General features: G+C 44.1%; 4 protein-coding genes across 8 annotated transcripts; 2 read left to right on the top strand and 2 right to left on the bottom strand.

Moving 5' to 3' along the window:
* Positions 1-642: 642 nt before the first annotated feature.
* Positions 643-17355, bottom strand: LOC139584297 (troponin I, cardiac muscle-like). Of its 3 annotated transcripts, none has more exons than XM_071415968.1 (8): positions 17050-17355; positions 10846-10874; positions 4957-5011; positions 4126-4257; positions 3867-3956; positions 2848-3021; positions 2560-2643; positions 643-907 (listed from the first exon to the last, which is right to left on the bottom strand). In XM_071415968.1, the coding sequence occupies exons 2-7, from the start codon at positions 10854-10856 to the stop codon at positions 2563-2565; spliced, it is 543 nt and encodes a 180-aa protein (XP_071272069.1). In that variant the 5' UTR covers positions 10857-10874; positions 17050-17355; the 3' UTR covers positions 643-907; positions 2560-2562. The 3 variants fall into 3 exon arrangements, with proteins under 3 accessions (XP_071272069.1, XP_071272067.1, XP_071272068.1); XM_071415966.1 differs by lacking the exon at positions 17050-17355 and adding an exon at positions 11993-12072; XM_071415967.1 differs by lacking the exons at positions 643-907; positions 17050-17355 and adding exons at positions 1735-2016; positions 11993-12072.
* Positions 17356-18832: 1477 nt separating this feature from the next.
* Positions 18833-24072, bottom strand: LOC139584296 (troponin I, cardiac muscle-like). The gene is made up of 6 exons (XM_071415965.1): positions 23942-24072; positions 23161-23292; positions 22755-22844; positions 22218-22388; positions 21851-21941; positions 18833-21545 (listed from the first exon to the last, which is right to left on the bottom strand). Exons 1-5 carry the CDS (start codon positions 23999-24001, stop codon positions 21855-21857), a joined length of 540 nt encoding a protein of 179 aa, XP_071272066.1. The 5' UTR covers positions 24002-24072; the 3' UTR covers positions 18833-21545; positions 21851-21854.
* Positions 24073-33952: 9880 nt separating this feature from the next.
* LOC139584295 (uncharacterized) lies at positions 33953-54232 on the top strand. Of its 2 annotated transcripts, none has more exons than XM_071415964.1 (20): positions 33953-34388; positions 44759-44841; positions 44964-45064; positions 45197-45311; positions 45641-45815; positions 45920-46031; positions 47593-47699; positions 47914-48040; positions 48244-48364; positions 49160-49245; positions 49464-49603; positions 49754-49813; positions 49916-49979; positions 51619-51713; positions 51927-52055; positions 52430-52544; positions 52803-52940; positions 53224-53390; positions 53538-53620; positions 53718-54232. In XM_071415964.1, the coding sequence occupies exons 2-20, from the start codon at positions 44831-44833 to the stop codon at positions 53917-53919; spliced, it is 2148 nt and encodes a 715-aa protein (XP_071272065.1). In that variant the 5' UTR covers positions 33953-34388; positions 44759-44830; the 3' UTR covers positions 53920-54232. The 2 variants fall into 2 exon arrangements, with proteins under 2 accessions (XP_071272065.1, XP_071272064.1); XM_071415963.1 differs by lacking the exon at positions 33953-34388 and adding an exon at positions 36228-36325.
* Positions 54233-54357: 125 nt separating this feature from the next.
* On the top strand, positions 54358-72341 carry LOC139584293 (CCR4-NOT transcription complex subunit 4-like). 2 transcript variants are annotated; one of them, XM_071415961.1, is made up of 13 exons: positions 54358-54605; positions 56412-56618; positions 57058-57255; positions 59678-59764; positions 63107-63208; positions 63513-63638; positions 64052-64179; positions 64322-64552; positions 66890-66947; positions 67202-67463; positions 68039-68593; positions 69020-69283; positions 69733-72341. In XM_071415961.1, exons 2-13 carry the CDS (start codon positions 56445-56447, stop codon positions 70122-70124), a joined length of 2577 nt encoding a protein of 858 aa, XP_071272062.1. In that variant the 5' UTR covers positions 54358-54605; positions 56412-56444; the 3' UTR covers positions 70125-72341. The 2 variants fall into 2 exon arrangements, with proteins under 2 accessions (XP_071272062.1, XP_071272063.1); XM_071415962.1 differs by having other exon boundaries at positions 54359-54605; positions 69020-69280.
* The last annotated feature ends 49555 nt before the right edge of the window (positions 72342-121896 follow it).

Here is a 121896-nt window from a genome sequence, read left to right as displayed (position 1 = left end):
TATTTCATAGTTTTGATGTCTTCACTATTATTCTACAATGTAGAAAATAATTAAAAATAAAGAAAAACCCTTGAATGAGTAGGTGTTCTAAAATTTTTGACCGGTAGTGTACCTCTGTCAAAAATATTATATTTTGCACAAATTGGCAATAAATGTACAATATACACCCCAAGCCAATGGATATCCAGAGTATTTACTTCCTAAACAGAGAGAGTATATTAAGAGTACTGTCCTGTCTTCCACTGTTTGACTCGCTCTCTGAAAAGAAGAATGGTTGAATCCCAATCCCTACCACAGCAATCCATAATGCCCCCATAATCATTTCACAAGCAGTTGATTTACAATTGAGTAAAAAGTTTATTTAATTGGTATCGATGTTGAAACAAGTAACTCTTGATGGGGTGTATATAGACATTCAATAGTACATTTGTACAGTAGACAACCAATAATAGAGGAAAATAGCAACTTAGTGGGTCGAAGCAACGTTCTCCGACCTCAAGCTAACACTGCCATCATCAGGCAGTTGAGGATAATATTGTTCATCAAACAATAAACTGCACTTGGAATACTACAAATAAAAAAGGATTGGCTTGTAACTTCCTGCATAAACGGATTGAAAATAAGGAAATGCATTTGCTCAAACACACTAATATTAAGTTTATTGTACACACACTATCTGTATTTCCTTCAACATTCTCATACAGTCATTTAAATCAAAACAGTTATTTCACGTACAAAAAAGAACAAATGTTTGTATTTATTTATTTTTCTTCTCCATGTGTTCACTCAGTTATCTCCTACAGTTATTCTTCATACCTTCAGTTGCCCTCTCCATTTCTGTTGCATCGTCTTTTATCTTCAATCGTCAAATCCATCATTGGAGGATAACGTGATAATCATCACTAATCTGCAAAACATTATGTATTATGTAAGTATTCACACTCCTTGACTTTTTACAAATTGTTTTGTGTTACAGCCTGAATGTAAAATGGATTAAAGTGAGATTTTGTGTCATATGTGGAATTATAAGTCCCCATAATGTCAAAGTGGAATTATGTTTTTAGAATCGTTTTGAAATTAATTAATTAAAAAGGAAAATCTAAAATGTCTTGAATAAATAACACCTTTTTTATGGCCTGACTAAATAAAATCAGGAGTAAAAATGTGTTTAACAAGTCACATAATAAGTTGCATGGACTCTGTGTGCAATAATAGTGTTTAACATGATTTTTGAATGACTACCTCATCTCTGTACACACATACAGATAACTGTAAGGTCCCTCAGTTGAGCAGTGAATTTCAAACAAATTATACCACAAAGACCATGGAGGTTTTCCAATGCCTCACAAAGAAGGGCACCTATTAATATTTTAGATTTTTAAAATTAAATAAATGTAAATGCAGATATTGAATATCTCTTTGAGCATGGTAAAGTTATGAATTACCCTTTGGATGGTGTATCAATATACCCAGTCATTACAAAGATACAGGCTTCCTTCCTAACTTAGTTGCCGGAGGGGAAGGAAACCGCTTAGGGATTTCACCATGAGACCAATGGTGATTTTAAAACAGTTACAGAGTTTAATGGCTGTGATTGGAGAACACTGAGGATGGGTCAACTACATTGTAGTTACTCGACAATACTAACCTAATTGACAGAGGGAAAAGAAAACAAAAATTCAAAAAATATGCATCCCATTTGCAACAAGGCACTAAGGTAAAACTGCGAAAATGTGGCGAAGAAATTTACTTTATTGTCCTGAATACAAAGCGTCATGTTTGGGACAAATTCAAATCAACACATCACTGAGTACCATTCTTCATATTTTCCAAGCATGGTGGTGGCTGCATCATGTTATGGGTATGTTTGTCATCGGCAAGGACTAGAGAGTTTTTTGGGGTGATAAAAATAAACATAATAAGCTAAGCACAGGAAAAATCCTCGAGGAAAATCTGGTTCCGTCCGCTTTCCAACAGACACTGGGAGACAAATTCACGTTCCAGCAGGACAATAACCTTAAACACAAAGCCAAATACACACTGGAGTTGCTTACCAAGACGACACTGAATGTTCCTGAGTGGCCTAGTTACAGTTTTGACTTAAAAATGTCTGTCTAGAATGTCTTAAAAATGTCTTAATGTCTTAAAAATGTCTTAAAAATGTCTGTTGATCAACAACCAACTTGAGTTTGAAGAATTTTAAAAGGAAGAATCTGCAAATATTGTACAATCCAGGTGTGCAAAGCTTAGAGACTACCCAGAAAGACTCACATCTGTAATCGCTGCCAAAGGTGATTCTAACATGAATTCACTCAGGGGTAGGAATACGGATGTAAAAGAGATAATTTGGTATTTCATTTTCAAGAAATTAGCAAAAATGTCTAAAAACATGTTTTGACTTTGTCATTATGGGGTATTGTGCGTGGATGGGCCAGAAACATATTGAATCCATTTTAAATTCAGGCTGTAACACAACAAAAGGGGTATGAATACAATCTGAAGGCTCTGCAGGTTGAATGCTAGAATTGATCTTCTCAGTACAGATAATGTTTTGTGTACCTTTCAAGCATCAAACATCTTCTTTCTGCCCTCCATGCCAGACATGGCATCCACATTTTGACGCCAGTCGGTGACCTCTTCTTTCTGGGAGGACCAGAAATGTATTAGCTACACTAAATCAATCATTGAAAACAAACTACTTTGAGAATAAACAACAAGTTCATAATTTGTCCTTAGAGATGAAAAGGTTCTCAGATTCCAACCGCCCGGGATAGTAGCTAAATAACATGTAAAAGCAAGTAGACATCTTGTACAACGTCAAGTACAACGGGCATGCACCAGTCTTACCTTCTCCTCTGGTTTCTTGACTGTCTTGAGGTTGGACTTGAAGTCGATGGTCTCCTTATGCTTGGAGCCCAGCAGAACACTGAGCATGGCTTCAGCTGAGATCTTCACCCTCTTCAGGTTTGGCTTCTTAAACTTGCTCTGCAGCTCAATGATCTTTAGTCCTAAATCATGGATCTGACCAGAGCACAAAGAACAGAGGACATTTTTACATTTACATTTTAGACATTTAGTAGATGCTCTTATCCAGAGTGACTTATAGGTAGTGCGTTCATCCTAAAGGAAAAATCCTCAGTCCACTGTTGATACAGTCCCAAAATGTTTTTCATGTCATCAGTCAAGTTTTCAAGATGTGTCACTTACCATATCATCATGATTATGTGGCAAGTGACACGTAGCTTCTTGAAAGTCCAATATCTTGACAACTTGACTGCTGACATGCAAAACATTTTGGGATTGTATCAACAGTGGACTGATGAAAAAAAGTGTTTGAGTTTATTTTTCTCGTAGAGTAGCTGAGAGAAGCAGCCACATATCACAGTCACAGTAAGCAGAGTTTAAGTTACTTTCAGGTACAACACAGGTTCGCACATTAACTGTGACCATTGACATCGTCTACGTCCCAAACGGTACCCTATTCCCTTTTTAGCGTACTACTTTTGACCAGGGCCCATATTTCTATCAGTCCAATTTGCACACTTAGTCCTCCCAGTTGTACAGTAACTAGTGTGTACTGTGGCTGACCTTCGCTCTAAATGTATGTTCTAAACTCATAACCACCGGGGGGCACGGTTTTAACAGTGTCATCTTCAAATGTACAGTCCAAGCGCTCAAAAAAATGTGCATGTTGGACTGATAGAAGTAGAAGTGATTTAAGTGTGAGAGGAATAAAGCAATCATTTGATGATATCATAGCAGCACATTATGCCTTATATACAATCATCTATAAAACATTTAAACTATCTTTTGTCATTTCCCTCTGGAATGATTTGTTTTCTACAAATTATTTTGCGGTATCCTACCTCCTTGTCATTTTTGGTAACTTTGAGTCCCACGTCATATCGCTCCTCATCTACCACATCAATCTTATGGTGCAGATCTCGGCACAAATCCTGCAGAGAGAACAAAAGACAGCTAATGTATCATATTTTATTTTGTTACACTTTCTGTAAGGAATTTCAACTGCGTCGTGCATTATAACACATTATGCATGGCTTATATGGCGTTATAAATGTACTCATAACAGTTTTTTATACAATATAAATACAGTATACAGTATACCTGGAGCTCCTCCACAGACAAGCCAGACAGTTTGAGAGGAGGGACTCTCTCAGCCAGAGCTTCATCTCTTTCTCTCTTCTTCTCCTCCACCTCAACCTCTAGCATCTGGCCAGCTACAATCAGCAATCTGATCTATAGGAGAATAAAGCTACAGTCAGCAATCTGATCTATAGGAGAATAAAGCTACAGTCAGCAATCTGATCTATAGAAAATAAAGCCACAGTCAGCAATCTGATCTATAGGAGAATAAAGCTACAGTCAGCAATCTGATCTATAGGAGAATAAAGCTACAGTCAGCAATCTGATCTATAGGAGAATAAAGCTACAGTCAGCAATCTGATCTACAGAAGAATAAAGCTACAGTCAGTAATCTGATCTATAGGAGAATAAAGCTACAGTCAGCAATCTGATCTATAGGAGAATAAAGCTACAGTCAGCAATCTGATCTACAGGAGAATAAAGCTACATTCAGAAATCTGATCTATAGGAGAATAAAGCCACAGTCAGCAATCTGATCTATAGGAGAATAAAGCCACAGTCAGCAATCTGATCTATAGGAGAATAAAGCCACAGTCAGCAATCTGATCTATAGGAGAATAAAGCCACAGTCAGCAATCTGGTAACTACTGATCTTTAGGAAGGAGCATAAAGCTAGAGTCAGCCATCTGATCTATAGGAGCAATAACATCCAAAATAGGTTAAAAAGGGTCACAAGAGGTCAGGGTTCATAAGCTACACATTATAGCATGCATTCTGTTTATATAACATTCATGTCGCAAATGTGAGACGACTTGTTTGTTTCTTGTGTTGACAATGGAATACAACGCTCACCTTCAAACCCAACCGTCGGGCTGAGGAGATCTTGGACTTTTCTTTTGGTTTTGGTCTGTGTCATTAGGAGGGGGGAAAAAAGAGATTTCAATGTGCTAACCTGTCATTTATATGTGGCTCATTATTGAAATACACACCAAGGTTATTATACTTTTGTGTTTTTATATTAGTTTTTATTTCTATTAGTTTTAAGATTTTTATTACAAATTCATATCCACTTTACTATTTATAAAAACATTTACGTTACATTTTTATACTATTTAGTTTTTGTTTTACTGTTAGGGACAGAAAGTAACCTATGTGTGTGAGGAGCCATGTATGTGTAACGCTCGTCTGAAGAAGTAGACCAAGGTGCAGCGTGGGAAGTGTTCATGATCTTTAATACTCAGAACACCAAACAAAAACGACAAAAGGAATAACGAACGTCACCTTCTGCAGGCTTCACAGAGCTAACAAAAAACAAGATCCCACCACCGTAGGTGGGAAAACAGGCTACCTAAGTATGATTCCCAATCAGAGACAACGATAGACAGCTGCCTCTGATTGGGAACCACACTCGGGCCAAACACAAAGAAATGCACAACATAGAATGCCCACCCCACATCACACCCTGACCTAACTAAATAGAGAAATAAAACGGCTCTCTAAGGTCAGGGCGTGACAGTATGTGTTGTATGGTTTGTGTTTTTAGGGATGTCACTTTTTGCCACTGGGGGGCAGTAACACATAAAGTGATGGGTCAAGTTATCGGTTAGGTTAGGTTTAAAGATGGATCCTGCAGTAGTCGAAAACAGCGCCACAGCCCACTACAGTTGTTATTGTTTTTGTTGCCGAGCTGAGGAGCAGTGTTGCCAACTTAACGACTTTGTCGCTATATTTAGCGAGTATTCAGACCCCTCTAGCGACACATTTTCAAAAAAGCGACTAGCGACAAATCTAGCAACTTTTTCTGGTGTTATTTGAGACTTTTGTTGACTCTGACGTGAAGCGGGTGCTGCCGTGGGCCCCATCCCCGTCCAAAAGCACTCACAGGTGGCCCAGTCCTCACGCAGCAGTCCCTCCCAGCTGCAGTCAGAGCAGAAGATGTTCACCCCTCCGCGTCCAGACTGCAAATGAATCGCGCATGCGGGAAGCCGCAGCTGGATGTTCCCACCCTGGCTTACATTTAAAAAAATACCTATAAACCTGAATTAGGGCCAGACTAGTTACCATAATCTTCTCACATTGCCATTGACAGTTTGTTCTATTGTCTCTTTTTGGTCCATTTAGATTGTTAATGTAGATTGTATACAAAAAAATGTAAAAAATGTTTGTTTTACTGTGACTTGTTGTAGGCTCCTAAGTGGACCATAAAGTTAAAAACAAAAACAAATTAAGAAAACTAAAAAAAATAACTATTTTTTTTTAAATAAAATTAAAAAACGAAGTAACTCTGCCAGAGTGTCTCTTTTGGGTCACTTTTGCCGGTCCCAAGCCCGGATAAAGTAGGAGGGTTGGAATTGTGACATAAAAAAAAACAAGAATCGACAGAAGAAAGTTCATTTGTAGTTCTAAACATCTTTAGGGTGTTTTTTACTCACTTTTTGTCTCTCCCACGACACTATTCCTCTCTCCTACAGCGTCCATGTCACGTTCTGACCTTAGTTCCTTTGTTTTGTCTTTTGTTTTAGTTGGTCAGGGCGTGAGTTGGGTGGGTAATCTATGTTTTCTATTTCTGTGTTGGTTTTCTGTGTTTGGCCTGATATGGTTCTCAATCAGAGGCAGCTGTCAATCGTTGTCCCTGATTGGGAACCATATTTAGGTAGCCTGTTTTCTGTTGGGTTTTGTGGGTGGTTGTCTTCAGTCTTTGTGTGTCTGCACCAGATAGAACTGTTTCGGTTTTCACTTTTGTTGTTTTGTAATTTGTAGTGTTTAGTTTTTGATTATCATTAAATTAAGATGAACACTAATCACGCTGCGCTTTGGTCCTCTCCTTCTACCACCACAGACGATCGTTACAGAAACACCCACCAAAAAAGGACCAAGCAGCGTGGTAACGGGCAGCGGCAGCAGCGGGCAAAATCTGAAGAGGAATGGACATGGGAGGACATTCTAAACGGTAAGGGATGTTATACATGGGAGGAGATTCTGGCTGGAAGGGATCGCCATGGGAACAGGTGGAGGCAGCCAGGAGAGCGGAGGCAGCAGCTAAAGGGAACCGGCGTTACGAGGGAACACGGCTGGCAAGGAAGCCCGAGAGGCAGCCCCAAAAATGTCTTGGGTGGGGGCACACGGGGGTTGGTGTTAAGCCAGGTAGGAGACCTGAGACAACTCCCCGTGCTTACCGTGGAGAGCGTCGTACTGGTCAGGCACCGTGTTATGCGGTGGAGCGCACGGTGTCCCCGTGCTTAGCCCGGTGCGATACATCCCAGCTCCTCGTATCGGCCGGGCTAGAGTGGGCATCGAGCCAGGTGCCATGAAGCCGGCTCAGCGCATCTGGTCTCCAGTGCGTCTCCTCGGGCCGGTGTACATGGCACCAGCCTTACGCATGGTGTCCCCGGTTCGCCAGCACAGCCCAGTGCGGGCTATTCCACCTCACCGCACTGGCCTGGCTACGGGGAGCATTCAACCAGGTAAGGTTGGGCAGGCTCGGTGCTCGAGACCTCCTGTGCGCCTTCACGGTCCGGTCTATCCGGTGCCACCTCCTCGCACCAGCCCAGTACCACCAGTGCCAACACCACGCACCAGGCTTCCTGTGCGTCTCCAGAGTCCAGTACGCCCTGTTCCTCCTCCCCGCACTCGCCCTGAGGTGCGTGTCCTCAGCCCGGTACCACCAGTGCCGGTACCACGCACCAAGCCTACTGTGCGTCTCCAGGGTCCAGTATGCCCTGTTCCTGCTCCCCGCACTCGCCCAGTGGTGCGTGTCCCCAGCCCGGTACCACCTGTTCCGGCACCATGCACTAGGCCTACTGTGCGCCTCAGCAGGCCTGAGCTGCCCGTCTGTCCAGCGCCGCCTGAGCTGCCCGTCTGTCCAGCGCCGCCTGAGCTGCCCGTCTGTCCAGCGCCGCCTGAGCTGCCCGTCTGTCCAGCGCCGTCAGAGCCGCCCGCCAGTCAGGAGCCGCCAGAGCCGCCCACCAGTCAGGAGCCACCAGAGCCGCCCGCCAGTCAGGAGCCGCCAGAGCCGCCCTTCAGTCCGGAGCCGCCCTTCAGTCCGGAGCCGCCCCTCAGTCCTGAGCCTCAAAGGACGCTAATAAAGCGGACAAAGACAATGGTGGGGTCCACGTCCAGCGCCAGAGCAGCCACCGCGGACAGATGCCCACCCAGACCCTCCCCTAAAGGTTCAGGTTTTGCGTCCGGAGTCCGCACCTTGGGGGGGGGGGGGGGGGGGGGGTACTGTCACGTTCTGACCTTAGTTCCTTTGTTTTGTCTTTTGTTTTAGTTGTTTTAATCTGAGCGTGAGTTGGGTGGGTAATCTATGTTTTCTATTTCTGTGTTGGTTTTCTGTGTTTGGCCTGATATGGTTCTCAATCAGAGGCAGCTGTCAATCGTTGTCCCTGATTGGGAACCATATTTAGGTAGCCTGTTTTCTGTTGGGTTTTGTGGGTGGTTGTCTTCAGTCTTTGTGTGTCTGCACCAGATAGAACTGTTTCGGTTTTCACTTTTGTTGTTTTGTAATTTGTAGTGTTTAGTTTTTGATTATCATTAAATTAAGATGAACACTAATCACGCTGCGCTTTGGTCCTCTCCTTCTTCCACCGACGAAAGCCGTTACAGTCCATCACAAATACATGCACATGGCCAATTATGAAAATTAGGTGATGACGTCGTTTAGCGACTTTTAGTACTGCCAATAGCTACTTTCCTTACTGAGGAGTTGGCAACACTGCTGAGACGTCGCGCAACATGGTAAAAAGAAATGGCAGTACATATTGTGCTCTTCTATCATCCAAGCAATGATGTCTGAGGAGGAAAAAACTTTTGGTTGTTTGCAGTAACTTTGTTGTTTTAATATTGCAAATGGACATGGCTGTTTCACGGTTGAGGATTTCAGCTTTAAAGGTAGACTCAGCGAGATGATGTAGATGCAAGTAAACAGTACTACTGGGTCGTACTTTAAAAAAAACATGTATTTCTCCTTTATTTAACTAGGCAAGTCAGTTAAGAACAAATTCTCATTTTACAATGATGGCCTACCTCGGCCAAACCACCCCCCAAGCCGGACAAAGCTGGGCCAATTGTGTGCCTCCCTATGGGGGCTCCCGATCACAGCCGGTTGTGATACAGTCTGGCATCGAACCAGGGTCTGTAGTGACGCCTCTAGCACTGAGATGTAGTGCCTTAGACCGCTGCACCACTCGGAATCTTACTGGGTATCTCATACAGCCTAGCTTTACATGAGAAGGAAGAGACTCATCAAGAAACTATAATATGGACCAAGTGAGTTTCCTTACTTCATCCACCATACAGGTCAGTCGACGCGCATCAATCACTTCCTCTACTTCCTCAGATATATCATTTGCATCCACTTCATGCGCAACCCCAGAAATAACCCCCTTGACAGGCAACCTGCTTCGGGGAATACATGCACAAAACATTCCACTCCAAAATATTTTTGAGGCTCAAAGCACGCTTTGAGCGGACACACAAAAAATCTGAATAAAACCAGCTCTTGTGACTCTTGCCGACGCCACCTCACCCAAATTATCCATCATACTCCTTGTGACTTCAAACGGATCCCCCAGGTAACATTGATTCAAAACCCTCACTCTGACTATAAACTAATATAGGGATTTCTTAGTTTCCATCACAACTATACTTAATTTGTTTCCTTTCTTTTTCACCACTGCAGCCCACTGGTCCTCTCTCTGTACTCTCTAAACCAGATCGAACATCTTTGAAAATAGCTGTGCAGCAACGCTCCCCATTCAACCTGACAGAGCTTGACAAGACCTGCCGAGAAGAATGGGAGAAACTCCCCAAATACAGGTGTGCCAAGCTTGTAGCGTCATACCCAAGAAGACTCGAGGCTGTAATCGCTGTCAAAGGTGCTTCAACAAAGTACTGAGTAAAGGGTCTAAATACTTATGTAAATGTGATATTTCAGTTTTTTATTTGTAATACATTTCTAAAAATCAGTTTTTGCTTTGTCTTAATGAGGTATTGTGTGTAGATTGATGAGGGGGAAATACAATGTTATCTATTTTAGAATAAGGCTGTAACATCACAAAATGTGGAAAAAGTGAAGGGGTCTGAATACTTTCCAAATGCACTGTATGTATGCATTGGATAAATACCTACAAGTAAATGTGATATTTCAGGCTCTCCATCACGAATTCATTTTACAATGTGTACACACATATTATTAAAACGATGTTTATAAACAATGGCAATACTGCCATGTGGATCTGAGCCTTGTTGTTAGAAAACCACATTAGTTTTCGACTGTCGCAGATGCACCTCCCCCAGCTTCACTCCTCGACTTTCGTCTACAGTCGGTTGCTTTAGCTTTACAACTCAAAAACGCCCAATATCGACGGTGCTGCTATTGGCAACGTCATCTTGTGAGTCTACCTTTAAATTATAAACTAAATCTCAATGTGATCTGCCAGATTCAGAAGCTTGAAAACCCCATTAGAAGTTTTTTTAAAAGCTTTAAAATCCCATTGAAAACCCAATACGCTTTTCGACCCCCCCAAAAACTAAAATTGAACATAATTAATGTTTATTTTATGTTTGTTTGTTTTGGAGTCAAATATAATAGTTTTTAGTATAGTTTTAGTTTTTGAAATGGGTTTGTTAATAATTTTATTTCAGTTTACTAAATAGTTTTTTCATGATTAGTTTTCGTTTTAGTTTCAGTTTTCGTTTACTATAATAACCTTGATACACACAGTGAACATGAATACTTACGCGTCCGCCATGTTTTCCTTCTTATCTTACTGAAATTTAAATAGAGAAAGGAGTTAGCATTTTTACCCCACATAAAAAGAAAAACAGTAAACCGAACATTCAGGCTCATGTACTGTACATTTACATCCAGGTTAGCTTTTTTATCCATTGATGATTTCATTTTTTTATGTGGGAATAATTTTCCTTTATTTATATACTATTTTATTAATTTGATTGAAAAATGTATTGGAAATACAATTCAATGAATGTATCTTTCTCTTCTGCACCAATTGAGCTGTTGCCAATGCTGAGGATGGGGTTTGATGACTGGTTGTATCGTCTTTGGGACAGCTATGTCACATACTCAGTGCATGTGTTGCCTCATTAAACCTCTCTTTAGATAATTTATTGTGCACTGCTGGTTAAGCCTGTGTCCAAATCCAAAAGAGGCCTCAGTCCATACTTGACGAAGGGAGTTATTTTATTGTAGCACATTTGAATTGTGTACAGTATGTGAGGCAGTAAAGGGTTATTGTTATTTCCAGCTCACATGACCTGATTGCAAAGGTCAACATTTCATACAATGAAATATTTGAGATATTATTATATATTACATATCATTATATTCTGGGAAAATGTCAGAGCATGTAACACCCAAATGACAAACCATTACAACACATTTTACATTTCAAAGTAAAAAGAAAAGTAGAAACAATGTGCCTAAATGTTATATTTAAATAGTTAAAATATAAATATTGTAAAACATTTTGTTGAAAATATAAGATTTACAATGTGAGGCGCGAACGTTTATCTCCATAGCTGACAAGAGTCTTTGCATAGGTGTCAGTATATTCCATAGCCCACTAATTCAAAGGCATGTGAACTAATTAACACTAACTATCTTGCTGTCTATGGCAAAATATTAATCCAATGTGTCATCATATCATCAATTTCCTATCTGAATTCCAGCAGACCCTCCAGAAATAAATACAATTCACCTATACTGAAAAATCACACATTCCCATACTGTTTCCCACTGCCTCCTCAACACTCTTCCTGCATTCATAGTGTACCTAAAATGTAATACATGTATTCTACACAGAAGGTGAAATATAAAAAATGAAGTTCCTTAATATCAAGCCAAAGTGGTCATTGAGAGGTACCCTACCTTTAAGATGTAGAAAAGGCTGAGAGAGGGAGAGAGTGAGGGACTGAGAGAGGATAGGGGGGAAATCATTCAGATTTATAGTTTCTAACCCCTGTGTGAATGGCTCACTAAAATAGACTGCTCTCTGTCCAAGCCACTCTCCTGCTGACGTTTACAAACATTATTCAGACAGGAAAGGGCTGCAATAAAACAACTTATATGGACTTGGATGTTTGGGCAGTACACTGTCTGTCGCGTGGTTCTGACGCCACCCATTGGTGGCAAGTTAACATTAAACATTTATTGTTAGAGCCCCTCTAAAACCTTCCCTTGTGGCTTGTCTGTAGACTCCTACAGCATCCTATGGTTAGATGCCATAGGAGTCTACCAACTTGTCTCAGGGCAACTCTAGGCAATCAAATCCAATCAAATCGTATTTGTCACATGCGCCGAAATACAACAAACCTTACCGTGAAATGTTTACTGACCAGCCCTTAACCAACAATGCAGTTCAAGAAATAGAGTTAAGAGAAAAAAAATGAAATAAACTAAAGTTAAAAAAAATATATAAAGTAACACAATAAAATAACAATAACAAGGTTATATGCAGGGGGTACCGGTACCGAGTCAATGTGCGGGGGTACAGGTTAGTCGAGGTAATTTGTATATAAAGGTAGGGGTAAAGTGACGATGCATAGATAATAAACAGCGAGTAGCATCAGTGTAAAAACAAAGGGAGGGGGGACAATGTTAATAGTCAGAGTGGACATTTGATTAGTTGTTCAGCAGTCTTATGGCTTGCGGGTAGAACCTGTTAAAACTTCTTAGGGATAGGGGGCTGGAGTCTTTGACAATTTTTTGGGCCTTCCTCTGACACAGCCTAGTATATACAGCCTAGTATATACAGTAGGTCCTGGTTGGCAGGAAGCTTGGCCCCGGTGATGTACTGGGCTGTACTGCCTACCCTTACCACCTTGGGGCGGCCCGTCAGGAAGTCCAGGATCCAGTTGCAGAGGGAGGTGTTTAGTCCCAGGGTCCTTAGCTTAGTGATGAGCTGTGGGCACTATGGTGTTGAACGCTGAGCTGTATTCAATGAATAGTATTCTCACATAGGTGTTCCTTTTGTCCAGGTGGGAAAGGGCAGTGTGGAGTGCGATTGAGATTGCATCATCGGTGCATCTGTTGGGGCGGTATGCGAATTGGAGTGGGTCTAGGATTTCTGGGATGATGGTGTTGCTGTGAACCATGACCAGCCTTTCAAAGCACTTCATGGCTACCAATGTGAGTGCTACGGGTGGTAGTAATTTAGGCATGTTACCTATAGACCCTCTAGGCCAAGAAGCCAGTCTCACACACGTACATCTTTTGAACTCTGTACAAAGTAGGGACTAATGTCAACGGGAGTAGAGGTGTCCTAAGATGTATACCGTAGCCATGTCCTTAATCTTGCTGCCCTTCCTCTGGTTACGGTTTCAAGTCTTACCTCACATTTAGAAACCTTAGGTGTTAATATCATCTTACCTTTTCTAGCGAATATTTCAATTGCTATAATAATTATATACTGTACGGTGATAAAGCACATCCTTGTCTCTTACACCCCTAGAAAATGTTATTTAAAAAAATGACCATTATTTATGTTTGTACATTCATGTATGATACAATATCTTGCACGGTTCTAAGAGTCAGAGGCATCTGTTTGAATTTGGTCTTATACCAAAAATAATCAATCTCAGGGCATCTAATATTAGCACTGGTAAATACCAAGGAAACACATGGGGTGGGATAGCTAAGTGTTTTGGTTTAGTATTTGTTTGAGTTGATTCTTTGCATGAAGTACTTTGATAGTAGTGTTAAGGAGCCCCATGTGTACAGTAGCTTCCTGATGTCAATTGTAGAGCTAGGAACTCTTCCTATATAACATACATGTATGTACCACATCACGTTTAGGTGTCTTTATGTGATAATTAGCCAACACATCAGACCGCCACCTGTGACCTGAGAATAAGCCATATAAATCTTAGCGGTGCTTTATTTAGAGTGGGACTAACAGGTGTTAGTGTAAGGTGGCAGATCTTGATGTGTTGTAACCCGATCCAGCCAGAGTTCATTCTCTGTGTGAATGCAGTAAGTGACGTCAATGGTACAAAGGAAATAACCACTTTGATATCCTATACATTTATCAGGTCTTTGATATTCTTTATATTTATCATGTCTTTCATATCCTCCACATTTATCAGGTCTTTGATATCCTGTATATTTATCATTTCTCTGATGTCCTGTACATGTATCATGTCTTTGATATCCTGTATATTATCATGTCTATATCCTGTATATTTATCATGTCTTTGATATCCTGTATATATATAATGTCTTTGATATCCTGTATATATATATCATGTCTTTGATATCCTGTATATATATCATGTCTTTGATATCCTGTATATTATCATGTCTATATCCTGTATATTTATCATGTCTTTGATATCCTGTATATTTATCATGTCTTTGATATCCTGTATATATATCATGTCTTTGATATCCTGTATATTTATCATGTCTTTGATATCCTGTATATTTATCATGTCTTTGATATCCTGTATATATATCATGTCTTTGATGTCCTGTATATTTAACATGTCTTTGATATCATGTTTATTTATCATGTCTTTGATGTCCTGTATATTTATCATGTATTTGATGTCCTGTATATTTATCATGTCTTTGATATCCTGTTTATTTATCATGTCTTTGATGTCCTGTATATTTATCATGTATTTGATGTCCTGTATATTTATCATGTCTTTGATATCCTGTATATTTATCATGTCTCTGATGTCCTGTATATTTATCATGTCTCTGATGTCCTGTATATTTATCATGTCTCTGATGTCCTGTATATTTATCATGTCTCTGTGGAATAGTCTATCTACTAGGTACAGTAGGTGGTGCCTAATGAAAATGAGTAGCCTGTCAGCATAGTAGTCAGAAGATATACTGTGGTATTGGACCACTTTTTTCAGTGGTTCAGTACAATTTTTCGGTGGATCATCTTAAGATGTCCATTGAGTGTGACCCGTAGTTTTACCTGGTCAGGTCAGACGGTCAGGATAAACTCCTGGCCCCACACAACACTAAACTAAACTCCTGGTACACAACCCCACGTGTCTATTGTCAATCACAACATCCTCGATAAAAGTCTTTATTACGCAGCCTGTCTCTTCGGGTATGTGAGTGATGGAATGGCATCCTCTCAGGCCTGTGGCTAGGCAGGCCTCTTTGAAACACATCATTGAACAATAGCAACCCTGACCCTGTGACCATCACTATGTTTGGAAAGGTCATTTAATGTGTCTCATGTCTTCTTTGATTTACAAACGTTGTTAAAACATAATGGCTGACTGACTGTTCTCTGAGGAGACCTTGAAGTATAAAGAGAGACTGAATGTGGATACAATGACCCGCTAGCTTATCGCTGAGGTATTCTCTAGAGTAAAATACTTTATAATACCCAGAAGAAGCAAAGTAATTAGTAAGTAAGTAATTTGTCAATCACCTGGCAAACTCCTTATTGATTGACCTTATCCTGACTAACCGTCCCTATAAATATTTGGCTAGTGGTGTTTTTGCAAATGATATCAGCGACCACTACCTTTTTGTGTAACAGTATAACTTTAGTACGTCCCCTCGCCCCGACACGGGCGCGAACCAGGGACCCTCTGCACACATCAACAACTGACACCCACGAAGCATCGTTACCCATCGCTCCACAAAAGCCGCGGCCATTGCAGAGCAAGGGGAAACCCTACTTCAGGTCTCAGAGCAAGTGACGTAACCGATTGAAATGCTATTAGCGCGTACCCGCTAACTAGCTAGCCATTTCACATCCGTTACACTCACCCCCCCTTTCAACCTCCTCCTTTTCCGCAGCAACCAGTGATCCGGGTCAACAGCATCAATGTAACAGTATAACTTTAAACCGTCCCCTCGCCCCGACACGGGCGCGAACCAGGGACCTTCTGCACACATCAACAACGGTCGCCCACGAAGCATCGTTACCCATCGCTCCACAAAGGCCACGGCCATTGCAGAGCAAGGGGAAACCCTACTTCAGGTCTCAGAGCAAGTGACGTAACCGATTGAAATGCTATTAGCGCGTACCCGCTAACTAGCTAGCCATTTCACATCCGTTACACTTGCTTGCATTAGAGATACCAAATTGAAAAGCTATGGCCCTCGTATAATTGTGACGACAAATGTTAAAGTAATTCTCGCCCCCATGCGTTCCTTCATGATCTATATTATTCAGAGCTTGTTTCTACTAGCGGCATACCAGACCCTGTTTTGGGTCTTTCATTTTCTCATCCATTTTTACCTCTCTGGCTGAATAATATGCCCCTTTTAATCAACTCAGAGTCAGAAACTGAACTAGCCCATGGTACTCTCATGTACTCTCAGACCTCCTCTTGATAAGAAATCAAACCTGGGCCAAGGCTAAACAAACTGTCTCGTTAGCCGACTGGCAGCTATTTAGGCAATTGAGAAATAGGTGCACTGCCTCGGTTAAACAGGCCAAATCAAACTACTTCCTTAGCTCTATGACAGACTCTGTTAGTGATCCCTCTAAATTTCTAGAAAACGGTTAATTCACTGAAGTGGGGTAATTCCTCTTCTTTCCTGACTATTTGTTTTGTATTTTTTGTATTTTGTTAGGATCCCCATTAGCTGTTGCAAAAGCAGCATCTACTCTTCCTGGTGTCCACACAAAACATGAAACATTACATAATACAGAATGCAAATAGACAAGAACAGTATGGAAGACCGTTTGGGTCTTTACTATGAAACACCGTTCGGGTCTTTGCGTGTCAAAAAAGATACACGTCAAATAACACTTTGACGCGTCAAATTAGCTTGTTTACCAATCAGGACCTAAATATGACTGCACGTCACATAATAATTTAACACGTTCATTCATTTTGTATGTAGTTATTACACATTGATTACACCATCACTCGTATTTCATGTCACAACGATTCACCGATTCGTATGCTATGATGCTGGTAAAGTTTTGTCTCACGTACCTGCCGCTGCCGCACGAGCGCAGGCATTTCCCCAAGTTCTGGACAGTGCTGGTCATAAAAAAAGATTGCTAGCTGATGGATGCAAGCAGTGTTATTCCCCAAAAACATAGCAAAACGACAATCTGTTCAGTAGCTAGCTAACTATCTATATAGGTGTCATCATTTAAAATATCCCTAATTTATAAGACAGTTCTTATTTGATTAATGGTGGTCGGACCCACCTACGTGAAGCTAGCCACAATAAGGATTAGCCACAATAGTGGATTTTGCTGCTCGCCTTCCAACTAAAACTCGGTCATTGACAGGGATGCACCCATGTCATTGATCCACAATCCTCAAGTAAGGCTGTACAGTGCAATATGATTGTCAGTCCGCACAATAGGCTGACTGGGGTGGTGATTTCCCTCAGTCAAAGTCCCTGATAAAGAGCTATGGCGCTAATATTTGCGTTAACTCATCACAGTTGTGTTCTGTGGGTCTAACCGAGTAGACTGATACCCCATTTCATTGCTCCACATTACAACACTCCAACCTTGTTAAACATTATTTAGTCTAAATATGCCTTGATCGCACCAATTGTAACCTTCTGCGGCTCTTTCAAATAGGGACGTTTAATTTGAAGGCCAACCGCAAATTCCACTATTGTGGCTAATCCTTATTGTGGCTAGCTTCACAACCCGGTCCAGTCAAGCCTCACTAGCCAAAGGAAGCTAGCTGATTGCTTATAACGTTAGCTTTGGTCAACAAATGCTAGCTAGTTATTTACAGTACATGAACTGAAGTTCAACAACAAGTGGCTAACTAGCTAATACTTACTCACATGGATTCCTAAATCACTGCTAAGAATATTGAAAATGACTGCAGTTTCTACTGGTCATTGTTTTCAGGCTGGTTGCATTGGTGCTAGCTAGGTACCAAGCTAAAGCTAGCTACCACAGAAGTTGCTAATAACATCTGTAACATTTTTAATCCTGCTCATTTGATCCTGATCTTATTTCAAATGCTCACACAGACGTTTTCCCATTCAGTTGAACAAATAATGCCTTATTACCAACGCGGTATTGTAAACACATCGGTCGTGGCCAGTGTGTGCTTGTTTGCAGACTTTTATTTTTTGTACAGCTTTGACAGTGTTACTGATCGTAGTGGTGGATCTTGGCTTGCATGTGAAAATTCAGCACACACAACATTCTATGATAGAATTGTGTTATTTGACGTGTCAAATGTAAAGCTTGTTTGAGCATTACAGTGTTATTTGAGGTGTATCGTTTTTGACACGCAAAGACCCAAACGGCGTTCCATAGAACAGCTCAAGGACAGAACTACATACATTAAAAAAGGCATGCGTAGCCTATCAATACATACACACAAACTATCTAGGTCAAATAGGGGAGAGGCATTGTGCCATGAGTTGTTGCTTTATCTATTTTTGTTAAACCAGGTTTGCTGTTCATTAGAGCAATATGAGATGTAACAGAGTTGCATGCAATAATGGCTCTATGTAATACTGTATGCGTTCTTGAATTAGTTCTGGATATGGAGACTGTGAAAAGACCCCTGGTGGCGTGTCTGGTGGGAAAAGTGTGTGTGTCAGGGCTGTGTGTAAGTTGACTATGCAAACGTTTTGGGATTTTCAACACATTAATGTTTCTTATAAAAAGAAAAAGTGATGCAATCAGTTTCTCCTCAACAGGATATCAGTCTGTGAGACACCAGACTGCAAAACTATCAAGCTCTATTTATTAAATAGTGGAGTGGCATTTACATTCATATCAAATAAATAAATAACTTTTAAACCATTCAGTCAAATGTAGCAGTGTGTACACCAATTCTGTACATTCAGTCAAATTTAATGTAGGCTACACCAAGTCTGTACATCAAAATAACCTGGCTTCACTCTCTCAATAGCGATCATCTTTTTTTATTTTGCTAAATCAACTGAAAATGTACAACTTTTCAGATACTGTACAGTTAATATCATCACATTCCTGGCTCTGACCTGAAATATCTATTCAGATGATATTGACAGTTATGCATCCACCTACAGAACTACAATCCCTTACGGAAAAACACATGAATTTCACATGTGATCACATGTGAAGTAAATGTGATAACATGAAACTACACATGTGAAAAGATGATCTCAAGTGAAATAAATGTGACAACATGAGGATGCAAATTTCAACATGTGATGCCATGACACTTCACCTGTGACAACATTTGAACGTTTTTCACATGTAAAACTGCAAATTCAATTTTCACGTGTGAATGTTTCTTACATGTGAACTTGCAATTCCACATATGCTAGTTCTCCAATACCCCCAACAGTACACATTTGTATTGTGACCCTGGACAAGCACACCTCATTCAACTCATTGAGGGCTTGAGGATCAGTTGAATCAGGGGTGCTTGTCCAGGGTCCCAATAAACATGTGTACTGTTGGGGGTACTGGAGGACCAGGGTTGGGAAAGACTAATGTAAAGTTGATGTGTGCAGAGGGTCCCGAGGTCGGAGCGGGAGGACGGTCTAAAGTTATACTGTTACACTTGTCCAGGGTCCCAACAAACATGTGTACTGTTGGGGGTACTGGAGGACCAGGGTCCCAATAAACATGTGTACTGTTGGGGGTACTGGAGGACCAGGGTTGGGAAAGACCAATGTAAAGTAAGATAGAGGTTTAATGCAATGCAGCCTGCATCATATGTCATGACAACAATAGAAGGGTTGGCTATACATTCTGCTATACAGAATGGGACCAGGCTAGTGAACCACATTACCGTGCACTTAGTTAGTACTTATTCCACATACACTTATAAGGAGTGGACTGAGAATGTTTTGTAGGTGGATAATGAATGACCTCGGTCAAGTGAAATCATCATATTATCCTAAAATAGAAGTCAACGATGAAGACCGTGACAAATTCGATTTTCACATGTGAAAATGCAATTCGACATGTGAAAGTTTTTCACATGTTAAAATGCTGAATTTCATTTTCACATGTGAAAGTTTTTCATATATGGAACTGCAAATTTCACATGTGAATCTGCAAATTTCACAAAATGTTATTCTCCTCACATGTGAAAAGCTGGTGTTAAATGATGAACTCTAAATGTAATATATATGGTTTCACATGTGAAACTGCACCTTTCACTTTTTTTTTGTTAGAGAAGTAATGAAATGGTAGAGGGGGTTTATGGTAAATGGTACGCTGGTCAGCTAAAATAGTGCAAAACCCTTTCATCAATAAAAAATGATTACATTTTACATGATCACTTAGTAGACTTTTCAATATGACCCCAACTGGGAATTGGGGTACACTGACCTTTCTGCTGCGCCACAAAGTCTGTACCATTCTCAGAAATCGCCTACACATTCAGCACCTATAATACATCTCTGCACTTAGTAAAAGAGTGCCATCTGCACTGCTATTTTAGTTATAATTTCATCTGACTATTCTCTCATCATTGATTTAGTTTACTTATTTCAGCAATTTGAGGGTTTTCTGTATAATTGTCTGATGTTGATGAATCACTATGATAAATATAATAGATTTTCTTGAGTGTATTAGACAAAGCTAAGATTAACTTTGAAGTCCAAAGTGTAGGAATACAGGTGAAATCAGTCATTGACACAGACATGGTGGCATGGCAGGAAGGTGAGGACATGTTGAATAGTAATTACTGTATAAATAAACATACAGGAGGTTGGTGGCACCATACTTGGGGAGGATGGGCATGTGTTAATGGCTGGAGCAGAATAGGTGGAAAGGTAACAACATCAAACACATGGTTTCCATGGTTTCCATGTGTTTGATGCCATTCCATTTGCTCCGTTCCAGACATTATTATGAGCCGTCCTCCCCTCCACTGAAATAAACATGCACAATATAATCATGTGTGTCAAATACGTAAGTTGAAAACACTGCAACTATTTTGTGACAAATTATTGTATGCAGGGCATCATCACCTGTGAAATCTCATGTGAAAAATATACACAAGTGAACATTTGAATCCACGTGAAACTTCATGTGAAATATAATCACATGTGAAGTGTTCCATAACCACATTGTTTCACAATAAACCTTTACATGTGCAAAACATGGAAATTTCACATGTGAAATCATGTGATTTTCCACTTGAAATCATGTGATTTTCCACTTGAAATCATGTGGTTTTTACATAAGGGATACTACCAATACATCATAAATAACTGATTCTATCAACACATAATTTATAACACAACTATCTATAACATATCTACAATATATAATATCAACAATATTCCCTGTGAACTAGCAAACTCTCATATCACATTAAACAGGACACACACACGTAAAATTGACATGGTTGACATGGTTGACATGATTCTTTATAAAATTCATTTCATATCACAACATGAAATTCACATCTCATCTAGAACTGACCTCCTCTCTCTCTTCTTTGTGGGTTCTTACAGTCTTGGCATACTTCTCTCTTAATGGTGGTACAACATGACCCTGCAATAATATTAGAATCGAGATTAGCACTCCTTGACATTATATCATAAGTGCAAAAGACACTTTCCATTGTCCTAAAGCAGTGGTGTGAAACTCATTCCATGGAGGACCTAGTGTCTGCAAGTTTTTTCTTTCAATTAAGACCTAGGCAACCAGGTAAGGGGAGCTATTTACTAATTAGTGACCTTAATTCAGTCAAGTACAAGGGAGGAGTGAAAACCCGCAGACACTCGGCCCTCCGGGGAATTAGTTTGACACATGTCCTAAAGTGTAATTTAGCTAATGTTGCTAATCATAATCAATACCTGCTTATTTTCCAGCATCAAACAGCTTCTTTCTGCCCTCCATGCCAGACATGGCATCCACATTCTTACGCCAGTCAGTCACCTCTTCTTTCTGAGGAGACCAGATATCATATCATTAGGTTTGATTAAAAAAATACTATCAGATTTCTGTTTTTCATGGACCCTTGGAAGATTAAGACTGCATCCCAAATGGCACCCTATTCCATATATAGTGCACTACTTTTGACCCCTATTCTCTATATAGTGCACTACTTTTGACCCCTATTCCCTATATAGTGCACTACTTTTGACCAGTGAACACTATATAGGGATTAGGGTGCCATTTGGGACAACCATAGACCTCATTGTTGTCTAAAAACAAACAAACCTTCTCCTCTTCCTTCTTGACTTTCTTGAGGCCGGATGTGAAGTCAGCCTTCATTTTGCCAGTGTCGGCCACGGCTCCCGACAAGGCGTCGGCGGCAGACTTTTTCACCCTCTTCAGAGTAGGCTTCTTCGACCCCTTAATCTCATCGATCTTCTGGGTCAGTGACTTAATCTGTGGACAGCGTTGATGATGTTCTGCTTTTTAGTGTCTGTTATTTTTGTCGTGTATTTATTGGTGTTGTGTATGGCTGGTGCAATCAGATCAGATCTTCCTTAAAAGGGATTAATAAAGTACAATCTTATCTTATCTAGCATGTGTCCTATCAGTCAATTGCTATTGCTGTTAATTATTAGGAATACTTTCCTTCGCATGGAGGCACAAGACTAGGGTGTACACTCTCACCGTTTTTTATTTAATATAGCTAGGAATGGAATAATGTAATTACTGTAAGATACATTCTAGAAGATGAGTCATCATTGTGGACAGGTTTATGGTTGGGTGAATATATCAAACACAATAACAGAGAACTTAGCATACCTCTAAATCATTTTTCCCCACTTTGATTTCCATGTCATATCGTGCCTCATCTACGATATCAATCTTTTTGTGTAGGTCTTTACAAAGGTCCTGCAAGAATATGATATCATGTAGAAAAGACAACCAACAACACATTACAGATAACGATATTATTGAAATTACAGATTATTTAAAATATTTAGCCAATCAATTGCAAAATAAAGAATTTATAGTGTATAGAGAATTCTATCAATTTTATATTAGCAGATTTGTTGAGTAAAATATTTTTATGAAGGATTCTCTGCCTCTATAACCACCTCCTAATATGCATGGATATACTGGAATATATTTTATAGTATATATGGTGTATTATAGATATATTAAGTATTAGAGATAAATGAAGTATTATAGATATATGAAGGCCTACCTGTAGCTCCTGCACAGACAGGCCAGACAGTTTGAGGGGTGGGGCTCTCTCATTCAGAGCGCTCTCTCGTTCACGTTTCTTGTCCGCAACCTCAGCCACCAGCATTATCCCTGCCTTTTTCAGCAGTTTGGTCTGAGGAAAGACAACACCAGCAGTTAACCCCTGACAATTTTCCTTCTCACAGAATGACACAGATTTGTGTTTTACACCAACAGTTAATCGCTTCTAATGTGGCATTTGGTATACAGGTAAACATCTCTTTTCAATTGAAGTTAACACTGTTTATCATGTATTAGAATTCATTCTCAATAAAAGGTATAGCTGCACTCTCAGGAAAAAGGTTCTATCTAGAACCTTAAATAGTACTTTGGCTGTTCCTTTTTGGTTGCAGGTAGAACCCAGGTAGAACCCTTTTTGATTCCCTGTAGAACCCTTTCCACTGTTTTCTAAGTGTGTGTACGGGTAACTGAGCATTTGTTCCCATTCTAAATTAGTGGTTGTCCCCAATAGTGGTTGTTCCCGTTCTAAATTAGCGGTTGACCCCAAATAGCGGTTGTCCATATCCGGCTCAAAGGACCAATAAGCAGCCAGGCAGTCGAAATAAAGGGACAACCTAGGGATTCAAAGGGCAGGTCCATGACTGAAGAGCTGGAGAGACTCAGGATTCAATGTGTATCCATATTGTAGGGGTACATGCAGATAACTAAGGCCTTGTTTCTGTGGATTCTGTCATCGACCTACTACCGTCATCAACACAGCGAGGCCTGAGAGTGAAACCTACCTTTAGGAGCAGCCGGCGTGTTGCCGAATACTTTGGCTTTTTCTGAAAGAGACAAAACATTTTCACTATAGACAATATATACACCACTGACCTCTGTATATAAGCAACTGCTTTAGATGTGTTGATGTGGATAAAGAACAAAGTACTCACCGGTCTTTTTCCACCATTGGTAAAACAACAATAAGACAAGAGCAATTAATTGACTGTACATAACATACATTTTGACCAAGTTTTGGATCAAGAGAGGTTAAAGTCACTACTCACCCTTCAGACATGGCTGCTGTTGGTCAGGTTACCTGAGGAACCGATTCAAACAAACGTTACAAGCTTTATGGAACATTTATGCTGATACAGTAATCTCCCACAGATCATTTAATGATTACAGTTAGGCCGGGTTGTCCCATAGGACTTGATGGGGACAAAATGTCAATGTGCTTACACCATGGGATAATACTTCCCTTTGTTATCAAGGGCTAAGGTTGTATGAGAGCTCCTGTCTGGCTATATTTGTATAGCACATTTCTCCCGTGCTTTCCTTTGGCCCAGATAGATGCCAAGTAGCAGCTGTGGCCTTGGTTATGCCAGTCAAAGGACTGGCAATAGAAGGCCTGTCGATAGAAGACCTGACAGGAAAGAGGTTTTGGCAGGACACTGAGGATGATCTAGCTGTTTTCCCATCTCTCTCTTTCTTCTGTTTCTTTCTGTCTCTGGTAGGAAACAGATTTAATGTGACTCTCCTTTTAACTTCCCTGTTACACATGGCGGATTGTGTTGAAATATAGCAGAGAGAACCTTACAATACATGGCTGACGCAGTAAAAAAATCTTGGATGAAAAAAAACATTATCTGCTATTTTTCCTTACCCTACACTCTTAGAATAAAAAAAAAAAGGGTTATTTGGCTGTCCCCATATCAGAACCCTTTTTGGTTCCAGGTAGAACCCTTTTGGTTACAGGTAGAAAGAACCCTTTTGGGTTTCATGTAGAACCCTCTGTGGAAAGGGTTCTACATCGGACCCAAAAGGGTTCTACCTGGAACCAAAAAGGGTTCTTCAAGGAGTTATCCTATGGGGACAGCTGATGAAACGTTTTAGGCTCTAGATAGGACCACTTTTTCTAAGAGTGTAGATAGAATGAGACATGAGAATTACAGGTTCTATACCAGAGCATGACAGTATAATGAAACCTAAATGCAAAATATGCAGCCTATGATGCTAAGCCTGTCAATGACTGACAGTGTGCTCAAGTCAAGGTAAACTAGTAGAGGAAGAATGGCCTTTGACCCCAGATTCTTGACCACTAAAGAGGATTCAAGCTGTGAAGTGGTTGTAACCTGCCATCAGACTTTTGGCAATTGGGGTGTGTATAAGCTTCAGGTTACATGTTTTTCTCTTTGGGGCGACAGGTAGCCTAGTGGTTAGAGCGTTGGGCCAGTAACCGAAAGCTGACAAGGTAAAAATCAGTTGTTCTGCCCCTGAACAAGGCAGTTAACCCACTGTTCCCCATTAGGCCGTCATTGTAAATAAGAATTTGTTCTTAACTGACTTGCCTAGTTAAATAAAGGTAAAAATAAAATCAGTCAGTCATTCATGGTGTTGGCCCAGAGAGGGACAAAATAAGTCACACACAATCGGACGATTGCCCTGACTAAGACACACATACAGCAAAAGTAGTGGCATAACACAGATTCCATGACGTAAATACGAACAGCAGCAGTAGTATCCGTGTCACAGCTGGTCACAATGATATGCAATCTTCACTAATCCCCGACATTAAAACAAAGGCTGCTCCACCGGCCTCAGCACATTTATACAGTGTAGAGAGAGCCTGAAACACACCCAGCCAACTGCACTGCTTTCTCAACGTTACTATGCAGGAGCTACGGCTGGGCTCCGTTCTTCCTTCTACTGTATCTTGCAATGTCAGAGGTTTTACCGTTAAGTGACCCTTTTTAATGTAAATCTGATTTACTTACATAACTTTACACAATATCCATTTAATTTTGCGTAATTTTATCACTATTATTGTATCAAACTTACCTTCAAGGTGAGGACAATCAGAGAGAGTGAGAGGAGTGTCAGAGGACAGAGGAGAGGAAAAAGTATTTTATGATTTGAGATGATAGATTTATGGATTGAAAGCCTCATGTGAATGGCTCACTAAAATAGACCCCCTGCAACGCCTCTCCTAGTCCTGACATTTAACATTTAATAGAATGCATCACTCTTTGTTCCCCAACCTAGTACACATCCGTTCCCAGATGATGTACATATAAAAGCTGTAAACAGTTCACACACGTGAGCATACACTCAGTTACACACACAGTTACGCACGTTGCACACACACGTTGCACACACACACACGTTGCACACACACACACACACACACACACACACACACACACACACACACACACACACACACACACACACACACACACACACACACACACACACACACACACACACACATACACAGTACTATGAAACTACTTCTGAAAAAAAAAAAATTCTAACAAACCCGGCAGAACAGTCTGATATCTAAGACCACCTTCTGTAAGACCATAAACATGGAACCATCAGCTGATGCCAGTTTCTCTAGCAAGATAGATTCTTAGGCACAAGGTCTAGCTAGAAATCATTGCTCAGGGTCATGAGTGCTTCACACAGAGATGATTGGCTTGTATCATACTGTAAACAGAGATGCAGTGTAATAGAATACAATTAAAGTGGCTCTATGTCTTTCAACACAGGTAATCCTTATGTGAAATACCAGTACATAGAGCTTCACACCAAACACTGTTATAAAGATCAGCACCACCACTGTTCCTTTCTGGCTGTAACAAAACACTACTGTCACATCTATTTTTACATTAACGATTTTGGATCAAAAATAAACAAATATCATGATGGTGTCTGTCTAAACTAGATTGGAGTGTCCATTTGATTTGATACAATGCTCAGTGCTCACACACTAGTACACCCTCTTCTGTCAGAGGTAGGCAACCCTGGTTCTGGAGCGTCGTAGACACTTCATCTTTTTTTATTTGAACTGACCTGAAAGACCGGGTGTGTTGAATTTAGGCAATCGCTGAACTGATCAATTAGCTCAGTTGGTCAGGTGTGGTGCCTAGTTGGAACAGAATCCTGCAGGACCTGTGGCACTTCAGGGACAGGGTTGCCCAGCTCTGATCTATGTAATGGTACCAAATAGCAGCTAGAGGGCAGGTGTCAATCTTTAGCCTGGTCCCAGATCTGTTTGTGCCGTCTTGCTAACTTATTCGGCCATAGCAGACATAGGAGTTGGCAACTCAGCACAAACAGATCTAGGACCAGGCTAGTCAATCTGCCATAGTGTTATGTAAATTGATCTGACTAGAGCTTTGTCTACATCCCAAATAGCACCTTCTTCCCTACAGAGTTCACTATGGGCGCTGGTAAAAAGTTATGTAGGGAATAGGATGCCATTTGGGACAGAGCTCTTAGCTCGCTGTCAGTGAACAGTACAGAAACAGCTGTAAGAAGAGCCAGGACTGAACACACACAATCCCTGGTCACAGGTCAATCTTTAGGATTTAAGCCCGATAATGAAACAACTGACGCTGGGATATTTGGGGTTCAGTGTAGATAAGCCGGCAACGTGTTTGTAGATCACAGTGTTGAGCCTGTGATTGAGGTTGAGAATGTATACAGATCCTTTGGGGATTCGGCTGAGAGAACATTCCAACACATTCCCACTTGGCGTTGATGAGTAATGGTGTATTCTCTGGATTAGGAGTAGTAGGACTAGACTACAGTTAAATATACAGTAATCAACACGTTCATTTTTATATATGAGTTATTGGACGTATTTTTATGAATACTAAGAGGTTTCAAATTCCAAACATTGTATTTTTCTATAGTGTAGAAATTGGACTATATACAGTCAGAAAGGCATAGATTGGCTAATATCCATATGATCCAAATATACCAAAACCAATCTAGAATACTTGGTACAGAATACTGACTAGACAGGGCAAAGACATCTTCACTCTAGTGGTTGATGTTTGATAAGAAAACAACCTAATTTGTCATTTCCTGCAAATTATGATGTTTATCAGTACAAATTCACCAGAGACAGTACATTTACCTCAAAGCATTTCCTTGTTCAAGCCTAAACTACCTGTATTTCATTCTCAGAATTGAAGGATTCACATTGTACCATCACAACACATCTCCAATACATGTTATCCTGCAGAACATTTCTCGAGGAGAATGGACCTGTACTGCGTTTGGGTGATCATCTTTGGACTGACTCGGACGTCAACTCTCAGGATTCTGGAATGGCCACCCCTGAACTGCACACAACCGGTATGTTTTAACCAACACAGTTGTTCTTTACTGTAATTAACTGTAAAAATGGATCGCAAATTATCAAAACACACTGTGACTATGCCCACTGGAGAGCGCCCGTCACGTGACACATTCCACTCCATTGTATTTGACTAATTTGGCGCAATACAGGCAAACACACTTTGCAAATGTTTTTTGTTTGTTCATGTTTCAAGCGTATGCCTGCTAATAGTAGACATGTCCCAAGTTTCTATATAAAATATCACACGCGAGAAGGAAGTTAAATTACTAATTCATTTTTCAATTGATCTGTGCTCAGAAGCGAATTGTGGTGAGTACACGCCTATGGACTGATAAGGAGAGCGCACGCGAGTCACGTCACATATTTATCCAGCAGGCGCTCAGGAATTTGGATGTTCTATTTTCATAGCCACTGAGGGTTTTTTCCTAATCTTTATTAATTTAATGTTTATGTGATGTTATTATGTTCTGAGATGTTGAAATGTATAGGCGAATACATTGAGAGTATTGATTGTATAATAAGATAATGTCATCGAAGAAATACCTGTTTAGGTGCATTTTGGATTATACCAGTTTTAAGGGTTAGGTTTTTCATCTGTTCAGGTTGCTTATAGAGCTCCACAGTGGAGGTGTCATAATACCCATAAAACCTAGTGGTCAAACAGAGAAATGGTTCCAATCTTTTTTCCACCATCAATATTTCCCATGGGGGATTTTAGAAACACAAAATAAGGGCTGTTTTTTTGTATAGGTTTACCGTGACGTGACGTTTTGATAACCATGTAAATCTCTCGGACAAGGTGACTCTTATCAATATATTCAGCTCTATTTACTCTCAGATCCGAAAATGCTAACTAGCATCAAAGTAGACATCATCAAATCCCTGCAAGCTCCTGCATGTAATCTCTAGCTGACACCTTTGCTAACAGGTATTATGTCAATTTAAAACTTGCACAAAACAATTCATAGAATTGTCAATTTAAAGAAAATGTAGCCAATTTATTAATTACTAAATTTAGCTAACATTAGATAGTTAATCCAGAGATTCCTAATTTTGCCTCAATTAGGCAGTCTCCTCCAGATCATCATGGTATTTGTAGTTCTTTATGATAGCCACATTAGCAGATAATTAGCATTTCATTTTTGTGGGGTAAATACAGGTGAATATATTGATAAAAGTCCCTTTGTCCTAGAGAGATTTACACGGTTATCAAAGCGTCACGCCAGGATAAGCCTACACGAAACACAGCCCTTATTTTAAGCGTTTCTAAAATGAATGGTGGAAAACAATTGGAACCATTTCCTTCTTTGATCTCTAGGTTTTATGGGTATTATGACTGGTACTGTGGTATTGTGGTACTCTATTCAGGGGAGTATTAGGCTGTTTGTTATTTAGCAATTCTACGTTTATATGCCAGTATTCGTCAATGTTTTTTAAAATATCCACGTATCCAGCTCACCTTCTGCACCTGGAAATAAATACCACAATTTTGCACCTGATCTGACTCTTTATGCTTCTCAATCGGACCGCCTGACAAGACCGCCTAGGATCCGTTATCTTCCGCTCACTTCATTGTATTTGTTGTAATAGCCTATTGCATAGTATATATTTTTTTATTTTTGTTTTTCAGGATCTTCAATGCAGCGTTCAAATTAGTAAGTGTCATCTGACTATGGGGGAAATATCTCGTCTTGATTGTTGTAAAGACAGGGTACAAAGTTGGAAAAACCCAAGGGGATCTCTGTATTATAAAAATGGCATAGTGAAATGGTAAATCATGACATGTGCAGTTGAACATATATATTGTTAACATGTACAGTATTTTGTTCAATACATTTCAATATGTTCAATGATGACAAACACTGTTAATACAGATCATTCATTGTCATACCATCTATTGAATCTGCCAGATAACTGTTCAGATGAGGGCTGGATTCAACCCAGACACCAGGCGCCTAACGGTCCAGTGTGGCACTCAGGTTCACAGCAGCACGTGTTTGTGAGGAGAGGGGAGAGTGGTGATCTGCTGCCCGTGGTCTCTCTGAGCTGGAGCCTTCAGATCAATGGTAATGTACACAGTGGTTCATAATATTTGATAAGCAAGGTAAACTAGATGCTTGCTTCTGCAGTTGTGCCGTTGAGCAAGGCATTTCATCCCTAATCTGTTCCTGGTGCGCTGCACTGCGTTGTGGCAGACCCTGTCCTCTAACCGCTCCAACGATAATGTCATCATCTTCTTCTTCCTCGATCTAATCAACAGGAGGTGTAGGCGGCATCCGTGGTACCGAGGTGCACGTCACTGAAGAGGACAGTAATCAAAGCATATGTGTCCAATACATCTTCCATAACAAAATCCACAACATGATGAATAACTGGAACCCGGTAAAACAATGATACTGGATGTGAATCTAAGTGATGGAGGTTTCCTGAAAGGTTGAAATTAATAGTCAGATATCAAAATAACCTTCTGCTTTGTTAGACTGATATCTATTTACTTGACTTTCTTTTAGTGGACATTTTCCTTGGACAGAGTTGTGGTGGACCCTGAATACAAGTATTCTGTTTCGATCTACAACTTACCAAAACCAGACCTGGGGAATTACAGTCTTGACAAAATCTTTACAGTCCCAGGTGATGCAGACATGGAATTCGATTGGAAAAGTGATTAGGTTAAACTTCTGAATGTGTATTAAAATGTATATCTGTATGTTATCATGATCAGGATGCAAGGATCCAAGCATAAAAGCAGCCAAGGTGTGTTTGGAAAACGGTAAGGCTCACAATTACAGTCAGGTAATAGTTCATACAGAAAGTAATCAAGGGCTTGTATATATCTACAACAACACTGAGTATGTTGCATCATTCCAGGCAGTCTTTGGTATCCCCAGTTGTCCTGGACTGTGGCAGTGGATGGAGGAGAGAGACTGATCATCACAGTGGGTTTTAATACAGCTGAGTTCTCTGAGGAATACCAGATATCCATCAAGAACACTCAACACTCACAGCATGTCATGAGGGTAGGTATCTGTGGTCAACAACACTCACAGCATGTCATGAGGGTAGGTATCTGTGGTCAACAACACTCACAGCATGTCATGAGGGTAGGTATCTGTGGTCAACAACACTCACAGCATGTCATCAGGGTAGGTATCTGTGGTCAACAACACTCACAGCATGTCATCAGGGTAGGTATCTGTGGTCAACAACACTCACAGCATGTCATCAGGGTAGGTATCTGTGGTCAACAACACTCACAGCATGTCATCAGGGTAGGTATCTGTGGTCAACAACACTCACAGCATGTCATCAGGGTAGGTATCTGTGGTCAACAACACTCACAGCATGTCATCAGGGTAGGTATCTGTGGTCAACAACACTCACAGCATGTCATCAGGGTAGGTATCTGTGGTCAACAACACTCACAGCATGTCATCAGGGTAGGTATCTGTGGTCAACAACACTCACAGCATGTCATCAGGGTAGGTATCTGTGGTCAACAACACTCAATGATGAAACAATGGTAATTGATTACTGTGTTACTGGAACTTATTACCGTGTCATGATTTCTTCCCTTCAATTCACGTTTCAGGAGAATAGAACATCATTGAATGTGACTTTTGAACTGGATGTATGGCAGCTGCCTCCATGTGAAATGCTAATTGTGGTAAGTTTAATTTCCTATAGCAACAATTTGTTTTCTATTTCACTGACTGACCTAACCACAAACACACTTTTTTTTCTCAAAAGATTCAGCCGTTTTTTATGCGGTGCAAGAGCAACTGTTTACATCACCAGACAAAGTGTAACTACTGCTCCTGTGAGTAAAATCTATTTGGCATCTAAATTACTTATTTTGTCCAAAGGTCATCTCATTGATTTTCACTTTTATCTTTGTCTGATAAATTTATTGTATTCCCCCCCCCCCCCCCCCCCAGACTATCAAAGGCCTCCCACTTACAGCCGATCATTGATGATAAAAGCATTACTGGGGCTGATCATGGCTGGTGGTTTCCTGACTTATTTGCTGCAAAAAACATCCCATACAGGTTTGTTGGTTAATAGATTAACCTTTCACTAAATAAAAACAAAATAGTAAACTACATGCCTCAACTGGTAAAATATCGTTCATATTTCTGCACACTTACGTAGTATCACTCTATTCCACTTCTTCTTCTCCTTCCTAGATCCAGGAAGCCAGCTCCTGACCACTCCCAGAGGTGAACTGGAGAGAGTCCAAGTACAAGAGAGAAGGAGAAAAGTCCTCATCATCTACTCTCTGGACCATCCTCTGTACATGGAGATCGTCCTGAAGCTCTGCTCTTTCCTCATGGCTAAGTGTGGCATAGAGGTGAGAACGAGGACCACAATGGACATTTTGACTATTGTCTGTTGACATTATTGTGTTTTTAATCCTCTATGATTTTTTAAAATGTATGTATTGTTGCTAGGGCATCTCTGTGGGATGGTTCTAGCCTAGTCCTGGATTTTAAATCCTACTCAATAATGAATCTCCATTGAAATAGCATAATGAAATACTGTAGGCTTAATCTGTGTCTGGGAAACCAGCCCTATATGTACTTTCAATTTGTCAAATAAAGTTAATTCATTGACTCATTTAGGTGGTGCTGGACCTGCTGGACTCTGCCCGGCTGGGCATTGTGGGCAGTGTCCAGTGGCTGGACTGGCAGAGGGAACAGATTGTTAAATCCTCAGACAAGATCCTAATCTTGTGTTCGCGGGGGGTAAGGGCCAAATGGAGAGCAATGTGTGATGGTGCCGAAACCCGGGTGATCCTGAGAGAGGATGTACGTTCCCCCATGGGGGACATGCTCAGCCCTGCGCTCAGCCTCCTGGTGCCCAGCTTTGTGAGATCTGGAACGTTCCAGAACTACATGGTGGCCTACTTTGAGGACGTTTGTTCCGAGGAGGATGTTCCGTCTCCGTTTAACATCATAGTGAGGTACTGTCATAGGGAGGGAGGGAGGGAGGGAGGGAGGGAGGGAGGGAGGGAGGGAGGGAGGGAGGGAGGGAGGGAGGGAGGGATACCTGCCATGGCTCATTCCTGTTCCCCTTTACAGATACAAACTTATGAAGCATTTTGAGGAGCTCTTCTTCAGGCTCCTGGATAAAGAGAAACATGAGCCAGGACGAGTGAATCGCATTGAAGGCATCACCGAGGACGAGTATTTTCACTGTCCCTCAGGGAAATCATTGCGGGACGCGGTGGAGGCTTTCCATGCCTATCAGCTGGAGCATCCAAACTGGTTTGAGGATGAACTAGTAAAGGACACAGATGCGGACGTGGAAGTGGAGGAACCTTCCCTGGAGCATCATGCTATAGAACAACCAACTGAGAGCCCCATCACCATCAGACAGAGTGTGCCAGAGTGCATAGAAGATGGACCTTCCACTCTCATCAATGATGTGACACCATCAGAGAGGGATCACAGAGTGTACTCTGCAACTCCTCACATGACAGAGGGACTCAAAGGTCCCACTTCGAATGAATCCAAACCATTTCCTCTCTCGACACACACACATATATATGTTTCCCATCCAGCTGAGCAAGATGGGTCCTGTAACTCTGTCTTGGTAGGTTGGGATCCCTCTGTTAGCACACTTAAAGAAGGAACAGCAGTGTAATTTCACTGATGCTGCTTGGGAGTGATCCATCCCCAAGCCCATGCAGTGCACCCACATCACCATCTTGAAGACATCTTGGGTTCAACTAATGTCTGTATGGGGTCAACAGGGACATACCAAAGAGAGGTCTATGAGGGGGTGTCAGTGTCACGTACTGCAACTCATCTAACGTTACAGGCCCCACCACAAGCATATGTGGACCCTGTTGCACGGTGTCTTCCTATGACCTTTGAGACTGAGAGTGAAGACCGCACACGTGTAACAGTCGAGGGGAAACTCATAAGGCTCTCAGTTGTGGAGTGAGGGGAACATGGAATGTGTCCAGGACAGAACGAAGTAACTACTCTCAAACCCACCTGCAACTCAATACAGTTTATAGGCATTTAACATTTTGGTCATTTATCCAATGCTCTTTTAACCAGAGCGACTCATAGTCAGTGCATTCAACTAAGGTAGGTAAGACAACCACATATCACAGTCATTGCATGTTTAAAACCTTCCTCAAAAAATCAGCTATCACCAAAATCAGTGCTAGTTAAAAAAGTGTTTGTGCAAGAAAGACAAGTACAACAGTAAGGTGTTCATAGAGACTCACTGTGTTTAGCTCGCTCTACCATTATCCTGCTGTGTTCAGTAAGTAAGCATTTCATTGTACTGTGTACACTACACTGTATCTTATGCATATGACAAATAGATTTGATCAGGTAACTCTGTAGAAGGGACAGTTTTATATTTACTGTTATGTGGGAGTGGTCCAAAATAGGGGAGGGTTGTCGAACTGGTTGTGTAGTTTTTTATTTGGCACAGAGGAGAGTAGTTTTTTCCCCCGCTGGTTTACATTACCCAACTTTACTGTGCAATCCTGGTCACTTTTTAAAATATTTGTACTGTGTATATATATATTTATGTATTTTTTTTTTTTACTGACAAATAAAATCAATCAATCCAAACTGTGCAGCTGCCATTTGATAAATTGAAAGAGACAACTGTTATAAAAACACCCCAAAAGTGTAATAATATTCCGAGATTGTCAATCCAAGCCTTTGATACGGGGTAGACCTACAAGGTTGGATAGGGATATATTTTCTGCATTGGTGGAAAAAGTACTCAATTGTCATACTTGAGTAAAATTAAAGATACCTTAACAGAAAATGACTCAAGTAAAAGTGAATGTCACCCAGTAAAATACTACTTGAGTAAAAGTCAAAGTATTTGGTTTTAAATATACTTAAGTATCAAAAGCAAATGGTATTGCTAAAATGTACTTAAGTATCAAAAGTAAAAGTAAAAATCATTAAAAATTCCTTATATTAAACAAACCAAACGGCAAGTCATTCAAATCAAATGTATTTATAAAGAACTTCTTACATCAGCTGATGTCACAAAGTGCTGTACAGAAACCCAGCCTAAAACCCCAATCAGCAAGCAATGCAGGTGGAGAAGCACGGTGGCTAGGAAAAACTCCCTAGAAAGGCCGGAACCTAGGAAGAAACCTAGAGAGGAACCAGGCTATGAGGGGTGGCCAGTCCTCTTCTGGCTGTGCCGGCACCATTTCTTATTTTATTTTTATTGACGAATTGCCAGGGGCCCTCTCCAACACTCAGCTATAATATACAGACGAAGCATTTGTGTTTAGTGAGTCCGCCAAATCAGATGCAGTAGGGATGACCAGGGATGTTCTCTTGATAAGTGTAACTGTAAAAATGTAACCAGTACTTTTGGGTGTCACGGAAAATGCATGGAGTAAAAAGAACATTATTTTATTTCAGAATGTAGTGAAGTTAAAAGTAAAAGTTGCCACAAATATAAATAGTAAAGTACAGATACTCCAAAAAACGACAAGTAAAAATACTTTAAAGTTCTACTTAAGTACTTTACACCACTGATTTTCTGTTTGTCAAGATTGACATAGTCTATTTATTGTGGTGTTGAAAACACAACCCATGATATTCAAGTGCCCGAAGTCAGTATGTTTTGTTTATTGGTTGTGTGGTATATTGGCACAGAAACCTGTTGGTGTAAAATGTGTTGTGTTGGCCTAGTGAAAGAGGCAGGGAGAATGAGCTTGCATGGAATCAACCATATTTTATTTCATTACTCATGTGTTTCACTATATATTCAACTTTTTGATACAAGAGTAGCTCTAATCTTAGCAAATTTTGTGAGCATTGATAATGATGGATATATTTTTTAGATATAGTTTTCTTATTCATATCATGTTAATTTCAAATTGCATAAACTCAGTCAAACTGGGTGAATAGATACAGGCCAGAGTTCTAATGGTAAAGGCAAGCAAACTGTGTCAACAAAAAGCATGGCAGGGTCAAAGTTCACTCACTTTTCTGGGGGAAAAGTCTCTCATTCCTGAGTTTCTCACACACTGGAGAAGGTAAGCATTAAGAGCAGTATTGTTGGTAATGAGCTGATATGAATGATGGGAAATTGAATGCCTAGACTGCTGGTCTAGCATATGTTCGTGATATCAATGAATGAGTATGCCTTAAATCATAACGGCATATTTAGGGATTTTGGCAATGAAACCCTTTATCTACATCCCCAGAGTCAGATTAACTCGTGTAAATTCTTAACTAGCTTTAGCGTATTTGCTCTAGTTAGCATTGGCTCTATTCACGAGTTAGCTGTGTTGTTGGCTAGATATTGAACAAGTGTCCTGAAGAGAGAGCACAGTTTCTATGCCAGGTGAAATCGCGCATCACTAGCTCATTGTTATGGATGTATCCAAATAAATGTAGCTAGAAAACCGCTTTAACAAACGCAAATACAGCTACTTCGTTATTTTGGCTGCACTGTTTGACATGACTGTAAATTAGCTGTAGTTGACTAGCAAGCAAGGGATAAGAACGTTACCAGCCAGTATGGAAATGGACCATTTAGAACGAACGACTTGGGTCGCGTCCATAGATGCAGAACAGAAAGACAATGACTGAGGCGCGTCTCTGGTAACCGAACCGATAGAACGAACGACCAGCAACCCTATGTGTCAGAACTGTATCTTGTGAAAGGATGAAATACTATGAATAAATTCATCAATAACGTTCATGAAACTATGTCAATCATTTTAACATGTTGGTAACCCGTCCGTTAAAAAGCTGGCACGTTTGCCGTCCTGAGACGAACAACAACCGTGCCAATAGATCCTCCAAACACCGGCTTCTCGGGCATTATCACCTAAATGTATCACTGCTGGTCTAGCATAAAAGGCAAACTGTGACGATTCAGCCTTTATTATTTAAGTGGTAACTTGTGGAATAGACACCGTCTGGAATGCAGTTTTAACCTATCAGCATTCGGGATTAGACTCACCCCATTGTATAATTAAGCAAACACACCCAGGTTGGCACCGTAGGGGTCCACCCTGGGCTGTAAAAAAAGGCCCGGCTTGGGCTACATGCACTGGGCCCGTGGGTTTTTGCTCATGGGCAAATAGTTGGCCCCTAATTGCTGGCAGCCCTTATTCAGCCCAAAGTAAGTGTGGGCAGCCCAGTACCAGCCCACAAGAAGCCCTTATGTTGTTGGGCCAATTAGGGTCCAAATAAAAGTTTGATGGCCTAGTGATAAATTCCCAAATATTACCCGCATTCAACCCAAACAGCTGCAGTAAACCTGTTAATTCTGGAGGTATAAAAAATAAAAAAGACTCCAAAAAATGTAATAAACAAATGAAATACCACATGTTAAAATTCAATAGATTTTATTGTCAATATTAAATAACAGGTAAGTACCTCAGCGTCTGAATGGACATCAAGTAAATACAATTAAAAGGGCAAGATTTTCTAACAATTGGCTAATATAATAAAATTTATATTTATTTCTGAGAAATAAGCATAACATTGCGTGTTTAAGACTTGAATGGAGTCTTTAGCTTAAAAGTACAATATTAATTAAGAAAGTGTGCTTTCAAAGTGAGTTTACAACTTCAACATGCACAACATTGACATTTCATTAACATAACATGAACATTTAATGGTTTAAATATACAGAGACACACCACAGACAATTACAAATACAGTGGGGAGAACAAGTATTTGATACACTGCCGATTTTTCAGGTTTTCCTACTTACAAAGCATGTAGAGGTCTGTAATTTTTATCATAGGTACACTTCAACTGTGAGAGACGGAATCTAAAACATAAATCCAGAAAATCACATTGTATGATTTTTAAGTAATTCATTTGCATTTTATTGCATGACATAAGTATTTGATCACCTACCAACCAGTAAGAATTCCGGCTCTCACAGACCTGTTAGTTTTTCTTTAAGAAGCCCTCCTGTTCTCCATCATTACCTGTATTAACTGCACCTGTTTGAACTCGTTACCTGTATAAAAGACACCTGTCCACACACTCAATCAAACAGACTCCAACCTCTCCACAATGGCCAAGACCAGAGAGCTGTGTAAGGACATCAGGGATAAAATTGTAGACCTGCACAAGGCTGGGATGGGCTACAGGACAATAGGCAAGCAGCTTGGTGAGAAGGCAACAACTGTTGGCGCAATTATTAGAAAATGGAAGAAGTTCAAGATGACGGTCAATCACCCTCGGTCTGGGGCTCCATGCAAGATCTCACCTCGTGGGGCATCAATGATCATGAGGAAGGTGAGGGATCAGCCCAAAACTACACGGCAGGACTTGGTAAATGACCTGAAGAGAGCTGGGACCACAGTCTCAATGAAAACCATTAGTAACACACTACGCCGTCATGGATTAAAATCCTGCAGCGCACGCAAGGTCCCCCTGCTCAAGCCAGCGCATGTCCAGGCCCGTCTGAAGTTTGCCAATGACCATCTGGATGATCCAGAAGAGGAATGGGAGAAGGTCATGTGGTCTGATGAGACAAAAATAGAGCCTTTTGATCTGAACTCCACTCGCCGTGTTTGGAGGAAGAAGAAGGATGAATACAACCCCAAGAACACCATCCCAACCGTGAAGCATGGAGGTGGAAACATCATTCTTTGGGGATGCTTTTCTGCAAAGGGGACAGGACGACTGCACCGTATTGAGGGGAGGATGGATGGGGCCATGTATCGCGAGATCTTGGCCAACAACCTCCTTCCCTCAGTAAGAGCATTGAAGATGGGTCGTGGCTGGGTCTTCCAGCATAACAACGACCCGAAACACACAGCCAGGGCAACTAAGGAGTGGCTCCGTAAGAAGCATCTCAAGGTCCTGGAGTGGCCTAGCCAGTCTCCAGACCTGAACCCAATAGAAAATCTTCGGAGGGAGCTGAAAGTCCGTATTGCCCAGCGACAGCCCCGAAACCTGAAGGATCTGGAGAAGGTCTGTATGGAGGAGTGGGCCAAAATCCCTGCTGCAGTGTGTGCAAACCTGGTCAAGAACTACAGGAAACGTATGATCTCTGTAATTGCAAACAAATGTTTCTGTACCAAATATTAAGTTCTGCTTTTCTGATGTATCAAATACTTATGTCATGCAATAAAATGCAAATTAATTACTTAAAAATCATACAATGTGATTTTCTGGATTTTTGTTTTAGATTCCGTCTCTCACAGTTGAAGTGTACCTATGATAAAAATTACAGACCTCTACATGCTTTGTAAGTAGGAAAACATGCAAAATCGGCAGTGTATCAAATACTTGTTCTCCCCACTGTACATCAGCTGCTGGACAGAGTATAAAGAATGTATTTATTCTCATGTATACTCTGTCCAGCAGCTGTGAGAGCTGACAGACAGTTTAGTTTCTCAGGTTGTGTTCACATCAAAAAAAAGCTGAGGTTGACTGTGGGGATAAAATGTAAACACAATCCCCATTTTTGACCTTGAGCTTGGGTCCAGCAACCAAATGTTTAGACGTGAACCTGAAGGACTAGGCTGATGCGTATCTGTACACAAACAGCATCCGAGACAAAGTAGTTCCAGTGTTCGTTCTCTCCACCTTTCCGCCCCTACTCTTTCGCCTGTGTAGCAACATCTCAGATTGTCTTGTGCTCCCCTTGCTCTCTTTCACCCGTCTTGTCTGAGTGTGTAGTTAGCTCTTCCCATTAGTCTCTCTCAGTCCGTTAGTGTGCAGGTGAGTTGGAGTGATGAAGGGCCACCTCACTGACAACTCTGCAGTGAGCACCACAGTCACCCACTTGAACTATACCCTCTGTTAGAGTGAGACGAGTCTCAGACAAGACGGGTGAAAGAGAGCAAGGGGAACACAAGACAATCTGAGATGTTGCTACACAGGAGAAAGAGAAGGGGTGGAGAGAACGAACACTGGAACTACTTTGTCTCGGAGGCTGTCTGTGTACAGGTACGTAACAGCCCAGTATCAGCCTAGTCCTTGAGGTTCACGTCTAAACATTTGGTTGCTGGACCCCAAGTTTAATGTCAAGTCAGCTCTACCAGTCAGCTCTCGCAAAGCAAATTTATTGAGCTCACTCTTCCCCAAAGTCTTGTGTCTGTTGCCTCATATCTTTCAAACCACTCCTTGCGTCCACCTGCACGGTCACGTGAGTTCATCAACCAGATCTTGATATCCTCTTCAACTGTTGCATCTTGAGGCCTGGGTTGGATAGGGCTTTTCCTGACTGTATCTGGAAAAAATGCACATTTGTAACAGTGAACAGTTTTACTGTACTATGGTTGCTAGGTTGTCACAATGAATGTGTCATGTATTTCCACACGTTAAGGGACCTTGTTCACTCCACTGTTAGGCAACAGGGATTGATCACAGAAGACTGAGATTCAGTGTAATTTGGTATGGTATGCAATATGATGATGACCAGACTCTGCGGACCCGGTGACAGGTCCAGTTGAAGACCCTAGAGTATACAGACATATTGCAGGGGCCATATCATAGGATCGCCATATATCACGAGAAATCTACGGGAGTCTAGTAGGAAGATGGCAGAAACCACATTTTACACTACGATAAACTCACCTCCCCCCCACATATAAGCAGCATGTGTCATGCTTACTATAGCCAACAAGGTTCCCATGGCGACACATTAATATTCTACATAATTAACATGTCAGGCCGTAGTCGGAGATGGAGTTAAAACAGTTGCAGTTTCAAACATTTAAATCACGGATGTCTAGGTGCTCGAAAGAATGTGAAAATGTTTGAGATTCCCCCGGATGTACCTGCAACAGCCTTCCTTAGCCCCAGGTTGTGAAAGGGTCTTTTGTCATTCGTGCCTTTCCAGTTGAGCTGCCAGAGCATGACTTATCATCCTTCTTGTTGTCGCTTGGACATCATAACCTCCAATGGTCCCCAGATATGTAATCTAACGTTAAGGGAAATAAATAAAAACTAAAATGTGTAAAGGAAAGAGACACTATTAGTATGACAATAATTACTGTATTGAGTGAGTTTACCAAGTCTTCTAGACTTTGGTGGTCCTCAATTTTTTGTTCCAGGCAATCAAGTTCATCATAGTTTTGTAAGGGTAGGCTGATGTCGTCATAAAGTGCTGTACTTGATTGAGAGAGACCTGACACCATTCTCTCAAGTTTTATCAGTCTGTCCTTAATTTCTTCAAGCGCATTGACCAAGTACCTATCAATACCTGACAAGAAAGTATCTAATCACAAACTTTGGCCGCATGTACTCAGCGAGACTGAAAGCCCAATTGCGTTTTTATAATTTCGGCTTAGCAAAGAATTTTGCAAGACATACCTGCAGACAGAGAGTGGCTAGCAGGCGCTAAAGAATGGCTTGGAGTCAGAGCGTCTTGCAGATTGGGGGTGACTCAAAGGAAGTGAGTTGCTCACAGGGTTCATAGGGTTGCTGGTAGATGGAGAGTTACTGGAAGGTGAAGGTATTGGCAAACTTATTGGTAGTGGTGGGACTGGAAGCACAGACTACTGGACACAGGTATCTTGCACTTGGAAATGTCTGTTGCCTTTTCGGAGGGGCTGGCTCCAACTCAATGTATCGCTTGTTTGGTCTGGTGAAAATAGAAAATGATTTCACATACATACCAAGATCACAAAAATATTTATGTAAAGATGCTTCACATCTTTGTTGTAATTATAACTGCTATTTATTTTATAGCACTCGCAAGCCAAAAATTGCCCACAACTTGTGTAAATGTCATGCCACATGCAGGACACACACGGTTGACGTGTATCACATCACACCATTTTCATGAGGTGTATATAAATATTCAAGATTTACTGTATTGTCCTAATAAATCAGAGGGTATGGAAACAAATAGATCTTACTGTCTCGACCGTTGACTACGTTAAAGTTCTTCTGGGTCGCTTAGTAAAACCATTTGTCTCCGCTTCTCTAGATTTGAATCTTGCCTTTTCACAATCAACTGTAAGAAAGACAAATTAATTTAATTTGGCAGCTGTTCGAACTTTGGCACGTACTGTACAAAAAAAATATATTCACCCCTTAATATGACATTATGCTGTTGAAGACGTTATTCTTTCAACACACCATATGGGTCCAATCTAGTGCTATTTGCATGTTCTTATTGTATTTGTGGGTGACCCTACATACAGAAATAATTCAGAAAAACCTGCTGTGCTTAAAGTTGTCATCTCATATGAAATCCATGTTTCACCCGGTACTTCATGAGTCACTAAAGCTCTCTTGTGTTCGTTCGGATCGGTATAAGGGGGCCATAACGTTATGGATGAGTCCTCCTGTATCCATGTACTACTAACAATCCCAACTGAATGATACAGAAACTCCACAATGTGATACTGTGCCATTAGTAAATAATATAGATCTCTGTAGGACAATTGAAAAATAAGAGTTTGAGAAATTCAGTAAATAGGTCAAACAAAAAACGCTAAACCTTGACTATGCAGCAAGGGTGTGGCTGCCCAATATGTGCCCATCGCGATCAAAATATCCAATAGGTGGTGAACTTGGTCTCTTAGTTGAAGATGGAGTGCTTTATAGATGCCAATGTCTTTTGAATCCAGGGGACTGGAGAAGAGTAACAATAATGTCAAGAACTTCCTGAAAATAATGTACTCCTTCCCTGTGCGATCATCTCGTAGGATGTTCTGTACCAGTCCCAGGTCTCCGTTAACCATAACACAGTTGTCCCCAGTGGTTGTGGCAATGCTGAACTGTTCAAATATAGCCTTTAGAAACTGGGTGCAGTGAGGGAGTAAGGGAATGGTTTGGCCTCTATAGTGTGTTCTTTTCCAGAGAATGTTTCTTGTCCTCGGTTCTCTTTGTCCTTATGGATGGGCGCGTCCTCGCGAGTAATTTGGTGATTCATTTGTTTGAGAACAAATTGTGGTTTCCGGCAGACTTTCTTCAACTTTCTCATAGTTTTCAAAAGGAAAAGAAGACACTATCTAAGGACCCAAACCTCCTCACATCCTCTGCCAAGAGTCAGATTATGGACATTGTAGACCAACTCTTCAATGCCATACAAATTCTCAAACTCACTGAGGAAATGTTTGAGGTCATCTGCATAGCCACAGTAGTAACAGCACAAGGCAGGGAAGTTGCTGTAGTGGGAGAAGGAAACACGACAGGGCCTGTGTATAATAAGAATTGGCGGAATTCGGTTCCTTTCCATCTGTCTATTTCTTCCAGTCCTCTTGGTTCTCTGAAACTCCATTGGCATGTGCTGTCTGATTTGACTCCAACCTCTCAGAGGTGGCGCTCACTGCCCGAGATCCCAATCTACAAGAAAAATCCCCTTTCATCCAAAAATACATCAACTTCCGAGTTATTCTAAGACAAACAAGGTGCATGTAGTCAAGAATGAACATTGTGACCATGCCCTCATAGCCTGGTTCCTCTCTAGGTTTCTTCCTAGGTTTTGGCCTTTCTAGGGAGTTTTTCCTAGCCACCATGCTTCTACACCTGCATTGCTTGGCCTAGCTAGTTAACGTTAGCTATTCTTTCTCCTTAGTGTTGTTGGCCAGACAAGCAATGTTACCATCAGTAAAATATTCAAACCATTTAGTCTAGGTATCTTACCCGTTTTACTAAGTTAACAAAACGGTTAACAGATGTTATGGCTGAGCCGATCGCTTACCTGTCAGTTTGTGAAGTCGACCTATCCCTTAAAAACCGTTCACATTTAAACACGGGCTCGCGTACGTCTTTAAAGAGTGCGAGTCCAATCCCAACCGCTCAGTGGTGGCCCATAATGTTCTCGACCGCGCGGGGCCACTGATGGCTGATCTCACAGCCCCATCTCAGCCCAAAAGGGCCCGGCTCAGTCATGTTAGCTGGGTAAGGCCCGAGGAGGTGTGGTATATGGCCAATATACCACGGCTAAGGGCTGTTATTTTGGCCGTAGAGTGCCTGGAGACAGCCCGTAGCCGTAGTATATTGGCCATATACCACAAACCTCCGAGGTGCCTTATTGCTATTATAAACTGGTTACCAACGTAATTAGAGCAGTAAAAATAATTGTTTTGTCATATGGTGGTATAGGGCCTGATATACCACGGCTGTCAGCCAATCAGCATTCAGGGATTGAACCACCCAGTTTATAATGTGTAATAAGGCCTTTTTGTGTGTGTGAACATTATACATTATGTGACCTTAACTTTGACAGAGCCCTTTCCTCAATTATTTTTAAAGTAGTAGTTCTATTAAGTTACAATTGACTGTGTTTTGCTCTACCATTATGACTTAATATGAATAAGTATACCTTTATTGGAAAGGGACTTTGAATCGGTTCTTGAATGTAGCGGGATAAGAATACAAAACACTCCACTTATTTCACAATGTTGCAGGCAGCACTGATATTTCGGGTGTAGATTTACCGCTGTGTGCCCCATTAGGGGGGTTTTACTTTATCCCAACTAACTAGAGCATGGAAATCTACTTAATGGGTGAATTGTATGTGTGCCTTGCAGTGACGTGGTTGGCTACGCTGCTGCTTTTGATGCCGGGAATCCAAGGCTGAGAAATCTGTTTTGTTTTCCATCATGAAATTAAGGTAACTCCCTGTGATTACGTTTTTTTCTGTAACTTGAATATGCAATTTTGACAAAAGTTTGGTATATTTTTGTTGTTTTAAAATGTTATTCTTGAATTCTGATTTGTTTATTCTGCTGTCAGTGTTTCCCTTAGATATTCTGAGTTGAGGTTGCTGAAGGAAGTATCGGCACAACTCCTAAAACGTGGCATCTCAACATTTCACAGTAGATTATGCAAAAACGGTAAAGTCAGCCCCTGCTATGATAATGAAAAAATATTAAAAGACTGACTTTGAATTTACCCTCATTGTAGTATTGAAGTCGGATTCAAATATTTCTATTCTTTAGATTTCTAAAAAAAGTATATCCCCCCAGATGGTCTCTTCCTTGTCCACCCGGCAGTATCCCAGGCATTGGCAGAAAACAGACCAGTGGTGGCGCTAGAGAGCACCATCATCACCCATGGCATGCCATACCCACACAACCTGAGGTACGTGCTGCAAAGATGTCAAAATGGGAAGGACTTTGTTAGACAGAAGGTTCCTGATATAAAATATAATCCATGCTATCAAGCTTATTTATTCTAGCTACCTTACATGTACCTCATTTAGCAGACGCTCTTATCCAGAGAGACTTACAGGAGCAATTAGTGCCTTGCTCAAGGGCACATCGCCAGATGTTTCACTTAGTTGGCTCAGGGAATCGAACCAGCAACCTTTCTGGGTACTGGCCAAACGCTATTAACCACTAGATTACCTGCCGCCCTTAATTCAGTATTAGAAGTTACTGCTTCAACAGTCACTGTTTTTCCTCATTCAGCACAGCCAAAGCGGTAGAAGCCATAGTAAGGTCAGAGGGAGCCATTCCTGCCACTGTTGGGCTGCTCCAGGGGAGGGTTCATGTGGGGTTGTCTTCAGAAGAACTGGACTACCTAGCACGGAGTAAGACGTCGCTGAAAGTGTCCCGCCGAGACCTGCCCTACGCCATCAGCAAGGTGAGCACCTGTCAAGGTTTAGACAAACAACTGAAAAGCCACTCCATTCAGTCATATTCAGATTGAATACCTTGCTTACCGGTGTGTGTGTGTGTGTTCTCCAGGGTCTCTGTGGTGGCACTACGGTTTCAGGCACCATGATAGCAGCACACAGAGCCGGTATCCATGTCTTTGTCACTGGGGGTGTTGGAGGAGTGCACCGAGATGGAGAGAATAGTAAGTGCAATATCCCAAAGTGAAATGTAATTGGTTGGAAGCTACTGTAGCCTCAGTGAAATGTTATTGGTTGGAAGCTACTGTAGCCTCAGTGAAATGTTATTGGTTGGAACCTACTGTAGCCTCAGTGAAATATTATTGGTTTGAAGCTACGGTAGCCTCAGTGAAATGTTATTGGTTTGAAGCTACTGTAGCCTCAGTGAAATATTATTGGTTTGAAGCTACGGTAGCCTCAGTGAAATGTTATTGGTTGGAACCTACTGTAGCCTCAGTGAAATATTATTGGTTTGAAGCTACGGTAGCCTCAGTGAAATGTTATTGGTTGGAACCTACTGTAGCCTCAGTGAAATATTATTGGTTGGAACCTACTGTAGCCTCAGTGAAATGTTATTGGTTGGAAGCTACTGTAGCCTCAGTGAAATGTTATTGGTTGGAAGCTACTGTAGCCTCAGTGAAATGTTATTGGTTGGAAGCTACGGTAGCCTCAGTGAAATGTAATTGGTTGGAAGCTACTGTAGCCTCAGTGAAATGTTATTGGTTGAAACCCACTGTAGCCTCAGTGAAATGTTATTGGTTGAAACCCACTGTAACCTCAGTGAAACGTTATTGGTTGGAAGCTACTGTAGCCTCAGTGAAATATTATTGGTTTGAAGCTGCTGTAGCCTCAGTGAAATGTAATTGGTTTGAAGCTACTGTAGCCTCAGTGACATGTTATTGGTTGGATGCTACTGTAGCCTCAGTGAAATGTTATTGGTTTGAAGCTGTTGTAGCCTCAGTGAAATGTTATTGGTTGGAAGCTACGGTAGCCTCAGTGAAATGTTATTGGTTGGAAGCTACGGTAGCCTCAGTGAAATGTTATTGGTTGGATGCTACTGTAGCCTCAGTGAAATGTTATTGGTTGGAAGCTACGGTAGCCTCAGTGAAATGTTATTGGTTGGAAGCTACGGTAGCCTCAGTGAAATGTTATTGGTTGGAAGCTACGGTAGCCTCAGTGAAATGTTATTGGTTTGAAGCTACGGTAGCCTCAGTGAAATGTTATTGGTTGGAAGCTACGGTAGCCTCAGTGAAATGTTATTGGTTTGAAGCTGTTGTAGCCTCAGTGAAATGTAATTGGTTTGAAGCTACTGTAGCCTCAGTGAAATGTAATTGGTTTGAAGCTACTGTAGCCTCAGTGACATGTTATTGGTTGGATGCTACTGTAGCCTCAGTGAAATGTTATTGGTTGGAAGCTACGGTAGCCTCAGTGAAATGTTATTGGTTGGAAGCTACGGTAGCCTCAGTGAAATGTTATTGGTTGGAAGCTACGGTAGCCTCAGTGAAATGTTATTGGTTGGAAGCTACGGTAGCCTCAGTGAAATGTTATTGGTTGGAAGCTACGGTAGCCTCAGTGAAATGTTATTGGTTTGAAGCTGTTGTAGCCTCAGTGAAATGTTATTGGTTGGACGCTACTGTAGCCTCAGTGAAATTACATCATCATACACAGCAGGGAGACTTCATGTTTAGGATACAGAAATAGAAAACAACAACATGTATTGAAATTGTTAACTGACCATCTTCTCAGGTATGGATATCAGTGCAGATCTGACAGAGCTAGGCAGGACTCCCATTGCTGTGGTCTCAGCTGGAGTGAAGTCCATCCTCGACATTGGCCGCACCTTGGAGTACTTGGTTAGTGGTTATTGCTAGATGGTTTTATACATGGTCAAATGCAGAGATTCCATTGCAAGAGATTCCATTGCAGGAGATTCCATTGCAAGAGATTCCATTGCAAGAGATTCCATTGCAAGAGATTCCATTGCAAGAGATTCCATTGCAAGAGATTCCATTCCAAGAGATTCCATTGCATCGCAAATAATTATTAACAATTGTGTGCTTTCTTCAGGAGACACAGGGTGTGTGTGTCGCCACATTTGGGACCTCCATGAATTTCCCCGCTTTCTTCTCTCCACAAAGTGGGTTTACCTCCCCTTACCACGTCAACAATGCTGAGGAGGCTGCAGATCTCATTGGTGACGCAGCTCAATATTTTATGTCTGAGTAGCAACATTTTCAACTGACTCGAAATTGCTGTTATTTCAGGGTCATTCTGAGCTGATAATCTAGACATGATTATAAGATATTATAAAGGGTCATACATGCTTATGACAAATCTTACAATGTATTGTGACTGCATCATAATGTACTATACCTGTCTCTTTCCCCTGGCCTACAGCGGGTAACCTGTCCCTGGGTCTACAGAGCGGCCTGCTGCTGGCTGTGCCCATCCCTAAGGAGCATGCAGCAGCTGGACAACAGATTGAGAACGCTATACAGGCTGCACTGGCAGAGGCCAAGTAAGGAAACACTGCATTATAACATAATATGATCTCTCCACCTGACTTGACTGTAGTTGAATTTAGCAATAAGGCCCGAGGAGGTGTGGTATATGGCCAATATACCACGAGTAACGGCTGTTCTTACGCACGACACAACGTGAAGTGCCTGGACACAGCCCTTAGCCGTGGTATATTGGCCATATACCACAAACCCCCTAGATGCCTTGTTGCTATTAAAAAACTTTTTACCAATGTAACTAGAGCAGTAAAAATAAACGTTTTGTCATACCCGTGGTATATTGCCTGATATACTACGGCTGTCAGCCAATCACCATTCAGGGCTTGACCCACCCAGTTTATAATCCCCAATACATGTTTTTGGAAATGTATGTTGCCTACTTAGGTAGGCACAGTGATGCCGAAATGTTGGTAAATACCCATTCAATTTCTGGGTGTTTATGTATGGAGTGTGCGACTTTCTTTATTTTCATAGTTTATAGTTTATTCGCCGTTAGTCAGCACCTCCACACAAACACATTTTTCTGGGTGTGCGCCAGCGAATGTTTTTTAGCCTACTTAGGTATTGCTAAAAAGCTCTATTTATTGAGCACTTCTCATGGTCTGTCTGTGCTGGTGTTGTTTTCTGAACATTTATTTCCTGATCTCTAGATAGCCGCTTGCATGACTGACAACACAGGAAGTTGCTTATCAGAGTTTCTGTTTGGTTGCCTTGATATGTCAAGAAAAGTATCAGCATTTCACCTCAGCCACACGATTAACTCTCTGTTGCCTTCGTACGCATTTCCCCTGTAGTGTTAAAGGTATCAGAGGAAGAGATTTGACGCCCTTCATCCTTCAAAAGGTCAACGAACTGACCCGTGGAAAGTCCCTCCAGGCTAGTATCCTTCTCTGATCAGTAACATGGTGTGAGAACCACGCTGCAGAGAGAGAGGGAGGGAGGGATCATATCAGAGTCATTCTTAGTGTAAGAAAATGTAAAAAAAATAAAAAAATAATCATAATCATAATTGTGGTTTTTAAAACTTGTTTTATCGATGTATAACTGAATGTTTGTATCATCATTACATTACGGTCCCTTAATCTGATATTCCCAAAGATATCGCTCTCATTCATAATAATGCCAGGGTAGGCAGTCAGATAGCCTGTGCACTGTCTAAACGAATGCAGAAGAAGACTTGGACACCTGCTCCTCACGCAAAGGAGAGAGAGAAAGATTCGGACTCTCAGCCAAACATTGTGAGGACTGGTCATATGTTCATCATCAATACACATGAACCAATCACTCTTGTCTTGTAGAGCACATCATTTTTCTTACTCTAGTTTTAGCTTGATGGACAGTGTGTAACATGCTTACTGTACAATAACACTGTGGCTCTTACATCGCAGGTTGTCATAGGTGGTGTGAATGTGGATTTTATTGCCAAGGGGAAAACAGATAAGCTAGTGGTACGTTCACACAAACTCTGCTAATGTCAAGCATCTACTACTGCATGTCTGGACTATTCAAATGATGTCAATGACACAAGGGTTTGTTTGATTGCTCAACAGTTTGGACAGACGAATCCTGGAAGTGTCTGCCAGTCATTTGGTGGAGTAGGAAAGAACCTTGCTGGTTAGTTATTTAAAGCAATAAGGCACCTCAGGGGGTTGTGGTATATGGCCAATATACCACGGCTAAGGGCTGTTCTTATGCACCACGCAACGCGGAGTGCCTAGATACAGCCCTTAGCCGTGGTATATTGGCCATATATCACAAACCCCCAATGGGCCATATTGCTATTATAAACTGGTTACCAATGTAATTAGAGCAGTACAAAGAAATGTTTTGTCATAGAATGCTGTTCATTGACTACAGCTCGGCGTACAACACCATAGTGCCCACGAAACTCATTACTAAGCTAATGACCCTGGGACTAAACACCTCCCTCTGCAACTGGATACTGGACTTCCTGACGGGCCGCCCCCAGGTGGTAAGGGTAGGCAACAACACGTCTGCCACGCTGATCCTCAACACTGGGGCCCCTCAGGGGTGCGTGCTTAGTCCCCTCCTGTACTCCCCGTTCACCCACGACTGCATGGCTAAACACGACTCCAACACCATCATTAAGTTTGCTGACGACACAACGGTGTTAGGCCTGATCACCAACAACGATGAGACAGCCTATAGGGAGGAGGTCAGAGACCTGGCAGTGTGGTGCCAGGACAACAACCTCTCCCTCAACGTGAGCAAGACAAAGGAGATGATCGTGGACTACAGGAAAGGCGGGCTGAACAGGCCCCCATTAACTTTGACGGGGCTGTAGTGGAGCGGGTCGAGAGTTTCAAGTTCCTTGGTGTCCACATCACCAATGAACTATCACGGTCCAAACACACCAAGACAGTCATGAAGAGGGCACGACAATACCTTTTCCCCCTCAGGAGATTGAAAAAATGTGTCATGGGTCCCCAGATCCTCAAAGTTATACAGCTGCACCATCGAGAGCATCCTGACCGGTTGCGTCACCGCCTGGCATAGCATCTGACCGTAAGGCGCTACAGAGGGTAGTGCGAACGGCCCAGTACATCACGGGGGCTGAGATTCCTGCCATCCAGGACCTATATACTAGGCGGTGTCAGAGGAAAGCCCAAAAAATTGTCAGAGACTCCAGTCACCCAAGTCCTAGACTGTTTTCTCTGCTACCGCACGGCAAGCGGTACTGGAGCGCCAAGTCTAGGACCAAAAGGCTTCTAAACAGCTTCTACCCCCAAGCCATAAGACTGCTGAACAATTAATCAAATGGCCACCGGACTATTTACATTGACCCCCCCCCCCCCCCTCCATTAGTTTAGTTCACTGCTGCTACTCACTACATGTACAAATTACCTCGACTAACCTGTACCCCCGCACATTGACTCGGTACCGGTACCCTCTGTATATAGCCTCGTTATTGTTATTTTACTGTGTTACTTTTTATAATTTTTTACTTTAGTCTACTTGGTAAATATTTTCTTAACTCTTTCTTGAACTGCACTGTTGGTTAAGGGCTTGTATGTAAGCATTTCACGGTAAGGTCTACACTTGTTGTATTTGGCGCATGTATATGTATATAATAAAGTTTGATTTGATTTCAGCATTCAGGGCTCAAACCACCCAGTTCATAATGAGCAATTATGTCTACATAGCTCCTATATGTGGAAAAAAGGTTAATTAAACTTTTGCATTGAGTGAAACAGTTTAATGTTGACTTCTTGTGTGATATTTTACCCACCAGACTCTCTGAGCAGAATGGGCCAAAGACCTCTCTTCATCTCAGCTATTGGAACTGACTCTCACAGTGATGCTGTGCTGAACTACTGTCGGCACATGGTATGTATGTGGAGAAGATTTCGAGAGGTGTTCTGAGTTGAGATCAGCACGTTTCCATTCAAATCAGAGTTGTGCGAGTTACTTATCTCAACTCTAAATCGGGCCCTTAATGAGTGGTAACAACTGATTGTTATGACCATATGCAAAGCGGAATTAATCTCTCTCCCATAGTATTCTGGCATGACATTCTTTCCTCTTTTGATTTTCCTTTAGAATACCAGTGGTGTTGCTGTACTTAAGGAGCAGCGGACCGCTACTTATTGTGCCGTGATCACTGAGAGCGGGGATCTGAGTCTGGGATTAGGCGACATGGACATTCACCAGCAAATCACAGAGCAGTATGTGAGTATTTCTGGGGCTCCCAAGTGACGTAGCGGTCTAAGGCACTGCATCTCAGCGCTAGAGGCGTCACTACAGACCCTGGTTCGATTCCGGGGCTGTATCACAACCGGCCGTGATTGGGAGTCCCATAGGGCGGCGCACAATTGGTCCAGCGTCGTCCGAGTTTGGCTGGGGTAGGCCGTCATTGTAAATGTAACTGACTTGCCTCGTTAAATAAAGGTTAAATAAAAATAAATATTTCTGAAGCATTTAAACTGTATAAATAATCTGATTTACTACACATAAAAGTACACATATCTAATGTTCTTGTTCATTATTGTGTTTTTTATAGAATAGCACTGAAAAATAACAACTTTGCCCATCTCTACATACAGGTGGCCCAGTTTGAGGACAAGCTCTCAACAGCCTCACTCATGTGTCTGGACGGCAATATACCCATCTCCACCATCAACTATGTTTGCTCTGTCGCCAAGAAGCATGCAGTGCCAGGTTAGCATGTAGAGCTGAACGCTTTGACAGTCATCAATAGTGATCGATCACCATTTTCTTACCATCAGTGCATCGCTGTGTGATCAGGGCCCATATTCACAAATAATCTGTGTGGGAGTGCTGATCTAGGATCAGGTCCTCCTTCCCCATGTCATCTTTTTCATTATGATCTAAGAAGGCAAAACGATCCTATATCAGCACTCCCACTCTGAGACACTATATGAATACAGACCCTGATGTGATAAACTTGTGTTGCAGTGTGGTATGAGCCAACTGATTGTGACAAGGCCTGCAAGCCTTTCCTGTCAGACAGCTGGAAAGCCCTGGCCTACACCTCCCCCAACCTGGCTGAGCTGTGTACCATGAACAAGGCATTGGGCCTCCCGACACCTGCAGGTACGATAGTCAGTTATTCCTGCACTGAGATCATTTCTGGAGCCTACTGTATATAATATGGAATTAGCCTGGACGAAGCTATGTTTGTGCTGTGGAGCCAACTCCTATGCTTGGCGTAACAGTGACCATAGGAGTTGACACTTCGCAAGACATCACAAAGATCTGAGTCCGGGCTAGATATAATAAGTAATGCACACACTATGAAGTCTTTGTTTGACAGCTCATCATTATGCACAAACTCCTGTCTGATTAATGAGAATGAGATCTTGTCTTGTGGTGTCAGTGCTGCCTAGCTCTGTGGAGGAAGTGCTGAGCTGTGCCATGGATCTCGCACGCCCCCTGCTGGACCACCTGCAGTGTGTGGTGGTGACCCTGGGGGCCATGGGAGTGCTGCTGTGTGGAGAACATAACGCTGGGTCTGTAGACCTGCAGCCTAGGAGAGGAACAAGGGTAAGATGATTGTATGTATGTGTGTATGTATATATGTGTGTGTGTGAGCTCACATTCTCACATTGTTTCACTTCTAAACTAAACGTGAGCATCTTGACATCTTTATATCTCCGAACATTATGGTGATAATGTTTTCTGGTTTTCCAGAAGGGTCGGCTATGTGCCGTCCACTACTCTGCTCTGGCTCACACCGCAGCCGAAACGGTGAATGTCTCAGGAGCCGGAGATAGGTCGGTAGCTATCTAGGGATGGGAATAAATTATAAAATGTATTTTTATCTCCATGAAATGTTGGTTTCCCACACACCCCTCTCTTCCCTCTCCTCAGTCTTGCAGGTGGGATATTGGCTGGTATGTTCCAGAGCAGAGACACTCACAGCTGTGTTAGGATGGGGCTCCTGGCAGCACGCCTGTCACTGGCCTCCCCACATCCCGTCTGCACCACTCTGACCACAGACTCTGTGGACCCAAACAAGGTCCAACCACCCCAATCCTGGCCTCAACCCAACCTCCTGTGGATGGAGGAGTGAAGAAAGATCCATTATTCTAATGTTATTATCTTGTGCAACCATCAACATAACTTTTCAATGTGTAGTTCAGGGGTGTCAAACTCATTTTATCCTAGGGGCTGCATTCGGTCTTCATCGAGGTCCAGAGAGCTGCACTGAAAATTGGTTATAGTTCCTCGCTGTCAAAATTTGCTAAATATTGTCCATCGTTTTGGGAATTTATTATGCTCCCTGACTGTCTAGCTTTTCTTTCTGTGATTGTTTGACACCCCTGGAGCTGTTCATTTGTATACATTTTGTCATAATTTTCAATAAAATACCTTTAATGCTTCGACTTACTATACTACTGTATTTCAAATGGCCTATCATAGGAATGTTGACTGAAAATACAATTAACTATATTTCCCACAATGCACTGTTGATAACCTTCTGCGCCGCCGCAGTACGTACTGAATGCTTACTTCATTCACTCCTCCCTATTTTAATGCTAGCTAAAATGGTGGTTAGAGCGTATCTTCTTTACAGATAAAAAAACAAAACAAGAAAAGGACAAAACATCTATCAAGCCTTTTGAATTATAGTCCAATAATAAGCCTAACATAATCTCAAGTGTCTATACAAATCTGGACAGTTCAGAGACATCAGCAATCCCCGCCCAATTTGGTGTGACTGTCCATTTGGAGTGGAATCCCTGTAATACGTACAGGGTAAGTAGCTAGCTAGTCGAAACTATTATTGTAACTGCTGATAATTTCGTGGTAACATAACATTTAGCTCCGTGGTGCATAAACGAATTTATACAGTTTCTGCCTCAATGCCATCCTTTTGCATTGACGCCTAGCTAGTTGTGGATTTAATGAAATGTCAATGGTTTACAGTGTCTGAGTCTGTTAGCTCGCAACCTAACGTTAGTAGGCCGCAGTCGCTAACTAACTAGCTAACTCTGAATGCCAGCCTAGATTCTGAAGTTAGCTTGTTTGCTAATGTTAGCCTTTTAGCATTTTCGTTGGTTAACAAGCTGTCACTTTGTATTCACACGACAGTGCCTGTCATGTGAACGTTGGGTTTTTACTCAAAGCAAAATGTCAAATGGACGGCATTTTACTCGTTGACTTGAGTCTTACTTATATTTTATTGTTTAGGCACCTGACCGGCTTTTTGCGAGCTAACTAACGTATGTTATACCGCGAGCTAACACAGGAGAGAATCATTGCAAACCATTAGCAGCATGCTAACGTTAATTACCTAGCTATTTGGCTTCATAGTATCAGTCATCTGACAATTGCTGCTTATAGTACTTGTACACCTGCATCATTTGAGGGGACAGGGGCGTGAATGTTGGCTATGTCCGCTGTAGTTTAGCAACGGATTTAAATATGCGTTTGACCAATTGTATTGGAAAGTACCTAATGTTAGTTTGTTAACTAGTGTTACCCATGGAGCTAACGTTAGCTAGCATGTAGTCTAGCTAGTTTGTCAATGGCCGTTACTAACGTTAATCAGCTAGCTAGCTCACTGGTAGAGTGACTTCCAGTTTGCAATCTACTTCTATTAAAGACCAGCGCGAACTCCTTAACAAACCCCAATATTCAATAGGCCTGGTTTTAAATCAGTCCTTGATCTATTACAGTTGACAGCTACAAGAAGGTACGCCCTCCTACTGTCAAAACATCACATAATGTGTTTGTGGCTGGCTGTCCTTTCCACAATCTGCTACTTTCGTATCAAGCTGTTGCCAATTGACCTGTAACACAGGCAAAAGTTGGTGATGATCCTCATAACATTCAGCTTAGACTACTAAAATATGAAGACACCAGTACCACTTGTTAAGTGAGCAGATCTGATTTAGGCCTAAGTTTTGCATTGTCACTAGTGTACTATTAATGTTCTCCACTATCCAGATTTCCAATCCAACCTTTTTTATGCGAGTAAAGTATGTCAGATAATGTCTCGACAGGCTTGATGGAAACAGCAGATTTGTTAAATGTATAAAAAAATGTCGACAAAACTAAATCATCTACAAGAGGTGATCTTTTTGTGTTGGTAAAATTAATTATGTGAGAAATGAAGGCGTTTATGTGCAAATATTGATATAACAGCCATATCAAACTAACTTGATGGGAACACATCTCTGGATGGAAAATGCGCACCTTTCTTTTTATGGGGATTTTTGAATATTTGCATGCAAATCTGTTGCCAATTGGATGGAAACCTATCAATTGTTGACCATTTATTTACCTACTTAGAAAATAGTCAAAATAGAGTTTGTGAAAAGCAGAATTACCTTTCCAGTCTATCCTATCTCATCTGCACATGAAAGGAAATGTCTATTTATTGCTGTACTTTTCGACAAGGACTTCCTTTTTATCCATCTCACTGTGTGTGTATCGGTTTTATGTTGTCAATGTTTATTGTTGAATCCTGACTGCACAACACATTTCCCAATTGGGACAATAAAGATAACTTGATATCTTACTAAAGCTCCCATCCCATACTACGCTCCTCCCTCCCAGCCGTGACACCTGCTCCCTTCACCGTGACATAGGATGTCCCACAGCCCCGAGATGAAGGATGACTCTATGGAGTGCCCTTTGTGCATGGAGCCGCTGGAGATTGACGACGTCAACTTCTTCCCCTGCACCTGTGGCTACCAGATCTGCCGCTTCTGCTGGCACCGCATCCGCACAGACGAGAACGGCCTCTGCCCTGCCTGCAGAAAGGTACGTAATCTATCCTAACCCCTAGCCCTTCTGCTAGCACCGCATCCGCACAGACGAGGACGGCCTCTGCCCCGCCTGCAGAAAAAGGCTGGCTCGGTGGGGTTATGGAAGTGTGACCTACAGTCTTTTCAACCCTGTTCCTGGGGAGCTACCCTCCTGTAGGTTTTTGTTTCAATCCCAGTTGTAACTAACCTGATTCAGCTTATCAACCAGCTAATTATTATAATCGGGTGCGCTTGATTACGGTTGGAACGAATACCTACAGGACAGTAGCTCTCCAGGAACAGGGTTGGAGAGTACTGATCTAGTATAATGTAATACTACTTTATTCATCCATCAGAGACAGAAGTGATTCTACTCAGCTCCTAACTCTCACCAGAAGGATATACCTATAGTCTGTACAGGTGAGTTTACCTGTCTATCTGCTCCTACCATCCAGCCGTACCCGGAGGACCCTGCAGTGTACAAGCCCCTGTCACAGGAGGAGATCCAGAGGATAAAGAACGAGAAGAAGCAGAAACAGAACGAGAAGAAGCAGAAGGTGACAGAGAACAGGAAACACCTGGCCAGCGTCAGGGTGGTGCAGAGAAACCTGGTGTTTGTCGTCGGGCTCTCTCAAAGGCTTGCAGATCCAGAGGTGAGACACCTATGAGCTTACTACATTAATATACATTGAGTCTATATTAGATGTTCTTTCCATGACATAGACTGACCAGGTGAAAAGGATGATCCCGTATTGATGTCACTTGTTAAAACTGACCCATGTAGATCATGGGGCAGCAGGTAGTGGTTAGAGCGTTGGGCCAGTAACCTAAAGGTTGCTAGATTGAATCCCCGAGCTGACAAGGTAAAAATCTGTCGTTCTGCCCCTAAACAAGGCAGTTAACCCACTGTTCCTAGGCCGTCATTGTAAATAAGAATTTGTTCTTAACTGACTTGCCTAGTTTAATAAATAAAATTAATGGCAGGAGACGGGTTAAATATTTTCAAAGCTTTGAGACAATTGAGACATGGATTGTGTATGTGTGCCATTCAGAAGGTGAAAGAGCATGACAAAGTGAAGTGCCTTTGAATGGGGTATGGTAGTAGGTGCCAGGCCAACTGGTTTGTGTCAAGAACTGCAATGCTGCTGAGTTTTTCACGCTCAACAGTTTCCTGTGTGTATAAAGAACAGTCCACCACCCAATGGACATCCAGCCAACACGACACAACTGTAGGAAGCATTGGAGTCAACATGGGCCAGTATTCCTGTGGAACGCTTTCAACACCTTGTAGAGTGTGTCCTGGTGAATTGAGGCTGTTCTGGGGGCAAAAGGGGAGGTGTTCCTAATGTTTGGTATACTCAGTGTAGATATACTATATCAGTATAGGCCAATCAATCAAATGTATTTGTAAAGCCCTTCGTACATCAGCTGATGTCACAAAGTGCTGTACAGAAACCCAGCCTAAAACCCCAAACAGCAAACAATGCAGGTGTAGAAGCACGTGGCTAGGAAAAACTCTCTAGAAAGGCCAGAACCTAGGAAGAAACCTAGAGGAACCAGGCTATGGGGGTTTGGCCAGTCCTCTTCTGGCTGTGCCGGGTGGAAATTATAACAGAACATGGCCAAGATGTTCAAATGTTCATAGATGACCAGCAGGGTCAAATAATAATAATCACAGTGGTTGTCGAGGGTGCAACAGGTCAGCACCTCAGGAGTAAATGTCAGTTGGATTTTCATAGCCGATCATTCAGAGTATCCTGATCTTTTTAGTTTTTGTTAAGGTGGCAAAATTCCAGGAAACTTTCCAGAATCCTACCACTAGGATTTTTGGAAAACCTGGGAAGTTTGTGAGTTTCCTGAATTTGGCATCCCTAGTTGAAGTACCCTTTTTGAGGATTTTCCTCTTGAAGCCTCATCGACCCAGAGGTGAGTCCATCATCAATAGTGTAGGAGACATCTAGGTAATTAGTTGTTTTTAGTATGTCCATATTTTCTCATCTGATTTCAGCTAATTGCCATAGGTTTCTTCTATAAGTAACGTGATATACTATCCCATCCCTTCTACAGTTAACCCATGCATACTTTTTTTTTTTGCCTGGGAAATAGTTTTTTTGCTGCTTATGCGCTGAGTACATAGTTTTATCGTAGAGTATTTGACGTCCACAGATGCAGGTGGAGATCAAAAGCACTTAGCACATTGATTGGAAATAGTTTTTAACACGTCGCGTTAAATCTACTGACGTCCCCGCTCCTCCACTTTGCTTCAGTCATTTTAAAGAGATACTGCGAGATTTCGAGACTTGGGGTTGTATTTCTCATAGAGATGTATAGAGGTCACAATTGTTGTATCTGTCCCATTATGGTGTCTGTGAGCCTGTGGGAAATGCCATTGAGACGGATACAAAGTTGCGATCTCTATACATCTCTATGCTACAATGGGACAGAAAATGAGGAAGTGGATCATCTATTTTTTTTATGGTTATCACTAAAATGTATGAATTTATAAAATATTGATTACTATGTGTAGATTATTAGCATTAATAAATAACTACCCCAGCTTTACGGTAGTTAGATTTATTTTCCTGCTTTTGAGAGGAGCTGGCTACTGTACCGGGAGACTTCCAGCAATTGCGCTAAACTAACTTCAATCATCTCAACTGCACACAGAGACATAAAAATTGTATCCATGAGTTGTTCACTCCAACCCTGTTCCTGGAGAGCTACGGTCCTGTAGGTTTTCACTCCAACCCTAGTCTAACACACCTGACTCTAATAATTAGTTGGTTGATAAGCTGAATCAGGTTAGTTATAATTGGGGTCTGAGTTAAAACCTGAAGGGGGGGGTTGCTTTCCAGGAACAGGGTCGGTGTGAACCTAAAGGAGGGGTTGCTCTCCAGGAAAAGCGTTGGAGCCCTGCTTTAAGTGGTTGGACAAAGATATTCAGAATTTCATCTCACTATTCTGTTACTTGATCATATTTCTGGTTTACTGACCTAGCTATATTTGTTTTCCCTCAACTGTATTTATGAAGCTTTGTTTGTGAAAAATGTCTCATCTCTATTAATTTCTGCACAGGTTCTAAAAAGGCCAGAGTATTTTGGGAAGTTTGGGAAAATACACAAGGTGGTCATCAACAACAGCACATCATATGCAGGTTCACAGGTAAGAACTGGTTCTGTGTGGCTCACTTGGGAGGAGGGTGGCTCACTTGGGTTGGCAACGGGGAACAGTCGTGGGTTCTATCGCCATAAGGATCACATACTAAAATATATACAGTACCAGTCAAAAGTTTAGAACACCTACTCATTCAAGGGTTTTTCTTTATTTTTTACTATTTTCCACATTGTGAAATAATAGTGAAGACATCAAAACTATGAAATAACACACATGGAATCATGTAGTAACCAAAAAAGTATAAAACAAATCAAAATATATTTTGTATTCTTCAAAGTAGCCACCCTTTGCCTTGATGACAGCTTTGCACACTCTTGGCATTCTGTCAACCAGCTTGACCTGGAATGCTTTACCCACAGTTTTGAAAGGGGTTCCCACATATGCTGAGCACTTGTTGGCTGCTTTTCCTTGACTCTGCGGTCCAACTCATCCCGAACCATCTCAATTGGGTTGAGGTCGGGTGATTGTGGAGGCCAAGTCATCTGATGCAGCACTCATCACTCTCCTTCTTGGTCAAATAGCCCTTACACAGCCTGGAGGTGTGTTGGGTCATTGTCCTGTTGAAAAACAAATTATAGTCCCACTAAGCGCACACCAGATGGGATGGCGTATCGCTGCAGAATGCTGTGGTAGCCATGCTGGTTAGGTGTGCCTTGAATTCTAAATAAGTCACTGACAGTGTCACCAGCAAAGCACCATCACATCTTCTCCTCCTCCCTCCTCCATGCTTCACGGTGGCAACCACACATGCGGAGATCATCCGTTCACCTAATCTGCGTCTCACAAAGACACGGCGGTTGGAACCAAAAATATACAATTTGGACTCATCAGACCAAAGGACAGATTTCTACCGGTCTTAAGTCCATTTCTTTCGTTTCTTGGGCCAAGCAAGTATCCTTCTTATTGGTGTCCTTTAGAAGTGGTTTATTTGCTGCAATTTCTGAGGCTGGTAACTCTAATGAACGTATCCTCTGCAGCAGAGGTAACTCTGGGTTTTCCTTTCCTGTGGTGGTCCTGATCAGGGCCAGTTTCATCATAGCGCTTGATGTTTTTTTGCGACTGCACTTGAAATTTCAAGAACTTTGAACGTTTTCAGAATTGACTGACCTTCATGTCTTAAAGTAATGATGGACTGTCCTTTCTCTATACAGTGGGGAGAACAAGTATTTGATACACTGCCGATTTTGCAGGTTTTCCTACTTACAAAGCATGTAGAGGTCTGTAATTTTTATCATAGGTACACTTCAACTGTGAGAGACGGAATCTAAAACAAAAATCCAGAAAATCACATTGTATGATTTTTAAATAATTAATTTGCATTTTATTGCATGACATAAGTATTTGATCACCTACCAACCAGTAAGAATTCCGGCTCTCACAGACCTGTTAGTTTTTCTTTAAGAAGCCCTCCTGTTCTCCACTCATTACCTGTATTAACTGCACCTGTTTGAACTCGTTACCTGTATAAAAGACACCTGTCCACACACAATCAAACAGATTCCAACCTCTCCACAATGGCCAAGACCAGAGAGCTGTGTAAGGACATCAGGGATAAAATTGTAGACCTGCACAAGACTGGGATGGGCTACAGGACAATAGGCAAGCAGCTTGGTGAGAAGGAAACAACTGTTGGCGCAATTATTAGAAAATGGAAGAAGTTCAAGATGACGGTCAATCACCCTCGGTCTGGGGCTCCATGCAAGATCTCACCTCGTGGGGCATCAATGATCATGAGGAAGGTGAGGGATCAGCCCAGAACTACACGGCAGGACCTGGTCAATGACCTGAAGAGAGCTGGGACCACAGTCTCAAAGAAAACCATTAGTAACACACTACGCCGTCATGGATTAAAATCCTGCAGCGCACGCAAGGTCCCCCTGCTTAAGCCAGTGCATGTCCAGGCCTGTCTGAAGTTTGCCAATGACCATCTGGATGATCCAGAGGAGGAATGGGAGAAGGTCATGTGGTCTGATGAGACAAAAATAGAGCTTTTTGGTCTAACTCCACTCGCCGTGTTTGGAGGAAGAAGAAGTATGAGTACAACCCCAAGAACACCATCCCAACCGTGAAGCATGGAGGTGGAAACATCATTCTTTGGGGATGCTTTTCTGCAAAGGGGACAGGACGACTGCACCGTATTGAGGGGAGGATGGATGGGGCCATGTATCGCGAGATCTTGGCCAACAACCTCCTTCCCTCAGTAAGAGCATTGAAGATGGGTCGTGGCTGGGTCTTCCAGCATGACAACGACACGAAGCACACAGCCATGGCAACTAAGGAGTGGCTCCGTAAGAAGCATCTCAAGGTCCTGGAGTGGCCTAGCCAGTCTCCAGACCTGAACCCAATAGAAAATCTTTGGAGGGAGCTGAAAGTCCGTATTGCCCAGCGACAGCCCCGAAACCTGAAGGATCTGGAGAAGATCTGTAGGGAGGAGTGGGCCAAAATCCCTGCTGCAGTGTGTGCAAACCTAGTCAAGAACTACAGGAAACGTATGATCTCTGTAATTGCAAACAAAGGTTTCTGTACCAAATATTAAGTTCTGCTTTTCTGATGTATCAAATACTTATGTCATGCAATAAAATGCAAATTAATTACTTAAAAATCATACAATGTGATTTTCTGGATTTTTGTTTTAGATTCCGTCTCTCACAGTTGAAGTGTACCTATGATAAAAATTACAGACCTCTACATGCTTTGTAAGTAGGAAAACCTGCAAAATCGGCAGTGTATCAAATACTTGTTCTCCCCACTGTACTTATATGAGCTGCTCTTGGCATAATATGGACTTGGTCTTTTACCAAAGAGTGCTATCTTCTGTATACCACACCTACATTGTCACTCAACTGATTGGCTCAATGCATTAAGAAGGAAAGTCCACAAATTAACTTTTAAGGAACACCTGTTAATTGAAATGCATTCCAGGTGACTACCTCATGAAGCTGGTTGAGAGAATGCCAAGAGTGCAAAGCGGTCATCAAGGTTACTTTGATGAATCGGAGATTTAACACTTGGTTACTACATGATTCGATATGTGTTATTAAATATTTTTGATATCTTCACTATTATTCTACAATGTAGAAAATATAAAGAAAAACGCTTGAATGGGTAGGTGTTCAAACTTTCGACTGGTACTGTACATACTCACTGTACTGTCAATTACTTTGGAGAAAAGTGTCAGATCATAAAAAGTGGGATTGAATTTAAAAGCAGGTGGGTTCCTCTCAAATGTAAATAGTCAGGTTGTTACACACACTACATCTCTAATAAAAAGCTGTGTGTTTTCTTACGACCTATTCTGAATATTATTATTATAACTTTTCTGATCCACAGGGTCCCAGTGCCAGTGCCTATGTCACCTATATCCGCTCTGAAGACGCCCTCAAAGCAATACAATGTGTAAACAATGTAGTGGTGGACGGCAGAACACTCAAGGTGACCGAAACAGACATTCAGGGCCAGTTTCTTGGACACAAATTAAACCAAATTCTGGATAACAATTCTCAATTGAGAAATTCCATTGAAGGTGCTTTTTAGTCCAGGACTATGCTTAATCTGTCTGGGAAACTGGTCCTAGACGTAACTGTTGACTTATTGTAAGGAACGTTATCAAATAAAGTACTGTCTTAAATGCCATATGACCTTTGTCTTATATGTAATAATATGATTTAAAGGGCAACAACTGAAGAGAACATTCATCAACACATTTTTCACTCATAATACATTTTTTTAAATGCAGGCTTCTTTAGGTACAACAAAATACTGCAGTTACTTCCTCAAAAGCATGCAGTGTCCCAAACCAGACTGTATGTATCTACATGAGCTGGGGGACGAGGCAGCTAGCTTTACTAAAGAGGAGATGCAGGTAAAAAAATATATATATATTATTATTCTTCCTGTGTGATTTGTTGGTGGGTGAATAGAGATGCCTAACAACTTTCTCTTGACTTCATGTACTGTTCTTGCCTGTGTGTATACCTTGTCCCAGGTTAGATCTGGTTCTTTATTTCCTCTTGGATGTTTTAGTATCTGCCTTTTCAACCATGTTCTTACTTCAAGTGACTTTGGACCTCAGCGTTAATGTTATTTGAAGCTAGCCTGGTCCCAGATTTGTTTATGCTGTATAGCTGATTCCTAATGTCGTTGTCATGCTAGATCTGGGTATAGGTGGAAGCTGCGACACAGTTGAATTGAGTAGGTGTCTGTGGTGAACAGTGGGAGCGTTGTGTGTTATGATTCACTGCTTAAATTACTTAACGTTACTATGTTTGTCCTTAGGCCGGGAAACACCAAGAATACGAGCAGACACTACTCCAGGACCTCTACAAAATGAACCCCAGCTTTCTACAAACGTCAACGTGTGCAGGGGAAAAGTCAAAAAGCAGATCTTCAAATTCTACACAAAGGTATGTTCGGTATTTTGGCTCTCCCCAACAGCAAATATTTGCCCTGGAGGCTGTGGCACTAACCACTTGACCACCTGAGGCTTCTATCGATTTCGACCACACAACATCTCTTTATTGGATGTTTGTCCATGTATCACAACAGACCCAACAATGGCAAAGATGGGTGGCCGATTCTATCGCAGTACGGTGGCAAACTGGCCAATGGCCTGTCGGAGGACAGGAAGTCTCCTCCGCTGCTAGACTGCTGCCTGGACCCAGAGGGCATGACCTCCGATGGGTTAGGACTTGGCCTGGGGCTGGACACCGAGCTGGGGATGGGGTCTGGTCAGGGTGCTGCCCTGTCCCCCTTCTCCTCTAACTGTGACAGCAACAGGTAATATGGAACAGGGCTTCTCAAACTTTTTGGGTCATGGACCACTTTTGTGATAGCACCCCCTCATAATCAGAACATTACTCGAGTGCCATTTAAAAAATAGCCTACAAGGAATTTTACTATGACATCTGCATTACATGGCCAGACGAACCAATTCTCAGCCCAGAGGAAGGAACATTTTAAAAGGCCCGCATTTTGGCATCGGAGAGAAAATATTTCAGATTTAAAGCGAATTTTCCGTAATTCTACACTTTTTGGTCATGGGGCAGGTATTATTATAATTTTTTTCAGCTGTCAAGCTAATATCCTACAATTCTACACATTTTGCCATGAGGCAGAGAACTTTCCAGTTTTTAAAACTTAAATTACAGTGCAGTAAATAAAAATTGGGGGAGGAATAGTATTGAGTTTAAAAATGTATAATTGGAGTGCTGTGGATACCAATATGTCTGTGAGCCTCCGAGGCCCATGTTGCCCATGTATGTTGAACATAAATGATAGATTAATAATATTACACTTTTTAAATTTATTCCATGGATCCCTTGGCCAAAATTCTCTTTTGTAATATTCATTAAATAAATTGTGTGTGGGGATAGGTGGATGCATATAGATCGAGAGATCTGGCCACAGACCCGCTGCAGTACCTGGATCCCACTTTGAGAACCCCTGATATGCAGTGCCTTCAGAAAGTATTCATACCCCTTGACTTATTCCACATTTTTGTTGTTACAGCCTGAATTCAAAATGGATACACCATAGTGACAATGGAAACAACATGTTTTTAGAAATTGGTGCAAATTTATTGAAAATAAAATGCATAAATATCTCATTTACTTAAGTATTCACACCCCTGAATCATCTTTGGCAGTGATTTACAGCTTTCTTGGTCAATCTATAAGAGCTTTCCACACCTGGATTATACACTATTTGCCTACTTATTATTTTCAAAATTCTTCAAGCTCTGTCAAATTGGTTGTTGATCATTGCTAGACAACCATTTTCAGGTTTTGCCATGGATTTTCAGGTAGATTTAAATCAAAACTGTAACTCGGCCACTCAGGAACATTAGCTGTTTTCTTGGTAAGCAAATCCAGTGTAGATTTTGCCTTGTGTTTTAGGTTATTGCTGAAAGGTAAATTCATTCCCAGTGTTTCGTGGAAAGCAGACTGTACAAGGTTTTCCACCAGGATTTTGCCTGTGCTCAGCTCCGTTCCGTTTTTTTTTTTTTTTTTTTATCCTGAAAAACTCCCCATTCCTTAACGATTACAAGCACAGCCATAACGTTATGCAGCCACCATGCTTGAAAATATGTAGCGGTACTCAGTAATGTGCTCTATTGGATTTGTCCCAAACGTAACACTTTCTGTTCAAGACAAAAACGGGAATTGCTTACCACATTTTTTTTTTGTTGCAGTATTACTTTAGTGCCTTATTGCAAACAGGATGCATGTTTTGGAATCTTATTTTTTCCTGTACAGCCTTCCTTTTCACTCTGTCATTTAGGTTAGTATTGAGGAGTAACTACAATGTATGTTGTGGATCCAGTTTTCTGCTATCACAGCCATTAAACTCTGTTTTAAATTCACCATTGACCTCGTGGTGAAATCCCTGAAATTGTGAGGCATTGGAAAACCTCCCTGGTCTTTGTGGTTGAATCTGTTTGAAATTCACTGCTCAACTGAGGGACCTTACAGATAATTCTATGTGTGTACAGAAATTAGGTAGTCATTCAAAAATCATGTTAAACTCTATTGCACACAGAGTCGATGCACCTTATTATGTGACTTGTGAAGCACATTGTTACTCCTGAACTTATTTAAGCTTGCCATAACAGAGTTTGAATACTTATTGACTCAAGACATTTTAACTTATATTTTTTTATTAATTTGTAAAAACATTATTCCACTTTGATTATGGGTTATTGTATGTAGGCCAGTGACCCCCCAAAAATCTACATTTTATCAATTTACAAAATGTGTAAAGTCATGGGTGAGACTACTTTCTGAATGCGCTGTAGAAGAATAAGACTTTATTAGTCCATTTTACAATGACAACAGAAATGTTGACATGTCACAGGCAATATATACTGCAGGGTTAAACCAAGCTTACTGAGAAGGCAGGCAGTACTATTCTGTACTGCATGGTTACACATTCACTATAGTTGCTGGAAATGTGCTGAAAAGGGCTGTGTGAACAGAGAATCCAAGCCAGCCTAGTTTGGTTCAGGTCAGAACAATAGAGTGAAAAGGTTATAACGCACAGGCCAAACTGGTCTCCTTTTGGTCCGTTTTAAATGCTGGTGGTGGGCCATGAAGATCATAGTCTGTTTCTCTTTAGTCCCAGCGACAAACTTCCGGAATCAATAAGTATGGTGAATGGAGAGACTTTACAACAGGTACGAAGACCTTTACTAATGACTTAATTTCACATGTAGAAGTACAGAAATATGTTTTTTTAAATGTGTTTTCAAGATTTGTGTATAGATAATTACTATATTACATGAAGAACATATTGACGTTATTTAGGGAAATGATTGTTAAGTATATACAGAGTATACAGTTTGTTCTGAGCCATTTTCAAATATAGCTGATTATTTCTTACAAATGTTACATTGTCACAGACATTACCAATGTCCCCTCCCCTCTCCAGATGCCTAACAGTGAGTCCCCCTCCTCTCCTCCGGGGCTGACCAGACCCCCCAGCAGTCTGGTGGTTCCTATCAGTGTAGTGGACCTCACCGCCCGCTCGCCCTTCGAGGGGGCTGCTGCAGAGTCCCAGTCCTTGTTCTCAGACAACAGTAATTTCAGACAACCCAACCCCATCCCGTCTGGCCTGCCCCCCTTCCCTAACACACCTAGAGGGGGATCCGACTGGCCCATGACCCCTGAACCACAGAGCCTCTTCGCATCAGGTGGGTTGTGTGGGGTAGACACTGAGACACAAACACTGTTTAGTGGACAATGCTTCCTTTAACAGTGCAGTGTCGCCTCCCGGGTGGCGCAGTGGTCTAAGGCACTGCATCACTGTGCCACCAGAGATTCTGGGTTTGAGCCCAGGCTCTGTCGCAGCCGGCCGTGACCGGGAGGCCCATGGGGCGGCGCAAAATTGGCCCAGCGTCGTCCGGGTTAGGGAGGGTTTGGCCGGCAGGGATATCCTTGTCTCATCGCGCACTAGCGAATCCTGTGCGGGCCAGGCGCAGTGCACGCTGACATGGTCGCCAGGTGTACGGTGTTTCCTCTGCCACATTGGTGCGGCTGGCTTCCGGGTTGGATGTGTATTGTGTCGAGAAGCAGTGCGGCTAGGTTGAGTTGTGTTTCGGAGGACGCATGGCTCTCGACCTTCGCCTCTCCCAACCAATTGGACACCACAAAATTGGGGATAAAAAAGGGGTAAAAAAATTAAAACTGTGCAGTGTCTGCTCCACTGCGTTTCAGCTTTGAAACATAACCACTAGATAAGTTTTCCATGGTTCTCTCCCTTCCCCAGACACAATACCGGTCTCGTCCTCCACAGACTGGCAGGCTGCATTCGGCTTCGGCTCCTCATCCAAGACACAACAGCAGGACGACGACCTAGGCTTCGACCCCTTCGACATCACGCGCAAGGCCCTGGCTGACCTCATAGAGAAGGAGCTGTCAGTCCAGGACCAGCTCAGTCCGCTGGGGTCCCCCGGCCCCTTCAGCCTCCACCACCCCGGGTCACACCACGGCCTTCACGTGTCTCCCTCCAACCCCAACCATTTCCCCAGCAGCATTGGACCTCCACCCCGACTTTCTCAGCTCCACCAAAGGCAAATTTATAGTTCCTTTAGTTTCCCTGGTTCCCAGAGTCAGAGTAGTCATCATGGTGGAAGTCAGGCTGCCCAGGCCGCCACTGCCTCTCGGCATCCCTGGATGGACATGTCTCCCTCGGCACGCAGCAATAATCACCTCTCACACTTGAACCACTCGGCCAATGCTGGAGGGGGACACGGAAACTTCCTGGACTTGAGCATGCCTCCTCAGCGCCACAGTACAGGGCTGGGAGGGATCCCCATATCAGGTAGGTTGTTATAAGACCCTGGCTCTGTCTTCTGGGAGTGTTGAGGTTAGGAGTCAGTTATGTCTTGTCTCAATTCAGGAAGTAAACAAAACTTGAAATTGGCATTTCAGTTTAAATCCTGAATGGACTGAATTGAAATTCAGTTTACCCCAAACCTGTTTGAGTCATGTTTAATACAGTCTGTCCAGTATGACTGTAACAAGCATTGAATGTCAAAACATGTCATCGTTTTGCCTATTTCTTCCATGTTTCCTGCAAGGTCAAAATGACAAATTACATGTAGATGTAGTTGTGTTTTGGCCACAAGATGGCAGTCCAAAGCCACCTGAAGATGTGGATTAATCAAAAATCTATATTAAATGAAGCAAATCAGCACTGCTTATTTTCTAATTTGTCCGTAATTAAATAAATATGTTCTCTCTCTAGAAAGCAGCTGTTCTATAGACGGCCTCAATGTGAAAGAATGGCAGGCTGGCCTGAGAGCTCTCCTCCCCAACATCAACATCAACTTCGGCGGTCTCCCCAACTCCTCCTCTTCCTCCTCCTCCTCCTCGTCCTCCAGTGTGAACCACATCGGGCGGCCCAACCACCTGGGGGGCCCAGGGGGGCTCCACGGGACAGGGGGACTATCACACAGCCTCAGCTGGGACGGTACGGCCAGCTGGATGGACCCAGCCATCATCACAGGTAGTGAGTAACCCCAGACGTATTTATTACACGGGTACAATACGATGATGATAATGACTTTATTCTGTCATATATAACATGTAGATATCTAACAACTATTTACATTAACTTATTAAGATAGGTTTGAAAGTGTTATAAGCAGAGTTGGACATGTCATCTTTATTTAGCCAGGATACTCTACTCACCAACAATAGTCACTGTTCTCCAGGGAGATCTGTAGACAGCACTAAAGATACTAAATGGAAGTGCGTCTCCTACACCATGGTTTCTCCAACTGGTTCCGAGGGCTCCCTCTAGGTGCACGTTTTGGTTTTTGCCCTAATCAAAGGCTGATGATGAGTTGGGTATTTGAATCTGCTGTGTGGTGCTAGGGCAAAAACCAAAGCATGCAGAGTTTGGGAAACTCTGTCCTACAGTTCCCACTCACTCACCCATCTCTCTTCTCTCTTCAGGCATCCCAGCCTCGACAGGTAACAGTTTAGACCTTTTCCAAGAGGACCAGAACCCTCCCCATTGGCTCAAGTCCCTCCAGGCCCTGACAGAGATGGACGGCCCTGCCCTGCCTAGCTCCTCTCTCCCCCAGCAGCCCCAGAACCAGCATCACCAGTCCCTCCACAGCCACCACCACGGCCTCCTAGACCAGGCTGCCTCACACCCACACCTCCCCCTCCACCACAGAGCTGGCTCCGGCTGGGCCCCTTACCTTCCCAGCCTGGCCCAACCCACACAGGCCAACCCCAGCCAGTTTCACAGCCCTCCTCCAGGCTTCCAGACAGCCTTCAGACCCCCAGGCCAGAGCGCTACAGAGCTGCTAAACAGCACCACCGCTGGGGACCGACACTAAAGACAGATTACAACAGTGTCCCAACCCGATACAGATACAGTGTACACACACCAATCTGCAGATTATCAAATTATGAAAAATTATTAGCTAACAAAATAACAAGGCTGCTTTCTTTGTCCTTTCAACTTCTATCTTTTTTTTTTTTTGAAAACTGACGGCCTGTTTGTTCCTTTGTTTTTTTTCGTGGCAAATGACATGCATTGCTAGGTACCCTCCCTTTTGGTCTGCTACCGACCAAGTCAATGCCTTACTGTGAGCTCCAGTAGTCAGGGGTGTGTTCAGTAGTAGTGAAACATTTTTAAACGGAAAGTGTTCCTTATTGGACAGATAAATCCATGTAGTCCCTGCCGGTTTCACTTCGTTTGGTGCATAATGAATATGACCCAGGTGAATTGTTTGGGATCAGACACTGCTGTGAGCTTCACTTGAGGTCCGTCCTTTATGATCTAGACGAGCACGAAGAACAGGAGCACTGCTAGGTTTGTTGACACCAAAGTCGATAACTACAAACGGCACAGGAAACAAGACTAACGTGGGTAATTTTATGAAGTCAACTCGTGATTAAATATGAAGTGGGTGAATGAAGTGAAGTCACGATTACTCTTTTGAGGATGAAGCAACAAAAGGAATGGAAAATCTGCTCTTAAAGCTTTGCCCCAAATACCCTCATCCTCCCCACTTTCAACAGAACAGGAGACCTGAATGAAACTTTACGCTCCCTCGCTGCAGAGAAACCCTGGAGTGGTTAACTTTGGGCATGTGAGAAAATGCCTCAGTTTAACGGTTTAAGAGGTACGGTTGAGAATCTTTAGAGAAGTATTGTTGAGGGACTTGTTGTAGTTGGTTCAGATGACATGAAATTCTGCAGACAGAGATGGGCAGACTAAGACGTTAGGAGGGGTGAGTTAAGGGCACAGGCAGGCTATACATGCTACGGTTGCCATGTTAGACACGGTCACAATGGTGACGTTCCAGGCCGACTAGATTGTAGTAGTGCTGCACTCAATGCAGCAACCAATGATCGGCCTTTGAAGTCGGTGTCAGACTGCTATATCATATGTGGTTAGCTGAGAACTGATCAGCTATAGCTGATTTAACTGGTTAGCTGAGAACACCTATCCAGGCATTGTGAGATCTGGCAGGCGACTGCAATGTAGTTTGCCTGGAACTGGCCGAACCAATGACTTGTCTCATGCAGGTCATTAAAACCAACGTTCTTCCCTTTGGGGTCAGGGGTCATGGTGCCCCATCCTGTAGTAGAGGGAAGATTCAGTTGAACCTCTGTATCAGAGGAAGTAGCACCACCTAACAGGAGGGCTGGCTGACAGGGGTTAAAGAGTCTCGCCACTGTTCTCGGGTCGGAAGAAGAATAGGCCAAGACTCGCGATACCAAACCTCGGCACGTTAAGTGCTAATTCTGGTGAAACAGAGCGGTTGGCGTCGAAGCTAGAACAAAGTACAATATTTAAAGACTGTTGGTAGGGAAGTTACAGGCTAATACTGGGACATCCTGAAATCCAGGATTTGGTCTTATACACAGTGCCACTGTGTGGCACCTCCAGTAGCTTAACCCTTATCAGGAGAACTACCAGAAAGCAGACAAAACAGAGAAATGAAGGGGTTGATGAAAAGGCTTCCAAGATATGCAGGTCAAAACTAATACTAATAAGGGTAGCCAATAGCGTTAAAAGTTTCCGCCTTGTTAGACCCGTGAGGGCTTTCAACGAGGCCTTACCATGAATTAATGAGAGGCGCTTGAGTGATTGGCAAGGGAAATAGTGTCACAATGTTCTGATATGTATCTGTATAAAACGTGTGAGAATGGAAATAATGCAATGTGAAATCGTAAAGTGCTACAAGACGAGCTGACAAACGACGGCTTGCAATTTAATCCAAGGAGCTCTCTGCCTTTCTCTGGGCCAAGAGAATTAATAACCTCTCCTCCCTTCACAGCCTCTTTCTTTTAGTCTTAACTCATGATCTCTCCATCTTTCTCTCTCTCGCTCTGTTCATCTCTCTCTCTTTCTCCTGCTGTCCCCTATTAAAGACAGTATTCACCAGAAACAAGAACTGATCCAGGAGAAACCAACATACTCAGTCGTACTACCGTGGTTTTAAACATGATGCTGAGTTAAACACTCAGTGAGGAGCTTAAAGGAATTGAACTGTCCTCTGCAGGTCTGGAAAAAGAAACCTTAAATAAAACGAAAAAACTCAGTGCTCCATTTGGCTCTTTTTGTTTCACAGATTCACACTTTGTCACGTTTCCTTGTCGTTAAAGTATTACATTGACTGTTCTTAACTGTCATAACATGTTGATACAACCAGTGTTAAAACTCGTAAGGTCTGTTTCCTGGACACGGATTAAATCCTATCCTGGACTAAAACCCTATTTCAATGGAGAATGTTCATTGAGCATGCTTTCTACTCCAGCGCTAGACTTGTTCTGCGCCCGGGAAACAGACCCCTAATGTTTCTGATGTAACGTAAGCTTGATCTCCACAGGAAACAGACCCCTAGTGTTTCTGATGTAACGTAAGCTTGATCTCCACAGTGCGAAGACCTGCATTTTAAGACCAGTAGAAAATTTGAATGAACTTAAATGTGACACCACAAAAACTCAAGTCAATGAATCGTTACTTAAATGTTAAAGAGAGATTTCTTCAGGACTGTATTTTTACTTTCTCTCCACTAGGGGGCAGAGTCTTCACTCCCTGCTGAGGCTCTGCAACCCACATTTAGGATGTATCCCAAATGGCCCCCTATTCCCTATATAGTGCACTACTTTTGACCAGAGCCCTGTATTGTACTACAGAGGGAATAGGATGCAGTTTGAGACGGAGACCCTGTCTACCCCGACAAAAGTTGGGAGAGCTCAGTGGGATGTTGACGCTCAGGTACTGAAGGTTATCTCTGAGTACATTGTGTCTTCGTTGTTTATCCCCTGTAAAACCCCTGTAATTGTTTTTAAATCTATCCCAACTGATATCAAATTGACATTGTCCTACATTGATTTATTGGCTTTGAAAAGCTGGCAGGAGTATGTGGCCAACTAGATGGTGCTCTGAGAGGTAGGGGGTGTGTGTTCTTGCATACTGTATGCAGTCCTCACCCACCTCCTGTGCAGTGCAACCTGGCCCACGCAGCCAGCCAGCCTATGCAGTACTATGTAGATACCTGCAGCAGAATAGCAGTGTACTGCTATAGCTCACTGTCCTGTAGGACCTCTGACAGATTAAAGGTAACAGTGGGGGAACTGATCCTGTGACATCACTACTGTCCAGTTATGTACTGTGGAGACAGAATCACGGTGTGACTTCAACACCTCACGCTGGTAGAATAATGTTTACCTTTATAATTTAATGAATGTCTTTTGTATTAGTTACATAAGGGATAGTCAAGGATATGCTAATGCTTCATGACTTTATAAGAATCCAACACCGATTATTGTTTTACTTCCTGTCTTTCCTGTGAGATCTCACTCCATGCGTTAATTCATGTACTGCGGTGACAAAATTGTAATGTTAGGTTATTCTTCTTGCCTGTGGGTGTTTGATGAATGTCTCTACTGTTCATGAATTAGTTTAATCCAAAGCAAGGTTAAAATGGCATGAATCCAACATTGTCCCTGTTACCTGTGGTCTTCCCAGTGTGATTTATCGAACCCCAGGCTTCTAGAATGTTGTTCTGAACCTTCTTGTTAATCAACGTCTTCCTACGAGTTAAATCTGAAGCAAGTCAGAGATAATCAAGGTTATGCTAATGAATCACAATATGAGAATCCAACCTTGTTCATAAGTTACCTATGGTCTTCCCAGACTGTGTAGCTTACAACACCTTGTGCAGCCATGTTGTTTACCCTCTTACCTAAAGCTGTACATTTGTAACGTCCTCTTATGTAAATGCAGTGTTACTTGCTGAGGCAAGGTTATGCTATGAATCCAACGTCGTCCATAAGAATACCTCTGGTCTTCCCACTGGGACTTCTACACGCTGCCGGAATATTCTTACCTATATTTATCATTTTCACGGGAGGCAAAGCAGTGTTTGTTATCCTCTTCTATTTGCCTCTGGTCTGCTATGCATTGTAGCCTGTTGTTCCTCCTGGAGCTGAGGTGTGTCCAGGCCCGGGGTGGCTGGAGCTGTCCTCTGATACTAGCCCCCATGGCACTAAAGTCAGCCCGGCATTAGGTGTTGCTCAATACTTTCAGCCTTATAACAATAAAGAGTTGTAGATCCATAGTTAAACGCTTAGTGATTTTTCGGTCACAGGAGGGGCCAAGTGATTTAAGGCTGGGGCGACTGGAGGTTGGAAATGCCCTCTGAGACAAGTCCCCCGGCCCCCACTGATGCCTGGCCCCTAGGGCCTGCACGGCTGTCCCAGCACTGACCCCACGGACCAGCACAGTCCCCATTGCCGGCCAGGTGCTGAGGAGACACTGCCAGTTAAGAGAAAGGTGAGTCAGTGAATAATGCATACAGCCAGCAGATTCTGGGGCAGTGACAATGAGTCAGCAACACAGAGGCAGTAGAGGGGGAGGCACTGCTCTCTCTCTCACTACTATGTTGCAGATCGGACACACAGGCACTCACACCACACAGACAAGCAGGAAAATAGAGTGCTTTCACACAGCAAGCACCTCACATACTCATAGCTGAAGTGATATTGCACAATTTATGCCTGATATGTATTTAGGAATTATATATAATTTTTCATAAATGATTTGTATTAAATAAGTATTACTTGTAGGTTAGAATCTGTAGTGGAAACTAAATATAGGTGGTGGGCCACAGGATCAGGAAAGTCAGTGTAGGAAATCCAATATAGGGTGTGTTTGTAAATTCAATCTGGAGTGCCAGAGTGCACTCTAGGTGTTCGTAAATTCAGAGCCTTGTCAGATTGTCCGTTTGTAAATTCAGAGAAGCTCTGGTCGAGGAGTAGGGTTGATCCAAGCGTTCTGACCTCACAACGGCAGTCAAGCACCCAAGCTAACTGGCTAACTAGCTAACTGGCTAACTAGCTAACGTTGGCTAGCTTTCTAGCTACTTCCAGACACAAATGAGAGAACAGCTCACTGACCCTTTTACTCTCCCTAGCAGAGCTGGTTAGGCTGTTTTCATGTTATCCAGAGCATTGGTGATTAACTGCTGCTGCCAACAATTTAATTACGCTTTTTTTTTGCCGACGTTTAACTGACATCGGCCATATTCAACGGGTGTTGAGCGTTTGTAAATTCATCAGTTATTCTGTGCTCTGGCACACTCAGACGAAAGTGCTCTGAAATCAGATTAGATAACCAGAGTGAATTTACAAACACACCCATTGTTTATTTATTTTTTATATAACTTCTGTGTATGAGTTGGCCAATCAGATTCCTCTAGTTAGCTTTGTCTTGGGCAGGGCCAGGTAGGAAATATGCTATTTTGAGTGGTGAGTACAAGCTGACTACTTTTAACTGTTCAACATTTTTTAAATGATTAACTTATTGATTCCCAGAATTTGCTGAAATGGTTTATTCACGCTAGTTACTGTAGTGCTGCTTGCTATGGGAGTACTACAGGAACAAAGCAGTGGGTGGTAATGCATGTATAACAGTAATGGACATAGTGATTAATCATACTCTAATTATGCCATCGTTGTTAGCATTATTTTGGGGAGATTACAGTTTTTTTTGCTGCAGCAAAGAAAAAGCTTCTGATCCTGGAATTTAGTTGAGTATCAATCAGACACACACACACACACACACAGCAGTCACTTAAAATGCTGAAACCCAGGTTTTCCTGCTTCCTGGAGGGACTGCTTGCTGCAGAGTGTGGGGGGAATCTTTCTAGCTGCAGAGTGGAGGGTGTACTCTCTCTCTCTAGCTGCAGAGTGGAGGGTGTACTCTCTCTCTCTCTCTCTCTCTAGCTGCAGAGTGGAGGGTGTACTCTCTCTCTCTCTCTAGCTGCAGAGTGGAGGGTGTTCTCTCTCTCTCTCTCTAGCTGCAGAGTGGAGGGTGTACTCTCTCTCTCTCTCTCTAGCTGCAGAGTGGAGGGTGTACTCTCTCTCTCTCTCTCTCTAGCTGCAGAGTGGAGGGTGTACTCTCTCTCTCTCTCTCTCTCTCTCTCTCTAGCTGCAGAGTGGAGGGTGTACTCTCTCTCTCTCTATCTCTCTCTAGCTGCAGAGTGGAGGGTGTGCTCTCTCTCTCTAGCTGCAGAGTGGAGGGTGTACTCTCTCTCTCTCTCTCTCTAGCTGCAGAGTGGAGGGTGTACTCTCTCTCTCTCTCTCTAGCTGCAGAGTGGAGGGTGTACTCTCTCTCTCTCTCTCTAGCTGCAGAGTGGAGGGTGTTCTCTCTCTCTCTATCTCTCTCTCTCTCTCTCTCTAGCTGCAGAGTGGAGGGTGTACTCTCTCTCTCTCTCTCTCTCTCTCTAGCTGCAGAGTGGAGGGTGTTCTCTCTCTCTCTCTCTAGCTGCAGAGTGGAGGGTGTTCTCTCTCTCTCTCTCTCTAGCTGCAGAGTGGAGGGTGTACTCTCTCTCTCTCTCTAGCTGCAGAGTGGAGGGTGTACTCTCTCTCTCTCTCTCTCTCTCTCTCTCTAGCTGCAGAGTGGAGGGTGTACTCACTCTCTCTCTCTCTCTCTCTCTCTCTCTAGCTGCAGAGTGGAGGGTGTACTCTCTCTCTCTCTCTAGCTGCAGAGTGGAGGGTGTTCTCTCTCTCTCTCTAGCTGCAGAGTGGAGGGTGTACTCTCTCTCTCTCTCTCTCTCTCTAGCTGCAGAGTGGAGGGTGTACTCTCTCTCTCTCTAGCTGCAGAGTGGAGGGTGTTCTCTCTCTCTAGCTGCAGAGTGGAGGGTGTTCTCTCTCTCTCTCTCTCTAGCTGCAGAGTGGAGGGTGTACTCTCTCTCTCTCTAGCTGCAGAGTGGAGGGTGTACTCTCTCTCTCTCTCTCTCTCTCTCTAGCTGCAGAGTGGAGGGTGTACTCACTCTCTCTCTCTCTCTCAATTCAATTTCAATTCAATTCAATTCAATTCAAGGGGCTTTATTGGCATGGGAAACATGTGTTAACATTGCCAAAGCAAGTGAGGTAGGTAATATACAAAAGTCAAATAAACAATAAAAATGAACAGTAAACATTACACATACAGAAGTTTCAAAACAATAAAGACATTACAAATGTCATATTATATATATGCAGTGTTGTAACAATGTACAAATGGTTAAAGCACACAAGTTAAAATAAATAAACATAAATATGGGTTGTATTTACAGTGGTGTTTGTTCTTCACTGGTTGCCCTTTTCTTGTGGCAACAGGTCACAAATCTTGCTGCTGTGATGGCACACTGTGGAATTTCACCCAGTAGATATGGGAGTTTATCAAAATTGGATTTGTTTTCGAATTCTTTGTGGATCTGTGTAATCTGAGGGAAATATGTCTCTCTAATATGGTCATACATTGGGCAGGAGGTTAGGAAGTGCAGCTCAGTTTCCACCTCATTTCTCTCTCTCTCTCTAGCTGCAGAGTGGAGGGTGTACTCTCTCTCTCTCTCTAGCTGCAGAGTGGAGGGTGTTCTCTCTCTCTCTCTAGCTGCAGAGTGGAGGGTGTACTCTCTCTCTCTCTCTCTCTCTCTCTCTCAATTCAATTCAATTCAAGGGGCTTTATTGGCATGGGAAACATGTGTTAACATTGCCAAAGCAAGTGAGGTAGATATTATACAAAAGTGAAATAAACAATACAAATTAACAGTAAACATTACACATACAGAAGTTTCAAAACAATAAAGACATTACAAATGTTATATTATATATATACAGTGTTGTAACAATGTACAAATGGTTAAAGCACACAAGTTAAAATAAATAAGCATAAATATGGGTTGTATTTACAATGGTGTTTGTTCTTCACTGGTTGCCCTTTTCTTGTGGCAACAGGTCACAAATCTTGCTGCTGTGATGGCACACTGTGGAATTTCTCCCAGTAGATATGGGAGTTTATCAAAATTGGATTTGTTTTCAAATTCTTTGTGGATCTGTGTAATCTGAGGGAAATATGTCTCTCTAATATGGTCATACATTGGGCAGGAGGTTAGGAAGTGCAGCTCAGTTTCCACCTCATTTTGTGGGCAGTGTGCACATAGCCTGTCTTCTCTTGAGAGCCATGTCTGCCTACGGCGGCCTTTCTCAATAGCAAGGCTATGCTCACTGAGTCTGTACATAGTCAAAGCTTTCCTTAAATTTGGGTCAGTCACAGTGGTCAGGTATTCTGCCACTGTGTACTCTCTGTTTAGGGCCAAATAGCATTCTAGTTTGCTCTGTTTTTTTGTTAATTCTTTCCAATGTGTCAAGTAATTATCTTTTTGTTTTCTCATGATTTGGTTGGGTCTAATTGTGCTGTTGTCCTGGGGCTCTGTGGGGTGTGTTTGTGAACAGAGCCCTAGGACCAGCTTGCTTAGGGGACTCTTCTCCAGGTTCATCTCTCTGTAGGTGATGGCTTTGTTATGGAAGGTTTGGGAATCGCTTCCTTTTAGGTGGTTGTAGAATTTAACGGCTCTTTTCTGGATTTTGATAATTAGTGTGTATCGGCCTAATTCTGCTCTGCATGCATTATTTGGTGTTCTACGTTGTACACTGAGGATATTTTTGCAGAATTCTGCATGCAGAGTCTCAATTTGGTGTTTGTCCCATTTTGTGAAATCTTGGTTGGTGAGCGGACCCCAGACCTCACAACCATAAAGGGCAATGGGCTCTATGACTGATTCAAGTATTTTTAGCCAGATCCTAATTGGTATGTTGAAATTTATGTTCCTTTTGATGGCATAGAAGGCCCTTCTTGCCTTGTCTCTCAGATCGTTCACAGCTTTGTGGAAGTTACCTGTGGTGCTGATGTTTAGGCCGAGGTATGTATAGTTTTTTGTGTGCTCTAAGGCAACGGTGTCTGGATGGAATTTGTGGTCCTGGTGACTGGACCTTTTTTGGAACACCATTATTTTGGTCTTACTGAGATTTACTGTCAGGGCCCAGGTCTGACAGAATCTGTGCAGAAGATCTAGGTGCTGCTGTAGGCCCTCCTTGGTTGGTGACAGAAGCACCAGATCATCAGCAAACAGTAGACATTTGACTTCGGATTCTAGTAGGGTGAGACCGGGTGCTGCAGACTGTTCTAGTGCCCGCGCCAATTCGTTGATATATATGTTGAAGAGGGTGGGGCTTAAGCTGCATCCCTGTCTCACCCCACGACCCTGTGTGAAGAAATGTGTGTGTTTTTTGCCAATTTTAACCGCACACTTGTTGTTTGTGTACATGGATTTTATAATGTCGTATGTTTTACCCCCAACACCACTTTCCATCAATTTGTATAGCAGACCCTCATGCCAAATTGAGTCGAAGGCTTTTTTGAAATCAACAAAGCATGAGAAGACTTTGCCTTTGTTTTGGTTTGTTTGGTTGTCAATTAGGGTGTGTAGGGTGAATACATGGTCTGTTGTACGGTAATTTGGTAAAAAGCCAATTTGACATTTGCTCAGTACATTGTTTTCATTGAGGAAATGTACGAGTCTGCTGTTAATGATAATGCAGAGGATTTTCCCAAGGTTACTGTTGACGCATATTCCACGGTAGTTATTGGGGTCAAATTTGTCTCCACTTTTGTGGATTGGGGTGATCAGTCCTTGGTTCCAAATATTGGGGAAGATGCCAGAGCTAAGGACGATGTTAAAGAGTTTTAGTATAGCCATATACTATATACATATATATATATATGTACTCTCTCTCTCTCTCTCTAGCTGCAGAGTGGAGGGTGTACTCTCTCTCTCTCTAGCTGCAGAGTGGAGGGTGTACTCTCTCTCTCTCTCTCTAGCTGCAGAGTGGAGGGTGTACTCTCTCTCTCTCTCTCTAGCTGCAGAGTAGAGGGTGTACTCTCTCTCTCTCTCTCTCTCTCTAGCTGCAGAGTAGAGGGTGTACTCTCTCTCTCTCTCTCTCTCTCTAGCTGCAGAGTGGAGGGTGTACTCTCTCCCTCTCTCTCTCTCTCTAGCTGCAGAGTGGAGGGTGTACTCTCTCTCTCTCTCTCTCTAGCTGCAGAGTGGAGGGTGTACTCTCTCTCTAGCTGCAGAGTGGAGGGTGTACTCTCTCTCTCTCTCTCTCTCTCTCTCTCTCTCTCTCTCTCTCTAGCTGCAGAGTGGAGGGTGTACTCTCTCTCTCTCTCTCTCTCTCTCTCTCTCTAGCTGCAGAGTGGAGGGTGAACCCTCTCCCTCTCTCTCTCTCTAGCTGCAGAGTGGAGGGTGTACTCTCTCCCTCTCTCTCTCTCTCTAGCTGCAGAGTGGAGGGTGTTGTCTCTCCCTCTCTCTCTCTCTCTAGCTGCAGAGTGGAGGGTGTTGTCTCTAGTTGTAATAGTTTATGACCTCACTGTCCTTGACTGCTCCTCTGTACCTGGGGATAATCCATCTCAGGATCTGTCTCACACACACACACACACACACACGCGCACACACACACACACACACACTCTCCATCACAGGATCACACGCACACACACACACACACACACTCTCCATCACAGGATCACACACACACACACACACACACACACTCTCCATCACAGGATCACACACACACACACACACACACACACACTACACACACACACACACTCTCCATCACAGGATCACACACACACACACATACACACATACACTACATACACACACACACTCTCCATCACAGGATCACACACACACACACATACACACACACACACACACACACACACACACTCCATCACAGGATCACACACACACACACACACACACACACACACACACACATACACACACACACACACACACACACACACTCTCCATCACAGGATCACACACACACACACACTCTCCATCACAGGATCACACACACACACACACTCTCCATCACAGGATCACACACACACACACACACACACACACACACACACACACACACACACACACACTCTCCATCACAGGATCACACACACACACACACACTCTCCATCACAGGATCACACACACACACACACACACACTACACACACACACACACACACACACTCTCCATCACAGGATCACACACACACACACTCTCCATCACAGGATCTCACACACACACACACACACACACACACACACTACACACACACACAAACACTCTCCATCACAGGATCACACACACACACACACACACACACACATACACAATACACACACACACACACACACACACACACACACACACACACACACACACACACACACACACACACACACACACACACTCTCCATCACAGGATCACACACACACACACACACACACACACACACACACACACACACACACACACACACACACACACACACACACACACTCTCCATCACAGGATCACACACACACACACACTCTCCATCACAGGATCACACACACACACACACACTCTCCATCACAGGATCACACACACACACACACACACACACACACACACTCTCCATCACAGGATCACACACACACACACACACACTACACACACACACACACACACACTCCATCACAGGATCACACACACACACACACACACACACCACACACACACACACACACTCTCCATCACAAGATCACACACACACACACACACACACACACACACACACACACACACACACACACACACACACCACACACACACACACTCTCCATCACAGGATCACACACACACACACACACACACACACACACACACACACACACACACACACACACACACACACACACTCTCCATCACAGGATCACATACACACACACAATCCTTTTTAGGATCTTATGATAATGACCAGATTATAATTACCTGGTGCAGGGTGGTGAAACCTGTAGGGACAGCACTCTCTGTCAGCAAGGCCCATAGGGATCAGGGCCCATAGGGCTGTTAAAAAGTAGTGCACTATATGGGGACATTTGGGAATAACCCAGGCTCTTTAAAGCAGAACGAGACATTGGTCCTCTGTTGCTGCAATTTCACCTATTTTAAAGGGGAAAGGAAACACTAGGATTTAGAACACCAGCTGACTGTAACTGGAAACCGCCATGTTGCCATTGTTGCATCACTGGAAAGAGAACAGTTTGTAACTCCAAAAAATGCAGAATTTTACCGAGTTCTCAGACTCAGAGCTACGAGTTTATTACAGATAAATAAATTGTGTTAGTTTGGGAGCCAATAAACCCACTGAAGCCGTTCATGTTTGAGCCGATCGTTGCCCCAGATCAAAGAGTTTGTTCTCATAGCAGTAACAACACAGACATACCGCCTGAAACACCTCAGCTAGAGGGTCGGCGTAGCCAAACACAAACTGGTGTGAGTGGGGATGCTGCCAGATAATGGCTAGAGTTGGAGTGTGTGTGTTGTAGAGATGGTGGCGGATACAGCACATAACCCCAGCGGATGGTGACGTATTACATCCAGGTCAGAGGTTCCTGTCAGTCTGTCTGGATGGTGATGTATTACATCCAGTCAGAGGTTCCTGTCTGTCTGGATGGTGATGTATTACATCCAGGTCAGAGGTTCCTGTCTGTCTGGATGGTGGTGTATTACATCCAGGTCAGAGGTTCCTGTCTGTCTGGATGGTGGTGTATTACATCCAGGTCAGAGGTTCCTGTCTGTCTGGATGGTGGTGTATTACATCCAGGTCAGAGGTTCCTGTCAGTCTGTCTGGATGGTGGTGTATTACATCCAGGTCAGAGGTTCCTGTCTGTCTGGATGGTGGTGTATTACATCCAGGTCACAGGTTCCTGTCTGTCTGGATGGTGGTGTATTACATCTAGGTCAGAGGTTCCTGTCTGTCTGGATGGTGACGTATTACATCCAGGTCAGAGGTTCCTGTCTGTCTGTCTGGATGGTGGTGTATTACATCCAGGTCAGAGGTTCCTGTCTGTCTGGATGGTGGTGTATTACATCCAGGTCAGAGGTTCCTGTCTGTCTGGATGGTGGTGTATTACATCCAGGTCAGAGGTTCCTGTCAGTCTGTCTGGATGGGGATGTATTACATCCAGTCAGAGGTTCCTGTCTGTCTGTCTGGATGGTGGTGTATTACATCCAGTCAGAGGTTCCTGTCTGTCTGGATGGTGGTGTATTACATCCAGGTCAGAGGTTCCTGTCTGGATGGTGATGTATTACATCCAGGTCAGAGGTTCCTGTCTGTCTGTCTGGATGGTGGTGTATTACATCCAGGTCAGAGGTTCCTGTCTGTCTGTCTGGATGGTGGTGTATTACATCCAGGTCAGAGGTTCCTGTCTGTCTGTCTGGATGGTGGTGTATTACATCCAGGTCAGAGGTTCCTGTCTGTCTGTCTGGATGGTGGTGTATTACATCCAGGTCAGAGGTTCCTGTCTGTCTGGATGGTGGTGTATTACATCCAGGTCAGAGGTTCCTGTCAGTCTGTCTGGATGATGGTGTATTACATCCAGGTCAGAGGTTCCTGTCAGTCTGGATGGTGGCGTATTACATCCAGGTCAGAGGTTCCTGTCTGTCTGGATGGTGGTGTATTACATCCAGGTCAGAGGTTCCTGTCTGTCTGGATGGTGGTGTATTACATCCAGGTCAGAGGTTCCTGTCTGTCTGGATGGTGGTGTATTACATCCAGGTCAGAGGTTCCTGTCTGGATGGTGATGTATTACATCCAGGTCAGAGGTTCCTGTCAGTCTGTCTGGATGGTGGTGTATTACATCCAGGTCAGAGGTTCCTGTCAGTCTGTCTGGATGGTGGTGTATTACATCCAGGTCAGAGGTTCCTGTCAGTCTGTCTGGATGGTGGTGTATTACATCCAGGTCAGAGGTTCCTGTCAGTCTGTCTGGATGGTGGTGTATTACATCCAGGTCAGAGGTTCCTGTCAGTCTGTCTGGATGGTGGTGTATTACATCCAGGTCAGAGGTTCCTGTCAGTCTGTCTGGATGGTGGTGTATTACATCCAGGTCAGAGGTTCCTGTCAGTCTGTCTGGATGGTGGTGTATTACATCCAGGTCAGAGGTTTCTGTCTGTATGGGGATGTATTACATCCAGGTCAGAGGTTCCTGTCAGTCTGTCTGGATGGGGATGTATTACATCCAGGTCAGAGGTTCCTGTCTGGATGGTGATGTATTACATCCAGGTTAGAGGTTCTTGTCTGGATGGTGATGTATTACATCCAGGTCAGAGGTTCCTGTCTGGATGGTGATGTATTACATCCAGGTCAGAGGTTCCTGTCAGTCTGTCTGGATGGTGATGTATTACATCCAGCTCAGAGGTTCCTGTCAGTCTGTCTGGATGGGGATGTATTACATCCAGGTCAGAGGTTCCTGTCAGTCTGTCTGGATGGGGATGTATTACATCCAGGTCAGAGGTTCCTGTCAGTCTGTCTGGATGGTGATGTATTACATCCAGGTCAGAGGTTCCTGTCTGGATGGTGATGTATTACATCCAGGTCAGAGGTTCCTTTCTGGATGGTGATGTATTACATCCAGGTCAGAGGTTCCTGTCAGTCTGTCTGGATGGTGATGTATTACATCCAGCTCAGAGGTTCCTGTCAGTCTGTCTGGATGGGGATGTATTACATCCAGGTCAGAGGTTCCTGTCAGTCTGTCTGGATGGGGATGTATTACATCCAGGTCAGAGGTTCCTGTCAGTCTGTCTGGATGGTGATGTATTACATCCAGGTCAGAGGTTCCTGTCTGGATGGTGATGTATTACATCCAGGTCAGAGGTTCCTGTCTGGATGGTGATGTATTACATCCAGGTCAGGGGTTCCTGTCTGTCTTTCTGGATGGTGGTGTATTACATCCAGGTCAGAGGTTCCTGTCTGTCTGTCTGGATGGTGGTGTATTACATCCAGGTCAGAGGTTCCTGTCTGTCTGTCTGTCTGGATGGTGGTGTATTACATCCAGGTCAGAGGTTCCTGTCTGTCTGGATGGTGGTGTATTACATCCAGGTCAGAGGTTCCTGTCTGTCTGTCTGGATGGTGGTGTATTACATCCAGGTCAGAGGTTCCTGTCTGTCTGTCTGGATGGTGGTGTATTACATCCAGGTCAGAGGTTCCTGTCTGTCTGTCTGGATGGTGGTGTATTACATCCAGGTCAGAGGTTCCTGTCTGTCTGGATGGTGGTGTATTACATCCAGGTCAGAGGTTCCTGTCAGTCTGGATGGTGACGTATTACATCCAGTCAGAGGTTCCTGTCTGTCTGGATGGTGGTGTATTACATCCAGGTCAGAGGTTCCTGTCTGGATGGTGATGTATTACATCCAGGTCAGAGGTTCCTGTCAGTCTGTCTGGATGGTGGTGTATTACATCCAGGTCAGAGGTTCCTGTCAGTCTGTCTGGATGGTGGTGTATTACATCCAGGTCAGAGGTTCCTGTCTGTCTGGATGGTGATGTATTACATCCAGGTCAGAGGTTTCTGTCTGGATGGGGATGTATTACTTCCAGGTCAGAGGTTCCTGTCAGTCTGTCTGGATGGTGATGTATTACATCCAGGTCAGAGGTTCCTGTCTGGATGGTGTTGTATTACATCCAGGTCAGAGGTTCCTGTCTGGATGGTGATGTATTACATCCAGGTCAGAGGTTCCTGTCAGTCTGTCTGGATGGTGATGTATTACATCCAGGTCAGAGGTTCCTGTCAGTCTGTCTGGATGGTGGTGTATTACATCCAGGTCAGAGGTTCCTGTCTGTCTGTCTGGATGGTGGTGTATTACATCCAGGTCAGAGGTTCCTGTCTGTCTGTCTGGATGGTGGTGTATTACATCCAGGTCAGAGGTTCCTGTCTGTCTGTCTGGATGGTGGTGTATTAGATCCAGGTCAGAGGTTCCTGTCAGTCTGTCTGGATGGTGATGTATTACATCCAGGTCAGAGGTTCCTGTCTGGATGGTGTTGTATTACATCCAGGTCAGAGGTTCCTGTCAGTCTGTCTGGATGGTGATGTATTACATCCAGGTCAGAGGTTCCTGTCAGTCTGTTTGGATGGTGGTGTATTACATCCAGGTCAGAGGTTCCTGTCTGTCTGTCTGGATGGTGGTGTATTACATCCAGGTCAGAGGTTCCTGTCTGTCTGTCTGGATGGTGGTGTATTACATCCAGGTCAGAGGTTCCTGTCTGTCTGTCTGGATGGTGGTGTATTACATCCAGGTCAGAGGTTCCTGTCTGTCTGTCTGGATGGTGGTGTATTACATCCAGGTCAGAGGTTCCTGTCAGTCTGGATGGTGGTGTATTACATCCAGGTCAGAGGTTCCTGTCAGTCTGTCTGGATGGTGGTGTATTACATCCAGGTCAGAGGTTCCTGTCAGTCTGTCTGGATGGTGGTGTATTACATCCAGGTCAGAGGTTCCTGTCAGTCTGTCTGGATGGTGATGTATTACATCCAGGTCAGAGGTTCCTGTCAGTCTGTCTGGATGGTGGTGTATTACATCCAGGTCAGAGGTTCCTGTCAGTCTGTCTGGATGGTGGTGTATTACATCCAGGTCAGAGGTTCCTGTCAGTCTGTCTGGATGGTGGTGTATTACATCCAGGTCAGAGGTTCCTGTCAGTCTGTCTGGATGGTGGTGTATTACATCCAGGTCAGAGGTTCCTGTCAGTCTGTCTGGATGGTGGTGTATTACATCCAGGTCAGAGGTTCCTGTCAGTCTGTCTGGATGGTGGTGTATTACATCCAGGTCAGAGGTTCCTGTCAGTCTGTCTGGATGGTGGTGTATTACATCCAGGTCAGAGGTTTCTGTCTGTATGGGGATGTATTACATCCAGGTCAGAGGTTCCTGTCAGTCTGTCTGGATGGGGATGTATTACATCCAGGTCAGAGGTTCCTGTCTGGATGGTGATGTATTACATCCAGGTCAGAGGTTCCTGTCTGGATGGTGATGTATTACATCCAGGTTAGAGGTTCCTGTCTGGATGGTGATGTATTACATCCAGGTTAGAGGTTCTTGTCTGGATGGTGATGTATTACATCCAGGTCAGAGGTTCCTGTCTGGATGGTGATGTATTACATCCAGGTCAGAGGTTCCTGTCAGTCTGTCTGGATGGTGATGTATTACATCCAGCTCAGAGGTTCCTGTCAGTCTGTCTGGATGGGGATGTATTACATCCAGGTCAGAGGTTCCTGTCAGTCTGTCTGGAAGGTGATGTATTACATCCAGGTCAGAGGTTCCTGTCTGGATGGTGATGTATTACATCCAGGTCAGAGGTTCCTTTCTGGATGGTGATGTATTACATCCAGGTCAGAGGTTCCTGTCAGTCTGTCTGGATGGTGATGTATTACATCCAGCTCAGAGGTTCCTGTCAGTCTGTCTGGATGGGGATGTATTACATCCAGGTCAGAGGTTCCTGTCAGTCTGTCTGGATGGGGATGTATTACATCCAGGTCAGAGGTTCCTGTCAGTCTGTCTGGATGGTGATGTATTACATCCAGGTCAGAGGTTCCTGTCTGGATGGTGATGTATTACATCCAGGTCAGAGGTTCCTGTCTGGATGGTGATGTATTACATCCAGGTCAGGGGTTCCTGTCTGTCTGTCTGGATGGTGGTGTATTACATCCAGGTCAGAGGTTCCTGTCAGTCTGTCTGGATGGTGGTGTATTACATCCAGGTCAGAGGTTCCTGTCAGTCTGTCTGGATGGTGGTGTATTACATCCAGGTCAGAGGTTCCTGTCAGTCTGTCTGGATGGTGGTGTATTACATCCAGGTCAGAGGTTCCTGTCAGTCTGTCTGGATGGTGGTGTATTACATCCAGGTCAGAGGTTCCTGTCAGTCTGTCTGGATGGTGGTGTATTACATCCAGGTCAGAGGTTCCTGTCAGTCTGTCTGGATGGTGGTGTATTACATCCAGGTCAGAGGTTTCTGTCTGTATGGGGATGTATTACATCCAGGTCAGAGGTTCCTGTCAGTCTGTCTGGATGGGGATGTATTACATCCAGGTCAGAGGTTCCTGTCTGGATGGTGATGTATTACATCCAGGTCAGAGGTTCCTGTCTGGATGGTGATGTATTACATCCAGGTTAGAGGTTCCTGTCTGGATGGTGATGTATTACATCCAGGTTAGAGGTTCTTGTCTGGATGGTGATGTATTACATCCAGGTCAGAGGTTCCTGTCTGGATGGTGATGTATTACATCCAGGTCAGAGGTTCCTGTCAGTCTGTCTGGATGGTGATGTATTACATCCAGCTCAGAGGTTCCTGTCAGTCTGTCTGGATGGGGATGTATTACATCCAGGTCAGAGGTTCCTGTCAGTCTGTCTGGATGGGGATGTATTACATCCAGGTCAGAGGTTCCTGTCAGTCTGTCTGGATGGTGATGTATTACATCCAGGTCAGAGGTTCCTGTCTGGATGGTGATGTATTACATCCAGGTCAGAGGTTCCTGTCTGGATGGTGATGTATTACATCCAGGTCAGGGGTTCCTGTCTGTCTTTCTGGATGGTGGTGTATTACATCCAGGTCAGAGGTTCCTGTCTGTCTGTCTGGATGGTGGTGTATTACATCCAGGTCAGAGGTTCCTGTCTGTCTGTCTGTCTGGATGGTGGTGTATTACATCCAGGTCAGAGGTTCCTGTCTGTCTGGATGGTGGTGTATTACATCCAGGTCAGAGGTTCCTGTCTGTCTGTCTGGATGGTGGTGTATTACATCCAGGTCAGAGGTTCCTGTCTGTCTGTCTGGATGGTGGTGTATTACATCCAGGTCAGAGGTTCCTGTCTGTCTGTCTGGATGGTGGTGTATTACATCCAGGTCAGAGGTTCCTGTCTGTCTGGATGGTGGTGTATTACATCCAGGTCAGAGGTTCCTGTCAGTCTGGATGGTGACGTATTACATCCAGTCAGAGGTTCCTGTCTGTCTGGATGGTGGTGTATTACATCCAGGTCAGAGGTTCCTGTCTGGATGGTGATGTATTACATCCAGGTCAGAGGTTCCTGTCAGTCTGTCTGGATGGTGGTGTATTACATCCAGGTCAGAGGTTCCTGTCAGTCTGTCTGGATGGTGGTGTATTACATCCAGGTCAGAGGTTCCTGTCAGTCTGTCTGGATGGTGGTGTATTACATCCAGTCAGAGGTTCCTGTCTGTCTGGATGGTGATGTATTACATCCAGGTCAGAGGTTTCTGTCTGGATGGGGATGTATTACTTCCAGGTCAGAGGTTCCTGTCAGTCTGTCTGGATGGTGATGTATTACATCCAGGTCAGAGGTTCCTGTCTGGATGGTGTTGTATTACATCCAGGTCAGAGGTTCCTGTCTGGATGGTGATGTATTACATCCAGGTCAGAGGTTCCTGTCAGTCTGTCTGGATGGTGATGTATTACATCCAGGTCAGAGGTTCCTGTCAGTCTGTCTGGATGGTGGTGTATTACATCCAGGTCAGAGGTTCCTGTCTGTCTGTCTGGATGGTGGTGTATTACATCCAGGTCAGAGGTTCCTGTCTGTCTGTCTGGATGGTGGTGTATTACATCCAGGTCAGAGGTTCCTGTCTGTCTGTCTGGATGGTGGTGTATTACATCCAGGTCAGAGGTTCCTGTCAGTCTGTCTGGATGGTGATGTATTACATCCAGGTCAGAGGTTCCTGTCTGGATGGTGTTGTATTACATCCAGGTCAGAGGTTCCTGTCTGGATGGTGATGTATTACATCCAGGTCAGAGGTTCCTGTCAGTCTGTCTGGATGGTGATGTATTACATCCAGGTCAGAGGTTCCTGTCAGTCTGTCTGGATGGTGGTGTATTACATCCAGGTCAGAGGTTCCTGTCTGTCTGTCTGGATGGTGGTGTATTACATCCAGGTCAGAGGTTCCTGTCTGTCTGTCTGGATGGTGGTGTATTACATCCAGGTCAGAGGTTCCTGTCTGTCTGTCTGGATGGTGGTGTATTACATCCAGGTCAGAGGTTCCTGTCTGTCTGTCTGGATGGTGGTGTATTACATCCAGGTCAGAGGTTCCTGTCGGTCTGGATGGTGGTGTATTACATCCAGGTCAGAGGTTCCTGTCAGTCTGTCTGGATGGTGGTGTATTACATCCAGGTCAGAGGTTCCTGTCAGTCTGTCTGGATGGTGGTGTATTACATCCAGGTCAGAGGTTCCTGTCAGTCTGTCTGGATGGTGATGTATTACATCCAGGTCAGAGGTTCCTGTCAGTCTGTCTGGATGGTGGTGTATTACATCCAGGTCAGAGGTTCCTGTCAGTCTGTCTGGATGGTGGTGTATTACATCCAGGTCAGAGGTTCCTGTCAGTCTGTCTGGATGGTGGTGTATTACATCCAGGTCAGAGGTTCCTGTCAGTCTGTCTGGATGGTGGTGTATTACATCCAGGTCAGAGGTTCCTGTCAGTCTGTCTGGATGGTGGTGTATTACATCCAGGTCAGAGGTTCCTGTCAGTCTGTCTGGATGGTGGTGTATTACATCCAGGTCAGAGGTTCCTGTCAGTCTGTCTGGATGGTGGTGTATTACATCCAGGTCAGAGGTTTCTGTCTGTATGGGGATGTATTACATCCAGGTCAGAGGTTCCTGTCAGTCTGTCTGGATGGGGATGTATTACATCCAGGTCAGAGGTTCCTGTCTGGATGGTGATGTATTACATCCAGGTTAGAGGTTCTTGTCTGGATGGTGATGTATTACATCCAGGTCAGAGGTTCCTGTCTGGATGGTGATGTATTACATCCAGGTCAGAGGTTCCTGTCAGTCTGTCTGGATGGTGATGTATTACATCCAGCTCAGAGGTTCCTGTCAGTCTGTCTGGATGGGGATGTATTACATCCAGGTCAGAGGTTCCTGTCAGTCTGTCTGGATGGGGATGTATTACATCCAGGTCAGAGGTTCCTGTCAGTCTGTCTGGATGGTGATGTATTACATCCAGGTCAGAGGTTCCTGTCTGGATGGTGATGTATTACATCCAGGTCAGAGGTTCCTTTCTGGATGGTGATGTATTACATCCAGGTCAGAGGTTCCTGTCAGTCTGTCTGGATGGTGATGTATTACATCCAGCTCAGAGGTTCCTGTCAGTCTGTCTGGATGGGGATGTATTACATCCAGGTCAGAGGTTCCTGTCAGTCTGTCTGGATGGGGATGTATTACATCCAGGTCAGAGGTTCCTGTCAGTCTGTCTGGATGGTGATGTATTACATCCAGGTCAGAGGTTCCTGTCTGGATGGTGATGTATTACATCCAGGTCAGAGGTTCCTGTCTGGATGGTGATGTATTACATCCAGGTCAGGGGTTCCTGTCTGTCTTTCTGGATGGTGGTGTATTACATCCAGGTCAGAGGTTCCTGTCTGTCTGTCTGGATGGTGGTGTATTACATCCAGGTCAGAGGTTCCTGTCTGTCTGTCTGTCTGGATGGTGGTGTATTACATCCAGGTCAGAGGTTCCTGTCTGTCTGGATGGTGGTGTATTACATCCAGGTCAGAGGTTCCTGTCTGTCTGTCTGGATGGTGGTGTATTACATCCAGGTCAGAGGTTCCTGTCTGTCTGTCTGGATGGTGGTGTATTACATCCAGGTCAGAGGTTCCTGTCTGTCTGTCTGGATGGTGGTGTATTACATCCAGGTCAGAGGTTCCTGTCTGTCTGGATGGTGGTGTATTACATCCAGGTCAGAGGTTCCTGTCAGTCTGGATGGTGACGTATTACATCCAGTCAGAGGTTCCTGTCTGTCTGGATGGTGGTGTATTACATCCAGGTCAGAGGTTCCTGTCTGGATGGTGATGTATTACATCCAGGTCAGAGGTTCCTGTCAGTCTGTCTGGATGGTGGTGTATTACATCCAGGTCAGAGGTTCCTGTCAGTCTGTCTGGATGGTGGTGTATTACATCCAGGTCAGAGGTTCCTGTCTGTCTGGATGGTGATGTATTACATCCAGGTCAGAGGTTTCTGTCTGGATGGGGATGTATTACTTCCAGGTCAGAGGTTCCTGTCAGTCTGTCTGGATGGTGATGTATTACATCCAGGTCAGAGGTTCCTGTCTGGATGGTGTTGTATTACATCCAGGTCAGAGGTTCCTGTCTGGATGGTGATGTATTACATCCAGGTCAGAGGTTCCTGTCAGTCTGTCTGGATGGTGATGTATTACATCCAGGTCAGAGGTTCCTGTCAGTCTGTCTGGATGGTGGTGTATTACATCCAGGTCAGAGGTTCCTGTCTGTCTGTCTGGATGGTGGTGTATTACATCCAGGTCAGAGGTTCCTGTCTGTCTGTCTGGATGGTGGTGTATTACATCCAGGTCAGAGGTTCCTGTCTGTCTGTCTGGATGGTGGTGTATTACATCCAGGTCAGAGGTTCCTGTCAGTCTGTCTGGATGGTGATGTATTACATCCAGGTCAGAGGTTCCTGTCTGGATGGTGTTGTATTACATCCAGGTCAGAGGTTCCTGTCTGGATGGTGATGTATTACATCCAGGTCAGAGGTTCCTGTCAGTCTGTCTGGATGGTGATGTATTACATCCAGGTCAGAGGTTCCTGTCAGTCTGTCTGGATGGTGGTGTATTACATCCAGGTCAGAGGTTCCTGTCTGTCTGTCTGGATGGTGGTGTATTACATCCAGGTCAGAGGTTCCTGTCTGTCTGTCTGGATGGTGGTGTATTACATCCAGGTCAGAGGTTCCTGTCTGTCTGTCTGGATGGTGGTGTATTACATCCAGGTCAGAGGTTCCTGTCTGTCTGTCTGGATGGTGGTGTATTACATCCAGGTCAGAGGTTCCTGTCAGTCTGGATGGTGGTGTATTACATCCAGGTCAGAGGTTCCTGTCAGTCTGTCTGGATGGTGGTGTATTACATCCAGGTCAGAGGTTCCTGTCAGTCTGTCTGGATGGTGGTGTATTACATCCAGGTCAGAGGTTCCTGTCAGTCTGTCTGGATGGTGATGTATTACATCCAGGTCAGAGGTTCCTGTCAGTCTGTCTGGATGGTGGTGTATTACATCCAGGTCAGAGGTTCCTGTCAGTCTGTCTGGATGGTGGTGTATTACATCCAGGTCAGAGGTTCCTGTCAGTCTGTCTGGATGGTGGTGTATTACATCCAGGTCAGAGGTTCCTGTCAGTCTGTCTGGATGGTGGTGTATTACATCCAGGTCAGAGGTTCCTGTCAGTCTGTCTGGATGGTGGTGTATTACATCCAGGTCAGAGGTTCCTGTCAGTCTGTCTGGATGGTGGTGTATTACATCCAGGTCAGAGGTTCCTGTCAGTCTGTCTGGATGGTGGTGTATTACATCCAGGTCAGAGGTTTCTGTCTGTATGGGGATGTATTACATCCAGGTCAGAGGTTCCTGTCAGTCTGTCTGGATGGGGATGTATTACATCCAGGTCAGAGGTTCCTGTCTGGATGGTGATGTATTACATCCAGGTCAGAGGTTCCTGTCTGGATGGTGATGTATTACATCCAGGTTAGAGGTTCCTGTCTGGATGGTGATGTATTACATCCAGGTTAGAGGTTCTTGTCTGGATGGTGATGTATTACATCCAGGTCAGAGGTTCCTGTCTGGATGGTGATGTATTACATCCAGGTCAGAGGTTCCTGTCAGTCTGTCTGGATGGTGATGTATTACATCCAGCTCAGAGGTTCCTGTCAGTCTGTCTGGGTGGGGATGTATTACATCCAGGTCAGAGGTTCCTGTCAGTCTGTCTGGATGGTGATGTATTACATCCAGGTCAGAGGTTCCTGTCTGGATGGTGATGTATTACATCCAGGTCAGAGGTTCCTTTCTGGATGGTGATGTATTACATCCAGGTCAGAGGTTCCTGTCAGTCTGTCTGGATGGTGATGTATTACATCCAGCTCAGAGGTTCCTGTCAGTCTGTCTGGATGGGGATGTATTACATCCAGGTCAGAGGTTCCTGTCAGTCTGTCTGGATGGGGATGTATTACATCCAGGTCAGAGGTTCCTGTCAGTCTGTCTGGATGGTGATGTATTACATCCAGGTCAGAGGTTCCTGTCTGGATGGTGATGTATTACATCCAGGTCAGAGGTTCCTGTCTGGATGGTGATGTATTACATCCAGGTCAGGGGTTCCTGTCTGTCTGTCTGGATGGTGGTGTATTACATCCAGGTCAGAGGTTCCTGTCAGTCTGTCTGGATGGTGGTGTATTACATCCAGGTCAGAGGTTCCTGTCAGTCTGTCTGGATGGTGGTGTATTACATCCAGGTCAGAGGTTCCTGTCAGTCTGTCTGGATGGTGGTGTATTACATCCAGGTCAGAGGTTCCTGTCAGTCTGTCTGGATGGTGGTGTATTACATCCAGGTCAGAGGTTCCTGTCAGTCTGTCTGGATGGTGGTGTATTACATCCAGGTCAGAGGTTCCTGTCAGTCTGTCTGGATGGTGGTGTATTACATCCAGGTCAGAGGTTTCTGTCTGTATGGGGATGTATTACATCCAGGTCAGAGGTTCCTGTCAGTCTGTCTGGATGGGGATGTATTACATCCAGGTCAGAGGTTCCTGTCTGGATGGTGATGTATTACATCCAGGTCAGAGGTTCCTGTCTGGATGGTGATGTATTACATCCAGGTTAGAGGTTCCTGTCTGGATGGTGATGTATTACATCCAGGTTAGAGGTTCTTGTCTGGATGGTGATGTATTACATCCAGGTCAGAGGTTCCTGTCTGGATGGTGATGTATTACATCCAGGTCAGAGGTTCCTGTCAGTCTGTCTGGATGGTGATGTATTACATCCAGCTCAGAGGTTCCTGTCAGTCTGTCTGGATGGTGGTGTATTACATCCAGGTCAGAGGTTCCTGTCAGTCTGTCTGGATGGTGGTGTATTACATCCAGGTCAGAGGTTCCTGTCAGTCTGTCTGGATGGTGGTGTATTACATCCAGGTCAGAGGTTCCTGTCAGTCTGTCTGGATGGTGGTGTATTACATCCAGGTCAGAGGTTTCTGTCTGTATGGGGATGTATTACATCCAGGTCAGAGGTTCCTGTCAGTCTGTCTGGATGGGGATGTATTACATCCAGGTCAGAGGTTCCTGTCTGGATGGTGATGTATTACATCCAGGTCAGAGGTTCCTGTCTGGATGGTGATGTATTACATCCAGGTTAGAGGTTCCTGTCTGGATGGTGATGTATTACATCCAGGTTAGAGGTTCTTGTCTGGATGGTGATGTATTACATCCAGGTCAGAGGTTCCTGTCTGGATGGTGATGTATTACATCCAGGTCAGAGGTTCCTGTCAGTCTGTCTGGATGGTGATGTATTACATCCAGCTCAGAGGTTCCTGTCAGTCTGTCTGGATGGGGATGTATTACATCCAGGTCAGAGGTTCCTGTCAGTCTGTCTGGATGGTGATGTATTACATCCAGGTCAGAGGTTCCTGTCTGGATGGTGATGTATTACATCCAGGTCAGAGGTTCCTTTCTGGATGGTGATGTATTACATCCAGGTCAGAGGTTCCTGTCAGTCTGTCTGGATGGTGATGTATTACATCCAGCTCAGAGGTTCCTGTCAGTCTGTCTGGATGGGGATGTATTACATCCAGGTCAGAGGTTCCTGTCAGTCTGTCTGGATGGGGATGTATTACATCCAGGTCAGAGGTTCCTGTCAGTCTGTCTGGATGGTGATGTATTACATCCAGGTCAGAGGTTCCTGTCTGGATGGTGATGTATTACATCCAGGTCAGAGGTTCCTGTCTGGATGGTGATGTATTACATCCAGGTCAGGGGTTCCTGTCTGTCTGTCTGGATGGTGGTGTATTACATCCAGGTCAGAGGTTCCTGTCAGTCTGTCTGGATGGTGGTGTATTACATCCAGGTCAGAGGTTCCTGTCAGTCTGTCTGGATGGTGGTGTATTACATCCAGGTCAGAGGTTCCTGTCAGTCTGTCTGGATGGTGGTGTATTACATCCAGGTCAGAGGTTCCTGTCAGTCTGTCTGGATGGTGGTGTATTACATCCAGGTCAGAGGTTCCTGTCAGTCTGTCTGGATGGTGGTGTATTACATCCAGGTCAGAGGTTCCTGTCAGTCTGTCTGGATGGTGGTGTATTACATCCAGGTCAGAGGTTTCTGTCTGTATGGGGATGTATTACATCCAGGTCAGAGGTTCCTGTCAGTCTGTCTGGATGGGGATGTATTACATCCAGGTCAGAGGTTCCTGTCTGGATGGTGATGTATTACATCCAGGTCAGAGGTTCCTGTCTGGATGGTGATGTATTACATCCAGGTTAGAGGTTCCTGTCTGGATGGTGATGTATTACATCCAGGTTAGAGGTTCTTGTCTGGATGGTGATGTATTACATCCAGGTCAGAGGTTCCTGTCTGGATGGTGATGTATTACATCCAGGTCAGAGGTTCCTGTCAGTCTGTCTGGATGGTGATGTATTACATCCAGCTCAGAGGTTCCTGTCAGTCTGTCTGGATGGGGATGTATTACATCCAGGTCAGAGGTTCCTGTCAGTCTGTCTGGATGGGGATGTATTACATCCAGGTCAGAGGTTCCTGTCAGTCTGTCTGGATGGTGATGTATTACATCCAGGTCAGAGGTTCCTGTCTGGATGGTGATGTATTACATCCAGGTCAGAGGTTCCTGTCTGGATGGTGATGTATTACATCCAGGTCAGGGGTTCCTGTCTGTCTTTCTGGATGGTGGTGTATTACATCCAGGTCAGAGGTTCCTGTCTGTCTGTCTGGATGGTGGTGTATTACATCCAGGTCAGAGGTTCCTGTCTGTCTGGATGGTGGTGTATTACATCCAGGTCAGAGGTTCCTGTCTGTCTGGATGGTGGTGTATTACATCCAGGTCAGAGGTTCCTGTCTGTCTGTCTGGATGGTGGTGTATTACATCCAGGTCAGAGGTTCCTGTCTGTCTGTCTGGATGGTGGTGTATTACATCCAGGTCAGAGGTTCCTGTCTGTCTGTCTGGATGGTGGTGTATTACATCCAGGTCAGAGGTTCCTGTCTGTCTGGATGGTGGTGTATTACATCCAGGTCAGAGGTTCCTGTCAGTCTGGATGGTGACGTATTACATCCAGTCAGAGGTTCCTGTCTGTCTGGATGGTGGTGTATTACATCCAGGTCAGAGGTTCCTGTCTGGATGGTGATGTATTACATCCAGGTCAGAGGTTCCTGTCAGTCTGTCTGGATGGTGGTGTATTACATCCAGGTCAGAGGTTCCTGTCAGTCTGTCTGGATGGTGGTGTATTACATCCAGGTCAGAGGTTCCTGTCAGTCTGTCTGGATGGTGGTGTATTACATCCAGTCAGAGGTTCCTGTCTGTCTGGATGGTGATGTATTACATCCAGGTCAGAGGTTTCTGTCTGGATGGGGATGTATTACTTCCAGGTCAGAGGTTCCTGTCAGTCTGTCTGGATGGTGATGTATTACATCCAGGTCAGAGGTTCCTGTCTGGATGGTGTTGTATTACATCCAGGTCAGAGGTTCCTGTCTGGATGGTGATGTATTACATCCAGGTCAGAGGTTCCTGTCAGTCTGTCTGGATGGTGATGTATTACATCCAGGTCAGAGGTTCCTGTCAGTCTGTCTGGATGGTGGTGTATTACATCCAGGTCAGAGGTTCCTGTCTGTCTGTCTGGATGGTGGTGTATTACATCCAGGTCAGAGGTTCCTGTCTGTCTGTCTGGATGGTGGTGTATTACATCCAGGTCAGAGGTTCCTGTCTGTCTGTCTGGATGATGGTGTATTACATCCAGGTCAGAGGTTCCTGTCAGTCTGTCTGGATGGTGATGTATTACATCCAGGTCAGAGGTTCCTGTCTGGATGGTGTTGTATTACATCCAGGTCAGAGGTTCCTGTCTGGATGGTGATGTATTACATCCAGGTCAGAGGTTCCTGTCAGTCTGTCTGGATGGTGATGTATTACATCCAGGTCAGAGGTTCCTGTCAGAATGTCTGGATGGTGGTGTATTACATCCAGGTCAGAGGTTCCTGTCTGTCTGTCTGGATGGTGGTGTATTACATCCAGGTCAGAGGTTCCTGTCTGTCTGTCTGGATGGTGGTGTATTACATCCAGGTCAGAGGTTCCTGTCTGTCTGTCTGGATGGTGGTGTATTACATCCAGGTCAGAGGTTCCTGTCTGTCTGTCTGGATGGTGGTGTATTACATCCAGGTCAGAGGTTCCTGTCAGTCTGGATGGTGGTGTATTACATCCAGGTCAGAGGTTCCTGTCAGTCTGTCTGGATGGTGGTGTATTACATCCAGGTCAGAGGTTCCTGTCAGTCTGTCTGGATGGTGGTGTATTACATCCAGGTCAGAGGTTCCTGTCAGTCTGTCTGGATGGTGATGTATTACATCCAGGTCAGAGGTTCCTGTCAGTCTGTCTGGATGGTGGTGTATTACATCCAGGTCAGAGGTTCCTGTCAGTCTGTCTGGATGGTGGTGTATTACATCCAGGTCAGAGGTTCCTGTCAGTCTGTCTGGATGGTGGTGTATTACATCCAGGTCAGAGGTTCCTGTCAGTCTGTCTGGATGGTGGTGTATTACATCCAGGTCAGAGGTTCCTGTCAGTCTGTCTGGATGGTGGTGTATTACATCCAGGTCAGAGGTTCCTGTCAGTCTGTCTGGATGGTGGTGTATTACATCCAGGTCAGAGGTTCCTGTCAGTCTGTCTGGATGGTGGTGTATTACATCCAGGTCAGAGGTTCCTGTCAGTCTGTCTGGATGGTGGTGTATTACATCCAGGTCAGAGGTTTCTGTCTGTATGGGGATGTATTACATCCAGGTCAGAGGTTCCTGTCAGTCTGTCTGGATGGGGATGTATTACATCCAGGTCAGAGGTTCCTGTCTGGATGGTGATGTATTACATCCAGGTCAGAGGTTCCTGTCTGGATGGTGATGTATTACATCCAGGTTAGAGGTTCCTGTCTGGATGGTGATGTATTACATCCAGGTTAGAGGTTCTTGTCTGGATGGTGATGTATTACATCCAGGTCAGAGGTTCCTGTCTGGATGGTGATGTATTACATCCAGGTCAGAGGTTCCTGTCAGTCTGTCTGGATGGTGATGTATTACATCCAGCTCAGAGGTTCCTGTCAGTCTGTCTGGATGGGGATGTATTACATCCAGGTCAGAGGTTCCTGTCAGTCTGTCTGGATGGTGATGTATTACATCCAGGTCAGAGGTTCCTGTCTGGATGGTGATGTATTACATCCAGGTCAGAGGTTCCTTTCTGGATGGTGATGTATTACATCCAGGTCAGAGGTTCCTGTCAGTCTGTCTGGATGGTGATGTATTACATCCAGCTCAGAGGTTCCTGTCAGTCTGTCTGGATGGGGATGTATTACATCCAGGTCAGAGGTTCCTGTCAGTCTGTCTGGATGGTGATGTATTACATCCAGGTCAGAGGTTCCTGTCAGTCTGTCTGGATGGTGGTGTATTACATCCAGGTCAGAGGTTCCTGTCAGTCTGTCTGGATGGTGGTGTATTACATCCAGGTCAGAGGTTCCTGTCAGTCTGTCTGGATGGTGATGTATTACATCCAGGTCAGAGGTTCCTGTCAGTCTGTCTGGATGGTGGTGTATTACATCCAGGTCAGAGGTTCCTGTCAGTCTGTCTGGATGGTGGTGTATTACATCCAGGTCAGAGGTTCCTGTCAGTCTGTCTGGATGGTGGTGTATTACATCCAGGTCAGAGGTTCCTGTCAGTCTGTCTGGATGGTGGTGTATTACATCCAGGTCAGAGGTTCCTGTCAGTCTGTCTGGATGGTGGTGTATTACATCCAGGTCAGAGGTTCCTGTCAGTCTGTCTGGATGGTGGTGTATTACATCCAGGTCAGAGGTTCCTGTCAGTCTGTCTGGATGGTGGTGTATTACATCCAGGTCAGAGGTTTCTGTCTGTATGGGGATGTATTACATCCAGGTCAGAGGTTCCTGTCAGTCTGTCTGGATGGGGATGTATTACATCCAGGTCAGAGGTTCCTGTCTGGATGGTGATGTATTACATCCAGGTCAGAGGTTCCTGTCTGGATGGTGATGTATTACATCCAGGTTAGAGGTTCCTGTCTGGATGGTGATGTATTACATCCAGGTTAGAGGTTCTTGTCTGGATGGTGATGTATTACATCCAGGTCAGAGGTTCCTGTCTGGATGGTGATGTATTACATCCAGGTCAGAGGTTCCTGTCAGTCTGTCTGGATGGTGATGTATTACATCCAGCTCAGAGGTTCCTGTCAGTCTGTCTGGATGGGGATGTATTACATCCAGGTCAGAGGTTCCTGTCAGTCTGTCTGGATGGTGATGTATTACATCCAGGTCAGAGGTTCCTGTCTGGATGGTGATGTATTACATCCAGGTCAGAGGTTCCTTTCTGGATGGTGATGTATTACATCCAGGTCAGAGGTTCCTGTCAGTCTGTCTGGATGGTGATGTATTACATCCAGCTCAGAGGTTCCTGTCAGTCTGTCTGGATGGGGATGTATTACATCCAGGTCAGAGGTTCCTGTCAGTCTGTCTGGATGGGGATGTATTACATCCAGGTCAGAGGTTCCTGTCAGTCTGTCTGGATGGTGATGTATTACATCCAGGTCAGAGGTTCCTGTCTGGATGGTGATGTATTACATCCAGGTCAGAGGTTCCTGTCTGGATGGTGATGTATTACATCCAGGTCAGGGGTTCCTGTCTGTCTGTCTGGATGGTGGTGTATTACATCCAGGTCAGAGGTTCCTGTCAGTCTGTCTGGATGGTGGTGTATTACATCCAGGTCAGAGGTTCCTGTCAGTCTGTCTGGATGGTGGTGTATTACATCCAGGTCAGAGGTTCCTGTCAGTCTGTCTGGATGGTGGTGTATTACATCCAGGTCAGAGGTTCCTGTCAGTCTGTCTGGATGGTGGTGTATTACATCCAGGTCAGAGGTTCCTGTCAGTCTGTCTGGATGGTGGTGTATTACATCCAGGTCAGAGGTTCCTGTCAGTCTGTCTGGATGGTGGTGTATTACATCCAGGTCAGAGGTTCCTGTCAGTCTGTCTGGATGGTGGTGTATTACATCCAGGTCAGAGGTTCCTGTCTGTATGGGGATGTATTACATCCAGGTCAGAGGTTCCTGTCAGTCTGTCTGGATGGGGATGTATTACATCCAGGTCAGAGGTTCCTGTCTGGATGGTGATGTATTACATCCAGGTTAGAGGTTCCTGTCTGGATGGTGATGTATTACATCCAGGTTAGAGGTTCTTGTCTGGATGGTGATGTATTACATCCAGGTCAGAGGTTCCTGTCTGGATGGTGATGTATTACATCCAGGTCAGAGGTTCCTGTCAGTCTGTCTGGATGGTGATGTATTACATCCAGCTCAGAGGTTCCTGTCAGTCTGTCTGGATGGGGATGTATTACATCCAGGTCAGAGGTTCCTGTCAGTCTGTCTGGATGGGGATGTATTACATCCAGGTCAGAGGTTCCTGTCAGTCTGTCTGGATGGTGATGTATTACATCCAGGTCAGAGGTTCCTGTCTGGATGGTGATGTATTACATCCAGGTCAGAGGTTCCTTTCTGGATGGTGATGTATTACATCCAGGTCAGAGGTTCCTGTCAGTCTGTCTGGATGGTGATGTATTACATCCAGCTCAGAGGTTCCTGTCAGTCTGTCTGGATGGGGATGTATTACATCCAGGTCAGAGGTTCCTGTCAGTCTGTCTGGATGGGGATGTATTACATCCAGGTCAGAGGTTCCTGTCAGTCTGTCTGGATGGTGATGTATTACATCCAGGTCAGAGGTTCCTGTCTGGATGGTGATGTATTACATCCAGGTCAGAGGTTCCTGTCTGGATGGTGATGTATTACATCCAGGTCAGGGGTTCCTGTCTGTCTTTCTGGATGGTGGTGTATTACATCCAGGTCAGAGGTTCCTGTCTGTCTGTCTGGATGGTGGTGTATTACATCCAGGTCAGAGGTTCCTGTCTGTCTGTCTGTCTGGATGGTGGTGTATTACATCCAGGTCAGAGGTTCCTGTCTGTCTGGATGGTGGTGTATTACATCCAGGTCAGAGGTTCCTGTCTGTCTGTCTGGATGGTGGTGTATTACATCCAGGTCAGAGGTTCCTGTCTGTCTGTCTGGATGGTGGTGTATTACATCCAGGTCAGAGGTTCCTGTCTGTCTGTCTGGATGGTGGTGTATTACATCCAGGTCAGAGGTTCCTGTCTGTCTGGATGGTGGTGTATTACATCCAGGTCAGAGGTTCCTGTCAGTCTGGATGGTGACGTATTACATCCAGTCAGAGGTTCCTGTCTGTCTGGATGGTGGTGTATTACATCCAGGTCAGAGGTTCCTGTCTGTCTGTCTGGTGACGTAATACATCCAGTCAGAGGTTCCTGTCAGTCTGTCTGGATGGTGGTGTATTACATCCAGGTCAGAGGTTCCTGTCTGGATGGTGATGTATTACATCCAGGTCAGAGGTTCCTGTCAGTCTGTCTGGATGGTGGTGTATTACATCCAGGTCAGAGGTTCCTGTCAGTCTGTCTGGATGGTGGTGTATTACATCCAGGTCAGAGGTTCCTGTCAGTCTGTCTGGATGGTGGTGTATTACATCCAGTCAGAGGTTCCTGTCTGTCTGGATGGTGATGTATTACATCCAGGTCAGAGGTTTCTGTCTGGATGGGGATGTATTACTTCCAGGTCAGAGGTTCCTGTCAGTCTGTCTGGATGGTGATGTATTACATCCAGGTCAGAGGTTCCTGTCTGGATGGTGTTGTATTACATCCAGGTCAGAGGTTCCTGTCTGGATGGTGATGTATTACATCCAGGTCAGAGGTTCCTGTCAGTCTGTCTGGATGGTGATGTATTACATCCAGGTCAGAGGTTCCTGTCAGTCTGTCTGGATGGTGGTGTATTACATCCAGGTCAGAGGTTCCTGTCTGTCTGTCTGGATGGTGGTGTATTACATCCAGGTCAGAGGTTCCTGTCTGTCTGTCTGGATGGTGGTGTATTACATCCAGGTCAGAGGTTCCTGTCTGTCTGTCTGGATGGTGGTGTATTACATCCAGGTCAGAGGTTCCTGTCAGTCTGTCTGGATGGTGATGTATTACATCCAGGTCAGAGGTTCCTGTCTGGATGGTGTTGTATTACATCCAGGTCAGAGGTTCCTGTCTGGATGGTGATGTATTACATCCAGGTCAGAGGTTCCTGTCTGGATGGTGATGTATTACATCCAGGTCAGAGGTTCCTGTCAGTCTGTCTGGATGGTGATGTATTACATCCAGGTCAGAGGTTCCTGTCAGTCTGTCTGGATGGTGGTGTATTACATCCAGGTCAGAGGTTCCTGTCTGTCTGTCTGGATGGTGGTGTATTACATCCAGGTCAGAGGTTCCTGTCTGTCTGTCTGGATGGTGGTGTATTACATCCAGGTCAGAGGTTCCTGTCTGTCTGTCTGGATGGTGGTGTATTACATCCAGGTCAGAGGTTCCTGTCTGTCTGTCTGGATGGTGGTGTATTACATCCAGGTCAGAGGTTCCTGTCAGTCTGGATGGTGGTGTATTACATCCAGGTCAGAGGTTCCTGTCAGTCTGTCTGGATGGTGGTGTATTACATCCAGGTCAGAGGTTCCTGTCAGTCTGTCTGGATGGTGGTGTATTACATCCAGGTCAGAGGTTCCTGTCTGTCTGTCTGGATGGTGATGTATTACATCCAGGTCAGTGGTTCCTGTCTGTCTGGATGGTGGTGTATTACATCCAGGTCAGAGGTTCCTGTCTGTCTGGATGGTGGTGTATTACATCCAGGTCAGAGGTTCCTGTCTGTCTGGATGGGGATGTATTACATCCAGGTCAGAGGTTCCTGTCTGTCTGTCTGGATGGTGGTGTATTACATCCAGGTCAGAGGTTCCTGTCAGTCTGGATGGTGGTGTATTACTTCCAGGTCAGAGGTTCCTGTCAGTCTGTCTGGATGGTGGTGTATTACATCCAGGTCAGAGGTTCCTGTCAGTCTGTCTGGATGGTGGTGTATTACATCCAGGTCAGAGGTTCCTGTCTGTCTGTCTGGATGGTGGTGTATTACATCCAGGTCAGAGGTTCCTGTCAGTCTGTCTGGATGGTGGTGTATTACATCCAGGTCAGAGGTTCCTGTCAGTCTGTCTGGATGGTGGTGTATTACATCCAGGTCAGAGGTTCCTGTCAGTCTGTCTGGATGGGGATGTATTACATCCAGTCAGAGGTTCCTGTCAGTCTGTCTGGATGGTGGTGTATTACATCCAGTCAGAGGTTCCTGTCAGTCTGTCTGGATGGTGATGTATTACATCCAGGTCAGAGGTTCCTGTCAGTCTGTCTGGATGGGGATGTATTACATCCAGGTCAGAGGTTCCTGTCAGTCTGTCTGGATGGTGATGTATTACATCCAGCTCAGAGGTTCCTGTCAGTTTGTCTGGATGGGGCTGTATTACATCCAGGTCAAAGGTTCCTGTCTGGATGGTGATGTATTACATCCAGGTCAGAGGTTCCTGTCAGTCTGTCTGGATGGTGATGTATTACATCCAGCTCAGAGGTTCCTGTCAGTCTGTCTGGATGGGGATGTATTACATCCAGGTCAGAGGTTCCTGTCAGTCTGTCTGGATGGGGATGTATTACATCCAGGTCAGAGGTTCCTGTCAGTCTGTCTGGATGGTGATGTATTACATCCAGGTCAGAGGTTCCTTTCTGGATGGTGGTGTATTACATCCAGGTCAGAGGTTCCTGTCAGTCTGTCTGGATGGTGGTGTATTACATCCAGTCAGAGGTTCCTGTCTGTCTGGATGGTGATGTATTACATCCAGGTCAGAGGTTTCTGTCTGGATGGGGATGTATTACATCCAGGTCAGAGGTTCCTGTCTGGATGGTGATGTATTACATCCAGGTCAGAGGTTCCTGTCAGTCTGTCTGGATGGTGATGTATTACATCCAGGTCAGAGGTTTCTGTCTGGATGGGGATGTATTACATCCAGGTCAGAGGTTCCTGTCTGGATGGTGATGTATTACATCCAGGTCAGAGGTTCCTGTCTGTCTGTCTGGATGGGGATGTATTACATCCAGTCAGAGGTTCCTGTCAGTCTTTCTGGATGGTGATGTATTACATCCAGGTCAGAGGTTCCTGTCTGGATGGTGATGTATTACATCCAGGTCAGAGGTTCCTGTCTGGATGGTGATGTATTACATCCAGGTCAGAGGTTCCTGTCAGTCTGTCTGGATGGTGATGTATTACATCCAGGTCAGAGGTTCCTGTCTGTCTGTCTGGATGGTGGTGTATTACATCCAGGTCAGAGGTTCCTGTCTGTCTGTCTGGATGGTGGTGTATTACATCCAGGTCAGAGGTTCCTGTCAGTCTGTCTGGATGGGGATGTATTACATCCAGGTCAGAGGTTCCTGTCAGTCTGTCTGGATGGTGATGTATTACATCCAGCTCAGAGGTTCCTGTCAGTTTGTCTGGATGGGGCTGTATTACATCCAGGTCAAAGGTTCCTGTCTGGATGGTGATGTATTACATCCAGGTCAGAGGTTCCTGTCAGTCTGTCTGGATGGTGATGTATTACATCCAGCTCAGAGGTTCCTGTCAGTCTGTCTGGATGGGGATGTATTACATCCAGGTCAGAGGTTCCTGTCAGTCTGTCTGGATGGGGATGTATTACATCCAGGTCAGAGGTTCCTGTCAGTCTGTCTGGATGGTGATGTATTACATCCAGGTCAGAGGTTCCTGTCAGTCTGTCTGGATGGTGATGTATTACATCCAGGTCAGAGGTTCCTGTCTGGATGGTGATGTATTACATCCAGGTCAGATGTTCCTTTCTGGATGGTGGTGTATTACATCCAGGTCAGAGGTTCCTGTCAGTCTGTCTGGATGGTGGTGTATTACATCCAGTCAGAGGTTCCTGTCTGTCTGGATGGTGATGTATTACATCCAGGTCAGAGGTTTCTGTCTGGATGGGGATGTATTACATCCAGGTCAGAGGTTCCTGTCTGGATGGTGATGTATTACATCCAGGTCAGAGGTTCCTGTCAGTCTGTCTGGATGGTGATGTATTACATCCAGGTCAGAGGTTTCTGTCTGGATGGGGATGTATTACATCCAGGTCAGAGGTTCCTGTCTGGATGGTGATGTATTACATCCAGGTCAGAGGTTCCTGTCTGTCTGTCTGGATGGGGATGTATTACATCCAGTCAGAGGTTCCTGTCAGTCTGTCTGGATGGTGATGTATTACATCCAGGTCAGAGGTTCCTGTCTGGATGGTGATGTATTACATCCAGGTCAGAGGTTCCTGTCTGGATGGTGATGTATTACATCCAGGTCAGAGGTTCCTGTCAGTCTGTCTGGATGGTGATGTATTACATCCAGCTCAGAGGTTCCTGTCTGTCTGTCTGGATGGGGATGTATTACATCCAGGTCAGAGGTTCCTGTCTGTCTGTCTGGATGGTGGTGTATTACATCCAGGTCAGAGGTTCCTGTCTGTCTGTCTGGATGGTGGTGTATTACATCCAGGTCAGAGGTTCCTGTCTGTCTGTCTGGATGGTGGTGTATTACATCCAGGTCAGAGGTTCCTGTCTGTCTGTCTGGATGGTGGTGTATTACATCCAGGTCAGAGGTTCCTGTCTGTCTGTCTGGATGGTGGTGTATTACATCCAGGTCAGAGGTTCCTGTCTGTCTGTCTGGATGGTGGTGTATTACATCCAGGTCAGAGGTTCCTGTCAGTCTGTCTGGATGGTGGTGTATTACATCCAGGTCAGAGGTTCCTGTCAGTCTGTCTGGATGGTGGTGTATTACATCCAGGTCAGAGGTTCCTGTCTGTCTGTCTGGATGGTGGTGTATTACATCCAGGTCAGAGGTTCCTGTCTGTCTGGATGGTGGTGTATTACATCCAGGTCAGAGGTTCCTGTCTGTCTGGATGGTGGTGTATTACATCCAGGTCAGAGGTTCCTGTCTGTCTGGATGGTGGTGTATTACATCCAGGTCAGAGGTTCCTGTCTGTCTGGATGGGGATGTATTACATCCAGGTCAGAGGTTCCTGTCTGTCTGTCTGGATGGTGGTGTATTACATCCAGGTCAGAGGTTCCTGTCAGTCTGGATGGTGGTGTATTACTTCCAGGTCAGAGGTTCCTGTCAGTCTGTCTGGATGGTGGTGTATTACATCCAGGTCCGAGGTTCCTGTCAGTCTGTCTGGATGGTGGTGTATTACATCCAGGTCAGAGGTTCCTGTCTGTCTGTCTGGATGGTGGTGTATTACATCCAGGTCAGAGGTTCCTGTCTGTCTGGATGGGGATGTATTACATCCAGGTCAGAGGTTCTTGTCTGGATGGTGATGTATTACATCCAGGTCAGAGGTTCCTGTCAGTCTGTCTGGATGGTGGTGTATTACATCCAGGTCAGAGGTTCCTGTCAGTCTGTCTGGATGGTGGTGTATTACATCCAGGTCAGAGGTTCCTGTCAGTCTGTCTGGATGGTGGTGTATTACATCCAGGTCAGAGGTTCCTGTCAGTCTGTCTGGATGGTGGTGTATTACATCCAGTCAGAGGTTCCTGTCAGTCTGTCTGGATGGTGGTGTATTACATCCAGGTCAGAGGTTCCTGTCAGTCTGTCTGGATGGTGATGTATTACATCCAGCTCAGAGGTTCCTGTCAGTCTGTCTGGATGGGGATGTATTACATCCAGGTCAAAGGTTCCTGTCTGGATGGTGATGTATTATATCCAGGTCAGAGGTTCCTGTCAGTCTGTCTGGATGGTGATGTATTACATCCAGCTCAGAGGTTCCTGTCAGTCTGTCTGGATGGGGATGTATTACATCCAGGTCAGAGGTTCCTGTCAGTCTGTCTGGATGGGGATGTATTACATCCAGGTCAGAGGTTCCTGTCAGTCTGTCTGGATGGTGATGTATTACTTCCAGGTCAGAGGTTCCTGTCAGTCTGTCTGGATGGTGATGTATTACATCCAGGTCAGATGTTCCTTTCTGGATGGTGGTGTATTACTTCCAGGTCAGAGGTTCCTGTCAGTCTGTCTGGATGGTGGTGTATTACATCCAGGTCAGAGGTTCCTGTCTGTCTGTCTGGATGGTGGTGTATTACATCCAGGTCAGAGGTTCCTGTCTGTCTGTCTGGATGGTGGTGTATTACATCCAGGTCAGAGGTTCCTGTCTGTCTGTCTGGATGGTGGTGTATTACATCCAGGTCAGAGGTTCCTGTCAGTCTGTCTGGATGGTGGTGTATTACATCCAGGTCAGAGGTTCCTGTCAGTCTGTCTGGATGGTGGTGTATTACATCCAGGTCAGAGGTTCCTGTCTGTCTGTCTGGATGGTGGTGTATTACATCCAGGTCAGAGGTTCCTGTCTGTCTGGATGGTGGTGTATTACATCCAGGTCAGAGGTTCCTGTCTGTCTGGATGGTGGTGTATTACATCCAGGTCAGAGGTTCCTGTCTGTCTGGATGGGGATGTATTACATCCAGGTCAGAGGTTCCTGTCTGTCTGTCTGGATGGTGGTGTATTACATCCAGGTCAGAGGTTCCTGTCAGTCTGGATGGTGGTGTATTACTTCCAGGTCAGAGGTTCCTGTCAGTCTGTCTGGATGGTGGTGTATTACATCCAGGTCAGAGGTTCCTGTCAGTCTGTCTGGATGGTGGTGTATTACATCCAGGTCAGAGGTTCCTGTCTGTCTGTCTGGATGGTGGTGTATTACATTCAGGTCAGAGGTTCCTGTCTGTCTGGATGGGGATGTATTACATCCAGGTCAGAGGTTCTTGTCTGGATGGTGATGTATTACATCCAGGTCAGAGGTTCCTGTCAGTCTGTCTGGATGGTGGTGTATTACATCCAGGTCAGAGGTTCCTGTCAGTCTGTCTGGATGGTGGTGTATTACATCCAGGTCAGAGGTTCCTGTCAGTCTGTCTGGATGGTGGTGTATTACATCCAGGTCAGAGGTTCCTGTCAGTCTGTCTGGATGGGGATGTATTACATCCAGTCAGAGGTTCCTGTCAGTCTGTCTGGATGGTGGTGTATTACATCCAGTCAGAGGTTCCTGTCAGTCTGTCTGGATGGTGATGTATTACATCCAGGTCAGAGGTTCCTGTCAGTCTGTCTGGATGGGGATGTATTACATCCAGGTCAGAGGTTCCTGTCAGTCTGTCTGGATGGTGATGTATTACATCCAGCTCAGAGGTTCCTGTCAGTCTGTCTGGATGGGGATGTATTACATCCAGGTCAAAGGTTCCTGTCTCGATGGTGATGTATTATATCCAGGTCAGAGGTTCCTGTCAGTCTGTCTGGATGGTGATGTATTACATCCAGCTCAGAGGTTCCTGTCAGTCTGTCTGGATGGGGATGTATTACATCCAGGTCAGAGGTTCCTGTCAGTCTGTCTGGATGGGGATGTATTACATCCAGGTCAGAGGTTCCTGTCAGTCTGTCTGGATGGTGATGTATTACATCCAGGTCAGAGGTTCCTGTCTGGATGGTGATGTATTACATCCAGGTCAGATGTTCCTTTCTGGATGGTGGTGTATTACATCCAGGTCAGAGGTTCCTGTCAGTCTGTCTGGATGGTGGTGTATTACATCCAGTCAGAGGTTCCTGTCTGTCTGGATGGTGATGTATTACATCCAGGTCAGAGGTTTCTGTCTGGATGGGGATGTATTACATCCAGGTCAGAGGTTCCTGTCTGGATGGTGATGTATTACATCCAGGTCAGAGGTTCCTGTCAGTCTGTCTGGATGGTGATGTATTACATCCAGGTCAGAGGTTTCTGTCTGGATGGGGATGTATTACATCCAGGTCAGAGGTTCCTGTCTGGATGGTGATGTATTACATCCAGGTCAGAGGTTCCTGTCTGTCTGTCTGGATGGGGATGTATTACATCCAGTCAGAGGTTCCTGTCAGTCTGTCTGGATGGTGATGTATTACATCCAGGTCAGAGGTTCCTGTCTGGATGGTGATGTATTACATCCAGGTCAGAGGTTCCTGTCTGGATGGTGATGTATTACATCCAGGTCAGAGGTTCCTGTCAGTCTGTCTGGATGGTGATGTATTACATCCAGCTCAGAGGTTCCTGTCAGTCTGTCTGGATGGGGATGTATTACATCCAGGTCAGATGTTCCTGTCAGTCTGTCTGGATGGGGATGTATTACATCCAGGTCAGAGGTTCCTGTCAGTCTGTCTGGATGGTGATGTATTCCATCCAGGTCAGAGGTTCCTGTCTGGATGGTGATGTATTACATCCAGGTCAGAGGTTCCTGTCTGGATGGTGATGTATTACATCCAGGTCAGGGGTTCCTGTCTGGATGGTGATGTATTACATCCAGGTCAGAGGTTCCTGCCTCGATGGTGATGTATTACATCCAGGTCAGAGGTTCCTGTCAGTCTGTCTGGATGGTGATGTATTACATCCAGGTCAGAGGTTCCTGTCAGTCTGTCTGGATGGGGATGTATTTATTGGACATGTCGCTAATCCTTATGAACGACTTCCTGGCAGAAGAGGTTACTCGAACCAGTCAGCAGCCCATATGCCAGTTAAAGAATTAGACAATTTTTGCTTAATTTTATAAATTGTTTAACGTTAAAATCAGTAGTGGGTATGTGCTCAATATATATAACCCATATCCTACAATGTTATTTATCACCAGCGCTGTTTGGTGCAATGGTAACACATTTACCTTTTGATTAGAGACCGGAGTTCCAATCACAGACAGCATCATAATTCATGAAATCTCATTTGAACCAATAATGGGCATGCTCATTCTAAATACGCTACCGGTCAAAAGTTTTAGAACATCTACTCATTCAAGGATTTTTCTTTATTTTTACAATTTTCTACATTGTAGAATAATAGTGAAGACATCAAAACTATGAAATAACACATATGGAATCATGTAGTAACCAAAAAAGTGTTCAACGAATCAAAATATATTTTATATTTGTGATTCTTCAAATAGTCACCCTTTGCTTTGATGACAGCTTTGCACACTTTTGGCATTCTCTCAACCAGCTTCATAAGGTAGTCACCTGGAATGCATTTCAATTCACAGCTGTGCCTTGTTAATTAGTGGTATTTCTTTCCTTCATAATTTACATTTACGTCATTTAGCAGACGCTCTTATCCAGAGCGACTTACAAATTGGAAAGTTCATACATATTCATCCTGGTCCCCCCGTGGGGAATGAACCCACAACCCTGGCGTTGCAAGCGCCATGCTCTACCAACTGAGCCACACGGGACCACATAATGCGTTTGAGCCAATCTGTTGTGACAAAGTAGGGGCGGTATACGGAAAAAATACCTATTTGGTAAGAGACCAAGTCCATATTATGGCAAGAACAGCTCAAATAAGCAAAGAGAAACAACAGTCCATCATTACTTTAAGACATGAAGGTCAGTCAATACGGAAAATTTCCAGAACTGTGAAAGTTTCTTCAAGTGCAGTTGCAAAATTGATGAATGCTGAAACTGACTCTCATGAGGACCGCCACAGGAATGGAAGACCCAGAGTTACCTCTACTGCAGAGGATAAGTTCATTAGAGTTACCAGCCTCAGAAATTGCAGCCCAAATAAATGCTTAACAGAGTTCAAGTAACAGACGCATCTCAACATCAACTGTTCAGAGGAGACTGTGTGAATCAGGCATTTGTTTTTCAACAGAACAATGACCCAACACACCTCCAGGCTGTGTAAGGGCTATTTTACCAAGAAGGAGAGTGATGGAGGTTTATATTATAAATTTTATATAGCCCTTCGTACATCAGCTAATATCTTGAAGTGCTGTACAGAAACCCAGCCTAAAACCCCAAACAGCAAGCAATGCAGGTGTAGAAGCACGGTGGCTAGGAAAAACTCCCTAGAAAGGCCAAAACCTAGGAAGAAACCTAGAGAGGAACCAGGCTATGAGGGGTGGGCCAGTCCTCTTCTGGCTGTGCCGGGTGGAGATTATAACAGAACATGGCCAAGATGTTCAAATGTTCATAAATGACCAGCATGGTCAAATAATAATCAGGAGTAAATGTCAGTTGGCTTTTCATAGCCAATCATTAAGAGTATCTCTACCGCTCCTGCGGTCTCTAGAGAGTTGAAAACAGCAGGTCTGGGACAGGTAGCACGTCCGGTGGACAGGTCAGGGTTCCATAGCCGCAGGCAGAACAGTTGAAACTGGAACAACAGCCAGGCCAGGTGGACTGGGGACAGCAAGGAGTCATCATGCCCGGTAGTCCTGACGCATGGTCCTAGGGCTCAGGTCCTCCGAGAGAGAGAAAGAAAGAGAGAAGGAGAGAATTAGAGAGAGCATACTTAAATTCACACAGGACACCGGATAAGACAGGAGAAGTACTCCAGATATATCCAACTGACCCTAGCCCCCCGACACATAAACTACTGCAGCATAAATACTGGAGGCTGAGACAGGAGGGGTCAGGAGACACTGTGGCCCCATCCGATGATACCCCCGGACAGGGCCAAACAGGAAGGATATAACCCCACCCATTTTGCCAAAGCACAGCCCCCACACCACTAGAGGGATATCTTCAACCACCAACTTACCATCCTGAGACAAGGCCGAGTATAGCCCACAAAGATCTCCACCACAGCACAAACCAAGGGGGGGGGGGGGGGCGCCAACCCAGACAGGAAGATCACGTCAGTAACTCAACCCACTCAAGTGACGCACCCCTCCTAGGGACGGCATGAAAGAGCACCAGTAAGCCAGTGACTCAGCCCCTGTAATAGGGTTAGAGGCAGAGAATCCCAGTGGAGAGAGGGGAACCGGCCAGGCAGAGACAGCAAGGGTGGTTCGTTGCTCCAGAGTCTTTCCGTTCACCTTCACACTCCTGGGCCAGACTACACTCAATCATATGACCTACTGAAGAGATAAGTCTTCAGTAAAGACTTAAAGGTTGAGACCGAGTCTGCGTCTCTCACATGGGTAGGCAGACTATTCCATAAAAATGGAGATCTATAGGAGAAAGCCCTGCCTCCAGCTGTTTGCTTAGAAATTCTAGGGACAATTAGGAGGCCTGCGTCTTGTGACCGTAGCGTACGTGTAGGTATGTACGGCAGGACCAACTCGGAAAGATAGGTAGGAGCAAGCCCATGTAACGCTTTATAGGTTAACAGTAAAACTTTGAAATCAGCCCTTGCCTTAACAGGAAGCCAGTGTAGGGAAGCTAGCACTGGAGTAATATGATCAAATTTCTTGGTTCTAGTCAGGATTCTAGCAGCCGTATTTAGCACTAACTGAAGTTTAACTGAAGCTTTATCCGGGTAGCCGGAAAGTAGAGCATTGCAGTAGTCTAACCTAGAAGTAACAAAAGCATGGATTAATTTTTCTGCATCATTTTTGGACAGAAAATTTCGGATTTTTGCAATGTTACGTAGATGGAAAAAAAGCTGTCCTTGAAACAGTCTTAATATGTTCGTCAAAAGAGAGATCAGGGTCCAGAGTAACGCCGAGGTCCTTCACAGTTTTATTTGAGACGACTTTACAACCATCAAGATTTATTGTCAGATTTAACAGAATATCTCTTGTTTCTTGGGACCTAGAACAAGCATCTCTGTTTTGTCCGAGTTTAAAAGTAGAATTGTTGATTTGTTTGTTGATTTGTTGATTTGTTGAACAAATTGATTTGTTTAACACTTTTTTGGTTACTACCTGATTCCATATGTGTTATTTCATAGTTTTGATGTCTTCACTATTATTCTACAATGTAGAAAAAAGTAAAAATAGAGAGAAACCCTTGAATGAGTAGGTGTTCTAAAACTTTTGACCGGTAGTGTGTATCATGATTTAGTTTTGGTATCAGACTAACTTTTCTTATGATTTTGTTTGCAGAACATACAGGCTGGCAATTTTTCGCCAGTTCACTGTGACCACAAGGGAGAATTAGACGATGTGGTAGTGGAGAGAATTTAGGTGATATCTGGTCCCCCTGGAAGAGCTCTTCTCTCCTGTAGTATTCCTGGTAGTGGAGAGACTAGGTGATATTTGGTCCCCCTGGAAGAGCTCTTCTCTCCTGTAGTATTCCTGGTGGTGGAGAGACTAGGTGATATCTGGTCCCCCTGGAAGAGCTCTTCTCTCCTGTAGTATTCCTGGTAGTGGAGAGACTAGGTGATATATGGTCCCCCTGGAAGAGCTCTTCTCTCCTGTAGTATTCCTGGTGGTGGAGAGACTAGGTGATATCTGGTCCCCCTGGAAGAGCTCTTCTCTCCTGTAGTATTCCTGGTGGTGGAGAGACTAGGTGATATCTGGTCCCCCTGGAAGAGCTCTTCTCTCCTGTAGTATTCCTGGTAGTGGAGAGACTAGCTGATATTTGGTCCCCCTGGAAGAGCTCTTCTCTCCTGTAGTATTCCTGGTGGTGGAGAGACTAGGTGATATCTGGTCCCCCTGGAAGAGCTCTTCTCTCCTGTAGTATTCCTGGTAGTGGAGAGACTAGCTGATATTTGGTCCCCCTGGAAGAGCTCTTCTCTCCTGTAGTATTCCTGGTAGTGGAGAGACTAGGTGATATCTGGTCCCCCTGGAAGAGCTCTTCTCTCCTGTAGGGTTCCTTTATATAAGAGGAATCCTATTGTCATAACGCCAACCTTGAAACAACACAATATCTGACCCTCACATCACAATGTGTGGCTAAATACAACTGTTTATCTCCCGTAACAGCCGAGTTGTAACAACAAAGCTATTCCCATAGAGATACATGATAATGTGTTATATTTAATTCTGTAGATATTCCTCTCAGAAGTCAAGACCAAGGGCTCTGGTAAAGTCACCCAATGCGGTGGTTTTCCACAGAAGTATGTGAAGTGACACAAAATCTATAGTGTAGGAGAGGACACCTTAAATTAATTAAGAGCGGTGAGGGGTGAGTGGGGGTGAGGGGTGAGTGGAGGTGAGGGGAGAGTAGAGGGTGGAGGTGAGTAGAGGGTGGAGGTGAGGTGTTAGTGGGGGTGAGTAGAGGGTGGAGGTGAGGGTTTAGTGGGGTGAGGGGTGAGTAGAGGGTGTAGGTTGATTTGGGGTAAGGAGGGGAGTCAGAAGGTGACTGGATGTGGGTCTTTTCTCCAGGGAATTTCCTGAAGCACCAGGCCCAGCTTTTATTTTGAAACGCACTTTTCAAAACCGTTGACCAATAATGCAGTTGAATTTTTACCATAGTATATCTACAGTATGCTTGTGTGCATAGTGTTCATCAATTAAGTGCCTTGACCAATGAGAAAGATTGTAATGTGTTTGCCAAGCTTTCTACTGTACTGTAAATCTACAGTATGCCTGTGAACATTGTATAGCTACATCAGCATTCGTTTCTGCACTCAGACTTTCCTTTCCTCAGTGGTTTCTATTGGCTAACCCCTTGTGTGGTGCAGTGTCCTGTGCATTGATGTACTGTAATCTAATCGGTAAGGTCATATATATTCCTGGATGGGATGATGCTAACTGTTAACTTTCAGCGTTTCTCCCCAGACAGGTCCGCTGACACTGCATGATGACTGTAAAATGAGATACTTTTGGTGATGTAGTGTATGTGGACACCCTTTCAAATTAGTGGATTCAGCTATTTCAGCCACACTCCTGTTGCTGACAGATGTATAAAATTGAGCACATCGCCATGCAATCTCCATAGACAAACATTGGCAATAAAATGGCTTTACTGAAGAGCTCAGTGACTTTCAATGTGGTACCGCCATAGGATGCCACCTTAACCAACAAGTCAGTTTGTCAAATTTCTGCCTTGCTAGAGCTGCCCCGGTCAACTGTAAGTGCTGTTATTGTGAAGTGGAAACGTCTAGGAGCAACAACGGCTCAGCTGTGAAGTGGTAGGTCATACAAACTCACAGAACGGGACCGCCTCTGGAAGCAACGTCAGCACAAGAACTGTTTGTCGGGAGTTTAAGGAAAAGTTTTTTTCATGGCCGAACAGCCGCTCACAAAACTAAGATCACCATGTGGCGTGGCAATGCCAAGCATCAGCTGGAGTGGTGTAAAACTCATAGCCATTGGACTCTGGAGCAGTGAAACGCGTTCATCATCTGGCAGTCCGAGGGACAAATCTGTGCCAGGAGAACGCTACCTGCCTGAATGCATAGTGCCAACTGTAAAGTTTGGTGGAGGAGGAATAATGGTCTGGAACAGTTTCTCCTGGTTCAGGTTAGGCTCCTAAGTGACAGTGAAGGGAAATCCTAACGCTACAGCATACAATGACAGGTTGGAAGCTGTTAAAGCAGGAAAGGGGGGACCAACTCGATATTAAATGCCCATGATTATGGAAGGAGATGTCCGACGAGCAGGTGTCCACATATTTTTGGTCATGTAGTGTATCTAACCCTGGATATCAACAAGGACACATTCTAGACTGGTTTGCTGGATGGATGGATGGACAGATGATAAGTAATGATGCTAACTGCTAACTTTCAGCTATTCTCCCCCAGACAGGCCCCCTGACAATGCATGATGAACAGCCTGAAACTGTAAGATGGGATATACAGTAAAGTGTATCAACATGGACACATTCTAGACTGGTTTGTTGACCCAGCAAGGATGTCAGACTCCAGTCACCCAAGTCATAGACTGTTCCCTCTGCTACCGCACGGCAAGCGGTACCGGAGCCCCAAGTCTAGGTCCAAAAGGCTCCTTAACGGCTTCTACCCTCAAGCCACAAGACTGCTGAACAATTAATAAAATGGCCACCCGGACTATTTACATTGACCCCCCCCCCCCCTTTGTTTTTACACTGCTTACAAGCAAAAAATAAAGCAGGAAGCACCAGTGACTCGGTCTATAAAAAAGTGGTCAGATGAAGCAGATGCTAAACTACAGGACTGTTTTGCTAGCATAGACTGGAATATGTTCAGGGATTCTTCCGATGGCATTGAGTACACCACATCAGTCCCTGGTGCATTGAGTACGCCGTCCCCACAGTGACTGTACGTACATACCCCAACCAGAAGCCATGGATTACAGTCAACATTCGCACTGAGCTAAAGGGTAGAGCTGCCGCTTTCAAGGAACAGGACTCTAACCCAGAAGATTATAAGAAATCCCACTATGCCCTCAGACAAACCATCAAACAGGCAAAGCATCAATACAGGACTAAGATCAATTCGTACTACACCGGCTCCGACGCTCGTCGGATGTGGCAGGGCTTGCAAACTATTACAGACTACAAAGGGAAGTACAGCCGAGAGCTGCCTAGTGACATGAGCCTACCAGACGAGCTAAATAACTTCTATGCTCGCTTCGAGGCAAGTAACACTGAAACATGCATGAGCGCATCAGCTGTTCCAGACTGTGATCACGCTCTCCAAAGCCGACGTGAGTAAGACCTATAAACAGGTTGACATTCGCAAGGCCGCTTGGCCAGACGGATTACCAGGACGTGCACACCGAGCATGCGCTAACCAACTAGCAAGTGTCTTCAATGACATTTTCAACCTCTCCGTCTGTAATACCTACATGTTTCAAACAGACCACCATTGTCCCTGTCCCCAAGAACACTAAGGTAACCTGCCTAAATGACTACCGACCCGTAGCACTCACGTCGGTAGCCATGAAATGCTTTGAAAGGCTGGTCATGGCTCACAACAACACCATTATCCCAGAAACCCTAGACCCACTCCAATTTGCATACCACACCAACAGATCCACAGATGATGCAATCTCTATTGCGCTCCACACTGCCCTTTCCCACCTGGACAAGAGGAACACTTATGTGAGAATGCTATTCATTGAATACAGCTCTGCGTTCAACACCATAGTGCCGTCAAAGCTCATCACTAAGCTAAGGTCCCTGGGACTAAACACCTCCCTCCGCAACTGGATTATGGACTTCCTGACGGGCTGCCCCCAGGTGGTAAGGGTAGGCAACAACACATACGCCACGCTGATCCTCAACACGGGGGCCCCTCAGGGGTGCATGCTCAATCCCCACCTGTACTCCCTGTTCACTCATGACTGCGCAGCCAGGCACGACTCCAACACCATCATTAGGTTTACTGATGACACAACAGTTGTAGGCCTGATCACCGACAACGATGAGACAGCCTATAGGGAGGAGGTCAGAGACCTGACTGTGTCGTGCAAGGACAACAACCTCTTCTCAACATGATCAAGACAAAGGAGATGATTGTGGACTACAGGAAAAGGATGACAGAGCACGCCCCCATTCTCAACGACAGGGCTGTAGTGGAGCAGGTTGAGAGCTTCAAGTTCCTTGGCGTCCACATCACCAACAAACTAACATGGTCCAAGCACACCAAGACAGTCGTGAAGAAGGCACGACAAAACCTATTCCCCCTCAAGAGACTGAAAAGATTTGGCATGGGTCCTCAGATCCTCAAAAGGTTTTACAGCTGCACCATCGAGAGCATCCTGACGGATTGCATCACAGCCTGGTATGGCAACTGCCCGACCACAAGGCACTACAGAGGGTAGTGCGTACGGCCCAGTACATTACTGGGGCCAAGCTTCCTGCCATCCAGGACCTCTATAACAGGTGGTGTCAAAGGAAGGCCCTTAAAGTTGTCAAAGACTCCAGCCACTCTAGTCATAGACTGTTCTCTCCACTACCGCACGGCAAGCGGTACCGGCAGACTTTTTGCATTGCACCCCCCCCCCAACGCTGCGGCTACTCTCTGTTATTATCTATGCATAGCCACTTTAACTACCTACATGCATGTACATAATTACCTCGACACCGGTGCCCCCGCACATTGACTCTGTACCGGTACCCCTGTATATAGCCCCGCTATTGTTATTTACTGCTGCTCCTTAATTATTTGTTTTTATTATCTCTTACTTTTTTAGGGATTCTCTTAAAACTGTTGTTGGTTAAGGGCTTGTACGCTTGTATTCGGCACACGAGACAAATAAAATGGGATTTGCTGCTGCTTGTTGTTTATGATCTATGCATAGTCACTTTACCCCTACCTACAAATTCCCTCAACTAATCTGTACCCCCACACATTGACTCGGTACCGGTACCCCCTGTCTATAGCCTCAGTATTGTGTTACTTTATTTTTTACTTTAGCTTATTTAGTAAATATTTTCTTAACTCTTTCTTGAACTGCATTGTTGGTTAAGGGCTTGAAGCATTTCATGGTAAGGTCTACTACACCTGTTGTATTCGGCGCATTTGACAAATAAAATGTGATTTGATAGACTGGACTGGATCTAGACTGGTGTACTCATCTAGCTTTCAGAGCCGGCAGGAGGAGGCAGAGAGGAATGGAAGCACTTTTCCTTTCTTCAGGTGAGTGGATGGGCAGAGCCATAGATGACCGCTGTCCTGTGGTGCGGAACCTCAATTACAATTCAGTCGCTGTCTGCTTCAATGGTGCTGCCTCTTAGATGGCTGCTTTACAGATGGTCTGTTTCCTACAGCACATTTTGACCATTTACTCACGGCAAAGGTGCTATGGATGGATGGATGGATGGATGGATGGATGGATGGATGGATGGATGACTGACTGAAGAGGTGGTTCTAGGCCACTTCCTTATCTCACTATGCCAAAGCAGCAGCTACTCTTCCTTGGGTCCAGCATAATGAAGGCAGTTAATACATTTTTAAAACATTATAATACATTCACAGATTTCACAACACACTGTGTGCCCTCAGGCCCCTACTCCACCACTACCACATATCTACAGTACTAAGTCCATGTGTATGTATAGTACGTATGTTATCATGTGTGTGTCTGTGCCAGTGTTTGTGTTGCTTCACAGTCCCCGCTGTTCCATAAGGTGTTTTTAATCTGTTTTTTAAATCTAATTTTACTGCTTGAGTCAGTTACTTGATGTGGAATAGAGTTCCATGTAGTCATGGCTCTATGTAGTGTGCCTCCCATAGTCTGTTCTGGACTTGGGTACTGTGAAGAGACCTCTTGTGGCATGTCTTTTGGGGAAGGCATGTCCGAGCTGTGTGCCAGTAGTTTAGACAGCTCGGTGCATTCAACATGTCCTCTTAAATAAAAGTAGTGATGAAGTCAATCTCTCCTCCACTTTGAGCCAGGAGAGATTGACATGCATATTATTAATATTATCTGTCTGTGTACATCCAAGGACCAACCGTGCTGCCCTGTTCTGAGCCAATTGCAATTTTCCTCACTCCTTTTTTGTGGCACCTGACCACACGACTCAACAGTAGTCAAGTTGTGTCAGAACTAAGGCCTGTAGGACCTCCCTTTTTGATAGTTTTCCCCTGGCCTGTCCTGAATCTCTCATTAATTTCTTTGCTGTATCACTGCCGTGATATAGAGCTGTCATTGGCCAGAGGTAAAGAGCAGGCACATTTACCCGGCCTGCCTCCCTGACTTCCAACAAAGACCATTTGTGGGCTGTTGCATCCCAAATACCACGCTATTCCCTATATAGTGCACTACTTTAGACCAGAGCCCTATTCCCTATATAGTGCACTACTTTAGACCAGAGCCCTATTCCCTATATAGCGCAACACCTATTTGAACAGGGCTCATGGGCCTAAATATGCCTGCTCTTTTACCTCTGGCCACTGACAGCTCCACAAAGTAGTGCACGAAAGTATATAGGGAATAGGATTCCATTTGGGGCGTACTCTCTGTGGACTTCCACAAGGACAAAGGAAGGGAATTATGGAAGTGTTTTTAATAATTAAACAAGTCAGCAGCAACACAGCAGCAGTAGCCTGCCTCTACTCTGCTTCACCTCCATCAGGGAGACAGATGAATGAGGTCAGAGTAGAAAGGAGCGTGAGGAGGGGTACACACACAAATACACACACCGGAATTTAAGCACGCATACTCGAACATACAGTGTATTCGGAAAGTATTCAGACCCCTTCCCTATTTTATTTATTATTTGTTTAAATAAATTTGCATAAATGTCTAAAAAACAGTCTTTGCTTTGTCATTAAGGGGTATTGTGAGTAGATGGATGAGGGGATCTGTCTTTTGAAACCAGGTTTGCTGTACATTTGAGCAATATGAGATGTAACGGAGTTCCATGCAATGATGGCTCTATATAGTTCTGTACGCTTTCTTGAATTTGTTCTGGATTTGGGGACTGTGAAAAGACCCCTGGTGGCATGTCTGGTGGGATAAGTGTGTGTGTCAAAGCTGTGTGTAAACTGACTATGCAAACAATTTGAAATTTTCAACACAATGTTTCTTATAAAAGCAAGAAGTGATGCAGTCAGTCTTTTCTGAACTCTTAGCCAATAAAAACTGGCATGCATAGTATTAATATTATCACTTACGATGAAGAGCAAGACGTGCCACTCTGTTCTGGGTCAGCTGCAGCTTAACTAGGTCTTTCTTTGCAGCACTTGATCATATGACTGGACAATAATCAAGATAAGATAAAACTAGAGCCTGTCAGGACTTGCTTTTTGGAGTGTGGTGTCAAAAAAGCAGAGCATCTCTTTATTATGGTCAGACCTCTCCCCATTTTATGTGGTCAAACCCCATTTTTATCAACAGTTTGCTAAGAGCTGGTAGCAAGCTTATAGGTCTGCTGTTAGAACCAGTAAAGGCCGCTTTACCACTCTTGGGTAGCGAAATGACTTTGGCTTCCCTCCAGGCCTGAGGACAAAGACTTTCCTCTAGGCTCAGATTAAAAATATGACAGATTGGAGTGGCTATAGAGTCAGCTACCATCATCATTAGCTTTCCATCTAAGTTGTCAATGCCAGGACGCTTGTCATTATTGATCAATAACAATACTTTCTCCAACCCTCCCACACTTACTTTATAAAATTCTTATTTGCAATGCTTTTCTTTCATAATTTTTTTATGCATGAGTACGATGGCTCACTCTTCGTTGTTGGCATTTCCTGCCTAAGTTTGCCCACTTTACCAATGAATTAATCATTAAAATAATTGGTAACATCAAATGGCTTTGTGATGCATACGCCATCTGATTTGATGAAAGATGGAGTTGAATTCTGCCCTTAATTTCATTTAAAGTACTCAAGTTTTTTTTCCATCCTTCTTTGTA

The sequence above is a fragment of the Salvelinus alpinus genome, chromosome 9 (assembly GCF_045679555.1).
Source record: "Salvelinus alpinus chromosome 9, SLU_Salpinus.1, whole genome shotgun sequence".
In the NCBI taxonomy this organism is placed as follows: domain Eukaryota; kingdom Metazoa; phylum Chordata; class Actinopteri; order Salmoniformes; family Salmonidae; genus Salvelinus; species Salvelinus alpinus.
The sequence above is the reverse complement of the archived record's forward strand: the minus strand, read 5'-3'. Positions and strand labels throughout refer to the sequence as shown.

Coding starts and splice junctions, on each gene's coding strand:
- LOC139584297 (XM_071415968.1), bottom strand. Junction 4,258..4,956: donor CCCGACGGTTGGGTTTGAAG/GTGAGCGTTGTA, acceptor ATTCTCCTATAG/ATCAGATTGCTGATTGTAGC. Junction 3,022..3,866: donor TTACCAAAAATGACAAGGAG/GTAGGATACCGC, acceptor TGCTCTGGTCAG/ATCCATGATTTAGGACTAAA.
- LOC139584296 (XM_071415965.1), bottom strand. CDS start 24,001: ATGTTTTGTCTCTTTCAGAAAAAGCCAAAGTATTCGGCAACACGCCGG. Junction 23,293..23,941: donor CACGCCGGCTGCTCCTAAAG/GTAGGTTTCACT, acceptor GTCTTTCCTCAG/ACCAAACTGCTGAAAAAGGC. Junction 22,389..22,754: donor TGGGGAAAAATGATTTAGAG/GTATGCTAAGTT, acceptor CGCTGTCCACAG/ATTAAGTCACTGACCCAGAA.
- LOC139584295 (XM_071415964.1), top strand. Junction 48,041..48,243: donor GGAGGCTGCAGATCTCATTG/GTGACGCAGCTC, acceptor CCTGGCCTACAG/CGGGTAACCTGTCCCTGGGT. Junction 51,714..51,926: donor TGAACTACTGTCGGCACATG/GTATGTATGTGG, acceptor ATTTTCCTTTAG/AATACCAGTGGTGTTGCTGT.
- LOC139584293 (XM_071415961.1), top strand. CDS start 56,445: ATGTCCCACAGCCCCGAGATGAAGGATGACTCTATGGAGTGCCCTTTG. Junction 63,209..63,512: donor TGGACGGCAGAACACTCAAG/GTGACCGAAACA, acceptor TTTTAAATGCAG/GCTTCTTTAGGTACAACAAA. Junction 63,639..64,051: donor TTACTAAAGAGGAGATGCAG/GTAAAAAAATAT, acceptor GTTTGTCCTTAG/GCCGGGAAACACCAAGAATA.